At 37.7% G+C, this 144,179-nt stretch overlaps 7 protein-coding genes, 1 non-coding gene and 3 pseudogenes across 10 annotated transcripts; 4 read left to right on the plus strand and 7 right to left on the minus strand.

The window, feature by feature from the left end:
• Positions 1-2,023: 2,023 nt before the first annotated feature.
• LOC146140624 (zinc finger Ran-binding domain-containing protein 2-like) lies at positions 2,024-21,681 on the minus strand. Its single transcript, XM_083391967.1, has 8 exons — positions 21,537-21,681; positions 20,708-20,869; positions 19,304-19,439; positions 8,654-8,842; positions 7,688-7,743; positions 2,680-2,769; positions 2,356-2,403; positions 2,024-2,137 (listed from the first exon to the last, which is right to left on the minus strand). The coding sequence occupies exons 1-7, from the start codon at positions 21,596-21,598 to the stop codon at positions 2,358-2,360; spliced, it is 741 nt and encodes a 246-aa protein (XP_083248093.1). The 5' UTR covers positions 21,599-21,681; the 3' UTR covers positions 2,024-2,137; positions 2,356-2,357.
• On the plus strand, positions 15,248-15,322 carry Trnap-cgg (transfer RNA proline (anticodon CGG)). The gene has a single exon. It is a non-coding gene; the product is annotated as a tRNA-Pro (tRNA).
• A 29,255-nt stretch (positions 21,682-50,936) lies between the features above and the next one.
• LOC146140626 (G patch domain and ankyrin repeat-containing protein 1 homolog) lies at positions 50,937-67,396 on the minus strand. Its single transcript, XM_083391621.1, has 2 exons — positions 66,895-67,396; positions 50,937-52,343 (listed from the first exon to the last, which is right to left on the minus strand). Exons 1-2 carry the CDS (start codon positions 67,372-67,374, stop codon positions 51,762-51,764), a joined length of 1,062 nt encoding a protein of 353 aa, XP_083247747.1. The 5' UTR covers positions 67,375-67,396; the 3' UTR covers positions 50,937-51,761.
• Positions 67,396-68,712, minus strand: LOC146140627 (26S proteasome non-ATPase regulatory subunit 7-like). The gene has a single exon (XM_083391622.1). It carries the CDS (start codon positions 68,664-68,666, stop codon positions 67,665-67,667), a length of 1,002 nt encoding a protein of 333 aa, XP_083247748.1. The 5' UTR covers positions 68,667-68,712; the 3' UTR covers positions 67,396-67,664.
• A 3,822-nt stretch (positions 68,713-72,534) lies between these two features.
• LOC146140628 (etoposide-induced protein 2.4 homolog) lies at positions 72,535-86,146 on the plus strand. Its single transcript, XM_083391393.1, has 4 exons — positions 72,535-72,715; positions 72,854-73,066; positions 79,991-80,127; positions 85,187-86,146. The coding sequence occupies exons 2-4, from the start codon at positions 72,862-72,864 to the stop codon at positions 85,868-85,870; spliced, it is 1,026 nt and encodes a 341-aa protein (XP_083247519.1). The 5' UTR covers positions 72,535-72,715; positions 72,854-72,861; the 3' UTR covers positions 85,871-86,146.
• On the plus strand, positions 74,784-75,253 carry LOC146140629 (uncharacterized; annotated as a pseudogene).
• Positions 86,147-88,004: 1,858 nt separating the features above from the next.
• LOC146140630 (uncharacterized) lies at positions 88,005-91,850 on the minus strand. The gene is made up of 5 exons (XM_083392666.1): positions 91,596-91,850; positions 90,351-91,454; positions 90,140-90,212; positions 88,823-89,741; positions 88,005-88,731 (listed from the first exon to the last, which is right to left on the minus strand). The coding sequence occupies exons 1-5, from the start codon at positions 91,848-91,850 to the stop codon at positions 88,005-88,007; spliced, it is 3,078 nt and encodes a 1,025-aa protein (XP_083248792.1).
• A 13,842-nt stretch (positions 91,851-105,692) lies between these two features.
• LOC146140631 (uncharacterized) lies at positions 105,693-107,123 on the minus strand (annotated as a pseudogene).
• Positions 107,124-107,688: 565 nt separating this feature from the next.
• LOC146140632 (uncharacterized) lies at positions 107,689-108,519 on the minus strand. Its single transcript, XM_083392668.1, has one exon. It carries the CDS (start codon positions 108,517-108,519, stop codon positions 107,689-107,691), a length of 831 nt encoding a protein of 276 aa, XP_083248794.1.
• An 868-nt stretch (positions 108,520-109,387) lies between these two features.
• LOC146140633 (uncharacterized) lies at positions 109,388-111,963 on the minus strand (annotated as a pseudogene).
• Positions 111,964-117,283: 5,320 nt separating this feature from the next.
• LOC146140634 (protein misato homolog 1-like) lies at positions 117,284-130,321 on the plus strand. Of its 3 annotated transcripts, XM_083391321.1 has the most exons (3): positions 117,284-117,657; positions 128,048-128,324; positions 128,414-128,524. In XM_083391321.1, exons 1-3 carry the CDS (start codon positions 117,393-117,395, stop codon positions 128,421-128,423), a joined length of 552 nt encoding a protein of 183 aa, XP_083247447.1. In that variant the 5' UTR covers positions 117,284-117,392; the 3' UTR covers positions 128,424-128,524. The 3 variants fall into 3 exon arrangements, with proteins under 3 accessions (XP_083247447.1, XP_083247445.1, XP_083247446.1); XM_083391319.1 differs by having other exon boundaries at positions 128,048-130,321; XM_083391320.1 differs by lacking the exon at positions 117,284-117,657 and having other exon boundaries at positions 128,182-128,324; positions 128,414-130,321.
• Positions 130,322-144,179: the final 13,858 nt, after the last annotated feature.

Consider the following 144,179-nt stretch of genomic DNA (forward strand, 5'->3'; position numbering starts at 1 on the left):
AGAAGACAGCGAAATACCGTACCTTTCATCGAGTCAGCTGTCTCCTCTACATTTTTGTCGCCATTTTTGCTCTCCTATTAAATAAACGGTCAAAATGAAATATTCAAATATAATTTGCTCCACGGTTTGTTCCATGCTGTAAAGTTGCGTATAAATACACAAACGTTAAGTCAAACTCAATTAGTCGAGCATCTAAGAGATTTTTTGCGAAGCTGCGACATGGTAAAGTGAGCGCTAGCGCAACACAAACACAAGTTTATTAAGTACAGGGCGAAATTGGATAAACGGCGATCTGAACGCTTCGATGTACGTGGATGTCAGTAGGGTCGTCACTGTTTAATATTAAAACATAAACTAAATATAACCAAAAAAAATCGAATCGACCAAGACAACAAAGCGAGTTTATGACGGCATTTCAGCATTATTCACAAAATACATTGTATGTATATCGTTAATTTTGCAATCAAGCGTTGTTTTCGGGCAAATTCGTGCACAAATAGGGAGCTAAAATCTGAAAAATTGAGTTAATTTGGGTAAATTTGGCAAAAACGAAAGGCACAACGTGCCATAATTTATTTAGCGCCTTTGGTTAACTAGATTTGTACATATAACAAAACACCTGAATACCTGCAAGGCGACGTCGAAAGACGACCTAAAGACATCGTGAGATCGCTACAGCGAAATGGTGCACTTATTAAAGCCTTGTAGTCATGTGACGTCCATGCTCTCTTATGCGGGAATTACCCTAAAACTAAAGCACAACCAGGGTTCTTAAGGGTTCCTTTTTTCCCGAATTTTTTTACTCCCGATTAACGGCATTGAAAAACGAAAGTTCCCGGAAATCTCGACGAAATTATTTGACTTTTCGTGTGCGTGTTTTTTAAAACGAAAAATCGATTGAAGGCGTAAGAGATTATGACGTCAATAAATATTTAGAATTTCGCCCCTTTCCGCTCTGCAAAAACAACAGTGGGCTTTGTGCAGTGATCTCGAAAAACATGTTAACACCAATCCTATCGCTTCCCGCTTTCAGTCTCTTTTACTGTACTGTGCAGAGCGCATTTTTATTGCAAAAATAAATTTAACTAAGTTTTTCCTCTGGTAAGCGCAAATAATAAGCAACCTATTTTTTGAGTTTCCATTCATTTGTTTCTATGTGGTTGGTTGACCATAAAATACTAATTACATAAATTGCTCACTGAGTTTCGTCACGTATGAGTGCTGGCAGGGGGAGGTTGCCCTAGAAGGGACGTTGCCTGAGTCGGGACTTGGCGATTACATCGACGTGCCATTAGATAGCGCCAATTCTTAATTATTTTTTAAAGCACCTAATGGTAGCCATCATTTTAACACAACAACATTTCAGTAGGCTGATGGCGTTTTTACAACACATTAATCTAAAGAAAATAGGGGTGTTTTTTGCTAGTTTCATGGTTTTTATGTCTATGTTATTTCATATTAGTTAAAGTTGTATAAAATTCATTTTTAACTAATATATAGGTAACTTACGAGACTTACTTATACAAGTAAGTTTTACATTATCTTGTTACTATATGCAGCCAGTATATTTTCTTTATATGGCGATGTAGGGTGGTTAAGATGGGACAGGCCGTCTCATCAGAGAAACTACTTTTGGTAACCTTCATTTTGGGTTATTGTAACAAAAAATTGGACAAGCCATTACGTATTTTTAAGAAGCTAACATTTTTGTTATATATAAAAGTTTTCAACTAACAAATTTTAATATAGTTAGTTTTAAATTTTTGATGTATGACGTATCCTAATTTACTCTTTATTTATGTTTAAATTACGATTTATGTGTAGAGGCTTGTATGTTTCTAAGATGTAAAATTGTGTCGTAAAACTGGTCTAGAAGCATTTTACTATTAAAACAGTTTCTTAGAAAAACAGATAATTATTTTAAAGTATCGACTTGTTTGGTTAAAAAAACAACAGAAAAAAAAACATTTGAAGTAATTGTACAACAATGCAACAAAAAATATAGTAAAAAAAAACATCCACATACAGATATTCTCAGTTTTTATTAGCCCTTGGCATTTAAAACTTTTGCGAAACAAACTGCACGCATGTGATGACAGGGATGTCGTATCTCATTTTGTAGACACCAATTCTTGATCTGAAAAAACACAATAAAACTGTGGGCATACAAAAGTGTGTTATAGTTACCCTTAACTGAACGCTTTGACTATTCCCATGTGTGCAGGGGTTTACCTTAACCAGGCTACTCACACTAACAAACAATGTTAACCAAATAGATAAAAGTAATGAAAGGGAACACCGACTTTCGGTGAAGGGATAAACCTATGTGAGGAAATAATCCTCACAAACCCAAACCTTTACAGAAGACGATCGTTTTTGCAAATAGGCGAGTTGCTCCTAGACCTGCAAGTACATGACGTGGAAAGTACTTAGAGATACACTTTTACAAGTCAAGAACTACATAATCGGATGAATTATTCAGCATGCTATTTATATGGGATTTATACAATGATATTACTAATATTTAAGCAACGTTCTATTCATTTATAATTCTCACGTCAGCGTCCTCTAAAAAATCTGGGGAAATGAGTTAGACTGGTGAAGTTAAGTACAAAGGGTATTATTTATACTGCGAAAGACAAACGAGTTATAGACTGTTTTTCTTGCTTTGATGCACACCTGGAAAATCGGCCACTCTTTTTTTCCACTTCATCAGTACTTTTTGGAGAACGAGAAGAGTGTCTACGTTTTCTTGTAGGACTATTACTTCTAAAAACAACAACAGCTGCAATTAACAAAGGCATACAAATAATCTAACACTTGTCTTAATTAAAAGTTAAACTTATGAAGTTAGTTCTACATATTTCTAGAAATAGAGAAGGTCGTTTAATCTATTACACCAGTGGTTCTCAAACTTTTTATGTTGCGACGCCTCTGGAAAAGTTTTCTGGACTTGCGACGCACCCGAAAATAAAAGTTAATGAGAAAACTTATTATTTAAGTTGTTTTATTGATACAACAACAAAAGGCAATGCATATTATTTAATGTGACGTGTGGGCTTGTTTGTTTTTACAAAGTTCATTGAATCTTGGGAGAATTTTTGAAATTGCCACACGCATTTCTCTTTCTGTGTTAATTCGTGATTGATATTTGCTTTTATCACCGCCAAAGCAGAAAATTCTGCTTAACATAAATACAACGTGGCGAATGGGATAATAATTCATAGTGCACCAAAGCTGGATAATCGGCATTCATTGAAATCCAAAAGTTGACCGATTTCCTGTATTAAACGTCAAAGTAGGCTTCTTTTTCTTGTGCAGTAAAATAAGATAGTAGGTTGTACAAAAGGGTCACGAATCCATTCGTAGTTCGAAAAAAAATCGGGGAAGTATTTTGAAAATTTCGACTCGAGCTTGGACAAATGTTGCCCAAATATGCTTTGCAAATTTAAAGGCAGCGTCATACTTTTCTTTTCAAGCAAATTGGACTTTCTCTTTTCAAGAAGCAAATTGAAAATTAGAGTATTGAGAGCATCCAGACAGGTTTGTTTTGTTATAAGCTAACTTGAAATTACACAATGTTACTGCTGTATAAATGGTTGTTGTTGCGTAACAATGCATTAATAAACATGTAAGGAATTAAAACTTTTAAACAGTTAATTCAAATCTATTAAACAACACTTAAAGAACAATTTTAGTCCAACTGATTTTTGAAAAAGTTATAAAACTACACTTAACCTCATTTTATAAAATAAACTGAGTTCAGCCACGAAACGGAACTATTCTGTGACGCCCTTGGGAAATTGAAACGACGCACCAGGGCGTCGCGACGCACAGTTTGAGAACCACTGTATTACACAATTAGTAATATATGAGTCAAAATTTCTTTATTTTGCACCATGTGGTGAAACAGTGACATATTTATATACAAAAGTGATTCGGTTTGTCGTTTTTTTTTAAAGTAGACACTATAACCAACGTTGGCCAGGTTAAATACGTAAAAAGCTGCAAAAAATCCAGCTAAAAACAATTGAAGTCTTTTTATATTCAAAACAAACTAAATTTAGTTTGAATATACTCCATGGTTGATTGGTATGATAAAAATCACAATTAGTATCAAGCACTAATATAATTCCAAACAAACTAATCTGCTGTGGCCATATAAGTTACATAGCACATTCACAACATAAAAAATGCATTTTTTTGGTAAAATCTAATTCCTCGTACGTACAATATATCGAAAAATGGGCGTAGCCCAAAATTTATAAAAATTTTACTCTTAATAATTTGTTTTTTAGCATTTATGAGCAGTACCACATTAGTCGATCACAGGCATACAACACCTTTAATTGTCATGCATTGTTACGTCACAAACGATGTAGTTAATATTACGTTTACTATACATTAAGGTAGTTTTACTACTTTTAGACAGTTTTTGCTCTTTATGTGGTTTTGAGTATTGCGTTAACACTCAGTCAGTTGCTGCCCGAAAAGGTTTGCTAGCATTGTTTTTGTGTTCGTCACGGCAGTTAATACAATGACAAAAGCAAAACAAAAAAAGTCCAAATTTTTTGGCCCCCCCCCAAAATTTTCGACTGGCTACGCCACTGGCTCACCCTAAAGTCGAATAGAATAAAACTATGCAAACAATGTTCAAAGTTCCACAACAAAATGTTATATTATTTTGTTGTTTAGGCAGAAAAGTTTTCGAAAGAAACGTATGCGTTTTAACTATAGTTCAAGCAAGCCTCTATAAAAATGACAGAAAAAGGCCAAGAAGCTGAATAAATTTTTGACGTCAACCACGTTGAAAAAAGCCAGATTTTGAAATTTTGCGTCAAAAAGCCAATGCAAGCCTTGTTCTTACTCCATACTTTTTTAAGTGTCGGTCTGTGGTTTATACCTTTTCATATTGCTATTATTTTAAGTTTTTGTATGACGTAACTATATGTGTTGTCTTGTGTACTTTTAAAACAAACATATTTTGATCACTAGGGTCATTTTTATTTTAACCTAAAAAAAAAATTTTTACCTTGATTTTTATCAAATTTTAACTTTATTTTAACCTAACGAAATTGCTTGTTTGTAGAGGCCACAGTTCTTCCTTGAATTGATGCCAGTTGCCCAAACATAATATTTTGTTGTTTGCAGACCCAAACGTAATATTTTGGCGCAAAGTCAAGTTGTTTTATGGATTATAAAAAGTGCATCAGGTTTTTTTGCGATAGATTTAGCTTGCTTAGGCATTTTTGTTTTACAGAATGTCAGTAGGCTATTTCTAAATTCAAATTGTTGATATTCGAAAGAAAAGACCACGTTTATGAAGATATAGTGTCTTATAAGAATTATTTAAATACGTAACAATAAATAAAAAAAATGGACAATTTGTGATAAAAGTTACCGCTGATCCAAGTGAGCATTGTGACATTTTGCCTGCTTTTGTGGGTTAATATGGTTTAATTGTGTCGCAGTTCCCCATTTACAATGCTTCCACGACGATTTTTACAAAAATTACTCTCAAGAAAAAAGCCATAATTTGACAAATTTTGCCTTTATTAAAAGATTTTAACCTTATTGTAAATTTTAACTTTATTTTAACCTATAAACTTCTTAGAAACAGTCCCCTAGGTACTGAAAACAACTTCATTCTTTGATTCGTGGACAGACGAGGTCCTTAAAAATTTTTAACTTTATTGACTTTTGCGGGCCCTATTGATCACAAATCTGTTTCTATTATAGTTATTTCTGGTAGCCTTTACTTAGCCTGGTTATTGTTAGTAAGATTAAGATGTTTCTCATCATAGAGCCCTGTTTGTCAAACCTTACAAGGTTAATGTTATTTTTGTTAGTAAGATTTATACGTTTAAGCAATTTTTTAGTCGTTGTGTCTTATGCGTATTTTTTCAGTATAGAGCTTTGCTACTCAAATCGTATATAAGCCTGATGATGATTTTTGTTTAAGACAGGTGTGGGCAATTATTTATGACAGCGGGCTTCATGTAAAATAAAAATGTCGTGTGGGACCTGGCCAAAAGAAGATCTGAAATACATATACAATATATATAAAACACAAAGTGTGACTTCTTTCAAAAGATTGCTTAAAATATCCTTATTTTGACAAGCAAAGATAAGGAAATAGGTGTTAAGAGTAGGAATAGGTAAAAATGGTATACAAGTGTAATTTATTCAATAAAATATTCTAAATTCAAGTAAAAAACGTAAAGGGCTATTTTTGCTTACAAAAGGTTTATTTAAAATGAGCCGCGGGCTGGGTAAAATTGCTTGGCGGTCCGCGGGATGCAGGTTGCAAGGTATGCTTAAAAAGACGAAAACTTGCTCAATAAAATTATGTTGGGTAATAACCAGTGTGTTGATTTTATCAATATGGTAAGTTGGCGTTAAGGACGAAAAGGGCCAATTACCTCAAAAAATGGAAAACTTGTTTTCATCGCCAACACAATCAGTCGCACCTAATGAACGGATTTATTTCAAAAGGGTGATTCAGAAGCACCTAGTCCGCTCTGTCTAATTTGTAGCAGAAAGTTATCAAACGATGAAATGAAGCCTTCAAAATTACTTGAATACTAAACATCACGAATTAAAAGATAAACCTTAGGAGTTTTTATTTTTATGTTTTGGAAAGTTTTCAAGAAAACCTAACTTTTTGCATATCATTTAGTTATAATATTAATTTTGCTATCTCTAAAATGCGGAGAACTTCTGATTTATTAGGTTAAGCGAAGCATTGGGCCAAAAATAGCATGACCCTCTATAAAGGGATAAATTGGGAACACATCAAGGGACAAGGCCTTGTAAGACATAGGCAAAGCGAAACAACACGTACAAGGAAACGCAGGAAATGACACTTGCCCTAAATAGACACAATTGATAGAAAATCAAAATATTAAAATTCGTCCTTGAAACTTCAAAATTGAGAACCCCAAGTGTTAAAACATTGGTTCTTATTACGTCACGTTTAGACCACGTAAACCATAGCGCAAGTTTCGTAACTTTTATTTATTCGAGCAAGGGTCACAAAGAACGCTGTGCACGGCCTTGGTCTTAAAATATTCCTCCAAAAGCGCAAAAAAGTATATGTGCAACTAACATTAGTGCAAAGCGCAAAATTATTTTCTTTTAATATAGTTGAAAAACACAAAAGACATAATGAATGGCATCGTTCCCAGTTTGAAAGAGGTAGCGGACCGTAGATTACCGATACCGGATTTAGAATATGCGAAATTAGCGCCAAAAACATAAATAAGACCAGCACTTTTCCGGAGGATGTTACGCTATCCAAAACATCACTTGGTGACAGGTTAATAGCCACATTCGTTTTTATCATCATGGCTATACTAACGAAATAAGCAATAGTGATAAAGAGCCCACGACCCACGTGGTGATGGACTTCTACATTCCATGCCAAACATTCTATGAGAACGCAAATTACTAAGTTTATTGCAGCGGTAATTTAATTACAACATTGGGAACGCCCAGTAGTCCTTTTCCAGTTGGAAATAAGCTGGTAAATAATATTGGACAAGCCGGGCATCTAGTTATATTCCGAACTTACTGGTACAAAAAAGGAGTATTTAATACCTCGTCTATTATTTTTTTCTGATGTCGTGCACAAACGCTGAATAGTTCAACGATTTTCAAAAATGATAACAGTTAGTTTTATATGTACCTTGTTCCCTCTTCACTGTCGGAGGCTTCAAGGTCATACTTTGAGACATCGTCATTCTTAAAACAACAATACACACATAATATATGTGAATTCTACATCCGTAAAAGGTATCGTAATTTACGGTTAAAGGCCATTTTGGGCAGTACACTTTTGATCATACTAGGAATACATTAATTTAAACACGGCATTGTTGTTTGAATGGCTGTATTATTGTTTTGGTGTTAAGTATCAGTTATTAGGAGCATTTTTTGATGTATTGCTAACCAGCAAAAAAATGCTGCAGACTCTAATGTTTTTTTTACACATAGCTCCTGTAATATGAAATGGGCCTATTGCAAATCAGAACCAAAAACACGGAACAAAGTACAAACTGCACCTAAAGCCATAATAATCATGAACAAAATAGCAACCACGAAAACAAATAAGAAGCATCGCAATTGAAGAAAAAAGGACTTTTCCATTTTGACCAAAGTGAATTTTAACCAAGTTTTAAAAAATAATCACCTTTTTCTTAAAATGGTTAAACGCCCATGGTTTCTTAAACAACTTTGACAACAGACTATATGCAAAACTCTTTTATACTCCTGATATGTTACCTTCAAAAAACATGTAACTTCAGTATAAGAAACAGTTATTGAGAGCCAACTTATTACACTAAAAGTTTTCCATATTGACTGAGAGACGCCTTTGGACATATGGTGGATAGGTTTTTATTTTGGTCCCCATAAACTGCTGCGACATTAACAACAAAATGTCTGTTTTGCAGTGTTATTTTGGTTTATTGTCTACAACAACTTAGATGCTTTATGCTGCTTTCACAATATGAAGTTTGTAAGGTATTGAGTTATTGCACTCATAAAATATAGGAATTTTATTACAAAATCTTGTCTTAGTGTAGTGTTTAACAATAAAAGTTAAATAAATACATTAATAAATTTGTTGTAGTGAAATTAAAAAATATAAAACCTTATCATCTTCAGAATCATCTTCCAAATCATATTTTGACAGATCTCCATCTTCGTCATCTGAATCTTCATCACTTGAATCTGAGATAACTTCTTTGACAGAAGAAAAGGAAGAAACTGTGTTATTGTTTTTCACTGACTTTTTTCTTTTTCTCCCAAATTCATCATATTCATCATCATCATCTGATACCTTAAAACAGGAAATTTTCTACGTAGATAGCTATATAAAGTACAATGAAAATACAATGGACAAGTGTCTCGGGCATAATTTCTCAAATGGCATTTCATCAAGAGTTATACCAGGGGTCTATTTAAAATAATTATATTTGTGAGACTAATGTTTAGCAAGAAAAAATGAATGGTGCTGACAAGAAATCACAAGTGAATTTAAGCAACTTTGTTTGGGGAAATTTTTAGAGATATTCATATAGAGCAAACCTGAGCAAAATACACCTAGACCGACTGATCTCAACCCAGCAACTTATTATATCAGACCAAAGGCTCAATCCCGGTGCATAGTTATCTCGATATTGAACAAGTTCACAGCTATTTAATCTGTTTCTCATATTAGCATGCCTTGGAGTATTTAATTATAATGTGTCACACATAGGTGCCAAACTTTCATAATTCCAGGACGTTTTTTTTAACCAAAACAAAATGCTTAAACACGAACGAATTGCAACAGCTCTTGTAAAACCATTTTTGCATTTCCACATATATTAATGAAACAATTTGTTCTGTTTCCTGTAATTTCACCAAAACAAATTGTTCTTTACTAAGCTAAAGAGGCTGTGTCATTTCAGTTCTTCGGTTTATTCTCTGTCGCTCCGAGGATATAAGACTCAAAAACTGAAGAACAAAAAAATCTAAAGGTTTTCCGCGGAATCTAAATTTTGACCATTTTCTTTTTAATAACTTGTGCACTTTCTGCAAAATTTTAAAACTGCTCCTGGGAGAAGCAATGCACAGCATGATGCCACTTCGTTGCTTCATGAGTAGAACAAAACAAGTGTTATGTCTAATATAAACGAATCCTGTATTTGAGATGTTGCTAACACTAGATAAGGGTAAAGAGCAACAACAAACTTATTAATGTTACACTGTTTTTTGACCCCCAATTGAATGCTTCTAAGGGGGTGAACTTGTAAACCCCTAAAACTGCATTAACATACCATCCCTGTACTATGTCGAAAAATGTGATAGAATTCTGATGTATATTTTTTCTATACAAAGTCTGTCTAAAACATACCAAATGAAACCAAACCAAAATGAAAACTCAGACAAAAACAAGATGTGTTCCGAAAATACATTTTTACCCATATAATTAAGTTATATTGCAAACTTTGTAATTTTCAATGAAAGACACACAAACATATGTGTTTAATAACATCTGTGATCTAGCCCAGTGCTCCACAACCGGTGTGCCGCGAGACCATGCCAGGTGTGCAGCGACGTTACCGTAGGTTTTAATTGTGTTTTTAAGGGTACTTTTTTCAGCAGAATTAACATAAAAATGGTACATCAAGGCAAGCATTTATACCCTATGCAATAATCCAGATGTAACTTTATGAACTTTCGTTTATAGTTAAAACTTTTTTTAAACCTATGTTCAACCGCCAAAACGTGAATTCAAAACATTTTATTAACCAACACAACTATCAAGAGTATAAATATATTTTTTCGAACTCTACACAAAGTGGAAAGGGAGATTATCAACGCGCGAAACCATAATGAAATATCACTGTAAATGCATTATTGGCATTTTGTGATTGTTAAATTAACCTTGTCTGCTGTCCTGAAAAATAAAACAGGCACAAATTAAGGACAATTGTCACGTCATTTTTCCAATATTCTATAAAAAGTCCTTATGGGGGTGCAATTTACAGGACTTTGGCCAGGACCATACAATAAGGCCTACAAAGTAACAGTATCTAAAGCAAGATGATTTACAATAGTATTTAGGCCAACGTCATAATAAAGCCAAAATCGCAGCAATATCCACGACAGATTAAATCTAAAATCTTCTAAAAAATACCTAACATGTCGGAAAAAGTCTTAAATTCATGGGAATAAGGCCAAAGAGGGTATTGGACGTTTGGGGAGCAATCAGTCTGGCTTTGGATGTTTGGCATCGAGTTATTTACTCCTGTTTGGTGTTATTGGTGGGGTAAGAAATTAAGTTAGGGTTGAAATTACTAGGGAAGTAAGTAATGAATTTAGGGATGGGTTTGAGGTTAGGTGGCCTAATTCTAGCCATTTAGGCATTTTCCCAACGGGTTTAGGACTTTCGATTTAGACTCTATTACGATTATAGGTATTATAGTTCTATTTTGGTCTTATTCCAAAATTTGTTTTATTCCGACGTTGATGTTGTTCTAATTTGAGTTCTATGGCTGGTGTCCCTTTGGCCGTATTAGGATATTTTAGAAAGAGCGTAAAACAACAAAACTTGCATATAATAGAACGTAAAAGTTCAAATTGTCGGCGCCTTCGGCTCGCTTATTCATAAATCGCTTCTTTTTTCTGGGTAGCCCAGGATATTTGGTTTTGTTGTCTATTGTCGATCGTCATATATTTCGTAGGTGTGCCGCCGAATATTTTTAGTTCTGTTGGTGTGCGGCCGAATATTTTTAGTTCTGTTGGTGTGCCGCAAGTGGAAAAAGGTTGCGGAGCACTGATCTAGCCCCTCGGAAGCTGCTTTATGAGCAACGATATGGCTTCCGTATCAATAGTACACATATGTTTGTGTGTCTTTCATTGATTGATACGGACTGATGATCCCCCAGTGTAACAAAATGTGCAAGTATTGGCGTATTGTAGCGGCGCTCTATGTGACACCCGAGTTTTGGCTGAATTTCCAGGGACTGCAACGCCACACTTTTCGCAAGCACTACCTAAGCATGGTGTACAACACTTTATTCCTACAAATGGACCACCGGTGCACTCTCGCGCTCGTCGACTGCCTCCCGAGAAACTCGCCCTCGTCAAAAAGGAGTTTCACAGTATGCTTCAAATGGGCATAATTCGACGTTCGTCTAGCCCTTGGGCATCGTCGTTACATATGGTTCCAAAGTCTTCAGGTGGATGGAGACCATGCGGAGACTTTCGTCGACTAAACGAAGCTACCAGACCTGATCGCTATGCCATTGCTCACATTCAGGATTTTTCGGCGAGAATAGCAGGTTGTCGCATATTCTCAAAAATTGACCTTGTTCAAGGATACCACCAAGTTCCCGTAGCACCAGAAGACATACCTAAAACTGCAGTCATCACGCCGTTTGGGCTTTTCGAATTTCTTCGAATGCCTTTTGGATTAAAGAATTCGGCGCAAGCGTTTCAACGTCTCTCCCTAGCAAGGTGGAAGCAATTAAACATTTCCCGCGGCCCACATCAATCAAAGGACTCCAGGAATTTGCCGGTATGATTAATTTTTATTTCCGTTTTCCTGAAGCCGCACGTATTATGTCGCCTATATATGACGCACTCGCGGGAAAACCCACAAAACTTACCTGGAATGACCGTTTGTGCTTGGTTTTCACGGAAGCTAAAAGCGCCCTTGCCAGTGCAACATTATTGCATCACCCTTTACCCGAGGCACCCACCGCAGTGACAACCGACGCTTCGCAGCATTCAATTGGCGCAGTTCTTCAGCAGTTCATCGAAGGTGCATGGCAGCCATTGGCATTTTTCAGCAAACAACTGCGAACTCCTGAGCAAAGGTGCAGTTCATTTCGCAGGGAATTACTGGCATTACATCTCTCAATACGCCACTTTCGTTACTTTTTAGAGGGTAGAGTATTTACAGCTTACACAGACCACAAGCCGCTTATGTTTGCTTTCTCTAAGGTTTCAGCTCCGTTGTCTGCACGACAGCAGCGCCATTTAACCGCAATCTCCGAGTTTACAACAGATGTTCGTCACATCGAAGCCAAGCGGAACCATGCCGCCGACGCGCTCTCCCGCGGTTCCATCAGTACGTTACTACTCGACATGGACTACACCACACTCGCGCGTGCACAGCTTGAACAGGAGGTCCAGGCTTACTGCACCGCAATTTCTGAACAAACGATCCTGTGCGACGTATTCACCGAATCTCCGCGCGCTATTGTACCGAACTCATGGCAACGAAAGATTTTCGACATAGTTCACGGACTTTCGCATCCTTCGGTTCAGGCTACGCGCAAACTAATCGCATCAAAGTTTGTATGGCACGGCCTGCATTGTCAAGTTGGTTTATGGGCTAAACAATGCGTGGACTGTCAAAAGGCCAAGGTTCACCAACACGTCCGCACGCCTTTGGTTAATTACCCGCTTTGCAAAGCTCGGTTTGCTCATGTCAATATCGACATCGTCGGTCCCTTACCACCTTCACAAGGGAACAAGTATCTGTTAACGATGGTCGATCGTTTTACTAGATGGCCGGAAGCCGTTCCCATGCCGGATGCGACAACCATCACGTGTGCACGAGCTTTCGCCTTCCACTGGGTTGCTCGATTCGGAGTTCCCACCGACGTCTCGTCAGATCGAGGTTCGCAGTTCACGTCGGAGTTGTGGACTATTTTCAACGAACTACTGGGCATCCGGCTACACCGTACGTGTACATTTCCTCCACAAGACAATGGATTGGTGGAACGCTTTCATCGCCACATAAAAAGCGCTCTCATATCACGACTAACAGGTCCTAATTGGATAGACGAGTTTCCATGGGTTTTGCTTGGTATCCGGACTACCCCAAAGGAAGATCTCCAAGCATCTTCAGCAGACCTGGTGTATGGCTCGCCTATCGCCGTTCCGGGTGATTTGGTAAGAACCAGGCAAACAACGCCATCGCCTGCTGATGTTTAACCATTGGTAAGATCCACAGTTCGTCAACTGACTCCAACACCGATGTCTCACCACGGTTTTGTCCGAGTGAGCTCCCGGAATCGTTGAACTCCAGCGCCTACGTTTTTATTCGCAGAGACGGTCATCGTCCCCCGTTAACCCCTCCATACGATGGTCCATACAAGGTTATCAAAAAAGGCACCAAAGGCAGGGTTGTTCCTAAGCAAAAATTTACACTCGCCAGTCGGGCGAGCGCCTATCAATCAGCACTCGCCCGGACGAAATAACACTTGCCAAATTTGTTAGCACGCCGTCTGCGAATTTTCGTCCTAGCGCGGTCATTTCTTGGGTTATCGTTAACCTGTCTTATGGTTTCTGCACGTAAACATTAGTTTTTCTAAAAGTCTTGTCGTTTATTTCCATGCATGAATGACCAAATTATTGACCAAAAAAAATTTACGCTTAAAACAATGTTTTTTAGCTGAAATATTTTTTACAATCTTCAGTGAAAAAATTACACTGACAATTTAGTAGCCACGGACTGCCTGTTTTCCTTTTTTCTAAAAATCCTCGCGCTCTCTTTTTTTCGTTATCTGGTTTTTCTGTGCTTAAAGGACGTTTCACCGCAGGTTACTTCGCGCCGCAAACAAAATGCCACATTCGCTTAACACTATAGTTACTGGTTGACAGCAAATAATGTTGTCTTGGTTGACCGCTATGAACTTTAAGAAATCGCAACAACCGAATTACGTAGACTAATCAGCTGTAGTTACACATAAGGTCAAACTTTAAAATACCGTTCAGTGGGCCATTTCGCTCCCTCAAAACATCTTAAAAACACTGCTTACCCATATTTTTATAAGACATTTGCAATCGAACTTATTATGTCCAAAAACTGCAGCAATTGCCTATAATTTTCTTATACAAACAATAAAATAAATACAGAAAAAAATTATTAACGCTCGGTACATCACATGTCCAATAACGTCTTTGATTGTTTGCCGGTAAACGATTTTTTAAAACGGGACAAAGAGTCTTTATTACGAGCTTCATACGTGACTTCCATTAACCTTACTATTTGTGTAGTGTTGAGTGTATTTGCGCCTTAGTGTGTAAGGAAATAACTGGCGCTAAGTAATATTTCGCTTATTAGTGGTGCTTAACACCAGTTGTCCTACGCCAACTAGTTAAATTTCTCGCCGAAGGCGGAGCGATTTGCACTCGCATTGGCGAGCGGGCGAGTGCTTAAGCCCAACCCTGAAAGGGTTTACCCTTGACATGGGTGGCCGGCACAAACTGGTGAGCATCGACCGGTTAAAGCCAGCACATCTGGATCTTTCAGAGCCAGTGCTGGTGGCTCAACCTCCACGTAGAGGGCGACCAACAAAACCATCACCTCTACCTGATCCGCCACCGCCTTCAGATGCCCAGCAGCCGATGTCCGTTCGTCAGCCACCGGAGTCGTTACCGCCACCCTCGGACGAACAGTTCTTACGCACGCACGCACGCGCGCTCGCAGTTATTTTCGCTTTCCGTCGTCGTGATTTTGTATTCGCCTATTTTACGCAGTGTTATTGAGTTATTTGTCTGTTTCAGGAGGGGGGTTATGTAGCGGCGCTCTATGTTTACCGACGCACACAGTAATTCTGCACCGAACCGGACATATTGCCTTTTTCCTTTCGTTCTTTTCCTCTGCATTGCATTGTGTAAAAAAGCAACACAGAAAGCGTCTCGCTTCAGTATGGGTGTTTCTCGACTCGCTCCTCTCTGAGCCTGCATGGCTCAGTTGGTAGAGCGACGGTCCCGGCTTAACCGGAGGTCGTGAGTTCGAACCTCACTGCAGGCCAGTTGTTTTTCTGGCTTGCTCTGCTTGCATCATAGATCGACAGATTCGGCGAGTCTGCGATGGCTTTGGCTTTTCGGTGTACTATTTGTAATTTTCAGTTAGACATTTACTTTAAGGAGCATAACAATACGTTACAATGTTGTCAAATGTTTAAGCTTCGTTTCAAACAAAAATCCAGAATGTGCATGTTGCAACCCAACTTTACATAACTTATAGTCATCCAGTTTATTAAAAACATTAGACTGAAAAGTGTTACATTTGTGAACAAGCACAAGTGTGAAGTAAAAAGCACTACATAAACAATAAAAATTAAAACATAACAGCTTTGCTTTATCCTTGATCCTAATTTTAATATATTTGTAAACAATTTTATAATTAACATAGAGCTCGGAGAATTGGCTTCATGGTAAATGAGCCGGTTGAAACACTAAACTTTCAAGAAGCACATTCAAATAATATTATAAATATGCTGCATTTCTTTTACTGTCCTTTTGGTTTTATATTTTGTTATATTTGTTCTATGTTTACCTTGTGAGCAAAACAAACAGGAGTTTCTCAGTTTTAATCAGTGTTCTCTCTACCCCCCCAAAAAAAAATTCCAACAAAAAGGGGCCAAATAGGAAAGTGGAAGACTTTTTTTGGGGGGAGGGGGTGCAGCACTTCTTTTAGTCGGTTAAAAAAACTAATTTAGGCACTTTTTGTTCCGTAAGTAGCTCAAATAAGAATAAAACTAACTTAAGCACTTTTTTGGTTGAACCTGTCTCGGATAAAACTAATTTGGGCACTTTTTCGAAACTTTTGTGAAGTAAAAATGGGGTACCTAAGGAATTATATGTAATAATCCCCTTTATCAGGGGCGGGCAACTTCTACGGCTGGCGGGCCAAATATGGCCAAATGAAGTACTTGGCGGGCCGGATTAAGTACTGTCAACGCTTGCATGTTTTGTCGCATAATAGCGATTAACGTTGAACTCGTTAAACACGGCAACACTTTTTTGCCGACTTAAAGAATAAACTAAGTACAACTTTATAAACCGAAAATCGGTTTGTTTAGATGTTATGAGATAAATAATTACACGTTAGGTAAAAATTTGTCAAAATTATTTCAAGTCAAAAACAATTAAAAATGCACATAAATCGTTTACAAAATTAAAAAAAAAACTATTATCAGCTTTTTTATTATTGACGTTATGTTAAAATGTTAATAAAAAAAGTTTTTTTTTGAGTTATATCCAACGACTTTTTTAATGCGCGAGTATATATATTTATAGTTATTTTACGTTTTGAAATGACAAAAATATCAACTAAGGCAGTGGTTCTTAACCTTTGTTAAACTGTCGAACCCCTATGTTATTCTGCAAGCTTTCGTCGAACCCAACATTTTGACTCAGTATTTGTTTTTTCCTCCCAGCAGCTAAAACTGGACGTAATCAAATTATAAACTTGCATTTATATAGATTAAATTGGCCAAACAATTTATAACCTTACATGACACCTTGGCACATACAAGAGATTCGAATTTAGCTTGAACTAACAGCATTTATGCTTCAGAGGACGTTCTCGCCGAACCCTTGAAACAGCTGCGTCGAACCCAAAGGGTTTGATCGAACCCTGGTTAAGAACCACTGAACTAAGGATTTCAATAATTTTGCATAAACTCGAAAAAATAGCTGATTTACGTTCGACCAATAGTCAGTAAAACATAAAAAACGTGTTGTTGACGACGCCAAGACACTTATGCTGTTGTTTAAAATAATCAATAAAATATATTTTTAGGTCAAAGTTTCATTTTTTCTCTTAACATCCAAGCATTCTCTATCATCATTGATGTGCAACCGGAATCATTTGTTTTTCACCATTCTGATTTTGTTATTCAAAAGAAAATACTGATTCTTGCCGATTTGAGTGAAAAAGTAGTTGGGCATTCAATCCTTGTTAAATTCCTGACACTCCTCAAACTTACGTTTCTGGGCAAATCCATGTGAAAATATTTCTTGTAAATTCTAAATATGCCCAAACCAAAGAAACACAAAGAAAACAAAACAATCTATAAATAAGCAAGTACGTAGTAAGCAAGTAGTGAGGGATTGTGGCAGAATGTGGCCGCGGGCCCCATTATCATGTAACACCAGAAGCTGTCTGCGGGCCGTATGTTGCCCGTCCCTGCCCTATATCATGGTCTAAATCTGCTATGTTGTTCTGGCTATAAACCTAAATTAACTTATTTCAGTTTGTTTAATTCAAGTTATGTATTTAAAATTTTTCTATTAAAATTCATGAAAATACTATGAATGTTTGAAACACCAATCTTTGTCCAAATTATTCATTTGTTTACACACCTCATTTTACATTTTTTATATCCAGCTACCTCAATTAAAAGATTTGGATTTAAATCTAAGGATCTCGTGTTTTACTTTAACTGATCCTAATAATTACCTAACTTAATTTGCACCAGATATTTAAAGAGATTTATTGAAATCAAAGGCAGACTACAATTTTTGAAACAAGGCAAGGCAAGAAACTTTCAGCCTCTGGCTTGAACTTATGCCGAGTCAACTAAGCTAATAAAGGGCGCACCTGCCGAGCGAAGCGAGCGCGATTTTTTTTTGGTATAAAGGCATTTATTTTAAATTTCTTGCAAGTTTTTATTACATTGCCGAAAATAAAAGAATGTTATATGTGAAATATTTTTTAATACATTTTCGGTTTGTCCGCGACGCACTTAGCAGCTTTCCACGGCGCAACAGTAAAGAAGCGCTGATCTAGTTCGAAATACAGCATCAAAACGTTAACAAACGTTAACAAAGACGTATAGCAACATCATTAAAAAAAATTTTCGCACTTATTTAGTTAAAATAGTCAAAAAGTATTTGAAATGAACTCGTGTATAGTTTGTCAAAGAGGCGACGGGCCCGATGAATTACAGTAGGTTGCCGAACCCAGTCTTACACCAAGATCTGATATTAACGCTGTCTGCGTTTTTTACAAACAGCGAGAAATATCTGCACCGCCTAACTAGATGTTTCAGAGAGAAAAAAGCGGAAACCGCTTGATTTATATTATTAATTGTCTAACACACACTTGCTGATTAGCCAACCCGAACGAATAACAAAAGGCGAAAGAGAAAAACTATCTAGTGTTCACGGTCGACAAAACAAAAGACGAAAAACGGCGTTTTGCGTTTAATTTTGGTTTCGCAGCTTAAGACACGTGACCGAATTACATTTAAAAACACGCAGCTTCGAACGGTGAGTAAAACTCTGACAAAAACGATAATGTCACTTACGAAAAGGGGGGGTCCGAACCCCCAACCCCCCCTGGCTACGCCACTGATCTTAACATAGTAATCTCCCTCAAGATTTTATGATAAATACAACTTCAGAAGTACATGAAAATAGTCACACTATCACTCACAATTTTTATGTTTTTTAGTTTAAATAACCTAAAGATAGACTTACCCTAAATAACATTGATTTAAAAAAATGTTTTACAATCTTTTTACAGTGTTTTTATTTATCACAAATCGAACATGCTAAATTCAGTCAAATATTTATAATTATAAAACACTTTGTCATTAGATGTGAAAAACAAACTTCTAGGTAATATACAATTTTTTTTGGGTAAAATACACAAAAAGTGTGAAAAAACCTTAGTGTATTAATTTAAAATAATCAGTTGCTACTCTTTTTAAATATTAAAAATGAAATTAAGTATGGCATTAAAAAAAAACGCTGACCTAACATCTGATAATAAATACAAAAGGGGTTCGGCGAAAGTTTTATATATAAAGATTAAATGTATTGTGTACATAAGAAAAGCATCTTATCGTAATTAAAATGATTATTCAAAAAAAATAAATTTTCAAATAAACTGATATACTTTAAACCTGAAAAAAATACTTTGTTAAACATAGAGCATTTAAACAGGTACACAAGTAAGTTAAACAACACTTTTAATATTAGACCATAAAAAAACACTAACCTGACGTTGTTTGTATTCTACATTTTCTCTTTCATTAAAACCTCCACCTAAACCAGTCCTCTCATCTTGCAGGCCAACTTTAGGTGTGTTACACATATTACAATCTGATCTTCGAGCCCAGTTTACATTCCCACATCTTCAAATAGAAGAAAGACATTGTATTATGACCAAGACCTGTTGGTTTAATGGAAATTTATCAAGCAAAATTTATCTTGTAAAAAACGGAAAATTATCCCAAATTCCTTTTGCTTTTATTAACTCCTAAATATAATCCGTAATTATTTTTGGCTTTGTCCATTTTGGCTTGTCCATCATAATCTGTAATTATTTTTTTGTTGCCCATCAAAGCAATATGAGCGGGAGAGCACAAGAGACGTCATTTTTTTCCCCAGACATATAAAAATAAGTCCCTTTATTTAGAGTATTGCACTCGCTTGAGAGGCAATTTCACTTGCTAATTAGTTCAGCGGGATTTAACCACATAATAGTCAAGGGTATTATCACACGTATTGCAGCGGTTTTAGCAGTAAGCAATATTCACTTTTAAACATATTGCAGATTTTTTGTTTGTTTAAAAATTCAAGGAGGTCTTTAGTCAATCTATATAGGCACACAACCAGGCACGTAGCGTGATTGTTTCAAAGAGGTTGTCCCGAAATTTCAACTTAGGGAATTCCCCTATTTTCCATTTGCCGGTAAAGAATAATGACGTCATAAAATAGTAATTTTAATGACATCATAAAAAAACTAACCAGAAACAATTAATGCCAGTAAAGGAAACACGTGCGTTGTTCACACTCATGCCAGGCGCCAACTGCGAAACCGGTTAATGCAAATTTGTTTTCTTAAGGCGAAAAACTACACAAAGATCGTCAAATATGTGTGATTGATCTTGGTGATCAGCAACGCTGTGTCCTAAGTTTCATATATGGGACTACGCTAAATTACAAGCAAAACTAAACGAAGATCGTTTTTCACGGGTTTCATTATGTCACGATTAGCGCAACATCTACGCTGAGCAGTGTGCCAAGTCAGTACAATACAAGCTGCTGCTGAGGGAAAATAAATTGCATGACTTGTAGCCTAAAGACGTGGTCAAAATTTTGGGGTAATTATCATAACTAGGGCGATTATTTTTTGACATGAAAAATAAAAGTTTTGACAAATTTTGACCAGCAAAAATATTTTTTTGACAAAATTTTGACCTTTTACCTTTTTAAGTACACATATTCGGACTTAACTGCAGTTATTCAAGAACAATATCCAATTAAATGAAAAAAAACAAATCATCAGCTAGAATTTAGTAAGGTCACTTTTTTTCCAGATTTGAAAATTAATTTTTGCTGAACTTTGTGATAATTTAAAAATATATTCAACTCTCCCTAATAACAGACACATACATACGTTTTGCACATCCAGTCATCAGCACTAAAAAGCCCTTTGCTCTTTTCAGCTGCATGCTTTCCTATTTGAATTCCACCAGCCTTGATTCGTTTTACTCCAAGCTTTTTATCATCTCCACACCGATTACACTGCATTCTTCTGGCAAAATTGACATTCCCACAGCTGCATAACAAGTTTTACATATTTGAAACCATAGTAAGTGTAAGGAATTTAATAAAAAAATAGAACTTGACACAATACCAGCATTCTAGAGGATTATAGCTGCATGTTTGCGCACCAGTTTGCTGGAGAACAGCTGGTGTTTTAAAAACTAATTGTTTTATGACTTAACGTTGTGAGGTAACAGCCACCAAATAAAAAATGCTGAATCTGCTCTGTATGTTATAAAATTTTGGCCCACGAAAAATTTGTAAACACAAATTTGTTCATTGTTTAAAATGTTTTGATGTTTGTATTACGATGTGCCCTATATAGGTAATGTTTATTATCCAAATGATGGGATATATAAATACCCGTGTATAACTTCAAAATGAACTTATTAACCAAAAATTGATTTTGGTCACCTAATCTCCGACCCCCAGTTTAGGGGTAGACGTCGTGGCATATCAAGGTGGGGGGGTGTTTGGAAACCCCGTATCTCGTATAAAACTAATTTGATCACTTTTTCGAAACTTTGGTTTAACGATGCTTATCAAAAAAATTAAGTGATATTTGTAGTTTGATATATTATGTTATCAGCCCTGCTTGAAATTACTTGAGACAACGATTACGAGCAGTAATTAGGCATTGGCGGCGATAATAGTTAGGTTATAGCTGAAGGCAAACTTACCCAGGACAAGTCCAATCGCCTTCACCCACTTTAAAACCTCTGGAGCTTCTGTCTTGGGACATACTTCTTCTTTAACGTTTTTAGCAGTGTTTAACACATTTGTTTAATGTGCAGCACCTAATGGTCTAATTTGGGCGCTGGTCTAGAATCCTACCACAGTTATGAAATCGACGCACAAAATTGAGTTAGGTTGCGGGTTAGCGTTTGGGTGTGGGTGGGTCAAGTATTAATATATTCTTTATTTAATAATAATACTTGACCCACCTTAACCCAAACGCTAACCCGCAACCTAACCCAAATAATGCGCGTTGTGGTAGGATTCTAGACCAGCGCCCTAATTTGTCAATACGGAAAAGTAAAAATTACGGTAGAATAAACCTGATCACGTTTACAATGGTTATATATAATATTCTGTAACCGGTTGGTTCGCTGCACAGTAGCGTGCACAAGAATATGAACCAGTATGAAGGATGCATGGCAAAATTGGGCGCTCTTTCACTATTGTCGTAAAAATAATTAAAAAAAATTTTCTTTAAATACCGCATACCACAACGCATATTGTTTGGGTTAGGGTGTGGGTTAGCGTTTGGCTGAGGGTGGGTCAAGTTATTATTAATAATAAACACAATATTACTTGACCCACCTTCACCCAAACGCTAACCCGCACCCTAACCCAAACAATATGCGTTGTGGTAAGCGGTATTATTATTTTTTTTTTGCATAACTTTTCACGTACAATAGTGAAAGAGCGCCCAAAATTGAAACACTAAATAGTTGCTTTATATAAAAACAGGTGCCAAAATATACATTTTCCCAACAAAAGACTTTTAAAAATGTTATCTTGATTTTGCATATTTTTACTTAATTTCTGTGTAACAATCAAATCAGACCTTAGGTATAAGACCAACCAATCAGATACCAAGAGCCACATTTGTTACTTAGTTAACCGCAAAGAGCCACACTTTACCCCCACAAGCGATCGCACGAAGTGCGAAAAAAGTGTTTTTAATTGGTTAAATAGACAAAAATTTTAGGTGTAGCAAGACACATATACATTTATAATTGGGGATTGACTGATATCGAGTTGTCAAAATGGAAATTGCCCAAGAAACAAATAAATATTGAAGAATAAATATAATAGTCAGGGAGTCAAACCGTACTTTTCCAGTTACGGTTCAGGTTACTTTCAAGCAGATTAAAAGTTTTGGTTCCACTTAGGTTCGGCCATTCTTATTTCAAAACCGGTTCATAAAGTTCAGGTTTGGATACAATATAAGTTACGTTAATTATAAAAATGTTTGTCAATAAATGTAGAGACTAATTTTTATATCGTAAGTCATTTAATCTAAGTAACGTAACGTATTAACAAAAACAGCAGCGGTGTTCTGGAATCCTATCACAATTATTAAATCAACGTATAATATTTGGGTTAAGGTGGGAGTTATCGTTTGGGTTGTGGGTGGGTCAAGTATTATTATATTCATTATTTAATAATAATAATACCTGACCCACGCTAACGTGCACCCTAACTCAATTAATGTGCGGTATGGTAGAATTGTAGACCAGTGCCAAAACAGCAATGCATTATTAAAATCTGAAAAATAAAAAAATAAACGTTGTTTTTATCAATCAGTGAACACATGCACACACATATGTGTGTTAACAACTGTGCGCCCCTTCTGAAGCTGCTTGTAGACCAACAGTTACAGTATATGCAGGGCTAAACTGAATTAGTTTGAAGCTGATAGGGTTTCTGCTATGATTTGAGTCCGGCTCCGTTTGTTAAAGGGTTGAAGGTTGAGTATTCCAACAGCTTAGCCACAACAAGGTATTTAAACATATCTGAGTTAATTGAATCAACTTACAGGAATAACTTAAGGTCCATGCACAGTACTAACGGTCCAGCATAATATATTCTGTCCGTTACATTATTTGAGTTACTTGTATATTTCAACAGGTGAGACCAGAGGCGTTGCTAGGGGGGGTACATATGTCCCCGGGCGCCAAGGTAGAGGGGCGCCAAAATGAGGTTTACAAATTGTTCACAACAAGGGCAAAAAACGGTTAGAAACAAGATCGCACCAGCGGCTGTGGCAGACGTCATCTGATACGCAACCCACAACCAGACTGATGCTGTTACCACCCATCACAGCAGCGAAGATACTGATTCTGCGTGCAGCGCGCCCCCCTTTGGTAATTGTCCTGCGCTTCGCGCCCCCCCTACGAAAAGCAATTCGGTATTTTGGAATAACATGTTGGTTAGACAACATAAAAAAAGTAAAGTGTATCGTTGGTTGCACGTAGCGCGAAAAAGTTCTGTTTATTTGGTTAAAACTATAATTTACATAGGACCGTTTTTTTTTCTTTTTAGAAGTTTCAATCGTTAAGTTGGGCAAAAAAACGGAGTTTGTTCAGGCGCAATAGTGGTGCCCACCCCAATTGCACAACTATACCGTATAATTGTTCCGACTAAACATAGCCCTAATCGGTCGTAAAAGTAGCAGTTCTAGTCCAGCAACTGAAAACAATTAAAAATTAGTAGCGAAGCTCGCAAATCGCAAATCCACGAACTATGTCTTCAGATACCTTCACGTGTAATTTTAATGTAAAGTATAGGACATCATAAAAAACAGAATAACCAAACTAAACCATTAAAATCACTATAAAAGCCAAGACTCATTTCGTAATGGTTTGAGCAAAGCTGCTGTAAAACAGGCCAAAACAAAATACTCGATCTGGGGATTGAGCTGGACAAAAAAATCAGCTGACGTAAAAATGCCTGGAAAACTGGCAAAGGATGCACGACTTTCATCAGAAGAAGAAATTGAGCGAGTTATGAAGAATGTATTTGATCGGCTTCAATATGAGATGTCAACACGTTTTTTCACGACTAAAAGACCTGAACAACAAATTTGGATATTTGCTGGACATTAAAGACTCTTCTATCTGGCACAGATGAGGATGCAACGCATGGAAATTGTGCAGATTTTGCGAATTTCTACGACACGAACTTTAATGGCAACGATCTTTTTATTAAAATTGGTGATTTCCGAATGCTGCTTAGTAACCGAACTGAAGCTCTACTTTAAAGTTTGTTGGTTTTATTGTGTTTTGATGATGACGTATTTCCAAATATGCGATCTTCACTACAAATTCTGTTAACAATAGCAGTTTCAATTGTAAGTTGTGAGCAGTCGTTCAGCAAGTTGAAACTTATTTTGACGTATCTGCGTGCAACGCCGTGCATCAATGGGACAGGATCGTCTGAAAGATTTTTCTATTCTTAGAGTTGAAAGAGAAACATGGAAACAACAGATTTTTTCGATGACGTGATTGACCAGTTTGCGACAGTGAAATCAAGAAAAATAATCTATAGTTGTTAATCATTCATGTTTGACAGTGACTAAGTGAGTCATACGTGTATAGTTTGTTTAACGAAAACGCGCCTTAACTGTTTTCCGTATAAAGTACGGTATATTATGTTAATTCCATAAAAAATGTGATTAAACATGGAGGAGGGGGCGCCAAATTTCTAGTTTGCCCCCGGGCGCAAAATACCCTCGCTACGCCTCTGGGTGAGACATGACCACCGTGCTATCTGACTCCACTAAATCGAAACTAAAACAAACTGCCATTGTAATTTAAGAAGCATACTGTCTGGTCGCTTATAGATTTATTGTACATTCACATAATTTAGTATAGTTCGCTTTTAATAAAATAGCTTGCAGCGCAGTAAAAACGGGTCTCGCAAGTAAGGCATGCATCACTGTGGTTTTATCCAGCAGTAGCGTGACACTACATAACACAAGAGCGACTGCGATGGGGATTAATTGAGTCGAAATGCCGGCTGGATTTGCCAGAACGGCCACGAAAGGAAATGAGTATCGAGGTGAAATATTTAACACTTGCCAGGCGAACACGCTATAATTACAAGCACAAACTGAAATGCGTCGTTCCTCTACATCAGGGGTGACGAACACGTGGCCCGCGGGCCACAAGTGGCCCGCATACGAATTTTGTGTGGCCCGCGAAGCATTCGGGTGAGGACAAGGCAGTCTTAAAGTTTCTTTGACCCGCTTCTACTCTTTGCGATGCGATATCAAAAGCTGATAGCCGGATTAAATAACGCGTATATCAACGGTTCTTAACCGGGGGGCGCGCCCCCCTGGCCAAGCAATTCTTAAGAGGGCGCGAGCTTTACTTAATTATTTAATTTTCTTCAGTGATTTTAATGATTTCGTTTAGGTTAGGCACCACTCCTACAGATGTACAAACTCTGTTTTTTTCCCAACTTTAGCTTTGAAACTGCCAAAAATTGTCGCGCTATGCGCGTAATTTCAATTATCTATTTGTTTTCTTTTAAAGTACAAATTCTCTTCGAGTGCCATATCGCATGTTTTCGGTCTATACGTTATACATGTATCATCGAAGAAATAACGGCCCTATTTAATTTCAGTTTTGCTAACTAATAGATAAATGATAAAAGTTATCCATTTCGAACTATTTTTGTTCCATATTTTATATATGACAACAGGCTAGTAACAGGGGGACTCTTTTTTGCGCAAATCTATAACGTTCTTTGTAATATTGCCGTTGTATTGTGTGTCGTCACATCTTTTAAAAAACGAGAACGTAATGTTTAATTTTTGCGCTTAACTTTTTTGCGTTCCACATCACAGCCTTACAACTTATGGAGTCAATTTCCTCACAACACGTTTTTTAAAATCAGCTCGATAAAAATCAATGTGTCGAGCACAGCAATTTGTTGTGTGCCTAATGCTAAAAGCCTCCTAAATTGCAATTTAGCCCATTCAAAACCCCAATTATTTTCGCGCTTCGCGCGACCAGCAATACGCTTAACTTTTTTATATTGTCTCACTGATATTGATCATAAAATGCCGAATTTCTTTTCGTAGGGGCATAGAAAAATTACAAAAGGGGGGCGCGGCTAAAAAAAGGTTAAGAACCACTGGCGTATATCATGCAGGGATCGTAGAAACTGTTGTGTAAATCCATAGAGCAACCATCAATTCAGAATTCAATTGTTTATTCATTGTTGTGAAATAAAATATACTAATAATAATTAAATTTAACACCATGAGCCTGTTGCTGCTTCAGTACATTGCAGTAGTAACTAGTTGAGTAAGTTTAGCTTGCCATTGAACATTTTTTATGATTTTAACAGGTTTTATAGCATGAATTAAAAGCTGTGTGGCCCGCTTACTCAGCGGTAACTGACAAAGTGGCCAGCAAATAGGTTCGTCACCCCTGCTCTACATCATTTCCCTCCTCCCTGTAAAACGAAAAAGGTCTCGAGCAGTTCGTTGGGCCGCGCTTCTTCTTTAAAATCTTCCCAGGATCCGATTACGAATCGACCAGCAAACGCAGAACGTCGGACATTTGTGCAATATGGAAACAGCACGTGTTGGGGATCGTGGTGTTCAATACAGCGAAGAGGTTTCATGAATTCCTTGTCTTGGCGGCCAACGAACAACTCCAGGGGTTGCTGGTTGTAAGACACGAAGTAACGTCTGAAATGTTACTTACAAGGCACAATAAACAAACAATGCAAAACACTTTTGAATAGCCTATAATGCAGAAAATGATCGTCTTAAAACGCAGTTCGAATTTCAAATCGTAAAACTGAAGTTAGTTGCATAGAGTATTTTGCTCTGAAGTTCCAATAAAAAGGGGGTAAGGTACTAATCTCAAAAACGCGAAAACAAATTACATCTTTTATGGTTACAGGGCTGCGTCAAAATAGAACTAATAATAAGACAACCCCTACCCTTAAGTATCATTAGGACATAGTATTTCGTGGGTGGCTCTAAATACCGAATGGTACCGCATGGCACTGAATGGAACCAATGGGATCGAATGCTAACGAATGCCAACCAAACTAAACGTCTGTTATATCTATTGTCGCATAAGAGTATTTTAAAACGTAAGAGGCCTAAGGAGGTTTGCAATAAACATGGTACCGAATGAAACCCAATTAAACCCAAAATAACCCATTGTAACTCGTAGAATAATCACGAAATACCGAATGGACCCCAATGGAACCGAAAAGATTCCAATAGGACCTAATGTAGCTCGTTCGACCCAATGTTACTCGTAAGAAAATTACCGTACTAAATACCGAATGGGACCGAATGATATCGAATGGTACCGAGATGGAATGGAATCCAATGGAATCCAATGGAACCCAATACAACTTATAGGTGAATCACTAAATATATACCGAATGTTACCAAATGGAACCCAATGGAATACAAATGAACCAAATAAAACTCATAGGAGAATCACTAAATACCGAATGGAACCCAATAGAACTCTTAAGAGAATAACTAAATACCGAATGGAACCCAATATAACCCATTGTAACTCGTAATAGAAACATTAAATACCAAATGGAACCCAATGGAATACAAATGAACCAAATAAAACTCATAGGAGAATCACTGAATACCGAATGGAACACAATTGAACTCGTAAGAGAATAACTAAATACCGAATGGAGCCCAATGGAACGTAATGGCACCCAATGAATACCCATTGGAACCCAATAGAACTCATAAAAGAATCACTGAATACCGAATGGAACCGTTTGGAACCAAATGTAACCCAATTATCTCGTAGGATTGTCGCTAAATACCGAATGAAACCGAATAGAACCCATTATAACTCGTAAGAGAATCACTAATACCGAATAGAATAGGGTTGCCATACGTCAGAATTTCCCCGGACATCTCCGGAATTTTAGTGTTCAAACTGCGTCCGGGGGGAAATGCCCAAGTATGCTTAAATGTCCGGAATTTCTTTAAATTGTTTGTTGCGTTACGGGTAATAATTTCATTGTTACGTCATAAACGACAATACAGCGCTTTATTTGGGATACATGGATGTGTGGAGCTGGGCTTATAGCTCAAGGCCTTATATCTTGGTTGATATTGCAAAATTTAGAACATGTCTAAAACGATAAGAGCGTATATTCGCTGAAGAAAATTATAAAGCAGTAAAAGCAGTAGAAAAATAGCGCAACAAGAAGTCTGTTGCAGACCAAATGAGAACTTGCATTCGTGTATTGCAATAGAACATTTCTTTTCTGTTTGTGTATAGTTTCGTGTTTAACCTTCTTTCACAAAAAACAATGGCGGTAAAGTACTTTAGTAATATTCTAAAGTTGGTCAATGCAACTGAGGTAAATTTGTTATGGATTTGCGCATTATCAAATATAGTAACCCTAGCCTAGAGATCACCAGAGGTCAAATCAGAGATGGCCCAATACTAGCCTAGTGCGGTCATGTTCAAATGGCGGATCGCGATCCGGTTCCGGATCTTTTCATCGTTTTGTGCGGATCTTCCAACGTAGTCTTGAAAAAATGAACTTTCTACAGTGTTTTCATGTGAATACCAATTGCCAGTGTCGATGAATTTTGTAAAAAATCAAGCATAGAGGCAGACTCCCAAATGCTAATCTTTGTGAGCGTTTGAGGATATCAGTAAGCGACAGAAAGCCCCAATTCGATGCTATTGTAAGACCTAAAGTCTAAAACAGGGGTCGGCAACCTACGGCCCGCGGGCCGGATTTTCGGCAATACCGGTATAATAAAAACTTGCCAGAAATTTAAAAGAAATGCTGGTACACCTAAAAAATCGCGCTCGCTTCGCTCGCCATGTGCGCCTGGAAGTTATCGCGTTTCTTCAAACTGTTTTATTACATTTTTCATTTGTAGTATGGATAACAACGTTTGGGCTCCAATTTTAAACCAAACAACGCTTTTTTTATGCTGTGCGCCAACACTTACTGCCTTCTTAAATGTAATTAAACAAGGTTTTTTTATGTGAAAAAGCACAATTTTTCTCAGTCAACATTTTGTGCGGAGCACAAAGACCTTTTTGAGTTTGGTTTTGGCCCGCGACTAGAAAAAGGTTGCCGACCCTGGTCTAAACCAACCTATCATTGTTCTCACTAAAATCTTGGTGCTGTATAGCACACTTCACTTTTGTTTTTTTACAAAGTTATCAATATTTTGTAGGGTACATTTACATAAATAAAGCACCATAATAATTAAAGCGTGTCCAATATGTTTACCCGTAATTTTTGTGCGCGCTGTGCATTGTCAGTTATTGATATCTGCCTCGTTTATAATTTTACGCACCACGACTGTTTTTTTTCTCTAAGCCGCCGCCATTGTAAGTATGTTGTTGCTAAATTATGCGCACGTTTTAATGTTGTCATATCGGTCGAATAATGCAGATTTAATACCGCGTTTGAGCTAAACTAAATTTACGGCATAGTTGTTCAGTTATTTGCAAAATTACGTCTTTTTTGTTAAGTTAAAGGTGAAACTTTACGTAAGAGAATGTTCTTCTCTCGTGAACTATTCTCTAAGCCTATAAACAGATAAATTTATCTCTCACACTTACAGAAGTTGTGCCTTCTAAAGTGCCATTTCCGTTTGCAGCTAACTTGCAGTCTGGTCCTATATGGTTTACGGTGTTTGATCAGAGATATCACACCTAAAATAACCAGACCGTTTTGTTTGTATTCCGGGCAGCATATTTACATAGTGTAGGCTCTGATGGCACCTATAGCAATATTAACCAATAGGAACGCTGTATTACGCCAAACAGTTGACCAATCAGAAAGCCGCTGTTTGAATCAGCTGTTTAGTGGCGTCAGTTTTGTCCTTGAACAATAAGTAATATGTATATTAAGTGTAAGTTGTTTCGTGTTAACTTTAAATCCATTTTTTTAAAACAAATTGGGGTCGCATGCAAATGCTGATTTGTATTCATTTAAATTCGGGTCGGTTAATAAAAAGGGTTGGAGACCACTGTACTAAAGGTTGTTAAATGCTGTTTCGATGCAAAAACACAACACAACACAGCTTGGTGCAACTTTTGTTTTATTTTACAACTCTAAAGCTTAACTGGAAATAATTTGCTTTTGTGCAATTAAATAATTTAAGTTGCTCCAAAACATCCGATGAACTCAGGCTATGGTTGTGTTGATTAATAAATTTCACAATGCAGGGGTATTTTGTCACAAGCTTGTCTGTGTGTCTTGTCTTTTTTGTTATTTTCTTGATCCTAATTTCCATTAAGCTAGGGCAACTGAAATTTAAATATTTTTTTAGTAGAAAAGTGAAAAAAATGCATAGAAAGTTCACATAGGTACAGTGCTGATACAACTAAAATATTACTTGTGTCTGTTTTCCGAGTTCCTGAACCTCTTGTTTGATTATGTTGACATTGATAATATTTTTTAAAACTTAATTTTTTTACAAGTGGAAATGTTTTTCTGACGTTCCAACTTGTGTTTGTTATAACACTATAGTTGATTAGCCATTGATCACATTCGTTTTGAAAACATATCGGCAACCTTGCCTCAATGACATCCTCACCTTTAGTCTCAACCAAAGCGCCTAAACTCTCTAATAATTCCACCTCCGTCATTCTGCTTTGTATAAAGTAAAACTATTATTCCACCTGTGTTTTGTAAGATAGCCTACCTTGTAATATCACTGGTTGCCCTATGTAAATTAATTTAATAAGCAAATGTACAACATTTTAATAAATGTACGTCCAAAAAGTATTTGTTATTATAGTAAACAGCTGATTGCCACAAAACAGCTGATTTAAACAGCGGCTCTCTCATTGGTCAACTATTTGGCGCAATACAGCGTAATTGTTAATATAGTAAAAAAAAGTTCACAGTTTTAATAAATGTATGTCCAAAAAGTATTTGTTATCATGTACCTACTAATTAATTTGACCCTTGTACAAGGACAAAACTGACGCCACTAAACAGCTGATTCAAACAGCGGCTTTCTGATTGGTCAACTGTTTGGCACAATACAGCGTTCCTATTGGTTAATATTGTTATAGGTGCCATCAGAGCCTACACTATGCAAATATGCTTCCGGGCAAGGTTTCCCAAGGCCACGTGATGCCTTTTTACCTTATTGGCGGCTGAGGTACCGTCACATGTCCATTTGAGTTACAAGCTTGCATAGTGTAACTTTTAAGTTTAACCTTTACGCCAAGGTTAAAATGTCTGTCCCTTAGGCATTACTTTAAAATGGGCAAGGCGTTAATTTTGTTTTCGAGTTTCAGAGATTAGCACCTTTTACTTCCTTGATTTCGGTATCCTAGAACGATAGATTCTAGGCATTGAACAAACGGTTAAGCCTTTTAACATTAAAATTACGATTTTTACAGCTCTATTTCTGCATTGTAGGCTACATTTAAGTATATTCGCATGTTGTTAATCGCCGGTAAGTATTTTTACACAGATCGTTCAGTTACAACGAACCAGCTCGAGAACGGAGGGATTCTCGAACACATAAGGGAGCTGTTCAGCCTTTTCTCGATTGAGCTATTCACCTTCAGCTCCTCGTTTGCCAACGCGTTTGGACGAAGTGATCTTTTCATCGCCAGACACAGCCATCTATGTCTTGGATGTCGCCACCGTTCCTGACTTGTTCTACAAAGAGCCAATCGACAAGAAGGACATTCTTATCCAATGGACAATGTTTGACATCCTGGAGGAAGAAGACGAAGAATTTCTCCAGACCTCTTTAAAGACAGGGGGAGTTTATGTAGCATCTTGCTCCATATTGTTACCGTGTCAAATCCCGGCTAATCGGCCATTCAGATGAAGCAGGCTGGCCGGTGTGACGTCAACCAACGCCTGCCTGTGCGTGTTATACAACTGTCAGCATATTGCTGGAAGCGTTTGGTCAATTGTCCAAAATTTCCTGTTTTTCATTTTTCGTGTTGAAGCATGTTGTCACGATATTTAATTACCGCCCGCTGGAATGCTGTATATAAGTGATTTCATTTTATACCAAAAATAGCAGTTCCACTGTTCACTTAGCTGGGGTCAGATCGCTACGTACCGTACACGGAGGTAATTTATTGTATGTATCGTAAGTACCTGTGTAAGTACTGTTTGTCGTTCGTTGGTTTATTTGCAATAAATATTCTTTCATTGTGCTTAAAACCAACAAGTGTTTCTGTTACGAGTTACAATAGGTTCTATTGGGTTCCGTTCGGTTCCATTCGGTGCCATTCGGTACCATTCGGTATTTTGTGTTTCTATTACGAGTTACAATAGGTTCTATTGGGTTCCATTCGCTATTTATTGATTCTCCTATGAGTTCTATTGGGTTCATTTGGATTCCATTTGGTACCATTCGGTATTTAGTGATTCACCTATAAGTTATATTGGGTTACATTAGGTTCCACTCGGTACCATTCGGTATTAAGTACGGTAATTCTTCCTTCATTGGGGTCCATTCGGTATGTCGTGATTATTATACGAGTTACAATGGTTATTTTGGGTTTCATTCGGTACCATGTTCATTGCAACCCTCCTTAGGCCGCATACGTTTTAAAATGCTCTCATGCGACAAGATATGCTTCAGTGTAAACCGGGACCTGTGAGCAACTTTTGCGTTTCTAACCCGTTATGGCTAATAATTGGACAAATGGTGCTTTGGAGCTTTAGGTTGACTGTGTTGAAGTTTTAAATGGTTTACGTTTAAACCTTTTAATTGAGAATCTGAAACGTTGGGGTCTTTAAAATGGCTCAAGGGACCCTCATAGTCGGGTCCGTTGAACCACTGGAGGGACCCTTGAGACACGTTATTTAAACGTTAATTTTACTTAAAAACCAAGTCAAACAGCACATTGCTTTAAAATGGTATATTTAATAGACGAAAAACAACATTTTAAATAACAATACAAATTTTCATTTGGAAGCAGCGTTGGTACTCAGAAAGTTGCACAGAATATCTTTCATTGAGGACTCAACAAATCCGCTTTTATTGTCCTTACCTAAAAATACATTTTAAAATCACCATCTTTATCATTAAGAAATTACCTACATAATAATGCACACTTTTATTATCTTTATACTTATATACAACAACATAACTATTAATTTTGGCAGTTAAAGAAACTGTTATTAACTTTAACTTTACTTTTTTTCTGCAATCTTTTTTGTATCAGACTTGTGATTCTAACAGACATAGTAGTATATAAATAAAGCCTTTAAACACATCTTTTTCATCTAAAGAGGGGGCATTTTTAAGCTTGAAACAGCAAACTAAAAATCAGGCTCTTGAAATCCAACTTGGTAATTAGACATTTGGAAACATCTTATGGTGCAAAGATTCCATGTCAATGTTTGTAAATGCCTGTAAAACATATTAAATAAAGTTATTTGACAAAACAAAACTATCAACAGCTCAAAAAGAAAATAATGGGTAAAAACTCAATGATTAGACCAATAAGCAAACTAAACAGCTAAATTTGTTCCAAAAGCCATGTAGAACAAAAAAATCATTTTAATAATAAACTTTAAGTCCTTATTGTGGTATTTTTTTTACATTTTCTTACCTGTATTGTGACATTTTAAAAGCACATTGATGTTATCCCTTTAGGCTTGTGTCTGTAACATATATTGACATGATACTTTGATCAACAGAGTGAGCTTCTGCTTACAATCTTATTGATTAAAATTTATCATTAGCATCTTTGGCAGCAAGCTTCATAAAACGTGCTAAAAAGGTGCCACATAGTATTTCTGCAATATTTTTTTAATATACATTTTGTATTATGTTATGTAAACTGTAAATATTACTAATATGTATTACATTGGCCGCAGTTACCAAGATACCTGTGGCTCAAAGGTCCCTATTTTTATTGTCTCATCGGTCCCGCACCACTAATGTTGACTATCTTAGCAAAAAAAGGGTTTATAAATGCTTTTAAGTTTGTAAAATACTGACTAATCTGACAGAGTACTGTCCCTACTTTGTATACTAAGTAAAGACAATTTTAATTATAACTCTTCGAACACACATAAAACAAAAATAGTAAACACCAAAAGATTTAGTTTCAACCTGACAAAATGCATTTTTCTATCTAAATTTTACAATATACGATCAATCCCGCTGATTTTGTTGTTAGGAAGTCATTATAACATGCTTGAAAGAGCTAACTAAGTTGGTAGCGCTAAAGTGTTAAAATATTAAAGTTATTGGGGGTGGCTCATCGGTCCGGCCTGATCATAGGTCCCGGTTTTCCCCAATAATGGGCTCTTATGAGATCAAAATAGAAAATCGTCGTTTTTAACTTTTTTTGGCAATTTTGTAAATTGTAACGACCCAATATACAAACGTATATGTATAATGAACGGAATTAAGTTGAAAAATGTTACATTTGTGTGTTATATCGCATTAATTTGGTTAGATTGGCGTTCGAACGAAAAAATAGCAACTATCTAGGTTTAGGCATTTTAGTTAGGTAAGACGTTATTTACCCGGATCACTAAGTAGGTAAATACATATATAATTACAAGTGGAGCGTTGGTACCACAAAAACATTCTTTGGGTTAGGGTGGGTGAAGTGTTATAATTAAATAAATAATATTTGACCCACCTACACCCAAACACTAACTCACACCTTAACCCAAATTTTGTGCGTCAAGGCCCGTTTACACTACAGCTGCACTGAGCGGAGCTGAGCTGCACGGGGCGTGAAATTATTTTCACTACAGCTGCAGTGAGCTGCGCTGGGCGTAAAAATCGCCCCAAAACGTAACATGTTTCAATAGCTGCACTGCGGGCTTGAGTTTAGCAAAGCGTGAAAATCGCTCCAAAGCGTAACTTTAAGCTAGCTGCAGCTGCTGCACGGGGCTTGAGTTTAGCAAAGCTTGAAACGCTCGCCACAATAGAATTTAAATGCAAATTACGCTTTGCTCAGCTCAGTGCAGCTGTAGTGTAAACGGGCCTTTAATTGCATAACTGTGGTAGGATTATAGTGTATGCCTACTCCAGTGTGCCAGGCTAATAGCCAATATGTACAGTTTCTGCAAAGCAAAAACAGATATGGGCCGAAAAATTTCTTGCCTTCAATTTCTTTGCCATAACTTTATAGATGCAAATAAACTTTTGATGGACATATACACATCTCAAAACTTTTCCTTGACTTGTTTCTGCTAGCGGATACAGATATGGGCCGAAAATTGTAAATGTGCGTTAACTTTACATAGTTAAAGTTGGCTTTGATAGGCACTCACAGGGCCACATTTAGCACGCGGGCCATACGCTGAGACAATATAAAATTTCTTACCAGCTTTTAAAATACAATAATATATGTAGAGAAATCAGGTGGCACTGTATAAAGGCACTGTATAAATAATATATGTAGACAGCATTCACGCGGCCCACAACTACATGATAAAACTAAACTATTATAAAGTACCTTGCGGCCCACTAAAAATGGCTGTGCGGCCCACAGTTTGCCGACCACTAAGTTAGAACAAGGTGGTCCAAACCCAGTTGCAGTTTCAGCCAAATTGATCTGATTAATTAAACCTGTTTGCGCGAAATGATAACGTCTTTGTAATTTAGCGATTGGGGAGTATGCAACATCTCTTTTACGCGAACATTCTACGCTTATAAAATGCAGTCTTCCAATTTAATTTTTTTGTCAAATACGCAAATTTTTTGCGCTTCGCGCACACCAGTTTTTCCCAGTCTCGATTTTATTTGTGCACAAGTTCGACGACAGAAGCAAGTTTCTGAGGCGTATCTGTCTTTCGATATTACTTTGTGACGTTATCTTTAAACATTTCATGGCTCGAACAAACTAAAAACGTTGATCCGCTCCTGGTACGCATTTAGCCTACTTTATGTGGTCCGCAAAGAATATGCAAGAAATATTGTGGCCCGCGATGCAGTCAACCGTGGACCACCCTGAGTTCGAAGGTTGTTACATTAGAAAGAATCGTGACTGCACTAGTGTATTACAAGAAATATGGGTCAACTGACCCTTGAAATTCTATAGGGCCGCGAAATATCAACATAATTGCAAGCGGTCCGCCAGCCAAAGTTTTAGAAAAGTTTGGGAACCGCTGTTATAGACCCTCAAAACTATTTGAGGCTCAATTACCCAAATCCGTTTTTTTAAATACGAACAATGAACATGGTATAAAGTTTTAAACAATTAAAAAAACTTTTTCGCGCTTTGCGCAAAAACACTTAACTTAAGCTGCTTGTTTGCGCACTGTTTCGCGTGACAACAGCAAGTTTCTTAAAACTTTAAAAACGTTTTGACGTTTCAGAAATTTTTATGCCCCTTAAATCATTATATTTTTTATCAGTGATGATGTAAAAAACATGGCAACCCTAGTGAATAGTATTGTACGACAGATTTCGCTCTGTTATCATTTTATCGTCTTTATTGTATAATTTTAGATCAGTGGTTCTCAACCAGTTGGCCATGGCTAACTGGTGGGCTCTAAGAACATTTGAGGTTGGCCACAGACCAATTTAAAATAGCTAGATTTAGTTTCATTTGTGTCGCCATATTTAATTTTACAGGAATAATGGCTTGGGAAGGAATTAAAAAGGAATGTAAATTTATTGTTCAGCCGCAGGTATCTCAGGTTGAATATGCCCGGTTGAATAAATAATCTGTTTTTAAATATGTTCTGCTGAGTTTTGTTGTAAACCTATTTTACAGTTTTTTCTTTTGAAAAACTATTGGGCCACAGAATTTTTTTGCAACGTAAATGGGCCACGAAAGAAAAAAAGTTTGAGAACCACTGATTTAGATGATTGCTTTTACGATTAAAGTCAAAATATTTTGCGTAGTTTCGATAATTATATTTCCTTCTTAAAACTGTGAGATTTTACCCTAGAATTCGACTGTTTCATACCGTATTGCCGTACGCATTTGTTTAGTTAAATTTAGATTGCGCATAAATTCAAGTTGACGTTATACATTCCGATGAAGTGTTTATACTGCGAGAAATCTAAAGGCTTGTGGAAACATGTAAAACAGTTTTCATAGTTGTATATAACATCCGATGGCCAGGGAGACGTTTAGGTTTTTTCTGTATTAGTTTGGCATACTGGCTTCTGGCGTTTTACAGTAATATACAACGCTTTGACGTAATCTGTTTGGCTGCAAAGTGCCCCTTTGTCACTTATTACCGCGAGACAGCCTCCACAACTTTTTTCTTTTAACGTATTATGGACTATCGAAATTATAGTCCAAAAAGCTGTACACAATGTTGAAGTTGTATTACACATTTATAATTGATCTTGTCTAATATTCGACTTTTGACATAACTTATTACAAGCCTTTGCGTTTTAAATATTAATCCTGGTAATGGATATTGTAATGGTTCTTTGAAGTGTGCATTTTGGCTAAAAGCAAAAATATTTTGCTCTGTACACTTAAAAAACATTAAGTGCATATTCCACAGGGCTGATATTCACCAGGTTTAGTCAGTAAACCTGTTAGTGCTTAACGAAATTTCCAAGACCACAAAAAACTTTTAGCATTCGATTTTTTAGCATTTCGACTGAATTCGTTTTATAGTTGCCCATTATATTCTACCATTGCAAGCGAAAGTGATTTTTGCAGATTTTGTGTAATTAATTTTTCCAGTTATAATTAAAAATTTTGTTTCATCCTAATCCTTAAGAATAATTATGTTTTCATGGTATTGTAGCAATAAATAAACGTTGTTGTGTAATCGCAAGTGCGTAAAAGGTTCCGGTTCCTATTAAGCGTAGCCTCATTCCTTTCGTTTAGTATGTTTAGCTATTCATTACGTATTTTTGTTCCAATGAGGTGCATTGGAGGTCACTAGAACTACATCACTGCAGTTTGTACGCGACAATAAACAGTAATTATATTGCGTTACTCGATGTCTGTTTAGGGCGGCCAGGCGTCAGTTTCAAGATAATGCAGCCAACCAAAGATCATTACATATATAAAGGCTTATAAAAACACTAGACAAAATACCCAGCGTTGCCCAGGTTAAAAAGAATATTTACCGGTTATTCGTAAGATCTTCGTAAATGACATAACTAATGCAAACATATTTTTGTTAAATGCCATAACAAATTTGCTTATGCCTACGTTTGAACTGAGTGTCACTAAATAGAAATTTCAAATTATGTAATGTGAAGTCGGTTAACTATAGCGCACAACACTTGGCTAAGCATGCAATACATCTTTTAAGTAACGAAATCCCGTGACATTTATCAATTGAGAATAACTCCCAAACATAAAACTTTAGGTTGCAGCAGCAATTGCGTAGACTTGCTTGATAGCGTCATGTTTAAGCAAATACGTAATCCCGGTGCTAAACTGCGTCAAACGTGAGAAAAATCCTCATTGATAAAACAAATGCTTACTTTTAACTACTGCAATAAACGCAATATTTCGCGAACTCTGCTAAGTATTGCGTGGGTAAACACATTGTAAGAAGTCATTAGGCTTTGGCCTCAATCACTATCGCTAACAAACAGCTTAAAAATAAAAATTCAATTCTTCGTAAATTTGCGAACTTTACCTAAATTTTACGCGTAAACAGGCATCAATAAGTTCCTAGTCTTAGTTGGAAACATTAAAATTTTACTTTATTAGGGAAATGTACTTAGTTTTTTTTTTTATTTCCCGGCAGGTAAATTAAACTTGGACTATCTTTTACTTACTGCGACAACAAACGCGATAATTGACATAAATAATGCAAACATATTTTTTTAAATGTCATAACAAATTTGCTTATGCCTAAACATTTGAAATGAGTGTCACTACATAGAAATTTTAAATCATGTGATGTGAAGTCGGTTAACTATAGCGCACAACACTTGGCTAAGCATGCAATACACCTTTTAAGTAACGAAAGCCGTGACGTTTGTCAATTGAGAATAACTTACGCGTAAACAGGCATCAATAAGTTCCTAAACATAAAAGTCTTAGTTGGAAGCATCAAATTTTACTTTATGAAGGAAATGTACTTACTTTTATTTTTTTATTTCCCGGCAGTACTGTAAATTGAAAGTCAGCATTACAACAGTTTTCCAACAGTGAGGTTTGAACTCACGATCACCTTTGGTTCGCGAAACCAGTTCTCTACCACTGAGCTAAAGCAGGGTTAAACTCCTCGAATTTCATATTATGCACTTGTAGGCCTACTTCCCTACTATCAGACGAGTCCCCTTGTATAAATCTTTGCAACCTATAGCAGGTCTTATGAAACAAAACATCAATTTTTAGTAAAATAAACTTACAAAGCTTATCTTTGCTATGTATGAGTCACGTTTATTAGTGTGACGTCATTGTAAAGAAAACGAAATACATGAATCGCACTAAAACAGCAAAAACATGGTGAGTGGTGGCAACCCCAGAAACATGTTAGGCGACCCAATGTGGGGGTTGCAACCCGCAGGTTGAGGGCCACAGGTCTTTTTCCGACTAAGTTTTGACTTATTCCAAAATGTTAAGGTCTTGTTTAGACGATTATCTTAATGTGTCGTGGATATTACTAGCCTATTTATTTGGCTTTATATTGTCGTTGGTCTTAATGCTATGGTACAATTTGGCATTAGATATTGTTGCTTTATAGGTTTTATTGTGTTCCCAACAAATGTGTAAATGTTTTCGTCAACTAGAGATTTAAACGAAAAACAAGTTTGTAATGCTAAAATTCACGAATTGCAAGTTGTTGTGTGAACAAAATATATTCAATGTTAATGAAACAGTATAGCTTCAGTTGGGAAAACTGTATTTCATGTCCAGGTTGTTGCTCAAACCTAATATTTTGTCAATATAGTGAGTAGGCTACAACACCACACAATGGACTCTTTTCAGCTCGCAATTCGGTCCTGTTTTTTAAAATCATGTCAGTTCGTGAGATCGACCGATATCACTTTTTTGGACCGAAACCGATAGCCGATTTTTTACAATTTTTTCAACCGATACCCGATACACCGATTTATTTATATACCTGGAAAATGTTCAAAACTTGAATTAATTGAAAAGAAAATCTAAACAACGTTTAAGTTTACCTATATTAAATTATTATTAAAGTATTACATTTACCGATACCGATATATCGGCATCTCTAGTCAGTTTTACTTTTTTGACTAACTTGATATGTTACGCAGTCGAATAATGTAGTCAAAAGAATACATCGTTACCATCGTCATAACCAATACTTGACTATCACGGTGTGCAAAACCTCGATATATATTGGCCTAAAGTTGACCTTATGTAACCGTGTAGCGCATTTTGTCAAAGGCCAGCACGTTCTACAAGGGAATGTTACTTTTGCAACTTTAGGGGAATCGCAAACTCTGCACCTGGCATTACACGTCAGTCGCTCGCCCAATAACGCTTGATTAACACTTAATTATTAAGCGAAAGTTATAGCGAAACGCGGAGTAAATGGCCGCCCGAAAATACGCTGACAATACCAGGCTACATTTAAAGCAAGCACTATAAATGTGTCGCCGCAGAGACAGGCCTAAATCCAAACTTGCCACTCGCGTATGTAATTAGGCGCAACCATCGGTGGTAAAACATTAAATTATATCGGTTCCAATTGGGAACACAAAATAAGACCAGAATACTACAATACCTAAAGCAGAAAAATCTATAAAACCATAGTACTGAGACCAACGGCATAATAAAGCCAAATACGCAATAATTTCCAGTACAGAGTAAGAACCAAATCGTCTGAATAAGACCTAAATCTGCAGGAATAAGGCCTGAATGGCCAAAATAACGCCTGTAACTGAAGGTAAAGGGTATGGGACAAGGGCCATGGGTGTGTCATCGGCCGTTAGGTGTGTACGTTTGGACGCCCTAGTTTGACCGGCGTAGTTAGCGCACCGCTGTTTTGACACCGGATTTTTGCACCTGTTTGGAGTTATTGCTGGGTAATGGGTGGGGTTAGAAAATGGGTTAGGGTTGAAATTATTAGGGGAGTTAGTGATGTACTTAGTGGTGTGGTTTAGAGTTAGATAAAATGTTGTTTAGGCCATATTTTGACGATTTAGATCTTATTTCGCCTTGATTAGGACTTCCTATTGAGACGGTATTAGGCCCTAGTCTTATTTTGGTCTTGTTCTGAACTAGTGACGTGCGGTGAGGTTTCTAGATAGTGAGTCACTAATTTCTTCACCTTTATAGATTGGAAGTTTAGTCTTGATTAATGTCTTAGCATACTAAATCTTTCTCAATTTTAGTTAAATTATGTAAGAAACAATCCTTTACAGTACACTGCAAGAAGTTACATAGCCTATCACAAGCAGACTTGGACAACTAGATTTATTTTAGCTTTTTAAAATTAGATTAGAATCAAAATTAGAGTATTTTAGTTTTTTTAATTAGATTAGAATTAGAATTAGATCGTTTTGAGTTTTCTCAAGTTAGATTAGAATTACAACTACCGAATTCCTAAAAAAAAAAATTAAACTAAAATCACATATAATGATTTACATTTAATTTAATTTAATCGCAAATTATTCTTAAAAGAACTAGAATGGTTAACATGTGTGTGCTAATTGTATGCCGTTTTATGCTTTTTAGACTAAAAAATTACATAAAAGTCGTTCTAATCAAACAGTTTAAGTAAATTTATGTTAACTGAGAGACTAAAAATGCCGTTAGACAAAGTAGAACTTTTGGAAAAATCTGAATTAAATTAGAACTAGAATTAGAGCACACAAGCAATTCACAAATTAGATTAGAATTAGCCACATTTTGCTCTAATTCAATGAATTAGAAAACTAGAATTATCTAGTCTAGTTGTCCCAGTCTGTACACGAGTACTCGACACACTTAAATGCGGGCATTCCAGCTTGACGAAGAAAGGTTTCATAGCTGTGACGCCATAATGGCAGCTTGTCAAAAATCACAGCTACATCATTCAATATGTTTTCTGGGCGACTTTGCAAAAGAAAAAGGCACGCATACACCATTGTCATTTCGGCGAAATAAATTTTTGGTATTTTTTTGAATTTTTTTCACATCAGTTTACCACAATCGATTAACGTCTCTTTTTTGATAGTTACTTCAAAATAAGCTGAAAATTGCAGAAATGCGAGTCTAAACATATCTTATTTGAATGACATTGGTCTCTAACTCTACCCATTCACCGTTTTCCAACGAAATAACTTTTTCGAAGACTAATTGCTGCGAATTACGCAAAATAACGCCTCCTATTTTTCCTTATTGCAGAATGAGCTGAAAATTGCAGAAATGCAAGTCTATACATCTCTCATCTAAATGACATTGGTCTCTAACTCTACCCATTTACCGTTTTCAAATGAAATAACTTTTTCGAAGACTACTTATCGCGAATGACGCAAAATACGCGAATTAGCGATGGCTTACCAAGTTTAGCGAACGACAAATATTTTTCCTTATTGCAGAATGAGCTGAAAATTGCAGAAATGCAAGTCTATACATCTCTCATCTAAATGACATTGGTCTCTAACTCTACCCATTCACCGTTTTCCAACGAAATAACTTTTTCGAAGACTAATTGCTGCGAATTACGCAAAATAACGCCACCTAACCAAGTTTAGCGAACGACAAATATTTTTCCTTATTGCAGAATGAGCTGAAAATCGCAAAAATGCAAGTCTATACATCTCTTATCTAAATGACATTGGTCTCTAACTCTACCCATTCACTTGATGAAATAATAATAATATTATTACTATTTTTGTTAATTTTGGGATCTAAGCCTGCTCCAACATTGCTAGTTGTTGATCTCTTCTCCATATCGTAAGATTCAAGCAAAACCACAAAGATTGTAAAAGAGATATAAAAACAACTTTATTCAACAAAAGCAGAATACTATAGTTACGCACGAAAATTGAAGAAAGACTTGCCAATTTTGGAAAATCAACTGCAAAAGGCAAAGATTTCGCATCGTCCTGGCGTCACACAGTGGGACAAACAGCTTAAGAAAAGAATAAAAAAACACTTCATAACTAAATACAAGCAATGCAAACCGAATATTTGAAAAAGAAGATATCTCCTCGCCCTAATGCACGTTAGTGACGACAATGACTTCGAATGATAGCAAAACAGTATAGACTTTCTTGTCTCAGTCAAAATCAGTCACTATAGGTTCTAGTTTATAAAAGAGAAATATATTTCGCCAATCACGGCATCATCAGTCTCTAAAAAACGAATACAAAATAATGTTAACACGTAAACCAGGTGGTAGAATTTAAAAATAATGGGAAAATAATCATAAAATCTAGAGCAACAAACTACGCGACCAGTAGGTTAAAAATATAAAAATATAGAAGATAAAAGTTATAGGTATAACTTTTACCTATAACTTTTATCTTCTATATTTTTATATTTTTAACCTGGTCGCGTAGTTTGTTGCTCTAGGTTTTATGATTATTTTCTCATTATTTTTAAATTCTACCACCTGGTTTACGTGTTAACATTATTTTGTATTCGTTTTTTAGAGACTGATGATGCCGTGATAGGCGAAATATATTTCTCTTTTATAAACTAGAACCTATAGTGACAGATTTTGACTGAGACAAGAAAGTCTATACTGTTTTGCTAAATACAAGCATTTATGTTTTAAGCAAGAAACTCCCGAAACACTCTGTGCAAAGAAAGTGAAAACTCTAAAAGAAGTAAAAATCATAAAGACAAAAAACGGTATCTGAGCAGAAAAAGATTTAGAAAGGAAAAAACACAACTGCAAAAAGCCAATCGAAAGATTGTGAACAAATCAAAAATATGCCTAACCGATAACGATAAATTACTGTTACTCAACGGACTAAATTTTGTTCCAACACCAAAATGGACAGAAAATGTTGAAAATGCTGAATGGTTTAGTGCAATTGGACACATTAGACAAGTAGAATGGAGGTACATATTTAAAGATAAAGAAATTGACCAAGTCGACCCACTCCCAATAAAACTACGGGTTCCTAAGTCGTCACGACCATGCAGGGATGACCTTGACGATGCCACGATAGCATATGGAAATATTGTGATCGCAAAAGTCCGAAATCTTGGAACACAAGTTAATCGTAGTTTTAGGTTTCACAATAATCTTAATAAAAACCTCCAGGACAGTCTTAATAAACTTCGACGATTCGTAAAAGAGAAAACCATCGTTATATGTCGGTCAGACAAAGATGGTAAACTTATTATTGTGGACTACAACGACTACGCATACATATTGGAAAATCAGTTACAGGATTTTTAGAAACTGGAATTGACCAAAATGCAAGTTGAAGAACATTTGCACATGGTCCGCCGTAGATGTGAGGAGATGGTGAAAGCATTGCACAAAGCTGGAAACATTGATGATAAATTACTCCTTGGTACAACTGGTATTAAAGTGAAAAATGGTATATATCAGCATGCAACTGGGCCTTCGGCAAAATATTTTTCTAGCGTAACACCTGCTTATGCTTACCCTCTATTTAAAACACACAAACTGTCCGAAGAAAACATACCTTCTACATGCGTACGAGATATACCTGTCAGACTTCTACAGTCAGCTGGAAACGTCACTACATCAAGGTTTACAGCATTTCTTGAGCATTTACTCCAACCAGTAAGCCAGGAGTTTTGCATGACGGACATAAATGAGTATTGCAAAGATAGCAGGCACTATTTAATGGAGCTAGACACTTGGAAGAACGAAAATCGTAAAAGACTTACAAAAGAAATAGCCACCCAACCATTATTCATTGTAGCGGCTGACGTAAAAGCGCTTTACCCCAATGTAAGTCGTACACTTGTTAAACACTCACTCACTTGTGCATTGAAACACCACTCACCATTTCCATCTAGAGCAAGAACCACAATTGTAGAATTGGCCATGTTCTGCCTCGAAAGCATAATACTATGCAATAAGAACTGCTATTATAAACAAACGGAAGGCATCGTGACGGGAGACAATAATTCGGTTTCCTTGGCAAACATCGCCATGTACTATATCATGCGTTCAGTGGCAAACTTAGGAAAAAGAACAGAAATATTTAAACGTTTCATCGATGATATTGTTTGGTTGTCATTTGGCGAAAAAAACACGAATATTGTCAAAAACCTGTTGACAAAAAAATTTGAAAGTTTTGGAATGTCATTGGTATTTAGATAAATTTCTACTAACCAAAAACAAGGTCAGTTAGAGTTCCTAGATGTGCTACATTCAATCAATAATCTTACACCAGAAGGTTTCACAACTAAGGATTTCACTAAAGAAACAGCACGAGATAGGTGCTTCCTACAAGCCACGTCACACCACCCGATGTCGATTTTTAAATCTATAGTTTTTGGTGAGGCAGTTCGGTTAAGAAGACTAAATGAAATATTTTCCGACTTCAAAGAAAGTCTCAGTAGACTATCTTTAAAAGCAGACAACTCGGGTTTCCCTAAAAACATGGTAGATGACATCATCCAGAAGGCTAGTTCCTGGAAAGAACGTTTCGACCCTCCAAAAAAAGAAAAAAGAAAAGCAGAGGATATAACAGTTTGGCCCTCCCAGTTTCCCAAGATACAAAGGATGACGATTAAAGAAAGGAAGTTAGCACCTACAACAACTATAACGTATAAAAACCCGCAAACACTCGGAGTAATCCTTACAAATTATCGCCGTTTAGCTTTCAACAGTCAAAATATTGATGAAGGCAAGTCGGGCCCATGTGGAAAGTGTGCTTTGTGCGGCAATTATGGAAAATATAAAACTTCAATGGTTAACTGTTCTAAACAGTTCTACACTCCACAAGGTTATATCAAACTCAAACGCAATCTAACGTGTTCTAACTACGGGATTTATGCCGCGACATGTAAATTATGTAAAAATCAGTATGTCGGCCAAACAAAAAATAAATTCTCTACAAGATGGACCGCACATAGAAACCATTGGAAAAAGTTTGACATTTCAGGCAATAATGACCAATCTGCCCTCCTACGACACTACGCCACACATCACAGTAATGAACTAGAAAGAAAACCCCCAATACACGAGTGTTACAATGTAACATTTGTTGCACAACCCGAAATGGTCCAGCTGGACTTTCATGAGGATATTTGGTTAAATAAAATAGGAGCTACCATCAATATTCAGCATATTATAACACCCACTATTAAATAATCCTTGTACCTTACGTTTTTTTCTCTTTTACTTGACCTACTTTTGCGCGACCTCAGAATTTCTTTGCGTTTTCTTGGCGGTGTTTTGCTTCAGGCATTGTGATTCCTTTTATTATAGTAGCTCTTTATTTTGCCATTTTAACGTCAGTATTGGTTTACAGCTCTACTGAACTGTATTGTAATTCTGTTATTGGCTTTTTAAACTTTTGAATAGTTTTATTTTATTTTATTTATATATAATTTTGGTGTTTCGTTGTGTTTGTAGTATATTAGCAAAACTGACGATGCTTTTTGCGTAACTATAGTATTCTGCTTTTGTTGAATAAAGTTGTTTTTGGATCTCTTTTACAACCTTTGTGGTTTTGCTTGAATCTACCCATTCACCGTTTTCCAACAAAATAACTTTATCGAAGACTAATTATATGGCAAAAAACGCAAAATAAAGGCGGTGAACCAAGTTTAGCGAACGACAAATATTTTTTCTTTTTGCAGAATGAGCTGAAAATTGCAGAAATGCAAGTCTATACATCTCTCATCTACATGACATTGGTCTCTAACTCTACCCACTCACCGTTTTCCAACGAAATAACTTTTTCGAAGACTAATTACTGCGAATTACGCAAAATAACGCCACCTAACCAAGTTAGGCGAACGACAAATATGTTTCCTTATTGCAGAATGAGCTGAAAACTGCAAAAATGAAAGTCTAAACATCTCTCATCTAAATGACATTGGTCTCTAACTCTACCCAATCACCATTTTCCAACGAAATAACTTTTTCGAAGATTAATTACTGCGAATTACGCAAAATAACGCCACCTAACCAAGTTTAGCGAACGACAAATATTTTTCCTTATTGCAGAATGAGCTGAAAATTGCAGAAATGCAAGTCTAAATATCTCTCATCTAAATTACATTGGTCTCTAACTCTAACTATTCACCGTTTTCCAACGAAATAACTTTTTCGAAGACTAATTGCTGCGAATTACGCAAAATAACGCCACCTAACCAAGTTTAGCGAACGACAAATATTTTTCCTAATTGCAGAATGAGCTAAAATTGCAGAAATGTAAGTCTATAGCAGCCACTTCGTCACATTGTGTTTACACAGAGAATTTTTGTTTTAATCGATGTGTCGTAACGGAAAATTTTCAGTAAAAATCTATGGCCTAAATTCTTTGCAATCCTTTCAATGTTTGCGTTACTTCTTGCAGCCAATGTGCAAACGATAAGCGGAAAGTTTTCGGTAGAATTCCATTACGTAGATTTCTTGCAACCACATTCTAATGTTTGCGATATCCTTGCAGCGAATTTGCAAAAATTCAAATTGCTGACACCAATTTTTATGCGTCAAGGCATTTACATCCGTTTTAGTATATGTTTTCAAAACACCGCGGTCTGAACATTAATCGGTTTCCCCGGTCGTGTGATTTCAAACTGTTGACATTTAACTGAAGTCAGAAGCTGTTTCGCAATCGCATTTTGACGTAAAAATTGTATGTTTCGCGTCAGAAATAAGTGTGAAAAAGGCTTGAGATTTTGTTAAGTATTATAAGAATTAATGACGTAAATCTTTCTTTATTCGCAGAAATTTTCTTAACTGATTCTCGTCTATAAATAGCGTGTTCAATCAATATAAAATGGCTTTTACAGCTTTTACTCAGACAGCAAACTCGAGTGCTTTTGTGACTGAAGACAGCAAAATTGACTGTTCATGTATCTGAACTAAAGGAAAGAATTGGACCTATCTGGCCACACGAAGACAGGCCATCTCAAATCTTGAAGGAGTGTGGTCGATTCATCTTGGCAATTATATAAATGCAGACTCATTAATCCGACCCACCCCCTCAAGTCTATACATCTCTCATCTAAATGACATTGGTCTCTAACTCTACCCATTCACCGTTTTCCAACGAAATAACTTTTTCTGAAACTAATTATGGCGAAATAAAGATAGGCAGCGCTGAAGTTTTATACGCTGTGTGCGTGCCTTTTTCTTTCGCAAAGTCGCCCAGAAAACATATTAAACGATTAAGCTGTGATTTGAGACATGTCGCAATTATGACGTCACAACTATGAAACCTTTCTTCGTTATGCTGGAATACCTTCATAGCACGTGTGTCGACGTCGTGTACTCCTGTAGGCTATGTGACTTCTTGTAGTGTAATGGATTGTTTCTTACAAAATTTAACTAAAATGAAGAAATATTTATTAGCTAAGCTGAGACATTGTTCAAAACTTAAGGTGAATAAATTAGTGCCTCACTATCTAGGAACCTCACCGCACGTCACTGCTTCGGAATAAGACCAAAATAGGACTAGGGCCTAAATACAGTTGCAATACCGTCTAAATCGGAAGTCCTAAACAACACTTTTCCTAACTCCAAACCACACAACTAAGTCGATCACCAACTCTCCTAATAATTTAAACCCTAACCCATTTTTTAACCCCACCCATTACCCAGCTCCTAACAGGTGCAAAAATCCGGTATCAACACAGCGGCGCCGGTCAAACTAGGGCTTCCAAACGTCCGATGACAAACCAATGGCCCCCGATTGTCCCATACCCTTTACCTTCGTTACAGGCGTTATTTTGGCCATTCAGGCCTTATTCCGTTGAATTTAAATATTATTGCGCATTTGGTTTTATTATATGGCGTTGGTCTTAGTTCTATGGTTTTATATATTTGGCTTTAGATATTGTTGTTTTTTAGGTCTTATTGTGTGTTCCCAATTGGAACCAATATAATTTAATGTTTTACCGCCAATGGTTGCGCCTGATTGTACATACGCGAGTTGCAAGTTTAGATAGAGGCCTGTTGCAGTGGCGACACATTAATAGTGCTTGTTTTAAATGTATCCTGGTATTGCAGTTTCAGCTTATTTTCGGGCGAACATTTACTTTGCATTTAAGTGCTAATCATTCGTTGTTGGGCGAGCGACTACAACGCTACCATTGTCATAACCAATTCTTGACGATCACCGTGTGCAAAACCCCGATGAATATTGGCTTAAAGTTGACTTTATTTAACCGTGAGTCGCATTTTGTCCAAGGCCAGCACGTTCTACGAGGGAATGTTACTTGCAACTTACCACAGTTAGGGGAATTGCGCACTCCGCACCTGGCATACACATTAGTCGCTCGCCCAATAACGAATGATTAACACTTAATTACTAAGCGAAAGTTATCGCGAAACGCGAAGTAAATGTTCGCCCGAAAATAAGCTGAAACTGCAATACCAGGATACAATTAAAGCAAGCACTATGAATGTGTCGCCACTTGCTTAGAGTTGAATTGTGCATTGTGACGGTTAGTGTTGCGTTGTGCTAATGAGAATTACGGTTTTGGTTTTTACTGCGCTGCCACTGTGGTCTGTACGGCCACGGTTTTAAAACTGTTGGTGATTGCTTCACTTAAATAAAGTGATTCGTTAGATGTTTGACATTTTCCGTGGATGTATATTTTAAGCCTTTAGGGCAGGGGTGGGCAATTATTTTTAGCCGCGGGCCGCATGAGAAACCTAAAATATTGTGGCGGGCGGGTCAAATATAGGTTCTAAAATACATAGAATATGACGTCATACTTTGACGGTGTAAAACAAATAATCAACCAATTTGTTATTACGTTTAGAGTTGTGAGAAAATGTGCAACTTAAGTCGGATTTAAAGAAGGTCACGAAACGTAGCGCGAAAAATTTGCGACTATGTTTGTTTGAAAATGCAAACTTTAATTTAGTTTTAGATGGTACGTGAAGCATTGAGCACCGACTAAAAATGTATATTGCTTGATATATTAGCGTTTATTAAGTTGTGGGGCGCGTTGACCCAAAACTGAAGATTAAAATACGTGAAAATTTAGTACGAAAAACTAGCCTATATGTTTTTTCTTCTTTTTTAAAACTTTAAGTTACCGATGTGTTACAAAGTTTAACAAACTTAGCCTAATATTTATATATGTTTTAAATATTAGGCCAAGTTTGTTAAACTTTCGTTGGAGAGAGTGCCACTGAGCAGAGGACGCTATTTGTCTGTGAAGTTGCCAAAAAATCGCGTGGAATACACGAGCAATACAGCAGAGATTCGCGCCAAGCGCGAAAAAAAATTCCGTTTTAGCATTCAGAACAGGCTAAAACTCGAATTTGGCGGGGTCTTGACAAGATCTGTCAAACTTGCCCTGGTTTTCGCTTAGCCTATTTATTTTATTAAAAATAAGCCGCGGGCCGGATCCGGTCTGCGGGCCGTATGTTGCCCAGGTCTGCTTTAGGGGGACCGTGAGCAATTTAAAAAACTGCTAGGAGACCGTAGCTTACTTTGAAAAAAGTTACCACTGGTGTAGAGTAACCTCTGTTTAAAATCGTTCTCCAATATTTTCTGATGTGTCCTTTTGCCGTAGTCGGCAACTGACAATGTAATTCTCAAGTCTTTTAACAAATTTAACAAAAAGGCTTTTGTGCAACACAGTTATTCAAGACAGTACTAGAGAAACACTAAACTTTTTATTTACGAACTATCAAAACATCGGGTCCCTTAAAGCAGTGCTCTTCAACCTGTAAGTTTTTGTGACAAACTCATGTACCCTGTTCACTGAAAAGGTAAACTGAGGTAAAAAGCGTTCTAAAAAAATATTATGCTTAACAATATCATCATGTTAATTAAACCAAGCGGAGTTGCAGAAGTTTTAATATTGTCGGTAAGAGTTCGATTATGGCTGCAGGATGCTTGTGAGTACTATTGCATGTCATAAAACAGCATTCAGCTATAAATATTAATATTTAATTAAAAGTTTGTGATGCACCCTTGTATACCTTTTCGTACTGGTGCACCCCATGCATATTTTGATGCACCCTAAGGGGTACACCGTGCACACCTGTTGAAGAGCACTGCCTTATGAGTAAGTTTTCCCTCTTTCAATACAAAAACATACATGCTCCAGCAGAATTGTTTCAAGCCTCACAGGTGTACTGCATACCAAATATAAGAAAAATATGTTTAAACTCTAAACGAAATTATTTAGTCAAAGTAAAATACTATATTTATAACATAAATAAAAAAAGTTGACAATATGTGCTGGCAGTGTTTTTTTTGAGGTGTTTTGGGGGCTCGAAACGGGCGGTTTCCCAAATTTTGGACTTGCAACCGAAACGAGAGTTCACCCAAACCAAACCTTAAAAAAAACATGTGTGCTGGCGTATGTAAAACAATTACCTTTCAAGCGAAATACAAACAATGGCATACACAACAGGAACTATGAATGCTTTTAATCCCAAAATGATCTCCTAAATGCAATTTCTTTTTGTTGAAATGTCTCTTGATCGTTACCTGTTTTAGTCTTACATTTTTTCTTGTCCATTGGTTCTACAGCTTTTGTATCTCCAGGGGCAAAATGTGTAACTCTCTTGCATTTTTCCGAATGATGTAATCCCAAACCAAAACGATTATTTTTCAGTATGGTTTTAACTGGATATTTTTTGCCCTTGCCAGAGGGTCCAAGTCCACTAATTCCATTCCAACCATTCAAACGAAGCATTCTGTAGCCTCGATTTTGGCAGTCTAAATGGTAATGGGACTGTGGAGAGGTGTTTTGATGCTCCGCAAACTGGTGTAATACTGAGTTAACATGAGAGTCTTTCTGCTTGCATACATAACTTGGAGCAGTATATTTACACTTGCACAGCTTACACCACATTTTTTCTGTCTTTACAATTTTATGTGCTGTTTTTAGTGCTTGGTTCATAGCCTGTGACTCTATAAATTTTATTGAGTAAGTCAACAGGTGAGCAATGTTGTCATGTCCACCTATACAGGCTAGGTCATATGCATCATAACCACTTGAATCCACCTGTAAAATTAAATTCAATGCGGATTAAGATTTGTTACAATTGATTCCAAACCTAATAATAATAACCTATTTAGAACCAGCTATAAAGTATAAACATTATTACTAATTTTCATTGTGATAAGTTTTTTTAAATAAAAAAATATTCAAGCTTTTATGTTTTTTTACTACGAGGATCATTTGTATTACAATCGGACTCCTTGCAGACTTGGTTTGCAATAAAGAATGTTTTGAGCTGTTGCAAAACATCAAGTACTGATTTTTTTTTACATATTGTGAATGCCAATCAGCAGTCCTGCAATCACTATTTTGCAAGGAAATTTAAGTACAATTCTTTAAGTAGCCAATTTTTACTTTACCTAAGTTTCCAAAATTGTTTCCATTAAAACTATGAACAAATACAACAGGCATGATATAGTTGTCGACATGTTTTCAGTGTCAAATTCAGTTTATTGGTGTTTCACCTAAATGTGTGACACCTCAAAATGTACATGTGTTTTTGTCTATGTATTTATTACTATCAGCCAATTATTTTGTGGATGAGTTTTGACAGAAAAGAAAACAGAGTTGTAACATTAAATCTTTCAACTGTTAGAGACTCCAGGGTTGGGCTTAAGCACTCGCCCGCTTGCCAATGCGAGTACAAATTGCTCCTGGCGAGTGCTGATTGGACACCCACTCGCCCATCTGCTTAACACAAGTTGTCTTACACTAATTAATTTCTCGCCGAAGGCACTCACCAGTCGGGCGAGTGCTTAAGCCTTCTTGTGTAACTACAGCTGAGAATTAGCAATTAGTCTATGTAAGTACGTTGTTGCGATCTCAAGTTCATAGCAGTCAACCAAGACAAAGCTTAAAAAATAACTGTCTGTGAATATTTTATATCGCAATTATGTTAGGCTATGAATCGCACCATTGCGGACGCCCTTGGAAATTCAAACGACCCACGTCGCGCAGCACAGAACCTCTGGTACATTATGGTTGTTAACTTTTCAAACGAATTGCTTAGTTGTAAATTTACAATTATTTTGTCATTTATATCTGTTCAACAAATGCGGCGTTTTGTTTGTGGCTTAAACAACCTGCAGGGAAAACGTCCTTTTAGCACAGAAAAAACAGAATACAAAAAAAAGAGAGCACAAGCATTTTTAGAAAAATGGAGAATAGCCAGGCCGTGGCTACTAAATTGTCAGTGTTATTTTTTTCACTATAGATTGTAAAAAATATTGTGCTAAAAACCACCCCATCCGTCAGAAATCAGTGCAGTTCTAAGCAAAAAGGTCTACGACAATCAGTGCATTCAAAGGATCAAAAAGTCCGACTTTTATACTTTGAGGTCTTGGACAATGCACTAATTTGCATTAAAAAATGTGCATAAGAAGATTAAGTTTAACAATACTTGACCCAACCAAACACTAACCAGCGCCCTAACCAAATAATGTGCGATAATTTAATAATTATAACGCTTCTGGTCCCAATACCTCAATTTGTGACGTAATAATCTTAAATACAATGGACGAGAAACCATCCGAGTTTGGGCTTTTTTCCCCAGCATTTAAAAGAATTATTAAAATAACGCACATTATTTGGGTTAGGATTCGGGTTAGCGTTAGGGTTTAGGTGGGTCAAGTGTTATTAATCCTATCTCATATTTTTTGTTATCTTTTCTGAACTTTTAATGAATATTTTTAATTTATCTTCGCCGGGAGTTTACCTAAAGGTCCAAATCAGTGCATTGCCAGGACCTCAAGGTCTAAAAGTCTATAGACTTTTCTGCCATTGGATGCCCTGATTGTCGTAGACCTTTTTGCTTAAAAATGCACTGATTTCTAACGGATCGGGTGTAAAAACATTGTCTTAAGCATAAACTGCTTTATGGGTCAATAATTTTTTCACCATGCATGGAAATAAACGACCACACTTTTATAAAACTAATGTTTATGTGTAAAAACCACAAGACAGATTAACGATAACCTAAGAAATGACCGCGCTAGTATGGAAATCTGCAGACGGCGTGGCAACATTTTTGGCAAGTGTTATTTCGTCCGGGCGAGTGCTGATTGATAGCCGCTCGCTCAACTGGCGAGTGCAAATTTTTGCTTAGGAACAACCCTGGACTCCATCCAAGTTGTTTCCCATGAAAAAAATACTGTGTCACAGAACTGGGGTTGACAAACAAAATCACCAACACAACATAACACTGCTTTGGGAAACAGATTAATGCCTCCATGCATGCTTAATGCTAAAAGGACATTATATATTGGCTATCATAGGCATCTAACATGGGTGTGCACAGCGTTTTTGGATGCCCTGAATTTCCGTTAAATAAAATAATAAGTAATTGATTTTTGTGCTTGTTTAAAAAACACCCTGAAATTTCCAAATTCGGTGTGTATGGTGGCGATCTACTCTGCTCATAAAAAAGAAGTGTTCTGTCAGTAATGGACATAACACTTCGCAAATGCACAGTTAATTATTCACACAACTTAACTAGAATGGCGTTTAACTTGTACTTGCTGACAAGACAAACTATATCTGGAGATATATCGTTTTTTTTCTTGAATGCACACTTATTGCGCATGTAACTTTCAGTGCATTTCCATCCATATACATATAGATATTTCTCTCCATTATGTATATATGGAAAACAGCGCAAAATACACTACAGGGTTACCTAACTTAGATCAACTTTAGGCCAATATCATGTGAGGTGTTAATTATTTGCAATTTCAATTTTGGATTACAATATACTGTACATGTGTTAGAAAATGTTTTTTGTGATTGTCACTTAAGGTATATTTTTAATCCCCCACAAAAATAAAAATAATAATTAAAAACTAAAAAAAGCAAAGTTTACAAAGTACGTAGCTGGGATAAAACCAATTTAGGTACTTTTTTGGTTGTAGGTAGCTTGAACAAAACTAAGTTGGGCACTTTTTTGTCCGTACTGCGAATAAAAGTAAATTAGATACTTTTACAGTTGTACGTAGCTTGAATAAAACAATAAACTTATTTGAGCCCTTTTTTGGTCGTATTTAGCTCCAATAAAACTAATTTGGGCAGTTCTTAGTCCATGCACAGCCCTAATGAAACTAATTTGGGTACTTTTTTTAGTCGTACATAGCTCAAATAAAACTTATTGGAGTCTTTTTTGGTCATATTTAGCTCCAATAAAACTAATTTAGGCACTTTTTTGATCATAGGTAGGTTGAATAAACTAATTTGGGCACCTATTACTCCGAATGTAGTGTGTGAATGAAACTAGTTTGATAATCCTTGCAAAATAGCTATAAACATGCGCTTAGTTTGAACACTGCAACAGAGATGAAATAATTCAAACAGAACCAAAAAACTACCCTTCCCCCTCTCCCCATTCTTGTAGGCCATTCTACATTAAAATAAAAGTATATCGCTTTTGTGTCTATGAAACTTATTACACAGCGAGGGGGCACAATCCCAAAAGTTTGGGAAACCCTGATTTAGAAGATTCTATCAAGTGATTGTCAAAAAAGTATTATGAAGCATTTATAATCAAAGCTTGATATTACATTTTTACATGAATCAAAAAATTGCTTTTTGATGATCCCTTTTGTCGCCATTGCTATCCAGGGCTGCGGAGTTGAGTCTGGACGAAGTTGGTTTATTTCACTGGAGTTGGACTCGGGACTGAAAAGACTATCCTAAGTCCGACTAGAGCAAGCACTGTACCTAATTTTAAAACCATTAGGGTCACAAACGGTAAATTTTGCTGTGTTATAGCATATGGTGGAATATTTTCCAACCATACAATCACATGGGTGGTTGAGTTATACCTCACCAGTATGAGCAGGGGTGGTAAACCACAGGAAAAAAAGTATTGGATTCGGCTTCAGGTTTGGAACCATTAAACACATATCCAATGGCTCAAGCTTCAGCTGGTAGAGTTAATTTATTAAGGCTAAATTAATCCACATTTGCCACCTGTGTTTATTTGAGAAATTTGAAATTATTTTGAGGTAGAGCAGAACAAAATTCCATAGCTCAGTGCTCACTTTTTTTTTTCATTAAAGTGTGCAAGCCAAAAAAATAAAATAATTTTTTTTGCTGTTTTTTCAAAAAAATATTTTCCAGTCATCTCATGGAGCCTACATGATCACTAATTTGCAAGAAGTAATAATTTTATCCGAGGTACATACAGAACAAAAAGTGCCCATATTATTTAATTTGAGCTACGTACTGACAAAATGGTGTCCAAATTAGTTTTATCCAAGATACAGACAGAACAAAAAGTGCCAAAATTAGTTTTATTTGAGCTGTGTACGACCAAAAAAGTTTCCTTTGAGATATACATGCGCTGGGTTAGCAAAATATCTTGTTTATTGCAGCGGTTTGAACACAAGCAAATTTACTTTTCAAACAGTATTTTCATTCGTTGAATGCAGTATGGGATTTACGTATTTGCCTAAATTTTGCACAATTTGAATAATTGCTGCTATGACATTTGTTAGGGATTTTCGTATGATATATGTCACAGGTTTTGTTAGGTAAAATATGCGAGACGTGTTTAGTCAAGGTTGTGTAAACCCACACAACGTTGCAATTTTGTTTGATGTTAAATACCCCAATATTTTTTTAAATCATCGGCTATAATATGCGGCTTCAGCAAGCATATACAATGCTGGTAACACATGAATTAATGATTTTTTGTGACCTATTCTAGACACAAAACTGCTTTTTAGGTTATACGTTAATTTTTTATTTTTCCACCAGTTGTTAAAAGCAGGGATGATTAACATTTTGGCAGAATGGGCCGCATTGCCACAAAAATTTGATGGGCCGCAAAACCTCTCAAATTAAAGGGGTGACGTCATAAGTTATGTGATATTGTGACATCATAAAACAACCAACTTATAAGCACTCACTCTTCAAGGGGTATTTATTTTTTCGAAATTTTATTTATTTTCAAAAATTTTGAGTTCTCACATGTTTGGGCTGATATAATTCGTTAAAACGGTCAGGACAAACACACATCTTGCTTAGCAATGATGGGTGCACAAAGTGTTCGATGGATGTTGAAATGCGACATTAGACTCGATTATTGTCCCAGAAAAAACATAATATTAGGCTTACATCAAATACTGCGCTTTCTACATGTTTTGAATAAAGGCTACTAAAAGTGAGAATTAGAGTTGGGCCGCAGGTTGGGCATCCCTGGTTTAAACCAAATAAACAAATTACTGGGAATTTACGGAGACAAAGAATTAGATCTGTAAAGCCATGCAGATAAGTCACATAGTTAAACACACCATTCCGCTTCACATTAATGCCTCTTTCACACAGGCTGTGGGGTGTTACTCTGATTGTGGGGAAGCATTAGGTTAACCGATTATTGTCGCCTAACAAAAGTGGAGACATCAAAGTGTGCTCGCTTCTCCTCGGGTGCGCGCACAACAAATCGTAAACTTCCTAACGTAACCGTGCAAAACTTTTGTTCAAGCGCAATTACCTGCGTGGACTTAAAAATCAAATTAAGTATTGGCTTATTAAAAGGAAATCGTTATGTTTCTAAGACTTTGATGTTTAAGAACTCTTTGAAGTATGTTACTGCGTAAAATTAGGTCTATAGCAGTGGTTCTCAACCGCCGGTCCGCGTCAACTCTCCTGCCGGTCCACCAAATGTATTACAATTTTAAATCTAAATTGCAAAACTCAAGATGTTGAAGGCTTATCCATCAAATTAAGAAGTTCGCCAGCTCCGTAATTTGGAGCATTGTCACGCAACTTATATGGGTTAAAGCAGGGTTTCCCAAACTTTTTTGGACCACGGACCACTATTTGTGAATCTGTTTTTTCACGGACCGCAATACAAAGCAAAAGATAAATAAAACCAATTTTATATATTTATAAAACTGACAACATCAATGGGACGGATGAGATTGCTTCCCTCTGCTTAAATGATTAATTCATCATAAATTCAAACCGCAACAAGTAAGATTTACGATATTGGATAGCAAAAAATTATCAGTAAAGTTGTGTCGTAATCAGTAAGTTGTGAATAACTGCGGCAATTAAATTATCTTTAAAAGAGTACACATACCGTACAACAGGGTTCGGAACTTTTTCTACTCGCGGGCTAAAACCAAACTCAGAAAGGTCTTTGCGGGCCTCACAAGATGTTAACTCGTGTTTAGTTACTTTTAAGGAGGCAGTAAAGTGTTTGCGCAAAGCGGGACAAAAAGCGTTTGTTAGGTTCAAAATTCGAGTCCACATGTTGGGGGTTTACCGGAATTTCTTTCAAATTTCTTGCAAGTTTTTATTACATTTCGAAAATAAAAAGTAAAAATGTATGTTCAATATTTTTGAACATGTTTTTTACGTTTGTATGCGACGCACTTTGGCACTTGGCAGTCAGTCTTCCACAGCGCAAGAAACGCTAATCTTGTTCAAATAACAACATCATAACGTAAACAAACCTGATGTATAAAGATCGTTAAAGCAAAGCGCGAAAATTTTTTCGCACTTACATAGTTAAAATAGTCAAAAATTATGAGAAATGGACTCTAGTTTGTCAAAAGACAAATTACATTTGCGGGCCGGATCCGGCCCACTGGCCGAAGGTTGTCGACCCCTGCTGTACAACATATATGTGTGACTTTTTCATTTCTTGTCATATCGCCACGGACCACCTGTGCAGTCGTCACGGACCACAGTTTGGGAAACCCTGAGTTAAAGATCTACTTTGGACTTCATTGTTCGTTCATTGTATCGTCACAATGCTAAGGGTTTTGGCTAACTGTTTAAAAGTAGGCTACAACTCGTTTAAGTCTTTAACTTTAAGACCAGTTGTATGTGAAAGATAACAGTGTTTTAGTTGCATACTGTTGCATAATTAAATTTTGGGTTGATTTTTATTTTTGAAGGTCCACCGGTCCGCAAAACTTGTTTTGAAACTTTACCGGTCCAGTAAGCTAAAAAGGTTGAGAACCACTGGTCTATAGAGTTCGCAAAACATCGCATTTATTGGCGGTTATAATCATAGGCGCCAAACGTGGGTGTGCAGAGCGTTTTTAGACGCCCTGGATTTCTGGCAGGGCGTCAAAACGCACTGGAATTTGACAAAGTCGCACTTTCTAAATGTTGAACGCATTTTCTTATTTTAATTAGACCCATTTTAAATTGACAGTTAAAATTTAATATGGGCCCGCCGAGACATTTTAGGCTTAGCATGGACTTGAGTCTAAAGAAAGGTTGCCGAACTCCATTTTACACACTGCATCATGTGACGTAACAATTCCTAAGTCTTTAATACGCTGTGACGCTCGGTCGCTCAATGCCAAAGCACAAGCTTCCTATCGCAACCAACATAAAACAAATTTGTCGTTCAGTACTTTAAAGATACCGCAACGATGAAGCCTATGTAAAATATTTTAGCAGGCAATTAAAAAAAATACGGGCAGACCACAAAAATTTCGCGCTCGCTTCGCTCGCCACATTTTGCTGGCTGTTACCACTTTATTGGCAAGTATAACTTAAACGTTTGGCCATTCAGTAGCGCAAATAAATAATCGCAGACGTATTATATTCTTCATTGACAGAGATCAGCGTTTAAATCATTTCTTTGTTGTGAAATGAGTGGATTGCCACTACATGTTGCCCTTTATCATTTTAGAGTGCGCATTTGCTATTCGTTACAAAGAAAATTACGAGAGACACAACGCATTATTTCAATAATAAAACAGAGAAGCCCTTACCGGTTTCCCAAATAGTGTTACGTTTTGGTAGTGATTCCTGACAAGTAAGCATTTTGTACTGATTTTAAAAAAATGCCCTGGATTTTTGAAAGTTCGGCGCCTATGGTTATAATAGTATTTGGCGGTTTAAATTAACCATTTTTCAGTTTCAAACTGAAAGATTTTATTGACGTTGGACGCAGTATGGTACCGGATTACGTATTTGCTTGAATATCACGCAATGCGAACAATGGCTGCTACAACTCAAGGTTTTACGTTTGTGAGTGGTTCTCTATCAATATATGTCACAGGTTTTCTTTACATAAAAGATGTTTGACGTGCTTAGCCGTTGGGTATTTAGTCGTTCCAAGTAAAAAATCAAAGTTTAGGTTTGTTAGTGATTCCTAATCGATATACATATCACAAAATATTGTTAAATTGGAGCCGATTAGGTTAGCGCTTATTTACTAATGCATACCTAAAATTATGTGGCGCCGACAGTTTCGCTAAAGTTGCAAGATTAATGAGAAAAGTAATCCGTTCCAGCGTCGTAATTACATGGCGCGAAAGTCAACTTGAGTGTACAAATTGCACTGATATGCATTATTACGTAATATTCCAGTTAACCTCTGACGCTCAACCGATTTTTCGGCTTAGGCCAGGGGCGTGCAACCTGCAGGCCGCGGAACCAAAATATGTGGCCCGCGGTGTGCTTTGGATTTTGGCCCGAACCACAAAATATTCAGGTCACTATTAAATAGGGATGTTCAAAGTAGAATCCCAAGGTATTCTAGAATAATAGGTTTCGAATCTAGAATAACGAATCCAGAATAGCGAATCCTAGTATATTTTTATTAAATTATTTAACCTCGATTTTGTTTGGGGAAGGGATTAATCTTAATCTACTCTACAGGGCCCACAATCACAGCAATAAATCGCCCAAACAATTTTCTAACATGTGTACATTATAATAAAAAAACTCTCTCATATGTTTAACATTCTTAACAACTGTCATCTGAAGCCATTCTGTAAACTGTAATATGTCAACTGTCCAGGTTGTGTCCAAAACTTATATTTTTGCCAATAGTGAGAAAATGCAACACTGCACACAGAAGTCTTAAGCAATTCGGTCCTGATTTTGAAAGCATTGTTAAGTCTTATTGCTTCTTTTTTGACTAACATGATCTGTTATGCAGTCAAATGATGTACTGCAAAGAATACAAAGTTATTATTGACATAACGAATTCTTGACAATTACGTTGTGCATAACTTCCCTGAATATTGGCTTAAAGTTGACCTTAAGTAACCCCATAGCGCATTTTGTGGACGGCCAGCTCGTTTTGCAACGCTATGTTACTTTTGCAACTTACGCATTTAGGGAAATTGCGAACTCCACACCGGACATTACACGTTAGCCGCTCGCCCAATAACGCTTGATTGACACTTAATTATTAGACAAACGTTATCGCGAGACGCGGTAATTGGTCGCCCGAAAAAACGCTGACACTGCACTACGAGGTTACATTTAAAGCAAGCACTATAAATTGGTCGCCACGGCGACAGGCCAACTTACCACACGCGTTTGTGCAATTAGGCGCAACAATACGCGGTAAAACATTAAATTATAACGGTTCCAATTACCCAAAATAAACGGCAGAATTGGATTCGATATTCTACGTTGAGCATCCCTACTATTAAAATATTGAAACTTCCTTACTGTTCATAAGTTTGGGTCACCTTACAACAGTGGTCTCCAACCTGTGGGTCAACGCCCCCAAGTGGGGTCGCCATAACTCACCATATTCCTGCGGATTTAGTACAATTTATGTATTTCTTTGCAACAACTTCGCACTAATAAACGTTGGTGAGTGCACCTTCTACATAAAAAAACTCATTTTTTCGCGCTTCAAGCGACCAACAATACCCTTCACTATTTTAATGTTGTCTCAGTGATATTTAATTTAAAAAATGACAAAGTGCTTTTCGTAGGGGGGCGCAAGACATGGGAAAATTACCAAAGGAGGCCGCGGATGAAAAAAGGTTAAGAACCCCTGGTATAATTTATTATTAAGGCACTCATTCTATTTTTAATCACATGGATTTGTGAAGCGGAGTTAGTACAATGAGCATATTAAAAACGAAACATCGTAATCGTATGGAAGTGGAGTATGGCGATTATGCTTTGCAAAACACTAGTTGGACACTATGCAACCATCACACTGGATGTATTGTTGAAACAAATTACTCGTGTGTTAAATTCAATTTCATCCGTTTACTAAAACTTCCTAAAGGCAATCATTTTGTTGCAAATTTGTAGTCACAGTTCTCTGGAAGTGTTACGCAATTCCAGCATCATTTAAAATATTTGTATTTATATCTGAAAACAATATGGGGTTGTAATACAAATTCTCATTTCATTTTGTTCAAATTGGGGTCGCTTATTAAAAAGGTTGAAGACCACTGCCTTACAGCATGAAAATGTTTACTTTATTAGAAAAAGCACAGTATGAGATGGAAAGCGATTTACCTAATTACAGCCAACAGTCATTTTGACTGTAAAGCAAATTCTAATTTCTCCTCGATTAAAATCGCCTTAAACGATAACTTTTTATTGTGCTATTGTTTTAATTTAAAAGTAATGTGAACTGTTAACAAAATAAAACTACAAAATGCTGTTGCGGAAAGTGTACAAGTTGTGTAAAAGTTGACAGTGCGGATTGTACTGTTGCAATTTTTTTGTTTTTATATACGGTCCAAGTAACAAAAGCATAATAAAAAAGGTCGCTTGATGTTTTCCGCCTATTTAAAATTTAATTGTTTTTAAACAATTCAAAGTTCACGTGAGTTGTAAAAGCAAGAAACAAAAAACACAAGAAACAAATTTCTCTCTGCGCAGCTAAAAATTAGGTTTTACCTCAAACATTTCAATCTAAATATTTTTCCACAACTGAGAAATTTGTTGCTTCAAAGAATGGGTGTGTGAGCAATTTTTTTTCCGAACTGGGGTTCATGAAAATGCCCTCATCGCTCAGAACTGACTAATGTACACCTGGAAAATGTATTTTGGGTTGCCAAAACTTCAATTCTAGTAAACCTGGATAGGGTGGTTGGGAAAGCAATGTCAGCTTTAAGCTCACTTCAAAGTGAGTTTTACCATATTTTGCGTTGATTCGCAAAAAACTAAAAACGAAACAGTTTTCTTTGCGTGGTAATCACTAATACTTAGTCGACGAGATATACAAGTGGCCCGTGGTCTAATCCAAATACACATATTTGGCCCAGCGTTATAAAAGGTTGCACACCCCTGGCTTAGGCTACTCTTTGCGGTAGCAATCTATTGCTGCTTGTTCGTTTTTATTAACCTAAAATTGAAAAAAAAAAAAATTACTTGAGTTAGGTTTGCCGATTAAGTACGTTTTGACTGTATAGTCATTCAGTTTACCTGGCACACAAAATGTAAGTGCAGAAAAGTTAAGATTATATGTGCTGGTCAACAAATAATGTTCGATTTTGTGGATTCTAAATCAGTGCCTCTGTCACAAATTAGTATTTAACGCAGGGGTCGGTAACATCTGGCACGTGTGCCACAAGAGCCTCTGGCATGCGTGCCACAAGTGCAAGATGATTTTTCATGGCATGCTAATTGATTTAACGCACACGTTATATAACCTTAAGTGCAACCATTACATCACTACCACATCATTAATATATACTACATCACTAACGCGAACTAAATGGTTGCACACATTTCCAGTTCGTGTCACAAATTAGTGTCTTAACTGTTGTATTTAACATTATTTTATGTGGGTGTTAAACTTGTTAGTTACGACTAAAATTCAATAAAAAAGAAAATAGGCCAGATACTTTCGATGATAGTCAAGAGAAGACTACAAAACAAAAGTGGGGAGATCGACAAGTCAAAGTGGACAAGCAAGCAGAAGCGTTTGAAGAGGTGCCTACCACAGGGATATGTGACACAAAGATGCAATACACAGACGCTTTGCATCCGTCGCTTGTTGCGAAAAATGTGATGAACAGCAAAGAAATTGCCGCACCTGGCAAGGGCAGTGTGGGAAGCTTGGTTGGCGAGAAAGTGACCAAGAAGAGTTATACTGAGGAAGGTCAGTTGTGCGACGAGGCTTTGGAATTTAAAAAGTGTTATGAAAACGCTCAGTTCTACAGCGAGGCTTTAGAAGCGACAAGCGAACGGTGGGTTGAAGACATTCCGTCCGGCTTCGAATCATTGGAAGCGGTCGACAATACAAAGGTATTGAAGTGCGTAGAAGCAGATGATGTTCGAAAGGCAGGAAACGGGGTCACACTTTGAACCTCTTACTCTGAGGATGACGTGGAGCCTGAGTTCTTGTGCATTGCGGATGATCTACGGGCACCCTCGAAGGTGGTTCAGGTTGGAAGCAGGGTCATTACGCCGAACAATCTCAACCGGATGTTTGACATGTCACTGGTTGCCAAATATGTGCGGCCCCACCGGACAGAGATAAAATTGAGCGGCGCGTTAAAACGGGTCATGGCGATGACCAGAGTTGTTTGTCTGACTGTAAATGTGCATGCGATGTTTTCTCGTTTGTTGTTTTTCATTTCACACAATTGTTGCTTTGAAATGTATGTATCGTAAGGTAGCTTTAAAGAGAGGTTAATATTGTCTCTCATATGCGAATTTGCTATATGGTTCCTGATTTTGCTGGTTTTCTCAAATTAATGTTTGCTAAAATGTATATGTTGCAAAGTTGTTTTAAGTTGGGGTAAAGTGTGGACTGTAGCTTGTTTTGATTTCGCTTTAATTTGTGTTTTGTTAAATAAGCCAATCGGAAGGATTGTCTTTAAGAGGGGGTAAATGTCACAAATTTAATTATTGTAGCCCCTTTGTGCGGAACTAATGTGTTAGGCCGCGGGAACTACCATCCAGGTCGGCTACCCGTCGCCACGGTTTCCCCTCAGAGATAGAACTTTGTGTGAATTTCGCAGCCTCAGTTTTCCCGGTGCTGCGTGATATCTTTGTATGCGATTTCGTTTTGGATTGCGTTGTGTTGCATCGTCATTCGTCAGGTGGATACCGAGAGAATCGGACGCATTTTGAGCACAGTTTGCAATCTCGTGGGTTAGAGACAAGCTATAGCCTTATGCGAGCACTTGTCGTTCTGTCCAATAAACATCTTGCTCTAGAAAGTAATGTCATTCCTATCCTTAGCAGCTACATTGGGGATCGTGTCCCGATCTAGTCTGCGACATACACCAACATCTGATATTAACGCGCACAACAAACAGCAAGAAACATCAGCGCCGTCTAACTCAGCGTTTTCAGAAAGAAAAAAGCAGGAACCGCTTGATTTATTATTATTAATTGTCGAACACACACATGCTAACCTGAACGAATGACGAAAGGCGAAAGAGAAAAACTATCTAGCGCAGTGGTTCTCAACCTTTTTGTACCCGTGGCCCCCTTTTGATGCTTTGAGATAGTCGCAGACCCGTTACGTATTTCTGGTGTAATTTCTGCAGTTAGTAGTTCTTTTTAATAATTCAGTGAATCCTCCTAGTGCACCCTTTTGTTGTGGGTGAAGTAACATAAAACACCAATTTACTTTTTGACTGGTTTATTTTAATGTGATTTCTGCTGCTTCATCTCCGCAGCAAGTCTTGAAATGCATGTTTGTTTTTAACAATGCTAGACTGGTCAATACTCAATAACGTCTCGCGCACATTATTTTTGCTCTAAGATAGCATAAACCAAAATGCAGTACATGTGAACTATTGTAATGATGCCTTCCATTTTACAATATATTTGTTCCATCACAATGGAAGTGTCACGTAGGGATGTTCAAAGTAGAATATCGAATCCTTGGATTCAAATCCAGATGGGATTCGAATCCAATTCTGTCGTTTATTTCGGGTAATTGGAACCGATATAACTTAATGTTTTACCGCCGATGGTTGCGCCTAGTTGTACATACGCGAGTGGCAAGTTTCGATAAGGGCCTGTCGCTGCGGCAACACATTTATAGTGCTTGCTTTTAGTGCAGCTTTGTAGTGCAGAGTAAGCGTTTTTTCGGGCGACCAATTACGCGTCTCGCGATAACATTCGTCTAATAATTAAGTGTGAATCAAGCGTTATTGGGCGAGCGACTGACGTGTAATGCCAGGTGCGTAGTTCGCATTTTCACTAAATGCGTTAAGTTGCTAAAGTAATATTACATTGTAAAACGTGCTGGACAAAATGCGCTATAGGGCTACTTAAGGTCAACTTTAGGCCAATATTCAGCGAGGTTATGCAGTTATGCACAGCGTAATTGTCAAGTATTCGTTATGTCAATAGTAACTTTGTATTCTTTGCAGTACATTATTTAAATGCATTACAGATGATGTTGGTCAAAAAAGAAACACTAAGACCCAACAATGTTTTAAAAAACTTGACAGAATTGCTAAAGAATTTATTGTGCAGTGACAGTGGTCCGAACCGCCACCCCACTCCCCTAGATACGCCACTGTCTGCCACTATATATTGTCCTAAATCGTTTTAGAGCGCGCATTTACAATTTGTTACAATGAAATTACAAGAGACACAAACACATTTTAACGCCCTGGAATTTTAAAAGTTCGGCAGCTATATTTACTAAACCTTGTGGAACGATTTGTTAGAACGGATAAACAAGAGACACAGTGCTTTGTTTCGATGATGCAACATGTTTCTTAATAGTCGTAACGTTTTTTTGGTGTTGGTATTAGGCATTTTGTAATGGTTAAAAAAATGCTCTGGAAAGTTCAGCACCTATGAATATATATGTATATATATATATATCTATTTTAGACACTACCAAAATACTTACAAACTCTTTCCATTTTGCCCCATTAAAAAGTAGATATTTCACCACATCTATATTTCCATTATATGAAGCCATCATCAAAGGGGTCCATTTGAACATATCAAAACAATTTAAATCCGCAAACTTGTTAGATATTATTGTTTCAATCTCTTTTAGGTCGCCATTTTCAGCAGCTCGAAATAACTTGAGGTTATAGTCTTCCATTGTTTTTTTTGGTAAAGTGTATTTACTGTTTTTTGCGTGCTTAAAGTCGGAAAGTGGGGATAGTCTTTTTTGCGGCAGTGAATAATAATTACTGGAAGTTTGAGTGGAACTGGAAGGTTCTTTTAAAATTGATTCATAAATTTCCTTAGCTGCTGGTCCACTGAGAATGCCTTTGTTGTTGCGATTTTGGTGCTGAGTAGTATCACCAGAAGATGTTTCACTGGAAGTTACAAACAGCACAGGGTCTTTTAGTAAATTAATTGATCTAGAAAATGTCATTTTGCTGAACACAAAACAGCCCTGGACAAAATTAAATCAAGTGTGGTTACAAATGCAAATAAACTACTAACTTATTTTTAAAATACATACATACATACATACTAACACAAGATTTAGACCAATTTTCTCAAAGATGCCATTATACTAACCACAACCAAATTATATAATATTCAATGTGTAAAAACAACTTTGATGTTGGTTTCTTAAATTAGAAAAAGTAAAACTGTGCTGTTATTAGGAGATTTAAACCAAAGTGACACGCAAAAAAAGGTCATCAATAAAAGTTTTTTTTATTTTCCTTTGCTTGATGTAGCAGGTCTTGAACTTGCCTTTGACTTCTTATCATTATCAGCTTTTTCATTATTTCTATTAAAATCACCAGCCTCATCAACTCTTTTAACTTTAGAATCATTTTTTTCAGCATTTCGTGTTGACACCTTATTGTTAATAAGATTGTGCAAAGCAATGACAGACCTTATAAGGCAAGATAGGTAAACAACCAGCATCTGATCATTAGTTTTCAAGTAAAACGCCTTGCTAAACTCTGCCAAGTGAACATCTGGCAAAAGATTAAATATATCTTGCAATTCATAAATAATACTGTGATTTATTGGAAGGATTCCTGTCGCAACTTGTTCCAAGTAGTTCTTAATTTCAAACAACTTGGAGCCAAGCCCTCGGATACCTTGCAGTTGATTTGTGATCCTCTGTGAAAGTGTACCAGCTGTAACATTGTGTATGTCACGAAGCAAGTGCTCCACACCAACTTCCTCTGCCTCCTCTGCATCTATTTCACTTGGTATATGATTGAAGGTCTTTGATGTTGGTGTTCCATCATCATGGACCTGTTCGACTGCTACATATGCCTCAGTTGGTAAACCAAGAACTTTTGGTTTGGCATCAATCACAACAAGTACTGAATTGGGGTTGTAACGTTTTACCAAATTGTTAATTGCAATGTCATTTGAGCAAAGCTTGGGTCCTGTATGATACCAACCAACAATTTTCTCTCTTGCATTTACCTTTTTAAACATTGCTGCCATACTTTCCAAATAGTCATGGTCTAAAAACCACACATCGCGTTCCCTTGCATCCTCATCAAATGGAACAGCAAAACTGTTAGAAATGTCTAAAATACGTTTTCCATCAATTTGTTTTGGTTGACCCAGCAAAATTCCAACGACTCGGTTTTGGCTGCCAACTTTACCAATACGATTAAAATGGTCGACAACACTTAGCAACACAAGTGGATGCACTACAACTTTTTCAACAGGTTTTACAGCGGATGACATCTTATTAGATTACCTACAATCAGAATGAAAAAATAAACTCTGAAAACCTATTTTTATTGGTATTTATTTTGTCTTTTTAATCCAAAAATAAACTGCCATCCCTTTGGATAAATATTGCATATCTAATGTGTTAATACCTAATGGTTTTAAATGTATGGTTGTCAAATCTTCAGCGGTTTTAGAGAGATTTCCAGGGGTAATTGGTGGGCATATTTCATGTTTTGCTTTCACAGGAATGCCAAACCACTGACCTGCGGGTGACAAAGTGACCCGTGGAATTTCAAAAATTTTGAAATTGAATCAAATGTATTTCCGAGATAAATAAAGTTTTAGTAAATACCAAAAAAAGATTTAATGTATACCTTTGTTAAGTTTGTTTGTTCCTAATATTGTAAATTTTGTTTTTCGAAACTAAAATTCATTTATCGCAATAAAATTATGGATTACAAGCAAATAATATACTATTTATAGAAAAGACACTAGTATTAATAGTAAAATGGTTTTAATGTATGACCTCCCTTTTTGTTTTTTTATGTTTATACTTCTGGTCTGTGACCCACCCTATAAATAGTTTGTCACGACTGTTCTATTATTATGAGTTGCAATACCAATTAGTTACTAACTGTTTGGCAATATATCTTTGTATCGGATTCAGCTATCTAGCAAACACACTTTTAGTAAAAAGTATTAATATTCAGCCTAACAAGTACACATTTTATTGATATTAACTAGCTAGGGGTTTTAGTTGATTTCTAAAACCATAATCAATACCCTAAAAGATTTTTTATGTATTTAAGTTTGTTCCACTTCAATATATAAATACAATAAAATTAAATTTGCGAAAAAAAACCTAAATGCACTATAGATATTCATTTAATTATTTTGCTATCAAAGGGATAAATGACATACTTAAAAAATGTTATAGCTAAGATTCTTCAGCCAAGATTGGCACTTTTTGCATACTACAAAGGTTGCCTAGATTTTGCAGAAAAAAATGGGCACTGGTATAGAATCCTACCACAATTATTAAATATTTGGGTTAGGGTGCGAGTTAGCGTATGGGCACCCGATCCGTTAGAAACTAGTGCATTTCTAAGCAAAAAGGTCTACGGCAATTAGGGCATCCAATGGCAGAAAAGTCTAGACTTTTAGACCTCGAGGTCCTGGCAAAGCACTAATTTGGACCTTTAGGTAAACTCCCGGCGTAGTTAAATTGAAAATATTCGTTGAACATTCACAAAAACTTACAAAAAGTGTGAGATAGCATTAATAACACTTGACCCACCCTAACCAAAACGCTAACCCGAACCCAAATAATGTGCGTTAATGTAATAATTATTTGAATGCTGGTGAAAAAGCCCAAACTCTGGTGGGCATAAGATAGTTTCTCGTCTATGGTACCATAGGATTGTTACGTCACAATTTGAGGTATTGGAGCCAAAAGCGTTTATGTAATTATTAATTCAATGCACATTATTTGGGTTAGGGTGCTGGTTAGCGTTTGGGCTTAGGTAGTTCAAATATCATTATACTTAATCTTTTGAAGCACATTGTTAAAGTCAAATTAGTACATTGTCCGAGACCTCAAAGTCGGACTTTTTGATCCTTTGGATGCACTAATTGTCGTAGACCTTTTTGCTTAGAAATGCACTAATTTCTAACGGATCGGGTGGTATCCAGGTTGGAAAGTTTGGCCTGCGCGGGGGATTTATCCCCCGCACACTAGCACTTTCAGCCGCGGTCACAGCCGCGCATTTTATAGAAAATGTGTTCAGCCGCGCAAATCTGACTCAAGCAAACGCGCAAAACTTCAGCCGCGCAAACTTCTGTATGAAACTTAACAAGCACAAAGAAATTGGCGGGCCGCATACTGAAGTTGCATAACATTTTTTAACGCTAGTTTATAAGACGTATATAATATAATGCATCATATAGAATCACTTGCGAAAGTAATATTGCATATTAAATGCTATACTATCCAACTTTTTAAATATTTACCTGCGCACTGCGCCCGCACACCAACCAAAAATTGCGCAGTGATTCAAGTATTCTATGAACGCTGTAAGTTTAATATAAATTCGCAATTTACAACTTTCGGTAGCCTGATGGTTTATTTTCAGCCGCGCAAGTTCAAGTCGAAATTTTATTTTCAGCCGCGCATTTTTTCAGCTGCAAAACATCTCCCCCGCGCAATATTCAAAGTTTCCAATCTGGGGTGGTATGGGTGTGGGTGGGTCAAGTATTATTATATTTATTATTTAATAATAATGATTGACCCACCCTATCCCAAATAACGTTCGTTGTGGTAGGATTCTAGACCAGTGACATAAAATGTATTGTTAGCAGATCCGGTGACAGTAGAAAATCAACTTGGAATACTTTTAGAACACATCAGCAGTTAAAAAACTCGATATAATGATTCAAACTCAAAGACGTAGAATTTTGACGATTGTCATTTCGGCGAAATATTTTATTTCAAATATTAAAAATTTTAAATCTGGATACCACAATATCACAATTTTTAGCAAAAAAGTTAGGGCTTACGCACGTTACGCAAGTACAGGGTTACCAGTTAGGATTTTTTAAAGGCAAATTTGAAAATTTAGGCTTTTTCTGAACCTCTTTGGATTTATTTTTTCAAAAAAAAATCCAAATGAAATTTGGCTTTTTTAGGCTTTTTTCGTTTTGTTCAAAAATGTTATGAGTGTTATGTTAAGAAGATATCAAACAAACGCAAAAAAAGAAAAAAATTCCAAAAAAATTATAAAAAGAGAAAAATTGCCAAGAAAAATTTACAAAGAGAGAAAAAAATTGTCACGAAAGATTTACAAAAAATTAAGAAAATTTGCCACAAAAAGAGAAATTCAATGTACCAGCATGACCATTTATTGCATTTTTTATCTATTTAAGGAAAAACATAGGCTTGTTAGAGTTGGTATTAGATTTGGCTTTTTTTGGAGTAATTTTGGCTTTTTTATTTTTTCTATCTGGCAACCCTGCGCAAGTAAAAAAGAAGGAAAAGGGAAGAGGAGGGACGCCGGAGAGGGGGGGAGCGCGGGGGACAAGCGCCCCTCCTGCCCTTTGCTAAGGGTGGCAAATGCCCTTTTCATGAAAAATGATGGCGCTCGTCTAGAATCCTACCACAACGAACATTATTTGGGTTAGGGTGCCGGTTAGCGTTTGGGTTTGGGTGAGTCCAGTAACAGTGTTAAACAATATTACTTAACCTACCCACACCCAAACACTAACCGACACCCTAACCCACATATTATGCATTGCTTAATAATTATTTCAACGTTGTGGTAGGATTCTAGACCAGCGCCAAAATGATATATTGCTTTCTACGGAAAGCTACGGAAAAACGCAAAAAAATACGTAAAATGACATGGTTGACATTTGTTAAAACATTTTTGGTACCATTTTAAGCCAATCTACAGGTCGTGGCCGCAAAAATTTTTCCGGGGGAGCACCCCCCGACACCCCAATATTTCGGCTCGCTTGCGGTCTATGTTGCCCTTACCAAAAAAGTTGCCCCCCTTGCCCTAATCGCTCCGGCGTCCCTGAGGGACGGCGCCATAAAAAGTCACTGCATATTGGTAGCTGCAGCTGCAGGCGGCTGGCGCAGTGGGGCTGCGTTGAAACTGGTAACTGGATAAAAGGTAAAAACTGGGTTGCCAAATTGAAATTTTTTTATAGTTAAACCAATGACATAGAAACTATATTTTTTTTCTCTCTTTTTGAATCATTCCATGTTAATGGTGTTAGGTAAAGGTCTCTTAGTATTCTATAATCAATTCGGTTTGCAAAAAATACAAAACAAGGTACCGTCGACAAATTATGCTTTACTGCAATATTTTGTTTTTTTTAGGGGGCATTATAATAATAATACTACATTGCAATGTATGCAATACAGGATGCATCCTAAAATCATAAAGTGCACCCGAGGTGCACTTTTTTGCCCTTTGTTGCACCCGGTCACACAGATTTTTTCTGCCGTGAACCCGCGAGATCTCGTCGAGATCTGCCATACTTTCCAGCAGTGGTAGCAGGTAGGTAATATCTGTCAAGACTCAAGATACTTGCCTGTTGCCATCAATCATACTTTCCACAGAAGTCTGACTGTGATGTACTTTTTCATAGTTCCAACTTGCAGTCTGTTCCAACAAATATTGTGTTTTTATTTCTAGAAATCTTTATGAATGAAATCACTATGTCTTCTGTAGTTCGCGCAGTTGTGCTGCATTTTTGCTATGGCATTAAAGACTCTATACACGGAATTGTGTTAATATATTCCCTGGACATACAAATTCAACAACAACAGGCTGAGCGGCGAAGAAAAATTCAAGATGCCATGAATACTTCTCGTAGAGCAGCAACAAGGCGCTTTCTGCCCAACTTTGGTTTGTTATTTTTTGGTTTGTAAGTGTGGTAATACACTAAATTAGGGAGTTACACACAGGGGCGTATTCTATCGAGAAAATCAAAACGGTGGATGTCTGGATTTTCAACTTAAGGAATTCCCCTATTTTCCAAGTGACGTCATAAAATTTATATGGTATGACGTCATTAAATGTTAATTGTAACAACGCAAAAAGTAATCAGACACATCTAATAACGTCCAGCAAAAGCGAACCTTAAATACGCAAAGCGAACTTGTGCGTGAAAACACTTGGTGTGTAATTGTTAATTTGGAACCCATTTTATCTGTTTTTCTTAAAGAACTCATTTCTTGCAAGTTTTGAGTTATAGCAAGTGATTTGTAAACTTACCTTTCTCATTGTGTTTCTAATGTTTTTATATTGGTCAAATATAAGTTGTTAGTAGGGATGTTCATAGTAGAATATGGAATCCTTCCAATCCCATCTGGATTCAAATCCAATTCTGCCGTTTATTTTGGGTAATTGGAACTGATATAATTTAATGTATGAGCACCGATTGTTGCGCCTAATTTTACAAATGCGTGTGGTAAGTTGGCCTGTCGCTGCCATTTATAGGGCTTGCTTCGAATGTAGCCTGGTAGTGCTATCTCGCTAAAAAAACACGTTTAGTCGTGTCTGTCTGCTGTGCATAAGATTTGCGTCAAGTCTGGTCGGTGGAGACGCGACAACAAAAGAAATAGCGTTCCATCTCATTAGTCGCGATCAGACTGCTTTAAAGCGTTTTTGTCTAACCGGTGGGGATTCAGCCTTAAAGACCAGTTTTAAGGCACCCTTTTAGAGTGTTTATGGTATTACGGCAGCACTACGACTTAAACTGTCTCAGAAAAAATAAAGTAATATTACTTTGCTCAGGTCGTTTGTAATAACTAAAAATAAATCTATAAGTCGGTTTCGAGGGTTCATCAATAGTTTAAAAGTATAACACAAGCCAACAAAAAATTTTTTTTTTCAAAAGGCATGGTATGTTAGATCGATTTAGGGCTATATCAGGGGCGCTGAGTACGAAAATGCCATTACTTTTGCTGAGTTGGCTCTAGTTTTTGATATGTTGCTTCTTTCTACATATATATACTATGAAAAATGTATGCTAGTGAGTAACATAGGTCTAAAGTGCTGGCTTCTCACCTCCGTGAATATAATATTCTTGATTCAGCAACAAACATAACGGTTTAACAGGACAGAGAAGAAATGTTAATGCAATTTTTCTCTCAAGAAGATAATTTTGTGTACTGTAATAACATCGAAGGACTTCTTTTATCTATTGGTCTATACTTGGATATAAACCAGAAGAATGGAGGTTATTCATTGACAGCTCCAAAGAAGTTTGAAATGTGTGCTACTGTACAACAGAAATAAGTTTGCCTGTGTTCCAATTGGCCACTCAGTTGTTTTAAAGAAACACTACCAAAGTGTAATAAAGATTGTCCTGAAGAGACTTTCTTTTACTGAGGATATGCATTGATTTAAAAATGATCAACTTTCTCTTAGGACAATAAGGCCGCTACAGCAAGTATCCCTGCTTTACTGGGAAAGTGGGGACACTGATCAACACTGGATTACTGAGGAATGACATATGCATGAACAGCTTGTGCGCGGAGATAAAAACATTGTAAATAAACCTTCTTTGGTTAGTCGTGATCGCATCATTTTACCCCCATTGCACATAAAATTGGGTTTGATGAAACAGTTTGTAAAGGCCTTAGATAAAGATGGTGCTTGTTTTGTATACCTGTGCGAAGTATTTTCTGGTCTTAGTATCGAAAAACCTAAAGCAGAACTTTTTGATGGGCCACAAATACTAAAATTAATTGAAAGATCAGTTTTTTTCATCACATAGGACTGAAGTTGAGAATGCAGCCTGGCACTCTTTCGTTGCAGTTGTAAAAGGCTTTATTGGAAACACAACAGCAAATAACTATGTGGATCTTGTAGGAGTGATGCTTACAAACTTTGAAAACCTCGAAATATGAGTAAGGAGCAAAGATTCACCACAATATCAAATTAATAGAAGAGAGATATCAGTCCGATGGGGTGGTACTCACATGATGTCAGATTACTGCTGGTGCCTAATGCGAAACTGTCCATAACAATACTACAGGCAAAAGTAGTACAAGAGGGCTCTTTATCCTGCAGATGACTTTAAACTAATTTGAGTAAATAACTAGAGTCGCAACCACAGACTTCACTAATACACATCCTGAGACATGCTTTAAATTCTCTCTGATAAATTAAAAAATTGATTGCTTGTTCATTTCGTCTGTTTTTACATATTGTTTGTCTATCTTTGTTGGCTTAGGCATACTTGGTTTGTTATTACCAAACTACTGCTATTTATTGTTTATTTCAAGCAAGTTTTAATGTGGTTTAGGAAGCTTGAGTCTCACAAATAGCAATACGTTAGGAGAATCTAATAAAAATACGAAAAGATGGGGCATTTTTTGTGTTGAATATACAGAAAAAAATAGATTTATGCAGCACTTCTTTATTTAGCTAGTCTCATTGTGTCTTAGCTTTTGCTCATTCTTGTGGTTTTAGTGCAGATAGACTTACTACAACATTTTGATATAGGCTGTTCCTTAAGATAAAATGCAACCTTACTTCAAACTTTAAAGCTACAAAAAAATTATCTAAATTCGTCAATATCTTAAAAACTAGAGCCAATTTGCAAAAACTGTTGGCATTTTCAAGCACAGCGCCCCTGATATACTCTCAAACCGTTCTTACCAACCATGCCAAATGTTTTTTGTTGGCCAGTGAATTTATTAAATGAACTTGTTTACTTGTGGCATACGGATTTCCGTTAAAAAACAAGAACATAACTTCATGTCTTCATTTCATTTTTTCCAACTATATGGCTACATCAACATGCTAATTTGCTGTTAAAAACTGTATTTCACATCAAAGTACTAAGGCAGGTTAATTTATTAAAAATAAATTTTTGGATGGAAATTCTTAGATGGCATGTCAGAATTTTAGAGAGGGTTATTTCGTCTAGCCAACGCTGATGCTATACCCCCACCCGAATAGAGAGAGTGCAAATTTTTTTTCCAGGCCAACCATGCTCTTGTAACTTTTATCAGAATGCAACCCCTAAACATTTAAATTCTAGAATCGCATTACAAAACAATAGGCACTGAATGAACTCATTTATGGCAATCAATTTTTACCACAGCAATTTTTATTTATCTGAAAACCATCAATATATATATATTAATCTTTTTACATCCTGGCTGTATTTGTTTAATTCTAAATAGGGTATATAGTGCCACCTCATTACCCTAATATATATACAAATCAGACAGCCACTTTCTGTATTAAAATGCATTCCTAATCAAAAAATCAGTTTAAATTCTCCAAATATGTTCAAATTGAATATATATGCTATTTTAAACAACGCCCCTCGTTTATTTTTTATTAATACATTCCAGTCCAGGGGAGTTAAAATGATTTCTGCCATAAACCACCACGCAGCCAAACCTGAAGGCATGATGATTCACTAAATACGAGCATTGGTTTAAAGAACTGCTTTAAATGGCAGTACTTTAGGATGTAAATCTTTGTATTTTAATTTCCGATTACTATACATATTAGTCAGAAAAAGTTTTTTGATTAATTACTGTTTTGTCACTAAAAGCTGTCTCTATATATATTTTATGAGCATTTCACCAGAAAAATAGAAGGTAAACAATTAATTAAAAACATATACATTAGGGATGTTCAGATTTAACTTTTTTTCGAAAATTTATGCTTCCTGCTCGATTTCCCATTATGTGTCACATAAAAATCAGTTTCATAAGTTTTCAAAACAATTGGACCACATTTGGGGGCTCGACGCCCAAAAAGAAGCCCCAGAGTTACTACACTAAAGTTGCTAAAATCTGGGACTTACCCTTACACGATGCTGTACGTTTTTCTTCACAAACACAGAAACCTTGTAATTTCTGTATTACAAAATGGCAACAAGCATCACAAATCTATTTTCCATTTTTATGTAAATTATTATAAATATTTAAAGCCCCTAAAACCCTACTCTACCCCATTTTTGGAGGTTTTATTTAATTTATCACATATATATATGCAATAATTATATTTTTTAACCAATTCTTTATTATGAAAAGCAAAGTATTTTATTCAACAGTGGAAAAAGGAATACAACAAAAATATTACAAAAAAAAAAAAAAAACAGTTGTAAGGAAACATCAATAAAAAGCTTTTATCATTTTTTAGCCAAGTTTTTTTTTGAGAAAATCTGGATATAATCGCCTGTGATCTTCAACTGCCTGTAGTAAGCTTGCACGTTGCTGAGGATTGTCGGTTAATATTGCAGCCTAATCAGTGTTTAATTTTACCCCTCTTTCTGCGGCATCATTCACAGCTTTTACAGTACAGACAAACGACTTTAATTCATTGTAGCCATAATATGAGGACCATGAATGAGGAGAATGCTTCAGCCAATCACATTCCTGATTAAGTAGTGTAAAAATAAACCAGGAATCTGGGCCAACCAAATTCTCTAAAGTGGTATAACTGTTGATAGTACGATGCAAAACCGGAATTCCTTGGTGAAACTCATCGGGTTTTGCAGTTGCAAGAAATTTTGCACAATGGCTGCCTTCTTGTCATTGGTTGTGGATTATCACTAAACAACGAAAATATGACAGTTTCTTTAACAAGATACCAATGGTGAGGATAAAGCTTATTAAAGGCAGCCTCACCAACTTCCTTATCAATTGCAGTGTATGCCAGCTTTAAATGGAGAAACTTTAGGTCATTGATTGGTGCATCACTCCCAATGCTAGCCTTAAGCCAAAATGGAACATAGAACAATGCTAAAAATGTGTTGAACTTTTGAAGTTTTTCTACAAAAATAGCGTCATAACTAGGGAAGTAGAATATCGAATGATTCGAATCCAGATGAGATTCAAATCCAATTCTGTCATTTATTTCGGGTAATTGGAACCAATATAATTTAACGTTTTACCGCCGATTGTTGCGCCTAATTGTACAAACGCGTGTGGTAAGTTGGCCTGTCGCTGTGGAGACCAATTTACAGGGCTTGCTTTAAATGTAACCTGGTAGTGCAGTGTCAGCGTTTTTTCGGGCGACCAATTACCGCGTCTCGCGATAACGTTCGTCTAATAATTAGGTGTCAATCAAGCATTATTGGGCGAGCGACTAACATGCAATTTCAGGTGGGGAGTTCCCAATTTCCCTAAATGCGTTAAGTTGCAAACGTAACATTACATTATAAGAGGTGCTGGATGTAACCAAATGCGCTATAGGGTTACTTAAGGTCAAATTTAGGCCAATATTCAGCGAGGTTATACAGTAATGTACAGCGTAATTGTCAAGGATTCGTTATGTCAATAGTAACTTATTCTTTGCAGTACATTATTTGACTGCATAACAGTTCATTTGAATCAAAAAAAGAAGCACAAAACCCAACAATGCTTTAAAAACAGGGCCGAATTGCTAGAGTTCTGTGTTCGGTGTTGCATTGTACTCACTATTGGCAAAAATATAAGTTTTGGCAACAAACTGGACAGTGGACATATTACAGTTTACACAACTGCTTCAAATGACAGTTGTTAAGAATGTTAAACATATGGGAGATTTTTTTTATTATAATGTACACATGTTAGCAAAAAATCCCTTCCCCAAACAAAATCGAGGTTAAATAATTTAATTAAATTATACTAGGATTCGATATTCTGGATTCGTTATTCTAGATTCGAAACCTATTATTTTAGAATACCTTGGTATTCTACTTTGAACATCCCTAATCATAACCCATCTGTACAGACCACATAAACATTTTTTAGCAATACAAAACTTGCCCCATCTACCTTGCACTGTGCGCTGCACCTGGTTTGTGATGGGAGACTTTACTTTGTGTTGTGGCACCTAGTATGGCCAAAGTATTTTCAAAAAATACACATAGTTAGTTACACGCTGCTGCAAATCCTAACCTAACTTTGAGTGTATAAAATGTTAAAATCGTAAACTGTTCTAGCAACTAAGAACAGTAAACGCTGTAAAAATCTGTAATTTAAACATTTTAAGATAACTTCGCAGTACAAACCAGAATTCTATACTGACTTAACAATTATTTCTTTGTTATGACATCGCACAGTCGCTACAACAGCCAGCAGCAGTTATGCCATTTAACAGCCTTTGTTGTTGTTCGTCAGAAGTGTGACCAAGTATTTGATTAACTTTAGAATCCGTTATAATCGATATAGCCGACAACTGGTAAAGTAAGATTTAGTAGTAGAAATACCTCAAAGTAAGCAGAGAAGGCATTATGAAAAAAAAATGACAAACCTGAAATAAAACCTTTTTCCGTCTTAACTGATTTAACGTCTACCAAAAACTTGGTCATAATGCAGGCCTAGTGGACAATCAATGAAAGCGTAATAACGTTGGGAATCTCCCGGATATTGTAAAATAAACTTTAGGGGCTTGCAGAGCCCCTAAATGCAATCCAATTTCAATTTATTTTTGCATAGCATAATTTTTGTGACCCATAATGGGAAATCAAGCAACAAGCATGAATTTTCGAAAAAAAGTTAAATCTGAACAACCCTAATATACATATATATATATACTAGTCATTCAGAATTCGTAATTCTTTTTCGAACATCCCTAGGTATATGTAAATACACTTGCAAACTAGGAAATGTATAGGATACATGAGAAGACTGTTGTTTAAAATTCATAGAAAAACTTAAAACTTTTTTTTCATGTCAAAAAAAATTTACCTAGCCAATACACTGGTGATGGTAATACATGTTGCAAATGTGCTACGCAAATGTGCAACACCCCCCTTGTTATTTTAAAACAACCCTGGTTTTATGTTAAACTGCAACAAACTTTTCGTTTTAGAAAGCAACGACTTGAAGCCCAAGGAACCAAGAATGATAGGAAGGGTTGTCTTAAGTGCCGCATTAAGCTTTTTCATTTGGATCAGTATTTGGGCATTTGCTCAATATCTTTTGCCTGCATTGCACTGTTTCACAAAGGTATGTTTTAAAAATCTTCTAAGTGAGTATTTTTTTATCAATAAATCTAACATCATGCATATGTATTTTTGTTTTTGGATACTTAATAACATACAAAAATTAGTAAATCAATAGAATGTGCTTACTCTTGGCGCCAATATTGACATTCCTGCCAATTTTAGAAGAATCCATGCAGAAATGTAAGCCTTTGCCAAATTGATAAACGTAACTATTACACTCCTAAGTATGCAGACTATATATTAATTGGAAGGTAATAGAAGTTTCTGAAAGATTAAATCAAAACGGTTAAACACTGATAAAACAGTAGTAGGTGTCATAAAATTAATACCTGCATGCTTTGACTTACCATAGAACTATCTAACCCAGTGGTTTTTTTTAGGGATAACGCAGAAAGTTGTCAAATCTTGACGTCAAAAAATAATTATTCCTAAAAAGACAGTGTTGTAAACAAGTGATTTTGAAATGACTTAAGTCAGAGTCAAGTCATTCGTAAATTATCTTAAGTCCAAGTCAAGTCTTTTTGAATAAATATCAAGTCAAGTCCCAGTCCAAGTCATCGGTTGCCCAAGTCAAGTCATAGTTAGAGCAAGTCAACTTCAAGTCCAGCCCTTATCAAAAAAATAAAAGTTCTTTAAATTATGAAAACCGGCAAACTTCTCCGATTTTTATGAGCAACTCAAGTAAAAAATAACATAAAAGCCACATATTACAAGCAAATTGTTTTATGTGCAATGATTGGGATAAATAACGCAATTTTATAAATAATTGCTGAATTAAAACAATTTATTTTAACCCCATTTGTCCAAATGACTTTTATAAGTCAAGTAATTTAAAAACAGTGACTTAAGTGCACTTAAGTCAAGTCGTCAAGTCATTGACTTAAGTCATTACAAAAATGTGAAAAGAGGTTTTGTTGTCAAAGAACTTGTGGTAAAATATGGAACTAAAATGCAGTCTAACCTGCACAAAGCGAGAAAAAAATTAGTTTGTTCGGTTTAAATTTGGTAAAACTTTTACTTGGGCTTAGGGACATAAAAAATGCATATAGTTAAAAACACAGGCATTTATGTTCTAATTAAACAAAAAAATTGGATTTTGTTAGTCATGCGGGCTGTGGCCCAACATGCTATGATGTACATATTACCTTTGGTATTAACTGCTTGAAAGGTTGAAAGGGACTAAAACAATAAAGACAGATAGAAGTTGGTGCGAAAAAATTGTATTTACATAGAAATTTGCGAAAAATATATTTTTAGGGGGCATTGCTAGGTGCCCCCTCTAGATCCACCCCTGCTTACAATGCTCTTAACCAATCTGATGACCATCAATGGTAGACTGATGTCTGGCTTCCCTATAACATAAAAAATCGGCTAATTTTAGACCTGTCGTAAAGTGCCAAGTGCTAAGTGCCATTTCAGCATTAGGTCAAACCCCCCAAAAAATCGGTGAATTTTAGACCTGTCGTAAAGTGCCATTTCAGCATTAGGTCAAACCCAAGTTTGCATCAACGTATGGCTGCCAGCTACTGTCTGTGGTTTATGATTTAATCTTTTTTGTTTATTTGTATTAACAAATTATTGTGTGCCTGGCCATTTAATCCTCGATGTATTCTCTCTCCCTTTGCTCAATAACAGTTTAAGATATTAAAATATGTGTTAACGGCCGCATAATTATGCATTGGAGGCTGCAGGTTGAACATCGTTGATCTCACGAGTTTTCTCATGGATTTTTCAGATGAGAATGCCTTAATCAATTACAAAAAATCCTTTAAAGCCACCCAAATCGTGGCTACGTCATGTACACACAACCTTATTTCAAATCAGCAGCACACTTCCTAATTGCAGGAATTAATAATTTATTTTAGTTTGTTTAAATAGTATGCCAAATGATATCCATTTGTAAACAATTATTCAAAGCCAGAAGTTTTTCTGACAACTTTTATCTGGGTTTACTATATGCCGCTGAATAAGCATACAACAGACAGCAAATAATTTGAAGATCAAGTACAGTTAGTACTTAATTTGTCAAAATATGCAATATTCAAATAGACATCAATTTTTATTTTGCTTTTCTCGTCAGTGTTCTAACTTGGCAGCAATACTTGTGATTGAGGTACATACTAGATGTGGTTTCTGTTGTTAAATTTTTTTCTGTGGATTTATTTTGGGGCTTAGTTTTATATGAGTGGTTTGACAGTCTCAGTGGGTAGTTATAAATAACTAAATTAACCCAATTAAGACAATAATTTAAATATCCAACTGTGGTATGCATCACAGTCGCAGAAAATTGGAAATAGTATTTTGGCGTAAGTGTGCGTTTTCCAACCTTTTTGACACTAGTGCCCCCTTGGGCTTACTATTATTTCATATCGCCCCCCTCATCTTGCTTTGCAGTAAAGTATTATACTAATCGTTGCCTAACATCATATTGTCTTCACTTTCGTTTCGATAAGCTGTAAGTCTTATTTTTTTAGGTTGTCTAAACATACATTCACTATAGGAATTTATGGATACAATAATTCACCAGGTTATGTTATTACCAGAAAAAAATCAACTTTCTGCACCAGTACTTTAAATCAGGGGTCGGCAACCTTTTCTTGTCATGGGCACCAATCAAACTCAGAAAGGTCTCTGTGGGCCGCACAAAATGTTAACTAAGAAATGTGTTATTGGAATGTTAGAACAATTGTGAATCAGGCGGACCTCGGTTTTTTCATCCATACTACCAATGAAAAGTGTAATAAAGCTAGTTTGAGGAAACGCGATAACCTTAGTGTTTATAGATAGTGTAATTCAGTGTTTGTTAAGCTCTTTAAGTCCTGGCGCACCTGGCGAGCGAAGCGGGCGCGATTTTTTTGTGGTATATCAACATTTCTTTTAAATTTCGTGCTAGTATTCATTACATTGCCGAAAAAAATAAAAAATGTAAAAAAGATGTGTAATATTTTTGGATACGTTTTCCGTTTGTCCGCAACGGTAAAAAGCGCTGCTATTCGAAAGACAGCATCAAAATGTAAACAAACTTGACGTAGAAAGTTCATTCGCGCGAAGCGCGAAAAATTTTTGCCTGTACTAAGTCAAAATAGTCAAAAAGTATTTAAAATGGACTCGTGTCTAGTTGTCAAAGAGGTGGCGAGCCGTAAATTGGCGACCCCTGCTTTAAATATACAAACATTTTGCCGCGTATAAAACTGTGAAACGCAACAACAACCAACAGCTTTACATAAGAAAGTCAAATATTACGTAACAATGGTCGGAAAACAACTACAAGTTCGCAGTACGGAAGGTGCCATTTAAGGTTAAAAGTTACCTACAGTCCTGTTTGTTACTATTTTTGTGTAAACTTTTTATAAAATTTAGCCTTTACGTACTTTTATGTAACGCCCCCTTATGTGCATTCAGCGCCCCCCAAATTAGAAACAGACCCAAAACGCCCCTTGTAACTCGCCAACGCCCACAAGGGGGCGGTACCGCCCACGTTGGGAACCTCTGGTTTAAACAAACATAGTGTACAACCAATTTCTCATTTTTGAACAGGCAAACTGACCAAGTTTATCAAAAAATATTTAGGTTTAGGTTTGTATGTTTGCCACACCTGCTCGAAGAGAGACGAAAAATGTCCTATAACTAATTAAATTAAATAATTTTTACTTAACCCCCATGGCGTTACAAAATCCTTGTTATATTTTACAAGCACTGCTCACTGATGTAGTGGCCTCCATTGCGGCTGAAGTTGTGGTGTTTTATTGTCTTTAAATTGGTTACCTAATTTATTCTCCTGCTTCCCAAACAATAAACATAATATCTATCTATCTTAACCCCTGCTAAGCCATACCTTAAGTTTGAAATTTTTATTATTTATATTTCAATATTACATACTCGCTTTAAAGCAGTGGTGGGCATTCTTTTCCTAGTCTGTGAGCCATTTTTAACTGACAGTCAGGGAGAAGACTAGTTGTTTTTCAATTGAAATTTAAACAGAAGGCAGCCCTCTTGTAGGGCGTCTCTCTTGTAGGGCGTATTTAGCGTTAAGTCTAAATACACATGAAGTCAATCAAATAAGAACAGCCATTTCTGTTTTGCTGACCGCCTCCAGCAAGATCTTATATCCTAATTAAAGCCGATTTTCCCCCAATTTAAAAGTAAAATATACAAATTGATGACCTCCATTATGGTATCTCGTAATTACGTGTTGAACGAGGATGAATATAACCTAAATTATCCAACGTTTCAGCAGTAACGACCGTGTGTAAATGTTGTTTTATGGAAAATGTAAAGATTTAAATGCGAGTGATTTACATAAATACTTTCTTGGAGAGTACAGCAAAAAGGGCTATATTTTTACATCCTGTTTAGGAGATATTATGACTGCTAGGTGATTAAGAGCTGTGCAAAGAAGACACACTCATTTTAGGTTGTTTTTAAATTTGTTAGGTTTTTACGATTTATACTTTTCTATTAATGTGTAATCTGAAACATAGGTTGGGAAGATATTTTTAAGTACGTTTTTATATTATTGCGTTTGCTCTGAATTGTTAATTGTGCATTACTGCTTTTACATTGAGTTTTATCCATAGTGTCGCTAAACGTGTCCTCGTGATCGAACTAAAGCAAATCCATAAACCAAATTGTTAGACGGGCGCTTGTTCTTGCGCCCGCGACCATTTTTTGTATAACAAATAGCACACGGCGACCCACCTGAAAACCCTTTGCGACCCCCAGTTAAGGAAATACTGCTCTAGACAAAATGCCTGGTGTTTCCCAGGTTAAACAGAACCAGTTAATTTGTAACGCGACTCTTCCCAGGTTAAGTCTAACCCGACGCAGGTGTGGTTAAATATAGATTATTTACCAGGTTAATTCTAGCTGAGAAAGGACTACTAGCGTTTTTCTGGCAATGTAAATAAATTACGTTAAAATGTAACTGGTAAATACTATTTAACCTAGGCAACGCACGGTTAGAAGTGGAAAATTCTACATTCACCCTATATAACGCCGAGTACCACAACTTAGAAAACTAATCACCATTCTTGGTTTATATTTTATTTTTATTTTTTCAGACTATTTTAACAACAGTGTTCCAAGAGGATACTACGCAAGACAAACACAAAGGTTTATGGCCTTATGTGGAAACTGGTCTACATTACACATTTGCCGCCCTATGGGTTTTGCCATTGTATGTAATTAGTAAACTGGTTAACGGCTTGTGGTTTGTTGACGTGTCCGACAGCGTTTACAAGCTTCTCTATGGTAGGCCTCGCGCCTTTCCCTCCATTGGTATAGCAGCAGCTGACCTGGTTTATGGGATTTCAGTGGAAACCATATTTCTTGTGCAGGCCTCTTTTGCAAGACATTTTCCACTAGAAGGAATCGGCTCCCTACTCTACTGCGTTCACATATGTCTCCTTTATTCACTGTATGCTTTTGAATACAAGTGGTTTAATATGGGCATGGACTTAAAAGTACGACTTCGCTTGGTTGATCAGAACTGGCCATATTTTTGCGGCTTCGGCATGCCACTGTTTGTTATGACGAACTTAGTATTTAACTATTACCCTACCATTGTGAGTGCATGCATTTTCTCAATTTTGTTTCCTTTTTTTATAGTCAGTGCTACCCGGGCGTCTGTTCCCAAAGAAGCGGCTTTTATAAGACTGCGCATATTCGAACCTGCCGCTTCAATTTGTAACATACTTTTCAGCCAAATTATTCGATTAAAGCAATCTCGAAACTTTCGCCACTAAAATAATCAAACGTGAATTGTGTTGTTGATGTTTTGTTTAAGGAAACATTTGTTTGTAAAAATTCTGCGTGTTTCAGTAAAAATGTGCACGTCAGTATAATATAGTAAGCACGATGTTTGGCATATGGCTATAATATTATAATCTGTCTTAGTAATATTTTGCTGTCTGAAATTTATCTAGACTGCTTTAAGAAACTGAATCCGAAACCAATGACAACAGATTTCTGATTTGTCATTGCTTCGCGGATATCTTCAAAATAAATTTTGACTTAGGACGGCGTTTTGTTTTTATATAGCATGACCAATAAGAGAAGGAAAAATATTTATGGCAAGCCTATCGAGCTGCCTCGCTACTCCAAATAGTAAAAGAGATAATTAAATTATTACAGAATCAAGAAAGGTGATCTCCCTGCAAATCCCCATGACACTTTTGCAAGCTGGTTCTTGTCAGGGGATCGCCGTGTAGCTTAAACTGTTAGCAAGAGGGGAAAAATATAAAATTTGGCAGCAGCAGGAGTATCGCCAGTCTAGCATTTGTTTTACTGGCATTTCAGCCTGGTGCTCAGTCGTGTTAATGACCCCACAATTGTTTTTGTTTTCAATGAATAACCAAAGAGCCTTATCTAATATGATATGAAGCGTGGTTATTCAAACTGCGAAGATCCGGTTTGCGATAGTTTAAACTTTATGTAGCAACATTGATAGTCAATTGAGTTCTTTGTGGCAACGTTTCTTTCCCACTTAAACAATTCAGAGAAATTAGGTTATATAAAAACCCACATGAAAATATTGCAATAAAATAGTTTTAATTTATTTTTAGATTTGTCTCTATATGGTTTTATATCTAAACAACTTGTAAGTCAGTTCTTGTTGTTTTATTGAATTAACTTTTACGAGTCAACGACAGTCAATTCCCTATTAGTCATAAGCACACACTACATTTTGTTTGATGAAAATGTCATTATGACGCAAATCTATCTATCTATATTCTAGAAATACCCAGCGTTGCCCAGGTTAAAAAGAATATTTACCGGTTATTCGTAAGACCTTCGGAAATGACATAAATAATGCAAACATATTTTTTAAAATGTAATAAAGTGTCACTACATAGAAATTTCAAATCATGTGATGTGAAGTCGGTTAACTATAGCGCACAACACTTGGCTAAGCATGCAATACATCTTTCAAGTAACGAAAACCCGTGACGCTTGTCAATTGAGAATAACTCCCAAACGTAAAACTTTAGGATGCAGCAGCAATTGCTTAGGCTTGCTTGATAGCGTCATTTTTAAACAAATACGTAATCCCGGTGCTAAACTGCGCGGAAAAATCCTTATTGAAAAAACAAATGCTTATTGTTAAGTACTGCAATTTGTACCATGTTGTAAATCGCATTGAGTTAACATTTCCATTGTGATGTAACACAAATATATTGTAAAATGACTGGGCGAACAGCCGAACATCTTGCCACACACACACATCTCACAAACTTTCTCTTTTATTATGTAGATGTAAATGAGAAAGTTTGTCCAGCGAATGGCACACGATGCCATGTGTTCGTCCGGTCGGTCGCTGGCGTGCCATGTTAAAAAAGGCAGACAGGGCATAGGCGTAGCCAAAATTTATAAATATTTTACTCTTAATGATTTTTTTTTTTTGTAGCACTTATGAGCAGTACTACTGTAACGGTCGTGGCTGCACGTAAGCGACCTATGTAGCCTGGCCTACATCAACCGTTGCATGGCCTACATCAACCGTTGCATGGTGTTTTAGCAATATACAGTTTATAATCAATTACTAAACAAACAATAAACGTAATATTATTAACTTCTTACAAATTATAGGCTTAATACGATTAACCAATTCAACTAACTAATACAGAAATACCCAATTTACAGTTAGCAACTAAAAGTTAAGAACTTGCGCCATGTGCTTTTAGCTAGCAACATTTGAGAAACTAGAAGAGAAAAACGGTAACATTGTGACGTCATCAGCATAGAAATTAAATAACGTTTCTCGCTGTAACATTCCCAGCCTCGATGTGCGTATTCGAACTAGAGCACATCTTAACCCAACTACTATACAGCAAGAACATGCATATTTACAATTTACATAGCAACGCAGAAATCGCGACGTTACGCAGCGCGAATGAGGCACAATTTAGCAATTGGCCTTTTAAGTGTCCCATTTTTGGTTTTCACCAACACACTCCGAACCGATTCCTTTTTGTCGGGATAGGTTTCCACGACTCTCCCAGTGAGCCATTGGCCCCGCGGAACCGAGTTGTCCGCAAGCAGAACGAGATCATCGCGCACGAAGTTGCGCTCCTGGACAGTCCATTTTTGCCGCATTTGCAATGTCGGCAAGTACTCGGCAACCCATCTCAGCCAGAATGGATTTGCCAGGTATTGCACCTGGCGCCATCGTCGTCTCACGTAGTTGTCCTTCTCATCGAAGACGCCTGGAGGCAGCGTGTCGCAGCGACCTAGCAACACCAAATGATTCGGCGTTAGCGGCTCGTCGCTTTCCGGATCCATCGTGACTGGTGTAAGCGGGCGCGAGTTTAGAATCGCTTCTACTTCCACCATAAACGTGTTGAGAGTCTCATCACCAGGCTGTTGGCCAGCCATCAAAACATTCAGAATCTTGCGAACTGAGCGAATTTGCCTTTCCCAGACACCGCCCATGTGACTGGCAGCGGGCGGGTTGAATGCCCATTCAACGTTGCTCTGTCGCAGACTCTCAATTATCTGGGATTGATTCCAGTCCTGCAATGATTTGCGGAGAACGCGCTCGGCCCCCACGAAGTTGGTTCCGTTGTCGCTAAAAATATTTTTGGGTTTTCCTCGGCGACCGATAAATCTGCGAAGCGCGTCAATAAACGAGTCAGTTGTCATTGAGTGTGCGATCTCAATAAGCACCGCACGTATCGTTAAGCAAGTAAACAAGCAACCGTAGCGCTACGCTACGGCCTTGTTTAACCATGAGCGGACCAAAGTAGTCGACGCCCACGAATGAGAATGGCGGATGGTGAGGCGCACGCGGTAAATCGGCCATCTTCTGTTGTCCGCTGGGCGCATTTCGTCGGCGGCAGAAAATGCATTTTCCAAGCACTCGTCGTACAGCAACTCCTCGGCGAAAGACCCAATATCTTTGGCGCAGCAAGTTCCATGTTAGGCCCATGCCAGAGTGGCGAACTGTTTGGTGGTGATCCTCAATAATCAAGTCCGTTACGTGGCGTTTGTGTGGCAGTATCACAGGATGCTTCAGATCGTATGACACCGGAGCGTAATTAAGGCGCCTTCCTACGCACAAAACACCTTCGACCAACATCGGGTTCAGTCTTTGCAAGGCCATTTTCTTTAGCGCGCGCTTACCAGAGCCTCGCTCCTTTTGACACTGTGACAAAACCCGGATTTCTTCTGGGAACCTTTGTTTTTGTACGTACTTGATCACCGCGAGTTCGGCAGTCTTAAGTTCAGGTACAGTCAACAATGATGCAAACTTTTTCTTGTTTCGCATGTAACTTACGAAACGCAGCAACCAAGCTACAACCTTTTTCAACCTCGTCCATGACGAATAACGATGTAGCAGCGTATCTAAACAGTTGGGATTGTGTGAAACGAAGTGGAGTTTAACGTCCGACGGTGGCTTCACAAAATCGTCTGGTAGTTCATCGGCGTATAGCGGACTAGACGGCCACTGGGTTTCATCCTGATACAGAAACGGCGGACCTTTGAACCAGCGGTCTCTTTCCATGAGCGCCTTAACACTCAACCCCCGGGACGCGTCATCGGCTGGATTGAGCTTAGTTGGCACGTGTCTCCATTGCAATGCATCCGAACCCTCGTCTATCTTCGTGAGCCGATTCGCTACAAAAGTAGGGAAACGTTTCGTTTTATTGTTGATGTACCGCAAAACTGGCGTTGAGTCGGTCCAAAACACAGACTTTTGAATTTTCAGATTCAATTCCTTTCGTAAAAACTGGTCCATTTTCACAGCAAGAGTAGCTGCAGTCAACTCCAGCCTCGGTATTGAAACGGTTTTCAGTGGAGCTAGGCGTGCTTAGCGAACAGAATAGTGCAGCGCACTCTTTCTTCGTAGTCAACGACTCTTAAATACGACACTGTTCCATAACCGTATGATGAAGCATCCGCAAAATGGTGCAAGTCGTAGCATTTAATTATTTCGACGTTGTTTGGTTTCAAACATCTGGGAATTTGTACGCTGAATAAATTTGGCAACTCAGAGACCCACTGGTGCCACGCACTGGCAATGTCGTCCAGCACTTCTTCGTCCCATCCCAGCCTTTGCTTGCACAGCTCTTGCAGCAACATTCTGGCCTGCAACACAACAGGTGCCACAAATCCCATAGGATCAAACAGGGAACTGGTAACAGACAATATACCCCTTCTCGTGACAGGTTTTTGCTTTAAATTAACGTCAAACTGGAAGGCATCAGACCGAAAATCCTAGCTTACTCCAAGTACTCTTTCCACTTCGGCGTTTAACGGAAACGACGACTTGGCTGTGTCGCCTACTGGAACGGCGTCCAAAATCTCTTCGCAATTGCTTAACCATTTTCGTAAATTAAAACCACCGCGCTGAAGCAATTCCCGGAGTTCCGTGATTAGTTTTGTTGCCTCATTAGGAGCTGCAACAGACTTAAGGCAGTCGTCGACATAGAAGTTTTCATGGACTGTTGCAACAGTTTCAGCGGCGAAATCCTTGCTATTATCGTCTGCGGTCCGTCGAAAGCAAAAACTAGCGCAGCATGGTGACGACGTTGCGCCAAACAGGTGAACCAACATTTGGTAGTCAACAGGCTGTTTAGCCGTATCGCCGTCTGGCCACCAAACAAACCGTAAGCAGTTAATGTCCACTGGATCGACCCTCACTTGGTGGAACATCGCTTCTACGTCAGCAACTAATGCAATTTTCTCTTGGCGGAATCTTAGCAGCACACCTACAAGGCCGTTCATTAAATCGGGTCCTTGTAGCAGTTGATCATTCAATGACGTGTTGCGGTACTTTGCAGCGCAATCGAACACCACCCTCACCTTTCCCGGTTTTTGCGGATGGAGAACGGGGTGATGCGGCAGGTACCATACTTGGTCATTCACAGGCTCCTTATCGACACGGCGAGCGTAGCCATTGCGCACATACGCTTCGATTGTCTCCTTGTATTTCCTGCAAAGGGAGTCGTCTTTGCTCAAACGGCGCTTTAGGTATCCTAGTCTTTGCATCGCTTGTATGCGGTTGTTCGGCAGGTTAGGTGAGCCTGCGCGCCACGGCATCCGCAACTGGTAGTGACGGTCCTTAAGTTTCACAGAGTCATTCATCAGCTTAAGGGCGTACTTGTCGTCCTTAGACATCCCTACGCCGGGACACAAACTGAAGTCCTTGAACTCCGTTTCCCACATCTTCTTCACTTGCTCGTGCATCAAATCGCATGACAAATTTACGTGGTTGACTTTAACGTGATGCACACCGAGATCACATGACTGAGACGAAGCGGGACCAAACAGTGACCAACCGAGCACCGTCTTTATAGCGCTTGGCTCACCTCGTTTCCTTCTTCGGTCCTCTTCGACCCAAAACACCTCGGGCACGTCTAAACCAATTAGAAGTAGCACTTCGTCGTTAGATGCTTTCGCAAACTCAATCCCCTTCAAGTGTGACAATTTTTTATCGCATCTGTTGGGCTCTACAGGTAAACTTTCAACTGTAATCACACAAGGCAAATTAACAGTATTTTCTCCGTCCATGGACTTGACGGCTAGCTTGACGACTGCACCGTCCTTTGACATAGACCTTCCGTTTACAGTAGAAAGCGAGTACTCGATTTCCTCGCCGTTTATTTCAAGTAGCTCGAGAAGACGCCTGTCGCACATCGTGGAGTTAGAACCAGAGTCCACGAAGGCGTACGTCTCGGTCTCGTGTCCATTATTGCCTACTACTTTCACAGGAACGATATTCATATACACCCGTTGACCAACCTGTGGACGTACTGACGTTTTGGCGGCACACGATGTTGAAATGACGGCCGGCTTTTCACCGTCTTCCCTTGTCGGTTCTACTGGCCTCTGGCTCTGATCATTCCTCGGTGGAAAGCTGGTATTTCTGACGTAATCGCGATGCAAGAGCGTGTGGTGCTTGCGACGACATCCTTCCACTGAGCATGAACCCTCCTTATTACAACCTCTTGCGATGTGACCTCGACAAAAACAGTTGTCACAAAGCCTTGCTCGTCGCAATACATTTAGGCGTTCATTCAATGGTATTCGTTTATAGTCGTAGCAACGTACTAACTCATGTGCGCGATTACATACAGGACAGTAGTCACCTGGCTTTCCCATTCGACCAGGTTGTCTCTCACCCAGTTTTGTGGTGGTGACGCTGGTGGAGTGTGCCGACGCTCGAATAGCTATTGTCTGGGGCTTCACTGCGGCGTTTCTCTTTGGCGCGTGTTCCCTTTTTTCACTCTTCATTCTACTAAACAAGGTGTGTGAAATCGATGCTTCATTCTGCACGAATTCCACTAAATGCTGAAACTGCGGCTCAGTACCGCCAAGCTCAATTTTTCCGGCGTGTGTTTTCCATCGTTGCTGCATACTAAATGGCAAACGTTTAGCAATACTGAGCAAATGTTCGAAGTTGTTTATGTCAGCAAAGTAACCTAAATGAGACAGCGTCACATTACATTACTCCAAAGTACGTGCAAGCTTCTGTAGCCCATCAATATCGTCGGGCTTCAAACTTGGGCCCACTCTTAATCGTTCAACGTAGGTACGGGCAATGATAAATGGGCGACCATAATTATCATGTAACACTTGTCGAGCTTTTTTGTACCCAGTACTAGCATCGAGTACAGAACAAAACGGTATTAGACGTTTAGCTTCGCCAGTGCAAAACTGTATAAGGTAACTTAATTTCTTTCCATCAGTCATGGCGCGACTGGCGATATGTTCGTCAAAGGTCGTAATAAATCGTGTATATTGTAGAGGATTTCCATCAAAATCTAACAAGTCTGGCTTTGCAAATCCATACCATCTTGGAGAAGAGAAGCAAAATGCATAAATTCACTCACCTGCGGCTTCTGTTCAGCCGTACTGGTAGACACAGGATTACGCGACGCTTGGCCTATACCCTGAGGACGCGACAGTTCCTCCCAGCTTGCTTGTGGTTCTCGCGGCGATGGGTAGACGTTATTCAACTTCGGACCTGTTTTTCCAGGAGCTCCCAGGTCAGCTTCCACTTGGGTGCACGGGGAAACATCTGTCGCAAATCGGACGGTATCCCGATAACGAGACACGTGTGAACCTGTGAACGATGTTCTCACAAGTGTCCTCCAGAAAAGTTGAGAACTTCAATGTAACGGTCGTCGCTGCACGTAAGCGACCTATGTAGTCTGGCCTACATCAACCTTTGCATGGGTGTTTTTAGTTGGAACGCGTCCCCGCCAGCACTGCCTATAGTTGTCACACAGTCTTGAACGGTGACCGTTCTCTGTTAAACAGAACGAAAAATCAACACAACGAAATGCGATTATGACGTCATAAACGACTATGGCAGACGGGCATTTACAGTATAGCATTAACAGAAATCAAGATATTCATAACTTAGCACAAACAAATATTAATCCTAATCAAATGGCTTTTTACTTTTATATTAACGACAAGGAAATATAGCCACAATAAATGTACGTACCAACTTGTTAGGAATCCAGGATTACCTTGGATTAAATCAGTCACGGCTAGATTTCAGTAGCAATATACAGTTTATAATCAATTACTAAACAAACAATAAACGTAATATTATTAACTTCTTACAAATTATAAGCTTAATACGACTAACCAATTCAACTAACTTATACAGAAATACCCAATTTACAGTTAAGAACTTGCGCCATATGCTTTTTGCTAGTGTAGAGAAACGACGCATGTCTGTTTGTGCTTATAGCGTGTTCGCCTGGTAAAGTGTTAAATATTTCACCTAGATACTCATTTCCTTTCGTGGCCGTTCTGGCAAATCTATCCGACATTCGACTCAGCTAATCTCCATTGCAGTCGTTCTTGTGCTATATAGTGTCACGCTGCTGTTGGATAAAACACTACAGTCAACTGATGCATGCCTTACTTGCGAGACCCGTTTTTACTGCGCTGTAAGCTCTTTTATTGAAAGCGAGCTATGCTAAATTATGTGAATGTACAATAAATCTATAAGCGACCTGACAGTATGCAATTTGAAATGCTTTGACAGTTTGTTTAGTTTCGATTGAGTGGAGTTCAGATAGTACGGTGGTCATGTCTCACCTGTTGAAATATACATTGGAGACCCCGACTGAGATATGAACATGCAAATAAATCCTTCTGAATTAAAGTTTATGCATACTGTCAGGTTGTGTAGAAAGTGTGAATGAATTTGGTTTGCTAGCGCAGTTTTCTCGTTTGTAAGTATTTTTAAGTTACGCCAATCAGTTATGATTTGTTGAAACGTTTGTTAACAAGTTTATGCCAGCGTTATTGCTTGTCAATTTGATATTTGATTAGCCGTAATGCAGAGAAAAATCGTTTGACGCTTTAAATTAGTGGTTACGCAAGACTGTTATAGTTATTGTTGCGAAATTATGGCCCTTTTTTTGGTAAAGTTTTTAAGGTGAAAGTATTACGATCGAGGTTGGACACTTCTCGTGATATCTAATCTCGAAACCAATAAACGGATAGATTCTATCTCAACTAGCACTTACAGAAGTCGTTACTTCCAAAGTGTCAAGGCCACTGCGGCTATTGTCTCTGGTCACGTGTTATGGTGATTGATGTCTTAAGTCACACCCAAAATAACCTGATCACTTTGTCTGAAATTCCTGCGTCACTAAACCGTTATGTTTCATTATAGAAGGAAAACAGAGCAGAAGGCCAAACCTTGTTGCCAATTCCCAACATAACGCGAGATTAATTTCATTTGTGACTGCAAGCGAAAATGCTCTGGGTATTATAAACCCATGATTGCTAAGGCCTTTGATGCCTCATTTACCTTTCAGACGGTGTGAGATAACCGTCATATAGCCCACATGAAGTTACTAGCATGCAGAGAGTAACTTTCTAGAATAACCTTTTGCGCCAAGGTTATTATGTCTGCTTTAGGGAACCCAACTAATGTGGACTAGGCGATGAAATTTGTTTTCGCGTTTTTGAGATTAGCACCTTACCCCCTTTTATTTGGTATTCTAGAGCAAAAGACTCTAAGCAACTAACTTCAGTTTTGCATTTAAAAAGTGTTTTGTATTTAAAAGTGTTTTGCATTGTTGTTTATTGTGCCTTTTAAGTACCATTTCAGACTTGCATCGTGTCGTACGATCAGCTACCCCTGGAATTGTCCGTTTGCCGCCAAGACAAGGAATTCATGAACATTTTTCGCTCTATTGAACACCACGATTTCCAATACGTACTGGATCGATATTGCACAAATGTCAAACATTCTGCGTTTGCTGGTCGACTCGTGATCGGATCCTGGGAAGATTTTAAAGAAGAAGCGCGGCCCAACGAACTGCTCGAGACCTTTTTCGTTTTCCAGGGAGGAAGGAAATGATGTAGAGAAACGACGCATGTCTGTTTGTGCTTGTAATTATAGCGTGTTCGCCTGGTAAAGTGTTAAATATTTCACCTAGATACTCATTTCCTTTCGTGGCCGTTCTGGCAAATCTATCCGACATTCGACTCAGCTAATCTCCATCGCAGTCGCTCTTGTGCTATATAGTGTCACGCTGCTGGAATAAAACACTACAGTCAACTGATGCATGCCTTACTTGCGAGACCCGTTTTTACTGCGCTGTAAGCTCTTTTATTGAAAGCGAGCTATGCTAAATTATGTGAATGTACAATAAATCTATAAGCGACCTGACAGTATGCAATTTGAAATGCTTTGACAGTTTGTTTAGTTTCGATTTAGTGGAGTTCAGATAGTACGGTGGTCATGTCTTACCAGTTGAAATATACACTAGCAACATTTGAGAAACTAGAAGAGAAAAACGGTAACATTGTGACGTCATCAGCATAGAAATTAAATAACGTTTCTCGCTGTAACAACTACCATAATATTGTATGGTACAACATCAGTCGATCACAGGTATGCCACACCCTTAATTGCCATGCACTGTTACGTCACAAAGGATGTAGTTAATATTACGTTGGCTATACATTATTGTAGTTTTACTACCGGTACCGGTACTTATTATACTGTTTTTGCTTTGTGAATGTTTTTTGAGTATTGCGTTAACACTCAACCAGTTGCTGCTCGAAACGGTTTGCTAACGTGTTATTTGTGAATATACTGTTGCTGCCAGGCATTATATCAATTTTAAAGATGGTTCTTCTGACAAATACACGTTATTTGTGTTCGTTACGGCAGTTAATACATTGACAAAAGCTAAACAAAAAATTTCAAACTTTTTGCCCCCCCAAACGAAATTTTGTCTGGCTATGCCAATGAGATAGAGCAACGTCAATTACCCGCGTGGACATAAAAATCAGTTTAGTACAGGGGTTCTTAAACTGGGGTCCATGGACCCCCTGAGGGTCCGTGAACTAGTTTTAAGGGGTCCATGAAGGCCTACTTGAAATATCAGTGTATACTTAAAGTAATTAATTAAAAAAAAAAGCACTTTAATTAAAAATTGAACGGTTTTGGAATGAATGTATAGTTAGACTCCATTTAACTATCACATTTTTCGGACCGAAATAACAGAGTCATGAAGTCTATTTGTTTTGTGACGTCAATTTATGACGTCATTTTGGAGCATTTATTGTCTACCGGGGTCCATGCAAAGCAAAAAAAAAAGTTAGGGGTCCGCGGTAAAAAAAAGTTTAAGAACCCGTGGTTCAGTATATTGTTCCAGTTAAAATAAGTTTTAATGTTTCCAACTTTAAACTTTTATGTTTAAGAACTTCTTGAAGTCTGTTAACGCGCAAAATTTAGGTAGAATTTACAAAATATCGCATTTAATGAGAAGGTTTTAATAGTAACCTATTATCCGGGATTATATGGTTTTACGTTTGTGTGTTCCCTATCGATATATTTCACGGCTTGTAACGGGTTTTCGTTACGTAAAATATGTTAGACGTGCTTAGCCGTTGGGTATTGCAGGGCTGGGGAGCCACCGTAAAATAGCATTAGCTCCGGCTCCAGCTCCGGAGCCATCAGCCAATTATTAAATGGCTCCGGCTCCAGCTTCGGAGTCGTAAAACTCAATCCTTTGGCTCCGGCTCCAGCTCCGGAGTAGTAAAACTCATAACCTTTGGCTCCGGCTCCAGCGCCATCAAACACACACCCAATGACTCCGGCTCCAGCTCCGGTGCCACCAGTCACTTATTCAATGGCAAGTTTGAAAAATTGCATTTGGCTTACTAACATTGGAGATGGAACAAAATATAATTTCTTAGCTTTAGCACCACAAATTGAAAAATGGCTCCAGCTCCACAAAAATAATAAAAAGGGCTCCGGCTCCGGCTCCAGCTCCACAAAAATAATAACAATGGCTCCGGCTCCGGCTCTGGCTCCAGAGAAAATGCTTAGCTCCGGGCTCCAGCTCCGGCTCCGTCTTCCCAGCCCTGGTATTTAGTGGTTCCATTTTGAATAAACACGCAATGTTGCAATTCGGCTACTTATTACTGTTAAAAAAAATGGAAAATTTATGGAAAATTTTAGATTACGAAGACAAACAATTAGATTTTTTTCTTTCTTTTGGACGTTTTTTTATCTCCAGTTTCACATGTCTGGGCAGTTTTCAACCAGCCAGTGTTTAGTATCGCAGTTATAATCAGACCGTTTATTCCGTTGGGAGGTTGATAAATAGGGCACTACAATATAATGTGGTTGGCGGTCTATTCTTCCGCGCCACACTCGCACTCTGCAGAAGAAGCAAGGCCCCATTTATGCATAGATGAGTTAAAGCGGCCGACCCCAGATCGCAGTCTGTTCAGGCGAACCCATTCTAGTCGCTTAAGTCCAAAACCGAGCGGCTTTGCGGTAGGATTGGGAATGTAGGCCTATGGATGGAAAGGAGTGGTTCTGCATTCCCACTCCTCTTCTTCTATTTACACATAAGAAATGCAACGAAGTAGACAATGATTTATAACTCTTAACTGCATCTCCACGTTTTCATCAGTCAGTCTGGAGCGAAGCCGACTTTTTTATAGATTCAATTTGGAAAAAAACTGCTCGCAACGGTAGGTGCTTCTAAACAGAGACACATATTCAAAGCATGTTTCCGCATGACTCGAAAATCATCACCATTTATGTAGCGTTGATAAAAGTTGAGCAGTGAAATGTTTTGGTACAGTGCTTTCAACGTACCGTCACTCTGGAGCTCTATTATTTCATGTTGGAAGCAGGGCCGGATTAACCAATATGCTAATAAGGCTATAGCTTTAGGCTTTGGAAAAATTCGGCCCTCAATTTTTTAAGGTTAAGTTTTTGTAAGGCTGATAGTGATACAGATCCAGTATCAGTACAAAAAAAAAACTAATAACTGAGCTTAAAAACTAATAACTGAGTCGAGTCAATATGTGCCTTGTGTGTGAGTAAGTAAATAAATCGTTTTATTAGCCCATTGGTTAATCCGGCCCTGGCTACATTGTAATAGGGGTGAAGTGGGACCAGGGGACCAGTGACTCTAGAGCTTTTTTCTTCTTTTTATTTAAAATATATATTCGAATATTTGAAAGAATAAAACGATTTTTGAGGCAAAAAAGTGATTATTTCATCTAATACAAATTGTATTTTGTAGAATTTAGAACAGGGTTTCTCAACCACAGAGAGGTCATTGGGGGGCCACGGGTATAACTCTCTAGCTAGGTCGTAGTTTGCATAACCCAACTACACAAAGCGTCTTTATTTATGAAATTTGCCTGATAACTTAAATTGTGATTTCAATCATGACCTTTCTTGTAACGTATTGTAACTAATTTTTCTGACACTTTCTTTGATTTACTCGTAAGTGGGGATGTTCAAAGTAGAATATTGTATTCTTCTATTACGTTTTTTCGTAAAGTTTTACGCATAATCGTACGTTTTCGAGTGGCAATATTGGATAAATGATTTGTTAAATAATTAGAAAGTATAGGTGCTTTTATTCAACTTTTCTCTTCCTCCATTTTGAGTTGCGTGTAAGCATGTCGCTACGACTCAGCCAACGAACTGCACAGTGGTAGACAAGGTCGTGGTAATCAGTATTCAGATCTTCCAATAAACTGCTTAAACAAGCGAATGTTCAAACCTCTGCTTTTGATGAAATTGATGCATTTTATCACTATTGGCATGACATTACTAAGCTGAACTGACTTCGCGCACAAGTTTTCTTGGTGAATGTGTAACAGTTTGCACTCCATATTGTTACCGGGTTAAAACTCCGGTCATTCAATTGAAACAGTCTGTTGGATTGTGACGTCGTCACACCAGCCTGTGTGAATTCATTAAACTGTCAACATATTGCTATACTTTATTTAAAACAGGTTCCTCTGGCAATATATATTATTTTCTACCAACGTTTCGGCTTACTATCCGGCAAGCCTTCGTCAGGGACTGACACACAAAGCCAACAATTATTGCGCGTTGTCTTATCGCTTTATATTTTGAACGTTGTTTTATCGCTGTGAATTTTGAACGCGTCTCGCACATTTTTATCCCCTTTTTTCTTATTGTGATTTTACTTTGTGTCTTGTTGGCTTTGTGTGTCAGTCCCTGACGAAGGCTTGCCGGATAGTAAGCCGAAACGTTGGTAGAAAATAATATATATTGCCAGAGGAACCTGTTTTAAATATACTATGCCTGGTAGCAACAGCATATTTATATTGCTATACTCATGTTTCGTAAATTGCTTAGAATTTCCTGTTTTTCTTTGCGTTGCAGAACCGCATTGTCACGTGTTGTTCCATGCATAGATTCCAATGACAACAAATCCTCTTATATTTCTAAGTCTGAAGTTGTTCCTCGAATGAAAATCGCTAGCTGGAGGTATTGGTTATGTCGGTCGACGCATCCAGGGCTAGACAAAAAAAATCTAAAGCGTGAGCTTTTTCTTTCAATATTTTCACCCATATCCGTAATCCGAAGACAGACTGACTTTTTGAAACAATTCCACCTTATCCGGCGCTAGTAGCTTGACAGCGGTGACAACGCATTCTTTCACGAATTCTCCATCTGCATGTGGTTTCAGCTTCTTCGCTATGAGTTTCAGTAACATAACTCGTTCTGACAATATTTTCATCCTGTTTGCTATACCTTGAAAAAGTGCTTTGCTGCACTTGTAACTCTCTTCTAAGGAGACTAATCTTATCCTGCCTCGTCTGCACGGTCAGCTGTTTCAGATTCCCATGGCAGGAGTCATAATGACGTTCTAAATTTGATTTCTTCTTTGCTGCTACAGATTTACCACAAACAATGCACACAGGTTTGTCATTTACTTCAACAAAGTACGAGTTTGTCCAATCTTTCTGGAACATTCTGCCTTCATCACCAATCTTTCTTTTCTTTTCTTTTCAGAAGCCATTATACAATGTAAAATTTTGCTAATTTGGAGAAGTAGGCTACTCTACTAAACACTTTTCACGAATAGCATCATTGACTGACCTATTAACAATTACTGGTCACATTGTGACGTACAAATTGTTGTTGTTACAAATTGCCTTCTATGGAGTGACTAGTCATAGAAGGCCATTCGCAATATACCGAGAATGCAGAGCCTACCCTTTTTTGAGCTGTTGTTTCAATATATTTTGGGTAAAGACATTTTGACGCAGGCCACATGGTACAGTCACGCGAGCCACATTCCGCAGGTTCCCCACCCCTGGTCTAGGGCGTGACGACTGATTGACAGAGTGGCTGCTTTTCCGCGCTTTCTGATGTCAGCTTTCTACGCGTTGTTTCTAGGTGTACGCCGAGGTATTTAGACGGTGTGACAGTCCAGTGTTCTTCCATTAATGTGGACACTCAGCTAGCGATAGGCCTTCGAGTTGTTGAGTTGAAATGCCGTCGACACGGTTTTCCCCTCGCTAAGCTTAAGTCTCCAAGTTTGGAGGTCGTCGGAAAGAAGCGTCAGGTCTCGGCTGAGGGTCCTCTCCAAGCACTGCCATTCTCCGTTAGTATGTAGAATAGCTAGATCGTCCGCGTATGCGTATTTTTTAGAGACTGTGGCAGGTAGGTCGTGGATATAGACATTGAAAAGGAATGGAGCCAAGATTGATCCTTGGAGAACGCCGTTTTTGAGGCGTCGTAGCCTGATCCGTTGTCCAGAGTTGATCTTGAGGACGAAGTTACGGTTGCGTACAAGTTCCATAATCATGCGAACCATTCCCATCCGGAAGCGTGCGCGTCAGTTTTCAGACGAGGCCGCGGTGCCATACCGTATCGTATGCCGCCGTGAGGTCAACAAATACGGCACAGCCTTTGTTTTTGCCTCAAATAATCTTCAATGTCTTGCGTGAGTTTAGTAACTTGATCCACAGTAGATCGTCCATGTCTGAAGCCAGCCTGTTCGCACGGAAGTTGTAGATCGATGACAGGCTCGACGCGGGAGTGGATAGGATCTTAAAGGGAACCTAGAGAAAGAGAGATGGGCGTTAGCTCTTTGTATCGGCGCTCGAGGGTCTTAAAGGGAACCCAGAGAAGAGAGATGGGCGGTAGCTCTTTGTATCGTCTGTGGGCTTGTTGGGCTTTGGGGTCGCAATTACTGTTGCCTTTAGCCAGATTTTGGGGATTCTGAGGTGTCGCAGACAGAAATTAAAAACGGCGCGTAGCCAGTCCTTCAGTACACTTCCGGTATTTAGTATGAACTCCGGACATATATGGTCAGGGCCCGGGGATTTTCCTGGCTTGAAGCGTTTGATGGCCGCGGACAGTTCTGCAGGAGTGAAGTCGCCTGAGATGTTAGAATCTACACTACTGGTTCTCCATAAGGCCGACACTTCCTTGGCCACAAGTCTTGAGGATTTGCGGTACGTTTTTTGAAAGGTTCCATTTCTCACAAGTTGTGTGCGATTGCGTTTCCTGGAATGGGGCATTTCTGTGGGGAGGGTGTCGAACGACCAGTAAGTTTGTTTATCGTTCTCCATACCTTGCGACTAGAGTGTATGGTCAATGGATTCTACACCCTCGGCCCATCGGGTAAGTCGGTTTTTAACGAGGCAGGTAAGTATAAGGATGTGTCCGTCTGATGCGGCTCTGGACCAAGAATGGAGCCTAGAAAGGCGCTGACACTCTTTGTCCCAACATGGCGTGTAGGTCTTTTGGATGCCTGCCACGAGGAACCAGGGCTGGGGAGCCGGAGCTGGAGCCAGGAGAGCTAAGCATTTTCTCTGGAGCCAGAGCCGGAGCCGGAGCCATTGTTATTATTTTAGTGGAGCTGGAGCCGGAGCCGGAGCCATTTTTATTATTTTTGTGCAGCTGGAGCCGGAGCCGGAGCCATTTTTATTATTTTTGTGGAGCTGGAGCCGGAGCCGGAGCCCTTTTTATTATTTTTGTGGAGCTGGGGCCATTTTTCAGTTTGGTGCTTAAGCTAAGAAATTATATTTTGTTCCATCTCCAACGTTAGTTAGCCAAAAGCTTTTTTAAAAACTTTTTAAAACTTGCCATTGAATAAGTGACTGGTGGCACCGGAGCTGGAGCCGGAGTCATTGGGTGTGTGTTTGATGGCTCCGGAGCTGGAGCCGGAGCCAAAGGATTTGAGTTTTACTACTCCGGAGCTGGAGCCGGAGCCATTTAATAATTGCCTGATGGCTCCGGAGCTGGAGCCGGAGCTAATGCTATTTTACGGTGGCTCCCCAGCCCTGCGAGGAACAGTTTGTTTTGCCGTGCTTATTAGAAGGTTGGACATGTCTTGGTATGCCTGGTTTATGTTGGATACGTCTGGGGATGGGAGGTCTTTCGCTTCTTCATTGGTAATGCATTAATATCGTTTCCAGTCGGCTTTACGAAAGTTACATCTTTTTACCGGCTTGCACGTTACTTTTTTCACGAGGTTTGTTGAAGTTATCAGAGATTGTCGATGTTGTGACCGTTGGAACTTTTCAAGAGTGCGTCGTTCCGGTAGTGGAAAGTTACCGGCGCTGCAAAACCAAGTCTGGATTTGAGTAACATTATGATACAGTCTAGGCCTACTGATATATCCTAAGGTTTGTAAAAGTCATTTGAAATGACTGTTAAGTCCAAGTCATGTATTTTTAAAATATAGTAAATCCCAGTCAAGTCATTATTACAGCAAGTCATCTCCAAGTCAAACCACTAATATAATATTAAAACAATAAACCATTAAAATATGTAACTCGTCCGATTAATTATAAGCAGGGTTGCCACACCGTGCTTATTTCTAAGAAACGTGCTTATTTTAGAGTTGTGTGCTTAGTTTGTCTTATTTTAGATTTTAAAAGTGTTCTATATCAATTATTCTACTTTGACCAACGACATAGAAACAATTAATATGTCGTTGCTTTTACGGAGGAATGAGTAATGTTAACACTATAACCCATAAAAATGTGGTGAGGAATCTAGACCAGCGCCAAAACCGGTTGTTGACATGTAAAATATCGATATTTGGCATTAGCACTTTTAGAAGCTGATAGATAAGATAATCATAGACTGTTGTACGCACAAACTGGACTACTATACGACCTTGAAGCGATCCTTGTTTCTTCATATGCATTAGAGGAGTGTTTCTTAACCTGGGGGTCACCGTGTGCTATTTGCTAAATACATAATTGACAAAAAATAAACAATATAAACAAAAATTAGCAGTGCAAGAACCACCGCTAGTTTCATTTGTTTCGGAGAACCAGTCGTGTTAGTGACGTCACCATTGCAGTTGAATTCAATTAATGGCATAGCTTTGTCTAATATAAATAGGAACGGCTTTATGCAATTAAGGACCCGTATTACGACCAGGGCTGGGGAGCCGGAGCTGGAGCCCGGAGCTAAGCATTTTCTCTGGAGCCAGAGCCGGAGCCGGAGCCATTGTTATTATTTTTGTGGAGCTGGAGCCGGAGGCGGAGCCATTTTTATTATTTTTGTGGAGCTGGAGCCGGAGCCGGAGCCATTTTTATTACTTTTGTGGAGCCGGAGCCGGAGCCCTTTTTATTATTTTTGTGGAGCTGGGGCCATTTTTCAGTTTGTGGTGCTAAAGCTAAGAAATTATATTTTGTTCCATCTCCAACGTTAGTTAGCCAAAAGCAATTTTTAAAACTCGCCATTGAATAATTGACTAGTGGCACCGGAGCTGGAGCCGGAGTCATTGGTGTGTGTTTGATGGCTCCGGAGCTGGAGCCGGAGCCAAAGGATTTGAGTTTTACTACTCCGGAGCTGGAGCCGGAGCCAAAGGATTGAGTTTTACGACTCCGAAGCTGGAGCCGGAGCCATTTAATAATTGCCCGATGGCTCCGGAGCTGGAGCCGGAGCTAATGCTATTTTACGGTGGCTCCCCAGCTCTGATTACGACACTCTGAAACTCTATGTAACGATATTTATACAATACTGATTTTTTTCTGTAACATCAGTTTTTCTCACTCGACCAATTCAGGAAAAGCGAGATAATACAAGTTTCTTTACAATCTTACCGTTCGGGGTGTCAATTTTCCATTATTACGAAACAAGCGAAAACATAATTTTCAACTCGGTTAAATCCGGAAGTTGTTGCCTAATTTTAAAACGGACGGCCACTGATCTCTATGAAACCTGGATAGCGCAACTAGTGGCACGCGTGAGCGGTTTTTGAAGCCAATTAGAAAGCTCTGACGCCATCTTGAAAGGTTCCAAAAGTGCGTAAATTTTGCATTACGGCTTATGGGAGAGGTATCTTAAAATTGTCGTTATGGCAATATTTGGTGATTATTTTACTGAATTTTAAGGGATTAGTGATGTATTGGTATGCTTGGTACTATACACAATACTAATAAAGCAGAATAACTTGATTTTAGCTCCTGCTGAAAGAAATATACTTCGTTTTTACTGGCACCAGTATAACGTTCGTTATATGCGCAGAACGCTATATGAGGTTAAATTCTTGTAGCGAAACGCGTCTCCCATTTCAGCCTCTTAAACAACCACACACAGTTTGAATTTGAAACTTGTTGTTGAACTGAAGAAAGAATCAAAGAAGCTGGCACAATACGGGAAGGAGACGGTTTCTATACAAAAGGCAATGTGTCAAAAACGATTAACTCGTGGTGCAATTTCAAATATTATGCTCACCAACTATTTGGGGAACCGGGAGAATATGAAGCAAACAGCGTCAGTACATAACATTTCAAACGCCTAAATAAAACAAGCAATTTAACAAACAATGCTTCATTATGACGTCACACGCATAAACATAAACATACCAAGAGTTAAGGCAAATGCAGTCAACAAAGAGCAAATTTACACTCCTTTAAAGTTCACAAGAAAAGGCACTGCAAAACAAGAGCAGCGTAAATACTACATAAAGGATGTTATTATATATACAAGGCAAATAATGCTGGGCGAACTGACTGCTTGTGTCATCGTAGAAACTTTGGCAAAGGTTACATTTACATAATATAGACATATTACCAGGGCTGCAAACCCTGTTATTCACAACGCAACTCACCAAGAATAATTTTCCGAGTGACAAATTCGTCCTGTTACACAAAAAACAGCAATACAAACTTGCGCCACGACAGTCAGGCGAAAATGAAAGACCGCATCTATCAAAAAGTTAGTTCACAACGGTACAGCACCAATGTCTCATAGAAATCGGTAATTACTGGCAAATACGATGTAACATACCGGGACAGTAATTGCGAATTCAACATATACGATTAATCACGCTTCGTGTCATCACGGAGTAACCAGCACAATTTCGCGATCGGGCGTCTCAATTCACCGGCACGAGTCTTGACGATCACTTGACGCACGATTCCCTTGCGATCAGAAAGTACATCGAACACAAGACCCAGAAGCCATTTGCTCCTAGGCTGGTTGTCATCTGCCACCAGCACAACGTCGCCGGCTTCGAAATTAGTATGTCCTTTCGTCCATTTAGATCTGGTCATGAGCGTCGGCAGGTACTCCTGAGACCATAGCCTCCAAAACTGGTCAGCTAGGTATTGCACCTGCCGCCAGCGGTTGCGATGGTAACAGTCCTTTTCCGTAAACAGCCCGGGGGGCATGTTCGGCGCTTCACGTTGCAGCAGTAGGTGGTTAAGTGTTAGGGGCCCTTCATTCCTAGGATCGAACGTCACAGGGACCAAGGGACGAGAGTTCAGGATCGCCTCGACCTCCACAATCAAAGTGTTCAGCTTCTCGTCTGTTAAGATCTGCTCCGCAAGCATTGCATTGAGAATTTTGCGCACGGAGCGTATCATGCGCTCCCAAACGCCACCCATGTGGCTGGTAGTGGGGGGAGGGGGGGGGGTGAAGTTCCACGCAATTTCACGTTGCTGTAGATATTTGTAAATCTGCTGTTGATTCCACTTCTTCAGTTCTTCGCGCAGTATGCGTTCACCACCAACAAAGTTGGTGCCGCTGTCACTTTCGTCCGGACGTCCGCGACGACCGATGAAACGTCGTAAAGCTCCAATGAACGAGTCCGTCGATAAGGAATGTGATATCTCGATGTGAACAGCCCTGGTGGAAAAACAAGTAAAGATACACCCGTACCTCTTTACCTCGCTGCGCCCTTGTTTTACAAGAAAGGGTCCGAAGCAGTCGACACCAACCGCTGAGAACGGTGGTCCTTTGGCCTGTAGCCTTGCAGCAAGGAGGTCCGCCATCTTCTGCCTTCCCAAGGAACCGTTTCGTTGTTGGCAGGAGACACACTTGCCCAGAACACATCGTACCGCTACGCCACCTTCAATGATCCAGTAGCGTTGCCTGAGGGACGACCACGTGTGCCCCATCCCAGCATGTCCGACTTCATTATGCTGTTGCATGATCACCAGGTCCGTTACTCGGTGGTTATATGGAAGGATGATTGGGTGCTTTACATCAAAGTCGATCATCGCTCGTTCGAGCCTTCCTCCAACTCTCAAAATTCCGTCCATAAAATTGGACTAAGCTTTCTCAGGGGCCCAGTCTTCCTTTGTAAGCAAACAGCTTTGTCCTTTGTCTTAGACACCGTAGCGATTTCTTCGCCGAAACTGGTTTGCTGCACGTACTTCACTGTTTCGAGCTCAGCAGCTCTGAGTTCGACAAGTCAGGCGACCCGTCGCAGCTTGATATTTTGACGGGAACAGCTTTGACAGCAACATCAACTTGTATCGAAGTAACCAGCCAGCAGCCCTTTTCAGGCGATTCCAGGAGGAGTATTTGGCGATTAGACGATCAGTGGAAGACTCATTAGCAATCAAACAGACCGTTTGATCCTCCTTCCTTTCATTCAAAAACTGGAATGGCAACGGGGACAAGTCCGGTGGGGAGACCCAGGTATCCTCGCTTCCATCGACTTGATTTCAGGTATGTTTTGACGTTTAATCCACGTGATGCCTCGTCGACTGGATTTACGTTCGTGTTTACGTGCCTCCATTGACTTGGACTAGAAACATCTTCAATTTTGGCCAGGCGATTGGCCACAAACACAGGAAATCGCTTCTTGCAGTTTCGAATGCTTTGCAAAACCGCCGTCGAATCCGTCCAGAATGCCGATCTGCACTTGCCCAAATCCAATTCCCTCCTCACAAGTTGGTACAATACCGAGAACGGCTGCAGTTAACTCCAAGCGCGGAATTGAACATGTCTTTAGGGGAGCAACCCGTTCTTTACCCATCATAAACGAACAGTGAATTAGTCCTCGGTCGTCTTCCAGCCTCAGATATGTCACCGCACCGTAGGCCCAGATGATGCATCTGCAAAGTGGTGCAATTCTGTGCTTCGCACCTTGCCGAAAACGCGTGGCAGCAAACATCTGGGAAGAGTGACACCTTCCAGGCGCGGCAATTGATCCAGCCACCTCTTCCACATTTCGGTGTCTACTTTGGAAAGCACGTCGTCCCATCCAAGCTGTTTCGTGCATAGATCCCTCTGCATGATCTTTGCCACCACAAGCACGGGAGCTGCAAAGCCAAGAGGGTCATATAACGAACTTACCACAGACAGGATTGCTCTTCGAGTGAACGACTTCGGTTGCTTCACATCGACATTGAAACCGAACTCGTCAGAGCTAACGTTCCAACGGACTCCGAGGACTCTTTCGCACGAACCATCCAGGTTTAGCTCCTTTGCGGATTTCGCTCGTTTACTTTCATTGATGGACGCGAGTACTTGCCGGCTGTTACTTAGCCATTTCGTCAATCGAAAACCCTTCATCTCGAGAAATGTGCGGATGCTTTGGACCAGCAGAACAGCCTCCGCTTCTGTTGGCACGGACTTTAGACAGTCGTCAACATAGAAATTCTTCTTCACTGTTTCGACAATTTCTTTCGGAAATTCATTTTGCAGGTCCTCGGCGGCTAGCTTCAAGCAAAAGCTCGCGCACGAGGGTGAGGAAGCAGCCCCGAACAAGTGTACTACCATCCTGTGAGCAGTAGGCTTCTTCGTAACGTCACCCTTCGGCCACCATAAAAACCGAAGTGCGTCGCAATCGGTCGGTTTCACGCGAATCTGATGGAACATAGCCTCAACGTCCGCCACAAGAGCAACCCGTTCCATCCGGAATCTAGAAAGGACACCGACTAACGAGTATTTAGGTCAGGTCCTTGGAGTAAAGCTTCGTTCAGCGACTGTCCACGATACTTGGCGGCACAGTCGAATACCACACGTACTTGGAAGTCGGTCTTCCAGAGTCGTTCCCACTTCTCCTGCAGCGAGTCGTCAGCCAGACGAATGAAGTTAACAGAGAACGAATCATTAGATCGTGTTCCGATAAATCCTGCCAATGCCCATCCCAACGGAACCTTGAAGGCAATGGGTTGCTTTGATTTGCCCTTCCGTACGTCTTCCACGATAAAGGCCTCTGGAACATCCAGTCCAATAAGCAGTAGAGCTTCACTGCAGTCAACACGTGGGAATGACAGATCCTTGATGTGTGGCAGTCTGTCCAACTCTGCTCTTCTTGGAAATCTGTTAGCCGGTCTTGGCAGACAGTCAACAGCAAACACTTCGGGAAGTTCAACCGTCGCAGCACCGTCAAGCGAAGCTACGGACAAACTCACAATTTTACCGTCTCTCCGGCGGCTGTCTCCGTTTACCTTCTTAATCGTCACACTGCTAGGTTCTCCTTGTAATCCGAGCTTATCCGTCAGCTTCGTGTCACACAAAGTGACACCAGAGCCAGTATCCAAAAGGGCATATGTGTTCACAGCTCTGCCATTGACACTGGCCCGCACCGCAACCGTCATCAAATTTATGGCCTGGCGACCAGATGAAGCATGACAATCTTCATCTCTCGCCGACACGACCGAGCATAGTGTACGTTCCAGAGCTGGACCTTTGGTAGGGGAGAGGTCCTCTTCTTTCTTCTCCGGAGGGTGCATCAGGTCGTGATGAGCTCCGTTACAGTCCTTCACGGAACATGCCTTTAACACCTTACGGCGAAATGTCCGTATCGAAAGCAGTTGTCGCACAACCTGCTGCGTCGGACAACGCGCACGCGGTCACTGTACGACCGGGATTTGAATTCTTTGCACTCTGTGAGACTATGATTTTCTGAGCAGCAGGGGCACAGTCGGTTCGTGGGAAGCTTGGAGGATCCAGGGCGAGCCTGGGCTTCGGGCTCTCCCTCCGTCCCAATAACGTGACTTGAGGCCCTTACATTATTACCTTTAGCTTTGACTTTCTTGGCTTCACTCCGATGCTCGTCCAGCATCCGACTAAAGAGTTAGTTCGCGAATCGGTCTTCAGTTTCCACAAAGTCAACGAGATGCTGGAACAGAGGCTCACGACCAGCAGTTTTTTTTTTTTTGACAATCACGTCAACCCGACGCTTCCAAGCTTCCTGCATCTTAAACGGGAGGCGGCTTGCAACAGCAATCAGTGTAGGATAGTTGTTCATTTCTGAGTGCTCATCAATGTCTGAAAGAGTGAGTAAACAATCGCGCAGTGATTGCGCTAATTCGCTTAATCCAGCGACATCATTCGGACGTAACTCCGGACCATGAACTACGCACCTTACACATGCATGCGCAATAATATGCGACTTGCCGTATTGGTCATATAGCAGTTGTCTTGCTTGTCGATAACCATTATCCCTCAGTATGTAACAATATTCAATCAACCTTCGAGCCTTGCCCTCACAGTGCTGGACCAAATACGATAATTTGGCTCCTTCGTCATCGATCTTGTCGTCGATACGAGAATCGAAATTGCGAATAAATCTCCAATAGTCCATTGGGTTACCATCGAATATAATTACCTCGGGCTTGGGTCTGTTTATATGCTTCACGAGCGAGGCGAGTTCACTTTCATGCGTGGTTTGTTGCTTGACCGTTCTATTTTCACAAACGGGTAAAACCTTTGGGGTTTCTGATGTTAGGTAATCTCGATCGTCAAAGGAGGGTGTTGCGTTAGGGATATATCGCGACGGGGGATCAGATAAAGCTACACTGTCAACCACATACAGTTGATCCGAGGGGCTTTTCCTGGACGTGACAGGTGGTGACGTGAACATGACGCGACGCTGCTCCTCGAGCGGTTGCTCTCGTAATGACGTAGGCGTTCCTTCAGAACCTTCCTTCACCGTCACGTACTCTGTGTTTCCCGACACCTCGTCCCAGACTTTCTCCTCCACCTCAGCTGCTTGTAGTTGATTTTGTAGTTCTAACATCTCCATCGCGTCCTTTTGTCGCTTTTGTTCGTCTTCAGCCCGACGCCGTTCCTCTTCAACGCGACGCCTTTCTTCTTCAGCGCGGCGCCTCTCTACCTCTTTGTGCTGCTGCTCCAGTTCTTGTCGTTGTGCAGTTTGCTGAATTGCAAGACGCGCAAGTCGTGTTGTTGCTTTAACCCGGACTCTACTGCTAGTAGTAGAACTAGAGCGCACACTGCGACAATGCGACGAGCTAGAGCGCACGCTAAGACCACAGACTGATTTGTTTTCCTTTGGAACCCCGCTTTGGGTTTCATCGGGGGCTTCAGGGCTGGCTGTCTGCCAAGGTAAAGCAACATTCAGCTGCAAGCTAATGCGACGAACCCAGGTAGAAACTCGGTCGTCAAATTCATTTTTATTTTCCTATATGCTTGCTAAATCGTCTAAAAGTTGAGTATAGGGTTCGTAGGCCTATACCGCGTCCGCAAAGAGCTGCTCTAGAGTCACCAACGCAACCTCAAGAGCATCCTTGTTGCGGCTATCCTTCATTCACTCTGCGACTAGGTATTGACTACTTAGTCGTTGTCGACAGTCAGCGACCACATCAGGAATGTTCAGTTTGGACAATTTTGGGTTATCATAGTAAATGTTGGACTTCTTTCAACCAGGACTATTTATTCGGATTTAGCCAGAGCTAAACCCTTTCGACCAATAGTTGAAACTTTATATAACGTTCGTTATATGCGCCCCGGTCTATGCGCAGAACGCTATATGAGGCTTAATTCTTGTAGCGAAACGCGTCTCCTATTTCAGCCTCTTAAACAACCACACACAGTTTGAATTTGAAACTTGTTGTTGAACTGAAGAAAGAATCAAAGAAGCTGGCACAATACGGGAAGGGGTTTCTATACAAAAAGCAATGTGTCAAAAACAATTAACTCGTGGTACAATTTCAAATATTATTCTCACCAACTATTTGGGGAACCGGGAGAATGTGTAGCAAACAGCGTCAGTACATAACGGTAGAAACTTAAGGCAAGTGAAAGTAAAAGGGCAGCTTGTCACATAGAATACTTAAAAAAAAATTCTGATTTCTATTTATTCTGTTTTGCAGCCGAATTGTGTTTTTCCCGCCGAAACTGCGTAAAGTTCTACCCTGTTGATTTAAGCACGGTACAACTCCTTCGAAATGATTTATTTTTCCGTTTTTGACCTTCCGGAATATCGAAAATGTGTGTCCCTCACCATTGGTCTACTTTCTGGACCGAACAACTCAATGTCCCTTTCGACCGAGATAACCCCCCAGACCCACCAGTGTCGCCCTTAAGGCCCATCTCCAGACCCCATTGCATCACCAGACCCCATTGAATCCCCACACCTGTTCAAACCTCCTATGGAAAATATTGTCGTTCCTGATCCTATCAGTAAAGCTTCCCATGCAGGGCTGTTACCAGGAACCCAGCATTGCTTTGATCTAAAAAATAAAGTTTGTATATTTGTACTAATGTTGTTAAGTTAAACTGTAAACTTGGTTAAACTGTAGTTGTTATCACGATATACAATTTTAGTGGTTTCAGTCCTATCAAAATGCCAGGCGTACCTTGGATGAGTTCATCAAATCAACCGCATCTACAATGAAATTACTTTATTCTGAAAAATATGGTTGGTAATTCTCAATTTTTACATATATAGCTGTAACATAAATAGCCCAAAATCCTTTTTATTTATACATATGCATTAAGTACATGTTTAGTGTTTTGTATGATCTTTTTGGAATTTTCCATCCCATATGCTTTCCATCTTTAGCGATGGGTTTGGCCAACCCCCTTTTTTGAAAGTTATATGCATGGAATTTTCCATCCTACAAACTTTTCCATCTTTGTCAATCGATTTTGGCTGTCATCCCTGTTTGATATTCCCACGCATATAATGCCGCTGTAATGTTTATTGAAAGAAAAAGGTAAAGAGTACAGTACGAAAAACGAATAGCAATTTCGGGTGACAATTTATCGGTAGTTATTAGAGGTGAAAAGGCAAAAAAGTACCAGGAAAAAATAAATGCAAAGATGTAAATATACTGTATATACTTCCAAAAATTATATTTTTTGTACAGTCATATCTTTTTTTTTTTAAGTAAATTACTGAACTACGGCAAAGGAAACCGATACCAAACGACAAGATAGCATCATAACCGTGGTTGCGTAATGTTCAGAGCCAACAGCTTGGCTTGTAACCTGAAGTACTGGGTGTGCACGGCATGTGTCATCACTGGTGTGCACGCTGAAAAACATTTAAACACAATTTAATAAAATTTGTCAACAAAGGGAATCTTGGCCTTCATTTACATTAATATATAGGTGGATGCTAACCAGGTATAAGCTTTTTATGCACCAACAGGCCAAACTATGTGGGTTTATATAAAGATTACAGATATTATTCCTATGTTTACATAATACTTAACACAGCCTGGATACTAATAAACAATAATTTATAATCATGATTAGTATTTAAAAACATACGTTTGTGATAGAAGGCTCTTTTTTGGAAGTCAAAGTTGCAGAAGCAAAACTGATGCTTGATGAAACTAAAAAAAAAAATATATATATATACTTTTAAATTCTGATTAAATGTAGCACATTAGTTGCGCGACCCCCCAATTTTGATGTATGATACATTAATCTAGAGCAGTGGTTCTCAACCAAAATTAGTACAATTTTTTTATCCTAATTGCAAAATGCAAGATGTTAAAGGCTTGTTCGTCAAAGTTAGAACATCGCTGTTCCGCAATTTGCAACATTGTGAGTTAACATATAGAGTTATTGGTCGACTAGTTACTTTACCGTACGTCACGTTGCTGCAAGTATGGTGCCGAACTATTTTTAACGTAGGCAACAACGTTTGAAGTGGTAAACTTTAAGACCAGTTGTATCTAAAAAACTTTGATAGAACCAGCAAATTGCTCATTAAATTGAAGTTTCCATTCTTTGATTTTAAGTTGTATACTTTTGTCGCAGTTACATTTTGTGTTGGTTGTGATTTTTATAGGTTGATCGTCCGCAAAATTTGTTTTGAATTTGCAACTGTTAGTAAGCTAAAAGTTGAGATACACTGATCAAGAGTCAATTGAAATTCAAATCAAATTAAAATTGAGATTTTATTAGATCAGTGGATACCAACGACCACAGGACAGGTTGAAATCCACTGATCTAATAAAAGCTAAATTTTTAATATTTAAAAGACATTCAACTTAACATCCAGATATCCCAATATTTAATAGAAGAAAACAAAATGCCAAACAAGACGCTTATAATTATTCAACCAAGCGGATAATTGCTTTAAAAAGTCACGGGTGTTGTTCACCTGCCATAGAATGCAGACTGGCCATTTTTTTTATTTCTTTCTAAAATAACTTTGCTGGTGATATTTTGTGTCTGTTTGCTGATTTTAGACAAAATTTCTTAAAAATTAAACAAAATGGAATGCAGTTAGGATATTAAATGGGTAAACTTTAGCTGCAAAAATTTTAGGCACTGGTCTAGAATACTACCACATTTTCGTACTGGGGTTTATATTGCTAACATTATTTGGGTAGGGGGTGAGTTTGGGTTAGGGTGGGTCAAAATGAAACAATCCATCATACTGTGGCTCTTTATTACTATTGCACGTTACGTTGTAACATGTTAAACCGCAAGCCTCTTGTTATAGCCCATAATTATGGAAGCTGAGTTAGGTAATTAGAATACAACCCGAAAGTAATGTTACGGATTGCGTAAGATCTTTGTAAGTGGCATAAATAATGCAAACATATTTGTTTAAATGTCATAACAAGTTTGATTATGCCTAAACGTTTCTACTGCGTGTCACTAAATAAAAATATCAAATCATGGCACATCGTGGGTCTAAAATCGTGAAAGCGGAATGGCGTGTTTAATTCTTCGACTTATCTGTGTGGCTCTAAAGATCTCATTATTTGTCTCCGTAATTCCCCAGTACTTTTTTCATTTGGTTAAAACAATTTATAAAAAAACAAATAAATAATTAACGTATATGTATAACCTAAAAAGCAGTTGTGCGTCTGAAATGGGTCACTAAAGAAAAGTCGCGAAGGCGCTGTGACCATTTAATTACTAATTCACGTGCTACCAGCATCGTATAAGCTTGCTGAAGCCGCATGATATGGACGATGATTTAACATCATACCAAACTGCAACGTTGTGTGCTTTTTAAAATGGAGCTACTAAACACACAACCTTGGCTAAAGGCTGGAAAATCAATAAGTATAAGGTTACGAACTCGTTACAGTAATAATTTATGATATACATAAAAAACAAAACAAATAACGGTAAGAGCAATTGGCTAGAAAATGAATCAAATAAGCAGTGAAAACAAAAATTAAACTCCAATATTTTTAAACTGAACTATATAAAAACACTGGGCAGAAATTAAGTTCGCTCCAGATTTGGTGTGGTCAATATCCAGGGTTTTTGTTTTGCGTTTGAATTTCAAACAATCTATCTGTATATCGGCTTGGTAGTCGAGTTGTTGTTGTTACCACAATACTCATCATTTCTGAGAGAAGCTGAATGAGTAAAGCATTTATTATGGCTATATAAAAAAATTTTTACAAATTTAGTTTATCTATTTTTTAGTGATTTAAATCAAATGTACATGCAAAAAAACTTTTTGTAAGAATTTTCAGATAACCATAAATTCAAATTAGTTAAAGTTTTAGGAAGTGTGTATGGTATGTGCAATTGTTTTTTTTTTTGTTTTTTTGGAAACAATAAACAAAAATTAATTACTTTTATTGAATGCAATGTAAATACCTCTTTAGAAAAACTTTACAAACAGTGTAACCAAACAAGTAAATTGGGATGAATCACTAACTCCATAAATTGTTAGTGTATACGACTCCTGGAAAATATCCCTCACACAAAAGATGCTGACGATTTCTGAACAAAAATTAAGAATAACTTGTTTTGAAACAGAAAGATTTCCACAACACAAAGTACTTTTAATTATTTTTGCAATTATCTTTAGTTTCTTTTGTTGCTGATATATTGTTTAGAAACTTTAATTTCTATAGATAACATGTGAATTTGACAGAACATCTAACAAAAAAGAGTGGATTTTAGTTAAATATTCTAGGAAATGTAGTTCAAATGTAGTTGAACCCCAGCAAAAATTGTTAATAACTTAGACGAATTAAAAAGCATTGTTATGATGTTAGATCTCAAGCTTAGATAGAAAACACTTTTAGCAGCATAGAAAAAAATTTACCAGTTGCCAAAGGGGCATGGAAATGATAACCTTTTTTTTAGGGAAATGTTTTTTACAGCAAAACAAACTGGGTGTTAGAAGCTCAAGGCAGGTACTAATCAATCAATCAATTGTGAAATGTAAGTCAAGAAGTGGTTACCTTATTTGGCAGGACTCTTATTTTATATTATTTGTGGATTTTTAATATTTGTGTAAAATAGTCTCCATGGGTTTGATTGAGCTTGTACTTTGTATCTTTGATTTTGACAAATATAATGTATAGTTTTGTTATGTATTTTACATTTAAGCACATTTTTAATTTCAAAATATCCTAGATTAAACTGTTTACTTTTTAAAGGGCATTGTTATACAGTGTTATTTTTTTTTTGCTAAAAATAAGGACAAACTCAACCATATTTCGCGCGATGGCAGGTCCACACCTTATTTTTTTAAATTTTTTTGTTTGAATATCTGAATAAGTACCATGCAAACTTAAACTTCAAAAACGGTCAAATTTCGGTATAAAAAAAAAGGTGTGCAAAAAACAATCGCACACCTCACACCCTTAACAAAAATAAATATTACATAAACCCTCTATCCTCAAGCAAACTAACTTAAAACTACGAAATTGTCCCGTTGCAACAAGGTTCTGCACACAGCTCTTCAGTCTGCAAGTAGTGCGGCTGACGGAAAAGTTAAATCTGATTTAACTTTGCCGTCAGCCGTTTCAAGCGAAAAAATCACGCCGTCTGGTGTGAATACCCCGTCGCTTGCCGTCGAACGCAAAAACGCGCACTTGCCGCCAACCGCGTCTGGTGTGAATCTTGCTTAACGCAATTTGTTTGGGTTTGGGTCAGGTGAGTTAACTAGCATTATATGTATTCTTCAGTTTGGCTTATTTGTGATCATTATGCTAATGTTTCAAACCATAATGTATGAAATTAGCATTCTACTCGCAAGACGAATATTATTGCAAATCGGGGGGTTACCCAAATAAATAAAGTCCAAGCGCGAAATGCACGCAACGGTAAATACGATTTCGGATCTGGAATGTTCCGCAATACCTTTATTGTTATTATCTCTATAGCTGGATGGTTACACAAAAATCGTGTGAAATAACGCGTAAATCGAAAAAAACGACACTGGTCTAGAGTCTCACAGCGTTGAAACAATTAATAAATCAACGCACAATATTTAGGTTAGGGTGTCGGGTACTATTTGGGTTAGATAAGAGTGTGTCAAGTATTATTATTTAATAATATTGCTTAACCCATCCAAACTCAAAGCCTAACCCAAATAATTGGCGTTGGTAAGGATTAAGGGCGTTGGTCTAAAATCCTACCACTTTATTTTACAAAACGAGTTGTTAATATTAAAATGTCTTTTTTGATTTTCTGGATGCAGGCCATTAATTATGTGATCATTTGAAACTCTGTCAGGTGAAATAATACTAAAAAGTTTAGGAACCACTGCTGTATCTAATCAGCATCTTTATTTAGAATATAGGCATCGGATCGCCACAATGCCTGAAGAAATAATCACTTTGCAGTTCGGCCAGTTTGCAAACTGTGTTGGGACACATTGGTGGAATATCCAAGAGTCCACTTTTAACAGTGGAAATTCCAGCGATTTGCAAGAAATTGATTCAAGTGTGACATTTAGAGATGTTGAAACACGAAGATCAGAGACGTGTTACACTCCAAGACTGGTTTTGATTGACTCCAAAGAAAGTTTGCCAGTCTGTAGAACTCCTAACGAGCAACATGATATATTAAGAGAAGAAGAAGGTATTGTTGGACTTTTATTGCTATTTGATGTTTTAATAGTTTATCATCATACAACTCATTCCAGGTTGTAAAGTAAGGCCTGCGCGGGGGATTTATCCCTTTATCCCCCGCGCAGTTTTCCGCCCAGCCGCGGTCATAGCCGCACAATTTAAAATCCAAAGTTTCCAATCTGGGACCCGTTATACTACAAAAAGTTAAGATTTAAAATGTCAATCGTCTCTTAGAACCCACATGATCATGATTTTGCTTTAATTAAGTGTCAGTTAAGTATTATTGTAAGAGCGATTAACATTTAATGCTAGGGTTGGAGTTTACAATTTCCTTAAATGCGATTAGTGGCTAAATAACCGTTCTTACAACGCAATGACATTCAACAAAATATGCTAAGGTATTACTCAAGGGCCAGATGGAAACTTCGGATTTTGCGTGGGGGAGACGATTTTGCAGCTTGAAATTGTGCAGCTGTAGTAACATTATTTGTAAAATTTGCACGGCTAAAGATGGGGCATTATACTGAATACCGTTAGCGCGACAATTGTTTTGCGCGTTTGAGCGATTTTTCACGACTGGCCACATTTTGCGTTGATTTTACACGATTCTCCACAGGCTCGCGTGCGACATATCATAAGCCTCTTAACGTAACTGCGCAGAACCTTTTTTCAAGGGCAATTACCTGCGTTGACATAAAAAATCAAATTTGGTATGTTGCCCTAATAAAAATTAAATTTTAATGTTTTCAACTTTGAAGATGTTTGCCGTGCTTAGCCTTTGGGTATTTAGTCCTTCTATAGTAACCAATTTTCAGTTTCAAGCGTTCGAAGAACTATGGTACCAGGATTACATAAAAAGCACATCACAAGGTATAATTCATGTTAACGATCGTGTGCGACGTTCCAAGTAAAGGCGTAAGTTTAACCAAATTAAGGCAGAGTTCGCAAAATATTGCATTTGTTTCCGCAGTTTAAATTTTAAGCAATTTATACTTTTCACTGGGTTATGGCTGTATCTGACGTTAGACGCAGCTTGGCGTTTAGTGCAAAGGTTCAGCAATTTTCACTTTTTTTAAACTTACTTTGAATAAATATCAGGCAACCTACCCAGATATCGTACAACAAACCTTCCCAACAATATTGTGACAGTGATTGATGCTAAAGCCTAAATTTAGGCAGAGTTAGCAAAGTATCGCAAACAGTAAGCAATTTATATTTTCACAGGTTATGGGCTTGTCTGACGTCGGACACAGCTTAATTTGGCGTTTAGTGCAAAGTTTTAACAATTTTTACTTTTTTTTAAACATACTTTGAATAAACATCAGGAAGCCTACACGGCATCGTACAACAAACCATGTTTAACCACGTAATACTTGACAGAGTTGAAAAAATATTGCGTTTATTGCAGCAGTATAACAGTAAGCATTTGTTTTTTCAATAAGGATTTTTCTCGCGTTTGACGCAGTCTCAATTAACAAATGTTACGGGGTTTCGTTACTTTAAAGATGTATGACATGCTTACCCAAGTGATGTGTGATATAGTCGATTATTTAGTCGTACCATTTCAAAAAATCATGCAGTATTGTAGTTTGTTTGCATGGTAAATCCAAAGGGTGCGCGTGCGACTTCTCGCATAACCTCTTAACGTTTAAGGTAAAACGTCTCCAAACATTTATAGGGCAATAACCTACGTGACCGTAAAAATCAAGTCAAGTACATTGCCTTGGTAAAATAAAATTTTATATTGCCAAATTTCTACTTTTATGTTTCATGAGGTATTACGACACTTGCACAGACAACGTACAGCAACCCTAACCGAGTATAGACGCAACATTGGACTTAGTTTGCAAAATATCGCGTTTATTGCAGCGGTTTGAACATTAAGCAAATTTACTTTTCAAACAGGATTTTCTTTCGTCGGATGCAGTATGGTACCTACCGGGATTACATATTTGCTTGAATTCGCGCAATTTGAACAATTGCTGCTACGTCTTTTTTACGTTACTTAGTTAAAATATGTGAGAAAGGTTATACAATGCTGATAGCACATGATTAGCGATTAAATTGTCACAGTGCGTTCGCGCCGTTTCTTTAGTGACCTATTTCAGACCCAAGACTGTTTTTTAAGTTATACGTTCATTTTTTTATTTTTACACTGTTTTAACCAAATACAAAAATTATTTGCGGAGACCAAAAATTAGATCTTTAGAGCTACCCAGACAAGTGACATAATTTAACACACCATTCCAATAATGGCGCTTTCATACAGGCTGTGGGGTGTCATTAGATTAGGTTAACCGATTTTAGATACACGATAAGACATGATTTGAAATTTCAATTTAGTGACATGCAGTGCAAACGTTTAGGCATAAGTAATCAGGGGCGTAGCGTGGGGGGTGTTTAGGAGTCATGACACCCCCCTTTGAAATCTCAGTAAACAATTATCACAAAACTAAAACCGTAATTGCTGCAATGTTACATCGGTAACATTTTTTTACATCGGAAACATTGCACCTGGCATTGAAAACACGTTAGCCGTAGGTGCTTATCGCCTCCAAAGCCTAATCACGCTCATTATCGTTGTTTCATTTAGCAGTCGCCTGTCACCGACTCAAGTAATCTCAAGGAGGCCTGTTAACGAATGTATATTTTATTGATAAACAACGCTCAACGACGTAGAGAAAACATGGTTGTAAGCTACCGCAAACGTCTTCAACACAGGTCCTTCTATTGAATTTTTTTTTTAACCTAAATCTCGAAAAGGCGCTTTGACCGTCGCATTTTGAAACATTGATTAAAACCCCGACAAACTATTGCCCGATAAACTGATAATAAATCGCCGTCTTAACTTCAGAAATAAGCCATGTTTATGTTTTTCTTGCATAGTTTCATCTGAATATTTTACTAATTATACCTAGTTAAAAAAGGGCGATTTTAAAGCCATGCTTCATACCATCGGCAAAATTAAACTACAAATATCACCAAATTTGTTGATAAGTAGGGATGTTCAAAGTAGAATCCCAGGGTATTCTAGAATACTAGGTTTTGAATCTAGAATAACGAATCCAGAATAGTGAATCCTAGTATATTTTTATTAAATTATTTTAATTATTTAACCTCGATTTTGTTTGGAGAAGAGATTAATCTTAATCTACCCTACAAGGCCCACAATCACAGCAAAAAATCGCTCAAACAATTTGCTAACATGTGTACATTATAATAAAAAAAAAATCTAACAACTGTCATTTGAAGCAGTTATGTAAACTGTAATATCTCAACTGTCCAGGTTGTTGCCAAAACTTATATTTTTGCCAATAGTGAGTACAATGCAACACTGCACACAGAAGTCTTAAGCAGTTTGGTCCTTTTTTTTTCAACAATTGTTGGGTCTTAGGGCTTATTTTTTTACTAGCGTGATCTGTTATGCAATCAATTAATGTTCTGCAAAGATTACAAAGTTACTATTGACTTAACGAATTCTTGACAATTACACTGCGCATAACTGCATAACCTCGCTGAATATTGGCCCAAAGTTGACCTTCAGTAACCCTATAGCCCATTTTGTGGACGGCCAGCACGTTTTACAACGTATGTTACTTTTGCAAACTTAACGCACTTAGGGAAATTGCGAACTCCCCACCTGAAATTGCACGTTGATCGCTCGCCCAATAACGCTTGATTGACACTTAATTATTAGACAAACGTTATCGCATAGACGCGGTAATTGGTCGCCTGAAAAAACGATGACACTGCACTACCACTACCAGGTTACATTTAAAGCAAGCACTGTTAATTGGTCGCCGCAGCGACAGGCAAACCTACAACACGCGTTTGTGCAATTAGGCGCAACAATCCGCGGTAAAACATTAAATTATATCCGTTCCAATTACCCAAAATAAACGGCAGAATTGGATTCGAATCCCATCTGGGTTTGAATCCAAGGATTCGATATTCTACTTTGAACATCCCTATTGTTATGCATCGTTAATTTTGCTGACAACGAAATGCAACAGTTTGTGATTGATATGTCACAGAGGCTGTTCTGACACCACAATTCCATTAGCGTTTCGCGCGCAATTAAAATCACTTGACGATCGGAAGTGAATAAGACAATCGGACTTAAATACGAGGTGTTGCAAATTTGCTATCGTAAGCTCATAATTACTAATCGCCGGTTTTAGCATCTAGAATACACGAAACGTAAAATTTTTCGGCCTCCACCCGTACCATCTAGGGGCTGTTTATCTCCCCAGACCCCCTAGGCTAGGTGATTTAGGTTACTGATCTGGTGACACAGTGGCGTATCCAGGGGGGGCGGAGTTTGCCCCCTTTTTGTGAGTAATATTATTGTTTGTTGTTCGTTTTGGTCAAGGTTTAGAAGCGGCAATATTCCTAATGTATCTGAGTCACGCGTCTTAAGCTAATGCGTTACCAAAATCTTTTTTAGGTTGGCTGATTATAGCATCAAGTGTGAATTTGACAATTAACAACGCGAAGACGAACCGTCTTTTTTTTCTCGCTAAAACATCGTAGTTAGGTGCAGCTAATGTTCCTCTCTGTTCAGATTTTTAAAAGGTGGTATAATGATGACTGGCGTGCACATTTCAAAGAAAGCTTAGTTTTTTGCCTGAAGTTAACGCTTGCATACTAATGGTTTTGGCGCACGTGTTGGCTTTGCCTCATAAAGTTTCGGTTTTGCTGGACACAAATTGGCTGTGCCTGAATATTTTTTATGACGCCATACCCGTCACTATTTTATGACGTCATTATTCATTAACGTCAGACAAAAATAGGGGAATTCCTGAAGTTAAAAATTTTGGGACCCCTCCCTTTTGATTTTCTGGATATGCCCCTGGTCGTTATCAAAATGGTATATTCAACCATACTAGTATGTTTTCCAAAATTACCAAAAAGTGTGCAATGCTCACACGAATATGACCCAGATTTAGTGTGTGGAACGTAATCATTGGGTTCATGGGCAAGCCGTTTGTGAAGTGTTAATATGTTAGATAGCATGGTCGGTTAGTAAGCCACTATCACATTGGGTTTCAACAACTGTTCCTTTTGCGACGGTTGGAGTAGGTCTATGAAGCTTGTAGCACTCGTAATCAAATACCCTGTTCCGTTTCACCATTAACCATGTAAAGAAAACGGCGATTGGTTGTTGTTTCTTGCATTATTCGTCCCACCACCCCCACCTTCGGTATTTAAATCTAATGTTTATGGAAAAGCTGCATGATTTAAAGAACAGAGCTTTCAGGTCAGGGTTCCCCACACTAATTACTGTTGATATAATTGATATGGCTGCAAAATAGACCGAAAGATTTCCAGCAAAAATCCTACTCAACACCGCTGTGCAAAAGTTCGCCTGTTGCCTGGGCTACGAGCTTCATAGACTTTCCCCAACTGTCGCGACCAATGTATCTGCTTGGCGATTTTTTTGCGAAAAATTTTTTGCTCTTGGGTTTTTTACACAGTGGCACAAGAGTTTTACTAAAAGTTTTGTTTTCACTAAAAACAAATCGTCGCCTCTTGAAGCCCGCATGATCACTATTTTGCAAGGATTATATAATATAATACCGTGCCAAAGAACCGCCGGTCTAACATTTGTCTTTGTGCGGATTTTGTTGCAGTGAACCTGTCGCGTTTATGACGTCATGATTACACTTTTCAATTAATGAATCAAGCCTAGCTTCAGTCAAACGATGTATAATAAAAATGAATGGACGCTCAAACCAGGATTGACAGAAGGCCTGAAATTTTGAACCAACAACAATAAGTTGTCCTAATTTAACTGCTGTGTCTGACGGTTTGCAAATCATTAGGTCAGTAAGCCTTCTGTCCTAATTTGGCCGCATTTATTTGAAACATTGTGGGATGAAGTAAAACCACGGGCTCTCAAGGCCTACAAACTTTGTTTATACCAACTTTAACAACGTTAATTGAAAAATTGTTCGATTTTGATGCGAATTTCTGCAATAATTTTCTGCAATACTAAAGCGTCAGGTGTAGTATAGGGCGCTTTAGTTCCAAATTGAAATTTAGGCCAAGTAACAATAAAAGTTGTGCTAGGTTTACAATAGATTGCAGGCAAAGTATTTCTACTTTTCAGCGGTACATAACATTTTAAATAGCCTTTTCCAAACATCCACAGAATACCGGTAATAAAATTTTGGTCTTGCCATTTTGGCAAAGAGAAATATAATTTACAGACAGCTTTATTATTGCACTGCTGTTAACGACTAACCGTTTTGTAAATTTGTAAGGAATTTTGACTGCTCACCAAGAACAGTTACCTCCATTGATTATTACCTTTAGTCTCGCACTAGGTACATGCTAAATATTATTTGACCTAAAATGTTAATCTCTGGCAACCCTGGCCCAAACCGTAACTTTAGCTTGTTGTTCATAGCACATTTTAGCCAAATTTTGATACAATCCTAAACTAGATCTTTTCCCTTTTGAATTTTGCCAATTTTAAAATGTGTTTTTTATTTACTCAGGTTTATTTGTCATACACTACAGTTGGGGGGTCACGCAAGTTATCGAAAACTTAAAGGGGGTCACGAGAACAAAAAGGTTGAGAACCACAACCATAGTGCCAAATTTTTACTTCTCAAAGTTTAAAAAAAACACCCAAATTTGTTTTATCTAAGCTACGTACGAACAAAAAAGTACTCAAAATAGTTTTAATTTGAACTACCTCAGACCAAAAGTGCCCAAATTAGTTTTATTGGAGCTACATATGGACAAAAAAGTACCAAAATTAGTTTCATTTGTGCAACGTATGACCAAAAATGTGTCCAAATTAGTTTTATCTGAGCTACACATATGGATAAAAAAGTGCCCAAATTATTTTGATTTAAGCTATGTGTGAAAAAATGTACTCAATATTGTTCTTTTTAAAACAGTTTAAACAATTATAAAATTGCCTTGACCATTGGGCGGTTAAATTGCACTACACTTGGGTAGGTCCGCCACACAGACTACCAAGCACAATACTCCAAATAAAAAGACTCACTGTTGTGTCTGGAAGAAACTGTTTTTTTTAAGTAAGATTATTGCGACCCTCTCGTGCTCTCCCGCGCATTTCTCTGTCACTACCTTGCAACAAAATATCCCTCGATAGGCAAATCAAACTAATAATTACAGGTTATATTTGGGATTTAGTATTAAAAACTGAACTAGTTTATGAAATATATATTTATATTTTTATGTGTTTGGCAACAATTTGTGAATCTATGCCACGTGTTTAGTGTGTAATTTACAGAACTTATTTTCCCTCAACCGCAGCTTGCATTTTAGCTGACTTGGCTCACAGTTAAAAATCAATTATACATATTTTACATTCTAGGTTTCATTTTTTCGCTTATGATTGCCTACGTACAGGCAAAAAAGTGCCGAAATTACTTTTATCCAAGCTACGTACAAAAAAAGTGCCCAAATTTATTTGAGCTACATACGGAAAAAAGGTTCCCACATTAGTTTTGTCCGAGCTATACATACAACCAAAAAAACTGCCCAAATTAGTTTTATTGAAACTATGTACGGACAAAAAAGTGCCTGATTTAGTTTTATTCCAGCTGCATACAACTAACAACATGTCCAAATAAGTTTAATTTGAGCTACGTACAGATAAAAAGTGCCCAAATTAGTTTTATTAGAGCCACAGGCGGACAAAAACAGTGCTCCAATTACTTTTATTGGATCTACAAACAACCAAAAAGTCCCTAAATTTGATTTACATAAGCTTTGTTCGACCAAAAAAGTGCCCTGCCCTAATTAGTTTGCTTTGAGCTATACATGCAAAAAAAGTACTCAAGTTACATTATGACTAGGGCCCGCAAAAGTCAATATATTAAAATATTTTAAGGAGCTTGTCTGTCCACGAATTAAAGAATAAAGTTGTTTTCAGCATCTAGGTGACTGTTTCTAAGAAGTTTATAGGTTAAAATAAAGTTAAAATTCACAATAAAGTCGTAATTTTCAATAAAGTCAAAATTTGTCAAATTATGACTTTTGACAAAGTTTTTATGTTTTTGAGAGTAGTTTTTGTAAAAATTGTTGTGGAAACATTGTAAATCAGGAACTGTGACACAATTAAACCACTTTAACCCATAAAACCAGGAAATATGTCACAATACCCACTTGGATCAGCATTAACTTTTTTTTTTTATTTTTTTTATAGTTACGCATTTAAATAATTCTTATAAAACACTTCCTCCTCTTCATAATAACTTGAAATTTTCATAAACATGGTCTTTTCAAAGATCAACAGTTTGGATCTTAAGAATAGCCTACTGGCATTCTGTAATACAAAAATGCCTAAGCAAGCTAAATCTAACGCCAGAAAACACGATGCATCAATTCAAGAAAGAACTGTAGCCTCTACAAATAAGCAATTTTATTAGATTAAAATAAAGTTAAAATTTGATAAAAATAAAAAAACATTTTTTTTTAGGTTAAGATAAAAATGGCCCTAATTATGACGCAAAGCAAACAAGTTTTTTGAAAAACGGCTTAGTGAGTAATCGTTAACTTCAGGCAAAAAAAACTAAACCAACACCATGAAATATATGTGATTGATTTTGGTAGAATCGTGTTTAGACTATTAGCAGTGCAGTTTCCTGAGTTTCATGTATGGGATCAGGGGCGTATCCAGAAATTTAAAAGGGCGAGTGCCGAATTTTTAACTTGGGGAATTCCCCTTTTTCCGTCTGACCAGGTCAGCTTGTGCGTTTTGTCCCAGGCCATCTTGTTTTATTATGGAGTGTTACTTTTTCAACATAACGCTTTTAATGAAATTGGAAACGTTGCACCCAATCAGACTTGATTGACACATGATGATTAAGGTTCTAAGTAATTGGTTGTCATCATTTAAAGCGCTACAAATGTATAAACACAGTAACTTTATCCAAACTTGCCACAGCTGTATGTCCAATAAGGCGCATCCAAAACAAATAAATTATATCGGTTCGAATTACCAGATATAACTGGCAAAAAGTGATACAAATCCAATTGGTTTGGAATCTAAGGATGCCATATTATTATACTTTGAACATCCCTACAGCTGCAGGTGACAACTTCAGGTCTTTAAAAACCTATAAATACAACTTTTAGGATTCAATACTTCCATCTCTGATAAATATAGAAAAAAATTCTAATCCTACATTGTTCCTCCTAAATCGTAAAATTGTTCCTCTTTGCTATTTAGGTAATGCCCCATGATGATCTAATCCGTTTGTTTTATTGGATACCTTTTTTTAAAATTACTGTGGACTTTTTAATTAACAATATAAATGATACAAACCAGGGAGTCGAAGCGGTACCGAACCGGAACTTTATGAACCGGTTTTAGGTATTTTTTTTAACCGTGACCGAACCGGAATTACAAACCGGAACTTTATAAACTGGTTTTGAAATAACGATGGTCCACCGGAGTTGAACCGGAACTTTTAAATTGTTCGAAAGCAAAGCCTGAACTGAACCGGATTCCGAAAAAATCCTTGAACCCAAACCGAATCTGAACCGGAAAAGTCAAAGGGTCGACTCCCTGATACAAAATAATGTTCTTCATGTACTCCTGACCTCAATTGAACCTCCGAGAAAGCAAACCCTAAAATGTCTAAAATTGATCTTTACAATTAAAATGGGTATAGTTAAAATAGGCAGTCAAATGCGTTACGATATACAAATTGGTGGAAGTTTATTGTTTATAGTTTCAGGGTATGCATGAAAAATTTCCTCAAAACGCTACTGACCAGATACATAGATGAGATTCACTGGCAAAAAAATATTTATGTGGTTAAATTACCTAACAAAACATACCGAACGAGTCTTCAAGACCGGTTTGTAAAAAGGTTGTAGACGCATGATTACACTGCCAACAGACACTTCTCCAAGCAAGCTGTAGTTTTGCACATTAGCGTAGTGACTGTGAAACTTGCGGTGTATTTGTTATAGTTTTTTTCAGAAGTTGATTTTGCACATTGTGAGTGTAAATTTTGCCAAATTCCAGATCTTCCATTTTTATAGTTTTTGTCTTTTTTATATAGATATTGCCAAAACTATCCTGATAATTAACTGATTTGTGTTCAACCGGTGGTCATTAAAACACTAAAAATGAGTGACTATTGACACCAAGACTCAAATGCAGTAGGCTTACTTCATATAAAAATACGTTGTTTGAATTAATGTGTTCCCGAAATTTTGTCAAAACAAACATTTTCAATATTTTAATTTCATAGCTCAAATTTGTCTCATTTTTAGGTCAAAAGATAATCGCCCTAGTTAAAACATAAAATGATAAAACTAACTGTTGTTTGAATCAATGTATGAAACTACCCATTGTGTATTTTATTGAGTAACTTTTATTTGATTACTTTTTTTTTACATTACAGGACGTTTAATGTGGAACGGTGAAATTGAATATCACAAAGCAAACCCTTTAGAAAATAATTATTTTCTTGAAGATTTACGGAATGGAAGATTGGATATCAACAATGGATTAGGCAGTGGAAAAAATATACAGATACCTAAAACACATCCACTTGAAAACACTGTTCAAACATGGGCAGATTTTAAAAGAACTCATTATCACCCAAACACCACCATTAGTTTAGATACAAATTTTACAGAAACGTATGATTCTTATCATAGTGGAATAAATGAAGCAAGGTATGGAAAAACATTGTCTAACATTGAAGAATTTGTCCGTTTTTTTGCTGAGGAGTGTGATACTCTTCAAGGTTTCCATATTCTTTCAGATTTGCATAATGGGTTTGGTGGAATTGCCTGTGGTGCTTTGGAATATTTAAGAGATGAATTCAAAGAAAAAACTTTTGCAACTTTTCCAGTTTTGCCGCAAAACTTATCTTACTCAAATGTATCTAAATTGCAAGAAAGCTTGGTTTCCAAAATTTTAGTGTTATCTGGTTTGTTGGAATTGTCAAGCTACACAGTTCCGATTTCATTGTGTTCTGATATTTTTAATACACAGGCAAGAATGCTTCCTCATTTAAATTATAACGCATCTTCAAATTACCACACAAGTGCAGTCATTGCAGCTCTGTTAGAGTCACTGTCGCGCCCTTATAGAACAAGACAAAGGCTTTCTAAAATTTCAAATGTTGGCATCAAAATGACTTCTGGTTCAAGAAAACTACTTGGCCTCTCATCTGCCATTCCACTGCCTTATAACCAACATTACCATAAAAGTTTGTCAGACTTTTTGCATAATTATGCAGATAGTAACTTCTGGCATTCTGTTACGCCCAATCTGGAAAATGCTGGAGAATACTTTTCTCTAAATATTCAGCTAAGTGGCATTTCATCACAAGGATTTGGTTCAGGATGGACCTCTTACCAAAATGCTGCGAGCACAACCCCAGTTTCTTTGATGAAGTTGTACATGAAGGAAAGATTTAGTAATGTTGATTGTGATGTGTCAGTTATCAAAGAACCCATTAAAGTTTCCACTCCTTTTCCTCAGATTTTTGCATCAGATGTATGTAGCGACGGCAAAATTTCTACTCTTGAACATACAATAAAGTATTCAGATAAATATACAGAACATTTATTAAACGCAAATGATGATGGTAATCCATACAGCAAACACTCAAGTATGAAAAAGACCTATGTTGAAAGCATGCCTGTGATGACCCTTCTTGAATCTTCTCCAGCCCTGAGTACACTTTTAAACCGATGTTATACACAAGGTGACAAACTAATGAAGTGGTATAAATACTACCATCGTGATCACGAAATCGAGTTTACAGAATGCCTAGAACAGCTTAAAGGATTAGAAACAGATTATGGTGGGACGTGCTCTGCCTTTTAAATAATAATTTGTCGTTGTCTTTTCTGGTAAAAATCCTTGCTGGAAATAACCGCTGTAAACAGTGTTGTGGCTCGTGGTGTTTTGTTTCATTGACCAAACCATGGTCGTGTATTCATTATCTTTGTGGCCAAGACAATAAAACTCCCTCAGAACCTGCTCAGTGTACGACAAACAGGCAATGTTTGTAGCCTAACAATATTTAAATCGCACAATGAAACAATCGATTTAAAACGCTTTTTAATACCCTATAATTACAGTCTTTGAATCCATTTTGAAATCGAAATCGCAAAACTGTAATAGTTGCTTACAGTAATTTATCAACTTCGCCCCATTTGACGTCACAAAACAATTGTATGATTTCTGTCACTTAGGGGTGCGTAAACCTTCTCCGATGAAGTTGTAAATGTTTACAATAGCGAAGGTCTGTTGAATCGTAAGTAAGCCCAAATGCCCACTTTTAACGCCTCCCTCTAAATCGTCGCTTTCTAATACATGTTTTATCTCACCTTTTTCTTCATTCGTTCCGTTAAATAAACCAATAACCAATAACTCCCCCCCCCCCCCAACAAAAAAGAAAAACAGAACGGAGTATTGATTAACTCAGTTAGGTCAGTTTTTTTTTTATTTATTATCGCCAGATATGTAAACTTTTTAAGGCATTAAACCCTCCTGACAGTAAATGCTAATATTTACACCGTAGGTCAGGCTTTTCTATTGCACGATAAGAAGACTGCATTGTTGTTTCAACTTTTTGAATTTTCTGAAGTTTTTAAGAATATGGCGTAAGCTTCTTTAAAATACTTCTATGTTGATATTAAACCTACTGTACAATTTCTACCTGGTTGGTGTTTCAGGGATTAACAAGTCGCTATATATGGAACTGAATACCAGTGTTGTAAACAAGTCAAAGAGTCAGTCACGTTATTTGTAAAATAACTTAAGTCTAAGTAAAGTCCAAGTAAAGTATTTTTGAATAAATAAATAAGAAAGCAAGGAAATTCTTGTCATAAAGAATTGTAGGCCTACTTAAATCTATTAAAATTGGGTAAACTCGTCTTATTATGAGCAATATCGTTTTTAGTATATTTACTTAAAACTACAAATAAGCCATAGATGGCAAGCAATGCGCAAAAAATTAGGATAAATAACCAAATTTTACAAAAAAATGCTTAATGAAAACAATTATTTCAACCTAAGTCATTTGTCTAAAACAGGGGTCGGCAACCGGTTTAAAACTAAAATTTTGTCGCGGACCGGCCTTAAAAACAACAATTCTCCAGTAAAGGAAATTTACAACAACTTTTTTCAATGAACTAATTAAAATGCATGCGGTTTTCGAAAATTTCCATTGTTTATAAGCAATGTTTGCATGATTTGATTCTATTGCATTTTGGGGTGGGCACGCTTGAACATCAAAAACACATTAATTATGGCCCGTTTTCGATATATTGTATGTACGAGGTGTTAAATTTTACAATAAAAATGCAATCAACCATCAAGTATATTTCAACGAAAGTTAAATGTGTTTTGAATATAAAAATACATTTAATAGATTTTTAGCTTTTTTGTTTTTTTACGGCCTTTTATGTACGGTTTGGGTTTTGATCAACATTTTAATCTGGCAACCCTGCTACGGACCGACAATAGGGTATATCTTTATAAAATCCAAAACCATCGGCGGCAGGTTATAGCCAGTCGATCACTGCTCCGCTAACGCGTATATTAACAAGTAAAACTCATAGTTAAAAACATGAGTAAAACAGGATCAGACGTTTTGTTTAAAAGGTAGATAAATTTTCTGTTTTTACTCATGTTTTTAACTATGAGTTTTACTTGTTAATATGCTACGGACTGGTAACGAACTCCTCGCGGACCGGCGATTGCCGACCACTGGTCTAAAACACTTCAGTCAGTTGCTATCTGTTGTATTATGTCTCCATTATTCCTTGACAATAAAAATGGATGTTATTTACGCTGGATCAATAGAGCCCGCCCGTCACTCAACTTGTTGCAGTCGTTCATCCGCCGATGATCCTTCACCTCCCCATGGCGGAAGGTGAGTAGTGATGTTATTTCCTGGAACTGTACCGCTTCTGTCGTGGTACTGGTTGTCTATCACTACCAGACATTTCACAAAAAAATTGAGAGCCGAAATATTCCAGGGGCTATATCAATAATAGCCTAGAATGGTTAATCCGGCACTGCCTGTCAGGGCTGCGGATTCGGACTCTGGACTCGATGAGTCGGTTTGTTTTTGCTGGAGTCAGACTCGGGACTCGAGTAAGACCTTGTAAAACTACCCGAGTCCCGAATCTGGCATGCGCATGCACAGTACCGAATTTTAAAACTGATATGGCCGCCAAATGGAAATTGTAAAGGTAAAATATATTATATGGCGTAATATTTTCCAACCATGTATTGTGAGTGAATGAATTATGCGACACCCCTATAGGTCGATTGCTGAATATCCACGTTGTTGTAGTTACGTAAATTGGTGAAATACAGGCTGTAGAGTCCGGGCCGGACTCGGGACTCCACAAAATCGCTCATTTGACCGGTGTCGGACTCGGGTTTATTTTTCGTTTTTTTTTGCCCTCTTTACTGCGGCACTCTTTCAAACAAAAATTTGTCAAACTTAGCCTAATATATAACGGAGAGTTGCTCTTCCAACAGTATATATAATAGATTGACGCTTCGACGTGCTACAGAACGTCTTCATCGCGATACTGACGTATCGTGCAAAACAGATTCCTTATAAATCGACAATAATGGATATTCAACGACTCAAGAAAACCTCGCTTGTGGTAATCAGTTTCCTTCGTTAACACTTGAGAAGCAGAAAAGTTAATGCTGTGCTTGTGGGTTGTTGCATGGCTTGCCAACGCTGATTTCTTGGCACCCTTCTTGCCCTCATCCCTTTCGTGCTCCTTCCGGCGCGTATTTAAACTTCTACCCCTAATATAATTTGTAAATAATTTTTTTGCGCTGTAATCGTAAGTATTTCGTCTTAAAAATATGAATGTATACTAGGATAACAGCCGTTTTTCTACCGCTGAGACATACTTAGCATTTTGTCAACCTAATTTGGTTAATGCCATGTTTGTGTTTCTCCCGATTTATACTGTCTTTGCAATATGTCCTATGTATCCTAAGAAACACATGGGCAACTGAACGCCTCAAAAATAAAAAATAAAGCATTGCAAGTTGTTGTGTGCAAAATTTTCATGTATTTCAACCTTGAGTTGTTGGGGTAATGTCTCCAACCACTTGATTAATGCTATCATATCAAGGAATGCACATATATTTCATCTGTGCTTAATGCATCACACCTCTTAATTAAAAACAAAGTTTGGATTTTGAACGAATTTTTTCTCGCTTTTTGCGATGCATTTTCACCTTTTCTTTAAATTCACTTTAGGTGCGCTTTTGCGCACAACTACCAACGTGATAACAGGTCTTTAGCTTACTTGTTTTATAGCGTTTTATTTTGTTATGACGTCATACCAGTCACTATTTTCTGATGTCATTTTATTGATTAACGGCAAACGGAAAATGGGAGAATTTCTTAAGTTGAAAATTCGAGACCACCCTCCGCTTTTTTGGATTTCTGCTTTTTGGATTGCCCCTGATTGAAACCCGGCGATGGATTTCTGACCCACAACTGAGATGCCAGATTTGTATCCGGTATGTAGCAATCGAACTCCGTGATAAGGTTTTCTAATTGCTACAATAAGATGGGTTTGATGACATTAAATCTGCTAATTGCAATTTGATTCCATTCCTTCAGATACTAGTTCATGGATAAAAACGCTGCTGTTCGTCCATGCTCAAGTTTTTTCTTTCAGAGTTTTTCTTTCAGCTTTTCTTTAAAGGAAGACAGCTTTTCAGAGAGAGTAATAATACTTGATTTCAGCCTTGTATTGATGTGTTAAGATCGTTTACTGCAGTGAAGATGTCGTTTAAGTAACATACTTTAACAACCACTTATTATGTTGGAACCGAATGGCATGACAATGTTTTTTTTCATTGAGAAAGATTTGCAGCTCTGTTCGTAGATACACTGCACGGCAAAAAAGCTTACCTTAAGAAAGCCATCTTATATTTGAGTACAATAAAATGTGTTGTAATTGAGATCCGAAGTTGACGTTAGCGGCACTAGTTTAATAAAGTTGCAAACGTGTTGCGCAGGAAAGTTTTCATGGTGCAGAAGATAGTGCACGGCTTGGACATTAGAATTGACTTGTTTGACTCGTTTAGTAAGCCCTGTTGAGAACCAAGCATTATGGGGGCTTCGTCAGTACATAGGCTGACACAGTTTTCCCAACTAATGCCTTTTTTGGAAGTTGTCTACAATGTTGAAAATGTCAACGCCAGTTGTTGCTGATGTTCTTAGAGGTGTGCAAAACAGAAATTCTTCTTCGAGGTCCATGTCACCCTTGTACCTCACATAAATAATTAGCTGCTCATTCTTTCCAATGTCGATTGACTCAGTTGATAACTCCACTTTCCCGTCTTTCTTTATTTGGGAGACCACTTATATTTTATATTCAGTGAAAGGTCTGTGATTCGACTTTTCATTGTGCTTTTCAATAACAAGTCAATGACTGCAGGCTTCACAAGCTCTTCGCCAAACGTTTGTGGTTTTAATTCTATAGCTATGTGTAGCGCAACTAACGTTCGATACAAGCGTGGCTTGTTTGGTGGCTAAAAGCGCTGGATGAGCAAAATACTGCATAACACATCACCCATGGTGGCTTTGCAGCACCATAATCATTGATAGAAGCGAAACCCAAATCTAAAAAAAGTTTTAACAGTATCATTCCTGCGACTAATAACCTAGTTGAAAGTAACAACCTTATAGATCGAACTGAAACGGAGAAGTTTCTTCTCAAGACCTCAAGTAGGGAATAATATTACACAGTATTCTCAATTCTAATCCCAAGTTTATCAGTGACTAAGACAGCACTATAGAAAGGCTAGTCTAACAGAATTCTGAGGCATATGTGTGTGATACTAGCTAGCAGAATAATGTACTTAAAAAATAAACAAAGTAAAAAAGTAATGCGGCTACCGCTTACATCGATCTTAGCAACTACTGTAGTTGGCTATGGCTATACTGTAGCTGGCTGTCATCAAAACGTTCATAAAACCACTTATGCAATATTCCAGGTTACTGAGAAGTGAGAAGCGACGTGAAATGCTTATCATGCAATAATTCAGTATTGATTGAATAAAAATAACAAAAAAATGAAAATGAAAAAGTTCGTTTGCGCAGGATTGAATCACAATAGAGCGACACATACTTTGAGAACCACTGGACAACATTATAGCTCTCTTGTTATATTTCCCCTCGATTACTTATTTTGGACTTGAACATAGACTATTTCTATCAGCTGTTGCATGAAAAATATTAGTTAGCTGAATTCACCCACTATGTGACTTTTTCTCAACCTATACAAATATGTTTTTAGCCAAGTTTAGTATATATATGTAGGCTAATTAAAATAATGATAATTTTTCGATGACACGAACACTGCAAACCAGTACCACACACTTAACACGAAACATATTAGGCCGCAAACGGATTGAAAACTACTCCTTTGGACGGATTATGGATCAAGAGAACTTTATCTGTTCCAGCGCCAAAACGAGAGAGAATGGATTAACGAAACGGATTCAAATCTGGTTCAACGTGCATGTAAACAGGCTTATTGTTTGTGCTGTTTGTGACACCGGTAAATATAAAGATGCTAAACAATAGTATTTTGTCTAGTATAATGTATTTATCATATTTTTCAAAATTTATTTTGTTGTATTTTCATATTAATACCGGTTAACATTTTTTAATGCGCTGGCCACCAAGGCAATCTTAATCCTAAAAAACACTTAAGTGGGTCATACATTAAATTATATACTGATATTACTGCAAAAATTTACTGCTGCGTCATCTTTACAGGTATTCTAGCAGTTGGTAGTTTATATTTTTGAAGATTTAAATAAGGATTTCATACGAATTTTTTTTATGTAAGTGAAATTGAGGGAAATTATGTGAATGTAAGTGAATGTGACCGAATATGAGCAAGTGTGAGTGAATGTGAGTTAACGTGAGAAATACTTAGTGAATGCGTGTTAATGTTGGAAATATTTAGTGAACATGAGGGATTGTAAGCGAATGCTAATGAATATAAGTTAAGGTGGGAGAAATTGAGTGAATGAAAGAGAATATGCGTGAAATTGAGTGAATGTTAGGAAATACGACCGAATGTGAGCGAATGTGAGTGAATGAAAATGAATGTGAACAAATGTGAGTGAAATCGCTTGAATGTGACGTAAGAGATAGTTACTGAGTGTAAGTTAATTTAAGTGTATGTTAATAACAGTGTATTTGACTGCATGTGACCGATTGTGAGTAAATGTGAGCAAAATTTTAAGAATGTGAGTGAATTAAAGCGCATATAATCGATTATGAAAGAATATGAGGAAATTTGGGCGAAATTGATTGAATGAAAGCGGATGGGAGCAAAATAACTTAATGTGAGTATATGTGAGTGTATGTGAATGAATTTGAGAAAATTTTAGTGAATGTGAGTGAATATAAGGGAATGTGAGTAAATGTGAGTAATAGTGAGTAAAAGTGAGGTAATATGAGTGAACGTGAGTGAATGTGAGTAAATGTGAGTACATGTGAGCGAATGTGAGAAAATTTGAGTGAATGTGATAGAAATTGGGGGATTGAAAGCGAATGTGAGTGAATGTGTGTAATTGTGAGAAATACTTCGAAATGTAATTCCAATGTAAGTGAATGTAAGTGAATGTAAGTGAATGTAAGTGAATGTAAGTGAATGTAAGTGAATGTAAGTGAATGTAAGTGAATGTAAGTGAATGTAAGTGAATGTAAGTGAATGTAAGTGAATGTAAGTGAATGTAAGTGAATGTAAGTGAATGTAAGTGAATGTAAGTGAATGTAAGTGAATGTAAGTGAATGTAAGTGAATGTAAGTGAATGTGAGGTAATGCGAGTGAATGTGGGTGAAGGTGAGTGAATGTGAGTTAATGTGAGTGAATGTGAGTAAATGTGAGTAAATGTGAGTGAATGTGAGTGAATGTGAGTGAATGTGATGGAATTTAAATTAGTGTGGGCGAATGTTAGTGAATGTGAGTGAATGTGAGTAAATGTGAAAGAATGTGAGTGAATGTGAGTGAATGTGATGGAATTTAAATTAGTGTGGGCGAATGTTAGTGAATGTGAGTGAATATTAGCGGAAATGAGCAAGTGTGAGGGAATGTGAGTTAATGTGAGAAATACTTAGCGAATATATTTATAATGAGCGAATATGAGCAAATGTGAACAAATATGAGCAAGTTTGATTGAATGTGAATTACTGTGAAAATTACTTAGTGAATGTGCGTGAGTGAATGTGAGTGAATGTGAGTAAATGTAAGTGAATGTGAGTGAATGTTAGTGAATGTGAGTGAATGTGAGTGAATGTAAATGAATGTGAGTGAAAGTGGTGAAAGCGGGTGATTGCGAGCGAATGTGATTGAATTTGAGCGAATATGGAAGAACTTGAGTGAATAAAATCGAATGTAATTGAATGTAAGTGAATGTAAGTGAAAGTAAGTGAATGTAAGTGAATGTAAGTGAATGTGAGGTAATGCGAGTGAATGTGGGTGAAGGTGAGTGAATGTGAGTGAATGTGAGTGAATGTGAGTGAATGTGAGTAAATGTGAGTAAATGTGAGTGAATGTGAGTGAATGTGAGTGAATGTGATGGAATTTAAATTAGTGTGGGCGAATGTTAGTGAATGTGAGTAAATGTGAGAGAATGTGAGTGAATGTGAGTGAATGTGATGGAATTTAAATTAGTGTGGGCGAATGTTAGTGAATGTAAGTGAATATAAGCGGAAATGAGCAAGTGTGGGGGAATGTGAGTTAATGTGAGATTTACTTAGCGAATATATTTATAATGGGCGAATATGAGCAAATGTGAACAAATATGAGCAAGTTTGATTGAATGCGAATTACTGTGAATATTACTTAGTGAATGTGCGTGAGTAAATGTAAGTGAATGTGAGTGAATGTAAATGAATGTGAGTGAAAGTGGTGAAAGCGGGTGATTGCGAGCGAATGTGATTAAATTTGAGCGAATGTGAGTGAATGTGAGTGAATGTGATTGAATATGAGTGAATATGAGTGAATATGAGTGAATATGAGTGAATATGAGTGAATGTGAGTGAACGAATGTGAGTGAATGTGTGTGAATGTGAGTGAATGTGAGTGATATGAGTGAATATGAGTGAATGTGAGTGAATGTGAGTGAATGTGAGTGAATGTGAGTGAATGTGAGTGAATGTGAGAGAATGTAAGCTAATCTAAGGGAATGTGAGTGAATGAGAGCGAATAAGAGTGAATGAGAGTGAATGAGAGTGAATGTGAGTGAATGTGATTGAATGTGAGTGAATGTGAGTGAATGTGAGTGAATGTGATAGAAATTGGGGGATTGAAAGCGAATGTGAGTGAATGTGTGTAATTGTGAGTGAATATTAATTAATGTGAGCAAGTGTGAGGGAATGTGAGTTAATGTGAGAAATACTTAGCGAATATATTTATAATGAGCGAATATGAGCAAATGTGAACAAATATGAGCAAGTTTGATTGAATGTGAATTACTGTGAAAATTACTTAGTGAATGTGCGTGAGTGAATGTGAGTAAATGTAAGTGAATGTGAGTGAATGTGAGTGAATGTGAGTGAATTTAAACGAATGTGAGTGAAAGTGGTGAAAGCGGGTGATTGCGAGCGAATGTGATTGAATTTGAGCGAATATGGGAGAACTTGAGTGAATAAAATCGAATGTAATTGAATGTGAGTGAATGTGAGTGAATGTGAGTGAATGTGAGTGAATGTGAGTGAATGTGAGTGAATGTGAGTGAATGTGAGTGAATGTGAGTGAATGTGAGTGAATGTGAGTGAATGTGAGTGAATGTGAGTGAATGTGAGTGAATGTGAGTGAATGTGAGTGAATGTGAGTGAATGTGAGTGAATGTGAGTGAATGTGAGTGAATGTGAGTAAATGTGAGTAAATGTGAGCGAATGTGAAGAATTTGAATTAGTGTGGGCGAATGTGAGTGAATGTGAAGTAATTTGAATTAGTGTGGGCGAATGTTAGTGAATTTGACTGAATGTGGGAGAACTTGAGTGAATAATATCGAATGTGAGTGAATGTGAAGGGCGAATATATTTATAATGAGCGAATATGAGCAAATGTGAACAAATATGAGCAAGTTTGATTGAATGTGAATTACTGTGAAAATTACCCAGTGAATGTGCGTGAATATGGATGAATGTGAGTGAATGTGAGAGAATGTAAGCTAATGTAAGGGAATGTGAGTGAATGAGAGCGAATGAGAGTGAATGAGAGTGAATGAGAGTGAATATGAGTGAATGTGAGTGAATGTGAATGAATGTGATTGAATGTGAGTGGATGTGCGTGATATTCAGTGAATGTGATTGAATGTGAGTGAATGTGAGTGAATGTGAGTGAATGTGAGTGAATGTGAGTGAATGTGAGTGAATGTGAGTGAATGTGAGTGAATGTGAGTAAATGTGAGTGAATGTGATTGAATATGAGTGAATGTGAGTGAATGTGAGTGAATGTAAATGTATGTGAGTGAAAGTGGTGAATGCGGGTGATTCCGAGCGAATGTAATTGCAATTGAGTGAATATAGGAGAACTTGAGTGAATAACATCGAATGTAATTGAATGTAATTGAATGTAAGCTAATGTAAGTGAATGTGAGGTAATGCGAGTGAATGTGGGTGAAGGTGAGTGAATGTGAGTGGATGTGAGCGAATGTGAGTAAATGTGAGTAAATGTGAGTAAATGTGAGTAAATGTGAGTAAATGTGAGTGAATGTGAGTGAATGTGAGTGAATGTGAGTGAATGTGAGTGAATGTGATGGAATTTAAATTAGTGTGGGCGAATGTTAGTGAATGTGAGTGAATATTAGCGGATATGAGCAAGTGTGGGGGAATGTGAGTTATTGTGAGATTTACTTAGCGAATATATTTATAATGGGCGAATATGAGCAAATGTGAACAAATATGAGTAAGTTTGATTGAATATGAATTACTGAGAGCAATACTTAGTGAATGTTCTTGAGTGAATGTGATTAAATGTAAGGTAATGTAAGGGAATGTGAGTGAATGTGAGTGAATTTCAGTGAATGTGAGTGAATTTCAGTGAATGTGAGTGAATATGAGTGAATGTGAGTGAATGTGAGTGAATGTGAGTGAATGTGAGTGAATGTGAGTGAATGTGAGTGAATGTGAGTGAATGTGAGTGAATGTGAGTGAATGTGAGTGAATGTTAGTGAATGTGAGTGAATGTGAGTGAATGTGTGTGAATGTGAGTGAATGTGAGTGAATGTGAGTGAATGTGAGTGAATGTGAGTGAATGTGAGTGAATGTGAGTGAATGTGAGTAAATGTGAGCGAATGTGATTGAATTTGAATTATTGTGGGCGAATGTGAGTGAATGTGAAGTAATTTGAATTAGTGTGGGCGAATGTTAGTGAATTTGACTGAATGTGGGAGAACTTGAGTGAATAATATCGAATGTGAGTGAATGTGAGGGGCGAATATATTTATAATGAGCGAATATGAGCAAATGTGAACAAATATGAGCAAGTTTGATTGAATGTGAATTACTGTGAAAATTACCCAGTGATTGTGCGTGAATGTGCGTGAATGTGAGTGAATGTGAGAGAATGTAAGCTAATGTAAGGGAATGTGAGTGAATGAGAGCGAATGAGAGTGAATGAGAGTGAATGAGAGTGAATGAGAGTGAATGTGAGTGAATGTGAGTGAATGTGAATGAATGTGATTGAATGTGAGTGGATGTGCGTGAATGTGAGTGAATGTGATTGAATGTGAGTGAATGTCAGTGAATGTAAGTGAATGTGAGTGAATGTGAGTGAATGTGAGTGAATGTGAGTAAATGTAAGTGAATGTGAGTGAATGTGAGTGAATGTAAATGAATGTGAGTGAAAGTGGTGAAAGCGGGTGATTTCGAGCGAATGTGATTGAATTTGAGCGAATATGGGAGAACTTGAGTGAATAAAATCGAATGTAATTGAATGTAATTGAATGTAAGTGAATGTAAGTGAATGTAAGTGAATGTAAGTGAATGTAAGTGAATGTGAGGTAATCCGAGTGAATGTGGGTGAAGGTGAGTGAATGTGAGTGAATGTGAGTGAATGTGAGTAAATGTGAGAGGATGTGAGTGAATGTGAGTGAATGTGATGGAATTTAAATTAGTGTGGGCGAATGTTAATGAATATGAGTGAATATTAGCGGAAATGAGCAAGTGTGGGGGAATGTGAGTTAATGTGAGATTTACTTAGCGAATATATTTATAATGGGCGAATATGAGCAAATGTGAACAAAGATGAGCAATTTGATTGAATGTGAATTACTGTGAATATTACTTAGTGAATGTGCGTGAGTAAATGTAAGTGAATGTGAGTGAATGTAATTGAATGTGAGTGAAAGTGGTGAAAGCGGGTGATTGCGAGCGAATGTGATTGAATTTGAGTGAATGTGAGTGAATGTGAGTGAATGTGAGTGAATATGAGTGAATATGAGTGAATATGAGTGAATATGAGTGAATATGAGTGAATATGAGTGAATGTGAGTGAATGTGAGTGAATGAATGTGAGTGAATGTGTGTGAATGTGAGTGAATGTGAGTGATATGAGTGAATATGAGTGAATGTGAGTGAATGTGAGTTAATGTGAGTGAATGTGAGTGAATGTGAGTGAATGTGAGTAAATGTAAGCTAATGTAAGGGAATGTGAGTAAATGTGAGTAAATGTGAGTGAATGTGAGTGAATGTGAGTGAATGTGAGTGAATGTGAGTGAATGTGATGGAATTTAAATTAGTGTGGGCGAATGTTAGTGAATGTGAGTGAATGTGAGTAAATGTGAGAGAATGTGAGTGAATGTGAGTGAATGTGATGGAATTTAAATTAGTGTGGGCGAATGTTAGTGAATGTGAGTGAATATTTGCGGAAATAAGCAAGTGTGAGGGAATGTGAGTTAATGTGAGAAATACTTAGCGAATATATTTATAATGAGCGAATATGAGCAAATGTGAACAAATATGAGCAAGTTTGATTGAATGTGAATTACTGTGAAAATTACTTAGTGAATGTGCATGAGTGAATGTGAGTGAATGTGAGTAAATGTAAGTGAATGTGAGTGAATGTTAGTGAATGTGAGTGAATGTGAGTGAATGTGAGTGAATGTAAATGAATGTGAGTGAAAGTGGTGAAAGCGGGTGATTGCGAGCGAATGTGATTGATTTTGAGCGAATATGGGAGAACTTGAGTGAATAAAATCGAATGTAATTGAATGTAAGTGAATGTAAGTGAAAGTAAGTGAATGTAAGTGAATGTAAGTGAATGTGAGGTAATGCGAGTGAATGTGGGTGAAGGTGAGTGAATGTGAGTGAATGTGAGTGAATGTGAGTGAATGTGAGTAAATGTGAGTAAATGTGAGTGAATGTGAGTGAATGTGAGTGAATGTGATGGAATTTAAATTAGTGTGGGCGAATGTTAGTGAATGTGAGTAAATGTGAGAGAATGTGAGTGAATGTGAGTGAATGTGATGGAATTTAAATTAGTGTGGGCGAATGTTAGTGAATGTAAGTGAATATTAGCGGAAATGAGCAAGTGTGGGGAATGTGAGTTAATGTGAGATTTACTTAGCGAATATATTTATAATGGGCGAATATGAGCAAATGTGAACAAATATGAGCAAGTTTGATTGAATGTAAATTACTGTGAATATTACTTAGTGAATGTGCGTGAGTAAATGTAAGTGAATGTGAGTGAATGTAAATGAATGTGAGTGAAAGTGGTGAAAGCGGGTGATTGCGAGCGAATGTGATTAAATTTGAGTGAATGTGAGTGAATGTGAGTGAATGTGATTGAATATGAGTGAATATGAGTGAATATGAGTGAATATGAGTGAATATGAGTGAATGTGAGTGAATGTGAGTGAATGAATGTGAGTGAATGTGTGTGAATGTGAGTGAATGTGAGTGATATGCGGGAATATGAGTGAATGTGAGTGAATGTGAGTGAATGTGAGTGAATGTGAGTGAATGTGAGTGAATGTGAGGGAATGTGAGATAATGTAAGCTAATGTAAGGGAATGTGAGTAAATGTGAGTAAATGTGAGTGAATGTGAGTGAATGTGAGTGAATGTGAGTGAATGTGATGGAATTTAAATTAGTGAGGGCGAATGTTAGTGAATGTGAGTGAATGTGAGTAAATGTGAGAGAATGTGAGTGAATGTGAGTGAATGTGATGGAATTTAAATTTAGTGTGGGCGAATGTTAGTGAATGTGAGTGAATATTAGCGGAAATGAGCAAGTGTGAGGGAATGTGATTGAATGTGAGTGAATGTGAGTGAATGTGAGTGAATGTGAGAGAATGTAAGCTATTGTAAGGGAATGTGAGTGAATGAGAGCGAATAAGAGTGAATGAGAGTGAATGAGAGTGAATGTGAGTGAATGTGAGTGAATGTGAATGAATGTGATTGAATGTAAGTGGATGTGCGTGAATGTGAGTGAATGTGATTGAATGTGAGTGAATGTGAGTGAATGTCAGTGAATGTCAGTGAATGTGAGTCAATGTGATAGAAATTGGGGGATTGAAAGCGAATGTGAGTGAATGTGTGTAATTGTGAGTGAATATTAATTAATGTGAGCAAGTGTGAGGGAACGTGAGTTAATGTGAGAAATACTTAGCGAATATATTTATAACGAGCGAATATGAGCAAATGAGAACAAATATGAGCAAGTTTGATTGAATGTGAATTACTGTGAAAATTACTTAGTGAATGTGCGTGAGTGAATGTGAGTGAATGTGAGTAAATGTAAGTGAATGTGAGTGAATGTGAGTGAATGTGAGTGAATTTAAACGAATGTGAGTGAAAGTGGTGAAAGCGGGTGATTGCGAGCGAATGTGATTGAATTTGAGCGAATATGGGAGAACTTGAGTGAATAAAATCGAATGTAATTGAATTTAAGTGAATGTAAGTGAATGTAAGTGAATGTAAGTGAATATAAGTGAATGTAAGTGAATGTGGGGTAATGCGAGTGAATGTGGGTGAAGGTGGGTGAATGTGAGTGAATGTGAGTGAATGTGAGTAAATGTGAGTAAATGTGAGTTAATGTGAGTGAATGTGAGTGAATGTGAGTGAATGTGAGTGAATGTGAGTGAATGTGATGGAATTTAAATTAGTGTGGGCGAATGTTAGTGAATGTGAGTGAATATTAGCGGAAATTAGCAAGTGTGGGGGAATGTGAGTTAATGTGAGATTTACCTAGCGAATATATTTATAATGGGCGAATATCAGCAAATGTGAACAAATATGAGCAAGTTTGATTGAATGTGAATTACTGTGAATATTACTTAGTGAATGTGCGTGAGTAAATGTAAGTGAATGTGAGTGAATGTAAATGAATGTGAGTGAAAGTGGTGAAAGCGGGTGATTGCGAGCGAATGTGATTGAATTTGAGTGAATGTGAGTGAATGTGAGCAAATGTAAGTGAATGTGAGTGAATGTTAGTGAATGTGAGTGAATGTGAGTGAATGTGAGTGAATGTAAATGAATGTGAGTGAAAG

This window comes from Ascidiella aspersa, chromosome 6, assembly GCF_963924565.1.
Source record: "Ascidiella aspersa chromosome 6, kaAscAspe10.2, whole genome shotgun sequence".
NCBI classification, from domain to species: Eukaryota; Metazoa; Chordata; class Ascidiacea; order Phlebobranchia; family Ascidiidae; genus Ascidiella; species Ascidiella aspersa.

Coding starts and splice junctions, on each gene's coding strand:
- LOC146140626 (XM_083391621.1), bottom strand. CDS start 67,374: ATGACATTTTCTAGATCAATTAATTTACTAAAAGACCCTGTGCTGTTT. Junction 52,344..66,894: donor GGGCAAAATGGAAAGAGTTT/GTAAGTATTTTG, acceptor TTAATTTTACAG/GTGGATTCAAGTGGTTATGA.
- LOC146140627 (XM_083391622.1), bottom strand. CDS start 68,666: ATGTCATCCGCTGTAAAACCTGTTGAAAAAGTTGTAGTGCATCCACTT.
- LOC146140632 (XM_083392668.1), bottom strand. CDS start 108,519: ATGGAACGGGTTGCTCTTGTGGCGGACGTTGAGGCTATGTTCCATCAG.
- LOC146140630 (XM_083392666.1), bottom strand. CDS start 91,850: ATGAATATCGTTCCTGTGAAAGTAGTAGGCAATAATGGACACGAGACC. Junction 91,455..91,595: donor ATTTGCCTTGTGTGATTACA/GTTGAAAGTTTA, acceptor TGGGTCGAAGAG/GACCGAAGAAGGAAACGAGG. Junction 89,742..90,139: donor AGTGCTGGACGACATTGCCA/GTGCGTGGCACC, acceptor CTACTTTTGTAG/CGAATCGGCTCACGAAGATA.
- LOC146140624 (XM_083391967.1), bottom strand. CDS start 21,598: ATGTCCCAAGACAGAAGCTCCAGAGGTTTTAAAGTGGGTGAAGGCGAT. Junction 20,870..21,536: donor GGCGATTGGACTTGTCCTGG/GTAAGTTTGCCT, acceptor CTTGTTATGCAG/CTGTGGGAATGTCAATTTTG. Junction 19,440..20,707: donor GATGACTGGATGTGCAAAAC/GTATGTATGTGT, acceptor TTCTATTTGAAG/ATGTGGGAATGTAAACTGGG.
- LOC146140634 (XM_083391319.1), top strand. CDS start 117,393: ATGCCTGAAGAAATAATCACTTTGCAGTTCGGCCAGTTTGCAAACTGT. Junction 117,658..128,047: donor TATATTAAGAGAAGAAGAAG/GTATTGTTGGAC, acceptor TTTACATTACAG/GACGTTTAATGTGGAACGGT.
- LOC146140628 (XM_083391393.1), top strand. CDS start 72,862: ATGAATGAAATCACTATGTCTTCTGTAGTTCGCGCAGTTGTGCTGCAT. Junction 73,067..79,990: donor GCGCTTTCTGCCCAACTTTG/GTTTGTTATTTT, acceptor TTTTCGTTTTAG/AAAGCAACGACTTGAAGCCC. Junction 80,128..85,186: donor CATTGCACTGTTTCACAAAG/GTATGTTTTAAA, acceptor TTATTTTTTCAG/ACTATTTTAACAACAGTGTT.